Genomic DNA, 124,161 nt, shown 5'->3' on the forward strand with positions numbered 1-124,161 from the left:
CTAGGCGTAAATATAATAGTAATAATCATCATTAAATATTAAAATCTCTCACGGCATGCTGACTCAGCAGTTTCATTTACAATAACATAACTACCATCTAAACATAATTAAAAGACAAATTAATTTTGTTTAACTAAAACGACACCGTTACACTACTAAAATGAACCTCGAACATTGGCTACTAATTAATCCCTTTACAGATTGAGCTTCACTGGATACTTGTGAATGCAATCTTCCCAAGGGTTACCACATGAGGGCTTAACTTTCTTGAGGGCCAACCAAACTGCACTGTTACATTTGAAACCGCTCCCGAAAGCAACTTGCCAAATACGGTCCCCTTTACGCATCCGACCCTTCGCCTCCATATAAGCCAGCTCGTACCAGATCGAACTCGATGAGGTGTTACCGAAACGGTGGAGTGTCATACGGGAGGCCTCGACAAGTAATGGAGAAAGTTGCATATTCTTCTCGAGCTCATCGATCACGCCTCTCCCTCCGGCATGGATACAGAAATGTTCGAACGCGAGCTTGAAATTTGGAACATAAGGCTTGATTTTGGCATTGAACAACTTCTTGGCAATTAATGTGACAAAGAACAAGATTTGTTCACTTATAGGAAGAACAAGGGGACCCAATGTAGTGATGTTGGTCTTTAAGTGCATTACCAGCAATTGCCATCAAATCTTTAGACAATGAAACCCCAAATTTCCCAACATTATCTTCTTCTTGATAGACACATTTAAATGCTTTGTCATTAGCACCACAATGTGTCCTTACCACATGAATAAGCTTATACTTGCTCCGCCCTCGATCTATAGATTTATTCGACAACAAAACAGCAGAACCCCCAAGTCTAAACAAACAATTCGATATCAACATCGATTTCTCAATCCCAGAATACCAGTTCTGTGTCATGTTCTCGGTACTAAAAACGACCGCGTAATTGTTCCGATGAACTTGCAACATGTCTTTTGCAAGATCAATGGCTATAACACCAGCACTACATCCCATACCACTAAGATTAAAGCTCTTAATATTACCCCTCATCTTATACTTATTGATAATCATTGCCGTTAAAGAAGGTGTTGGATTAAACAAACTACAATTAACGACAAGAATCCCGACATCCCTTGGCTTAACATTAGTGCTAGCAAAAAGGGTATCTAAAGCACCAAACATCACCAGTTCTGCTTCTTGTCTTGCAGCCGCCATAGACGGTCGTGGGGGAAAGCAATGCATCGATGGCGGCGCGCCGGTTTCGTCTCCGAGCCCTGACCTTTCCATAATCTTACGTAAAAACTCCATAGTGGGCTCATCGAAATCGGCCGCCTCCTTGGCATATTCCATGAAATACCGGTGATCGGCTTTGAGGTGTTGTGGAGGGAGGTAACAAGCGTAATCCACCAAGTAAATGAATCTTTTTCGGGTCATAACATAAACGGTCGACCCGAAGACAAAGATAGCAGAGAAAACGACGACTCTGACGAGGTTATATTCAAGCTGAAGCCACATTTGGTGGATGTCATCAAGGCTTAACCTCGATGCTTTAATGATAACAGCCGCCATTACAGGGACCAAACAAAGTTTCAAAAGATGACTTACGAGATAATGATAACCAAGTTTAACGTACTTTAATTTGACACTACGTAAGAAATCAGGCAATCTCCTAGGTTGCAGGACCTGAACTCCATTTTTTGAACTATTTTTCATGATGTCGGGTAAAAAGGAAACTCAGTTTTTCTAAAAGATTGATAAAGTGAACTGGGTTTCGTTTGTAATGAACAAAGGGATATATATATATATATATAACGACCGGCGGCCATTTAAGAACAAGTAAGAATGTTAGATTACTGATATTCAGATCATATCTACTATTTTTTGCACTATCTATAGCTTCTTTCTATCCCATAAATTAGAGAATAATATCTTTTAGTGCACTTGAATTCAAATCTTTTTACATGAGAACCATGCCGATGCCAATTGAACTAATACTCAATTAACTATAAATTCTTAATTTTATAAAAAATTATACAATATATTTTACTTTTTTAAGTGTTTTTACAATATGTATTTGATTTAATTTTGTAAAAATTAATATATATATATATATATCATAAAACAACATTTAAAAATTCATGATGGGGCGGGGCAATCAAATAATTCATTTCAAAGTCGGGAACAAAAACATTATATAAAGCTCAGAGCGGGAGGAGTTCGAGTATATAAAAAAAACTTATGTTTTTCTTGAAAGATCTAAATGATTAATCAAGGAATAACATGTGATATACCATCAATGAATACCATTAAACTTATAAATAAAATATTAATAATTTTATTTAAACATAATTAAATATTAATCATAATTATTATATTGTTTCCCTCAAGTTTAGGTTTCGAGTTTATGATTTAGGATTTAAGTTTTATATCAGGTTTCGGATGTGAGCTTAGGATTTTGGGTTTATAAGTAGCTTTAAGTTTTGAATTTTAGAGTTTAAAATTTATGTTTAAAATAAAATTATTAATATTAATCTATAACTCATTCATTATTTTTTACTTCAACGGCAATGAGTAAGGGTCAAAATTTATTTTAGGGGTGCAACTTTATCATTATACTAATTTAAAATTTTTAAAAACTAAAGGTGTTATATAGAATTTTTTTATTTTTTTTACGGGGAAAAAGGCAATTGCTTACCCCTCCCTCTATTCCTAGTGATGAGATGTGTTATTATTCATCAAATATATTTATTAAATGCAAGTAGAGCAAGGACCAGCAGCCATTGAAGAACCCGTAGAATGTTTCAATTACAAGTACTATTGTATGTTATAATGATGGAGAGGGTGGGGAGTTGGGCGTTGAGCGTTGAGCGTTTGGTATTTCCTTTTTCTTTTTTTGTTGTCTTTTACAATTATTGCTTTTTCTTCTTCTTCTTTTAGCCTTTGTGTGAATTATTAATGAAGTTCATACGATTATTGAGAAAGGGATAGGAAATGGGAGTACTACGGGTTTTGGAAGTTAGGAACATGCATGTTTTTCTTGTGGCGTGCTTTCGAACGGTCGGAGTCGAAATTAAATTATAGTTTGTGTAAGTTTGTAACATGCATATTTTTCTTGTGGCATGATTTTGAGGGTTTGGAGTCGAAATTAAATTATATTTTTTTATGAGAATTAAATTTTTTTTATGTATGTAAGTTTGTAACTTTAAATTTTTTAAAATGGTTAAATTAAAATTTTTATTATTTTGTAAGAGGTGAAAATGTAATTTTATTATGTATTAATTTATAATTTTCGAATTTTAGAAAGACTGAAGCATAATTTTTCCATTTTAAAGCCCAATCTATAGTTGTCCTTGAGTCAAAGAGAAGGAACCTCAAGTCTCAATTGCATGGCTTGACCTAAGGTGAAATGAACGTTAAGGCTTTGTTTGGGAAACTAGGGAAGTTGTGTAAAGATACAAGTTGGATCAAGTTATGTCAAATCTAGTAAAGGTTTTGGATGCTTAATTGAAATTTTTAAAAATTTTAAGAGGTTTAATTAGAATTTTTAAAAAAATTAGGGTCTAATTAATTTTTTTTAAAAAATAAAAGATTTAATGATAATTTTAAAAAAATAAAGATTTAATTAAAATTTTTAAAAAAATTGAAAGGTTTAATGAAAAGTTGTAAAAATGTTAGGGGACAAGGCTCTCCCATTTGCCCCTTGTTAAACCAAAATGGATTTCAATTTAAAATAAAAAATAAAAAAATAGATCTCAGGTTTGAAGATTATTTTTGGTAAACCCAAATTTATTTATTTAGCAAATTTAATGTAAAAATAATTATATCCTTGTTATTATTTATTTATGTATTTTATTTATTTATCCATTTTTAATTACAAAATAATAAAAAATACATATTAAAGTAATATAAAATTAAATACATTGGACTGACTTCATAAAGATATTATATTTGACTTCAACTCAGATTAAGTATTTAAATTTTATATTTAATTTAGTTATATATTAATCTTGATATGATTTCATTAAATTAATTTGTATATAAAATTAATTAGTTATTATTATTTAAAATATTTTGATGAAAAAAGTATTAAAATATAAAAGAAAAAATAATCCATCTCAAAATTAATATATAATTAAATTTAAATATTTAACGTGTATTTACATAATAATATTTGAAATGAAAAGAAAAAGTAAGATAGAGTATAAAACAAAATGTAATTATCATTAGTCATATTTTTTAAAATATAAATTGATAACTAATGAGGCATTCACTAATGACAAGGTTAAAGCTTAAGAACTTTAACATATGAAGTCTAAGTCTTACTCTATGTAAACTATATGTGTGATTTTAATACATATTTATTCTAATTTATTTGTTTTGGTCTAAGTTTGAACTCTAGGACGTGAGTTCGAGTGCATTAAAGTACATTATCCTCCTATTTATGGGTTGGGAAATGGCTACGGGTAGTTTTAAGCATTGTGTGAAAAAAGAGCAGATATGATCCAAACCTATAATGAGATTGTTAAAAAGAATTTAATTCGAGTCCAAACCTAAGAGGGGTTAGCTGGCCTTGTTTTTCTCAACCAAACTCATCATGGTACTTTTTTCTCAACCTATCTTCATGACTGACTTGTATCAAATTTGTAGAACCCTTTGATGTTGAATATAGAAAGGGTTAGTTGGCCTTATTTTTTGGTTTGTTTGCTTGGCGCATTTGGAAAAATCGGAATCTCTTCATTTTCCAATGTGTATCTTGGAACTCCTTTGAGATTACTAAAGTCTTGTACAGTTGGGCGAAACAGTACATGTTAGTTCATAAGAATTTTCAAATTAGGCAGCATGAGGATAGTTCTAGTCAGTTTTTGTCAGGAAATTGGGTTCATTTAAATACCAATGAAGCAGTAAAACTGGATTTTAGGGGGGCCGGTAGAGTGTTGCGAAATGGAAATGGGGAATGGATCCTCAGGGTATAGCAGGCATTTGGGAAAATGTTTATGCTGAATTATGGGGTATCTTGAATGGTTTGGTCCTTCTCCAACGGCACAGTTACAACAAAGTAGTGATTCATTCTAACAGTTTGCAGGTGATTAAAAGTATCCAAGATAGTTTATTGATAGTTTTAAATTCCGCTTTGGTTAGACGAATTCATTAAATTTTGGTATATGAAGATAATTGAATTTTGAGACATATCTCTAGAGAGAAAAACCGAGTTACTAATTATCTAGCCAAAATATCTTTTAACGGAAAGGAAAGTTTACATATTTATGATAGTCCGCCAAAGGAGGTCTTAGAAGTATTCCATTTAGATATAATAAATGATATTTATATTAATGTAATTTCTTGTTTTGCAAAAAAAAAAAAATTTTGAGATATTTGTTCTAGTGCATTAATTATGTACTACCAATTTGCTCTTGTGATAAGTGAAATCAAATCAAATCAAAATTAACTTTTATTTTTATATGTATATGAACTGTGTTTTATTCTTCTAGTTCATAATTTATGCTAAGGTTTTCTTCACGTATAGTATGGAATCCAAAGTCAAAATTGACGACAAAGATGTCATTATTATTTGGCAACTTAAACATTAAATTTTCAATTTTGACAGAATTAGTTATTTGGTGTGTGAGCATATTTAATGGAATTTTAGACCTTTTCAATATACATTTTCGGGGTATGCAAAGTTCAAGCTTGGATTAAATTATGAAAAATGGTATAATTTAGAGGCTAATTTATCATTTAACCCTACTTTATATGCATTCTCAACAACTTCTATTAACCAATATTCGCACCATACAAAAGCCTAAAATCTGGATTGATGATCGAACTGATCAGAACGGTTTGATGTTGGTCAACCATTAATTTTTTATCTCAATTTTTAATTTTTTTTATAGATTCCATGCAATTTCCTCAAAGACTAGTTCAATCTTGGACATAAGCAAAAAGCTGAGGGCGTCTAATAGCCAAACCATTACTATAAATATGGGCGAAGTTAGAAATATTTTGAGGGCGGAAATAAGTTTTAAATTTTGATAAGAGCTAAAATTTAATTTCACCATTATATTAACTAAATTAAAATCATATCATTTATGAGGGGACAAAGTATAATTTTACATATATTATAATTACTATAAATACCCCTCATTATCCTCCATCAAAAGATACTCTTCTACCTAACCAAAACTCCGCCCAAATCTCTTTTCTAACTCAGATTTGTATCAACATAAATTAATAATAATATTTTAATAATTAAATATAAAAAAATAAAAAATATTTTTTATTATTAAATTTGAATTTGATCTAGATCGATCAAGAGGTAAAAAATATCTCGTCCAAGCTCAAGATCAAATTCTGATGCTCTGCTTGCATTTTCACCGAAACTCAGATTTTTATTTTCCATGAATATTAGGAAGAGTCAATGTGGAGAGGGGCGCACATGGTTCGATATACCGCATATTGTGAGAGGTGGTTCAACGGACTAAACCTAACACCACGCTTCTCGTTTCTTATTTGTGCACTTTTAGCCAAAATTTATAGCAAACCCTCCAATCACCAATAATTTCAATAACTTTGACTTCACGTTTATATACGACCAAAATTCATACTTAGTTGTAGGGATAAAATTCGGATTGTGGATTCAGAGATTATTGTAAATTTGGATACTATTTTGATTTGTATTTTAAATTTATTATTTACGATAGATTCAAAGCTGATGCATATATATATACTTCATATATTCATTATTTAAATTCGCAATGTTTATTTGCATAATGAATGTAAATTTGGGTTTGGATAGTTGAAACTGTTGATTAAAAAATACTTATAATTTTGGTTTTATATATTCAAAAGGAATTTTAGCGGATTCAATTTTGGATTTTCTTTTTTGAATTTTGATATTTAAAAAGTGTTCGGAAATTTTGAAATCGATTTTGTTTGCAGATTCGAATATTCGTTGGATAATGGTACTTAATTCGGATTTAGATAATTCGAATTTTGATATTTGAAATCGATTTTGTTTGCAGATTCGAATATTCAATGGATAATGGTACTTAATTTTGTCCATCATGTTCTAAATCCTTTGACCCATAATTGCTTTAATAAAAATAAATAATTATAAGCATTGAATTATAAAGCGTTTTCTTTACTATTAATAAATTGATAAAATTTCATTTTAATCCCAAATATTTATAATTTACCATTGATCCCTCAAATAATTTTTAGCTTTACCCTGTGAATGTCTCATTAAAAACTTAAGCTTTATTTTCGAAAATCTATTGATTAAACCAAAAATATACAGTAAAGTCCAGCATTTAAAAAAAAAGTTCCTAACTAAAATCTACAAAATTAATAAAAAATCAATAAATTAGAGTTAAAGTTTTTGTCAATTATGTGCATGATTGGTTAGAGCACAATTTTGGCTTAATGTCGTGAAGCATGGGGACTGACCCAAGTTTCTAGGGCTCATAATTGAGAGATTAGTTAAAGTCTCGATGCTTGATTTCATGTCCTAGATTTAGTAAGATGTGGAGCTTAATTTGCTGACAAATGTTGTCTTTTTTCACTTTTTTATTGCTACTTTAAGACAGTCAATGTTACCTAATTTATTTGCATTACATTTCAAAAGAAGGGTCATCATGTAGGTCATCATTTAGAATCAGTTGTGTTAGGTTCACAGATTTTCACCATGTGTTTTTGTTAAGTAATCTAATCACTTCATATAATTAATATTAAGTAATTTAATTTTGGGTAAATTACGGTAGAAGTCACCCGATTCTTTTTTTTGTCACCTAACTATGAAAAGTTACAAAATAACCACTTAACTATTCAATTTTGGTTTTTTTTTGGTTGCCAGTTGGCTAATGTAAAAACAAAAACACCCAAAACTCCAAGATAATTAGGTGACCAAAAAAGACAAAATTAAATAATTGAGTGATCATCTTATAACTTTTCATAATTAAGTGACTACTAATGTAGTGCACCCTTTAATATTTATAAAGATTAAATTGCATATTTTAATGTTTGTTCAGTCAAGTGGTAAGGCGTTCAAATCTTGTCAATGGAGGAAACAACACTGAGAGAATTTGCTGCTCGAAATGAAATTTGACCCAACTTGATTCCAACAGATTTAGTAAGGCTCTTAGGGCATTTGCATATTTAACTACAACACATGAAATGTTATTAGTGAAACTCTAGTTGCAACTTAACTTGCATCTAGATGGTTATGTAATTTGTCATATTTGATTCATATCTTTTGATCGAAAAATTCAGACTTTTTAATGTATATACTTGGAGAATTTTTAACAGCACTTTATTGAGTTAAGCGTGAAGAAAATCAGGTCAAATGATTCTTTGAAGACTTTTAATGTAATTGAGTTTCTTTTTTTGAAAAGATGTTTTTTTAAGAAGATTACTCTTACGATATCTTGGTTATTTTGTTCCATAGTGAAGAAATTAGTTTTTACAAACTTTTAAGGCCAATTTAAGAAAAATATTAGTTTATTATTAAGCATGAGATTGAGAGCACTTGTTTGGAATTTTTTTAGTGTATTATTACACTTTGCTTCCCCAAATGAAAAAAATTATGTTTAATTCCTTAAAAAATGATGAAATTATAAATTAATATATCGTAAACTTATCTTTTAATCCCTCCTAAAATTTTATAACTAAATTCTGTCCCTATTAAAAAAAATGTATTCCCCCTAGATAAAAAGCTTCTGCCCAATTTCTACATTCATATGCTCTCATAATATATATATATATACATACACATTTCCATTTTTGTTCTTCAGCATCCCATTTCGATGTAAGTTTATGCTTCTCCATTTTTATTGTACATTCATTGTCAGATTATATCTGATTCAATAATTGTTATTGTACTTCGGTTCTTCAATTATTCGGCCTTCAACTTTAGCATTATTGATCGATTGATTTTCTCAAAATAAAAACACTTCACACCCTACATAACTTTATATATATATATATATTACAATAACATTCCTTCCTCAATTAAAAACAAAAACAAAAGAGGAAACAATGATCACCCATTAAGCTCTTCTTCCTCTTCCTAAATACATTTATGGCTATTCTTAAGTACTACAATTACTGCCACACACACACACACACATATAAGGGTGAGATCCATGCAAGTCCACCATTTTTTCTTCTTCATTTGAGCTTCGGAATCTTTCATGCTGCATATTTTAAGAGAAAATCAACGTCAAAGGGATTAGTCATGTAATAAGTTTGATTAAAATATGTCATAAGTCTTTATATTCTTCGAAAATTTAGATTTTAGTTTCTATACTTTCATTTTCACTAATTTATTCTTCGGATTTCAAAATCCAGATCCAATTGTTAACAGTTAACACTGTTAATTTTTTTTGTTAAATTCAAGTTCATTATAACAACTCTTTTTTTAATTACATGTTACTAGATGAGTATTTTTTTTATTTTAAAATATTGCACCAACAAATTTAACAAAAAAAATTAATCTTGTTAATAGTTAGACCTGAATTTTTAAATTTAAAAAATAGAATAATTAAATTCTAAATTTTCAAAAAAATATATAAGAACTTATGGCATATTCTAGACCAATAAATTAAACTCTTTCAAGATGGCTCCATGCATTATAATTAATGATATTATCAAAACTTTGTAGGTTTAGGTTATATTTACAAACCCGAGACATAATTCATTTGGTTCGTACAATCATATTTAAGAAGTAACGTTTAAAAAAATTTAAATTCCAATTAAATAAGATGATATAATACAAATTAGGGTTAGTATTGATTTGTTAAAGAAATATATATAAAATTAGGGTTAGTTAGATCTCTAAGGTACTTAATAATCAACATCAGCTATCAAACACGAGAAAAAGTTCGGAATAACAAAGCTGAACATCGATATCACCTCTCGGGTTTTTTACCTTGACGATTCCCGGTAACGGTCCAATAGTCGGGGAAAGGAACCCGACCCGACTCGATGTGTCTAACATCTTCCAGAAGAAGCTCATAGTGCTTCTTCACTTCCTCAACAGTTTTCCCTCCCACAGCTTTAGCAACATTGTACCAACGATCTGGTGTGTCCTTGTCGTAAACAGCTAAAGCCCTTTCGAAATCTTTGTTTTGCTTGGCTGTCCATGAAGCAGACATTGAATTCGATGACATTTTTTTTTCTTCTCTTGAGGCTAATGAAAATGTAATAATGTTAGCAGTTTCAAATTTTAAATAAAAATAAAATAAAAAAGAAGAAAATAATCAAAATTTGGAAATGATGAAGAAGGATATATAAAGAGGATGATGGTAATGAGCAAAAGCTTTGGCAATGGCGGCTCTTTATAAGCAAGAAGAGTAAGGGGAGTTAGGGGTGGTGGTGGGGTATACGACCAGTTGGCATACGATCTTCCAAAAACCATTGTAGAATTTTTAATGATTTATTGGATTCTTTATTTTTCTAGGGGTTTGATTCTAATTAAAAGTTGTAAAAAAATGATAAATGTTGAAAATTTTAGAGGATTTTGATTAAAATTTGCAAAGCTTTTGTAGGTATTAATTAGAATTTTTAGCATGATATATAGCTCTTTTTACTTTCTGCCCCTACTCGGAAGTATATATATATATATATGTTTCATATATATTTGAATTTGATGTGGATAGACTTATCAATTGGACAAATTGAGTAGTTGTGAATCTTGCCAATTCATATTTTGAATATTTTTAGGATATTTTAATTCGGGATAATTTTGAGCTTAAGCCATAGTTTTGGGTTGTTTTGAGTTTTGGTCATTCGGATTTGAGGGTCAAGTTATTCATATTGGTTCATTATGGATTCAAATAATTTTAAGTTTCGATCATTTTGAGTTGTTTTGATTTTGAATTACTTCAAGATTCAGATTTATACCAATTTAGATTCGGGTTGAATGAGTTTAAGTTATTACCTTTTTATTATTAAATCAAATTAAATCGGGTTTGAATCTTGATTCATTAAGTCAAATTTTCAGGTTTAGATGAGAATTGATAGACCTAGATGTGAGCCTATAAAGCATGGTTTCCAAATATAGTCAGTTATGTGACCATGTGAAAATTTTAAAAAATGTTTTTAAAAAATTAAAGATATTATTCTTAGAAAGGAAGGGGTAGTGTTCCTTCAAAAGTATTTCTTTTTTAAAAAAGGTAATATATATATAAACTATTTAAAAAAACATAAATAATCTCGTAAAAATATTTTTAAAAAATAATTTTTAATTAAATTGGTATCTAATTAATTCGTGAGAGAAATTCAGTTAAAAAATTTATTATTAATATAGATAAAAAGAATCTTAAAAATTAAGATACACCATTTATTTCTATCAAAATTTTTTTTAAACAATCTCATTATAGTTTCTGATAAAATTTATTATTTTTGACACAATGTCTAACATTACCTATAATCCCTCCCTAACCCATAAATAAGAAGATAATGCGCGTCAGCACATTTAAACTCACATCTTTTTACATTGACAACAATTTAAATAAATTAAAATTTGAATTTTTTCGAACCAATTTCTACATTAAAAAAAAGTGAGTATGTTGAATTATGAGATAGGGTAAAATAGTTCATTTTGTTTTCCTTGTGCTAAAAAGTCACGTGAATTGGTGAAGTGATTCATATGTTAGTAAAATGTAATGCTTGAAAAGCGCAAGCTGACTCCGCCAAAACAGGATATTCCCTTGTTTTCGCTAGAAATTGACATTGTTCACGTGCTCTTTTAACTATGATTTCCCCCCTACTTCCCTTTCCACCAATGTAATTTCATTTTACATGAATGGAGATTGGATGTGAATATATATTTCGAGCTAAAGTAAAAAAAAATATATATATATTCAAAGTTTAATTTAGGTTAAAATATGTTTTAGGAGGGGTTGAAATTGAATTATAAATTTTTAAAAGGTTAAAGTATAATTTTATCATTTTTGAAAAGGACTAAATATTTTATCACATATTGACTATGTGAACTGATCTTTAAGATTGGCTTCGAGTTCCATTTCTATTTCCCCTCCATAGAGGCGGGGGCTTCTTCCAAAAATTGAAAATTGTTTGTTTAGTCTCAGTTATAAATTAATATGTGATAAAATTATATTTTGACTTTTAAAAATAAAATAAAAACTCATTTTAATCCCTTAAAATGATGAAATTATAAATTAATAAATAATAAATTTATGTTTTGACCCCTCAATTCGACCCCTAAAAGAATTTCTAGATTCCTCCTGCCTCCATATGTTCTTGCTCAGCTCCTTGTATACTCTCAATCCCAGGTGAGGTCCATTCTCCAAACATAGACCAATAACTCTGAAAAGATCAATTCTTCAAAGATGCTGATACCATATAAATTTTAATTGTAAAAATATATAAATATTCATATAAAATTATTTTTTAAACAGTAAAATTAATTATTTGATGAGTAGATCGGACTAAAACTTGACCCGGACTATTAGAATTTAAAAAAAAAAGTCGAGCTTTGACTCGACCAATGAACACTATGGTGGGATGTTTTTGGATTATACTTTTCTACGTAGGGGAAAATTAGGTTGATGTTAGTACAGTGTGTCGTCAACAACATTTCCAGGCATTTTCTAGCTGGCTTTCTTAATTTTTCTTGCCAAAGTTCAAACATATGTTGCCCACTTTTTCATTTTACAATTTTGGAGCTTCTTACAATTTGTTCAAATGTTTGGTTTTTCCGGTAAACGGCTTTGTCTTAGCAACATTTCTTTGACCGGACATGTGTTACAAGTTTTTCAAGTAGATCTGATGAAGGAAACATGTTTATGATTTATTATTTTCGGGATTTATATATACATATACATCTTTGAAGAGATATCTTTGAAGTATTGTATGTCCGAAAATATATAAGTGACTTATATATTGTAGAGCATGATTTATTATTTTCATGCGCCACCCTTGGTTTGACTGATGATGTGCTTCCACTTCGTTGAATCCGATGCCTCTTTAGGCAACTTCATGCACTCGAGCTCTCTACAAAATTGAGAGACAAAACCTGTGATCGGAACAATACCGACCCATTGAGGGATCCACTGACTCTAGATGAACGATACTTCAAAAAAATTTCCTGAAAGTATTAGAAAGCTCTCAATAAACCTAAAAATATTGATAATTTCAAAAATGATACACTCGAAATACATCGGTGTTGACAAACATAAATATACATCGATATATATAGAGAGAGGGGGGGTTAACCATGTTTTTTAGTTTCATGTACATGCATGGTATGTGAAATGACCCAAACTAAGGTTATTGGATCATATTAAACTTGTTTAAGGGCTAAAAGTATAAAAGTTCACTCGAAATTTGAGAGATTATATAAAAATATAAAGTTTGAAAAATAAAATTTTAGTAAAAAAATACTTATTTAAAATTTGGGTCAATCTCAAGCTCTAAATTACAGCCCAAGCCCACTCAACTTGACTCGTTTTCAAATTTATGATGTGTTATTTATTTTATTTTATATATTATGTAATATATATCATATGAAAATTAAAAATACTATATTATAATGCAAATATTTTAAAATATACGTTATGTTGTGTATGTTTAGAATAATAAAAGAAAAAAAAAATATAATGGTAGTAATATATATATAATTACTAAATATTAAATAAAATAACTATATTTAAAAAATAATAATAATATAGACGAACCTAAATGAGTTTAAGTTAGCCATTTACAAATATAAATAAATTTAGACAAAATTCGATATCCATATTTTGGGCTAGAATATGCTTGAACAACTATACATGATATTAATACCATTCACAGGCCTACCTCAAACTCGATCCAACCTAATCCATAAACATATGCTGTTCAAATAATCACACTTAGAATGATATTTAATAGGGACAGATCTCAAAATTGTATATGAACTTTGGTTTAATGTGCAATTGTATACATGAATTTTAATTTAATGCAATTATACACGTGAAACTTTGATTGTGTTTTAAATGTATACATGAAACTTTAATTTTGATTCAATCATACACATTTAAAAAAAATTAAATACATCAATTTATTTTTATATTGGATAAATATAATTATCTCTGTATGTAATATATAAACATAAAATGATGATATATCAATAATTGTGTTAATAATTCATGAGAATAGGATCAAATCAAAATTTCATGTATAAAATTACACAAGTAAAATTTTTGTATACAATTGCACGAAAAAGAAAAAAGAAAAAGTGAGAAACAAACATAGGATGGATACGGCGCATGCTAAATTATTTGATGCTATAAATTCGAAAATAGTTCCCAAAATGTGCATAACATGTTCAAAGTTGGCATCAAATAAAAATAAACTCAAATACTACTATATAGGAGAAAGGGTGTCCATGATTTGAGTACCTTATTTGAGTACCCAACGCATGGGAATTGGTGCCCCAACACAGAATCAATGCCCCTTGTGCGCGACTGCTCCACGCCTCATCGGCGCCCCTGCCTCGCCCCGGCCTTCGCTTGCCCCTGCGCCACGATTTGGCACCCCAGCGCTGGTTACATTATTTCGACTTAATTCTCCGCATTTTGTCCGAGTTTTGAGGGCGTTTTGGTCTTTTTCAAGCAAGCTTCTGTACGTTAATTTAGGTCTATTAGACAATATAAATACTAGATTTTTAGAGGGAATTAGGACTTTTTTAGTTGTTTTTCTAACTTTATAGTATTTCTCTTGTTGTTTCAACTCTATGACTTTTTAAACTCTTTTTTCTAGTCAAAGTAAATTTCAAAGTTTAATTTTTTAAAGTTTATGAAATTTAATCATTCTTAAACCTTTCTTAGTTTTTTAGTATTTGCATCTCTCTTGATTTAATCACAAATGTTTAGGCTTTTTTAAATATATACCTACATAGAATAAATTATAATATCACAAAAATTTATACATACATAAAACTGAATACAAATAACTATAATATTTTATAAGTTATATGATTTGATTTACTATAAATGCATAAATTTATACATTTAATTTGAAAGCAAATAGGTAAAAATATGAACCATAGAATGGTTAAATGTTAAAAAAAAATTCATGTTTCAAAAGGAAAAAAAAAGAACTTTGATATTTAGCTCAGTGGTGTCGACCTTGATACCCACGTCGTGGGTTCAAGTCTATTAGGTTCAAAAGTACCAATAGGAGGTGAATTTGTACTAACATAAAACATACATAAACAACTAGACATGGCAACACAAAGAATCACTAGATGAATTCTTCTTGTGACCAAAAAGCATATTGAATCAACGTACCAAGCATCTTAAAATGAAAAAATAAGGCACAAAAACTTAGCACATGGCATATTAAGCACATGTCACATATTTCAAATATGTTTGTATACACTTGCACCTATATACAACCCATATAAGCCTAGGACCACCTATTCACAATAAATTTATATTATAATGTACACTATTTACATGGACCAAACAAAGCTTAACTTTAAAACTTTAAAATTTAATTTTGCTTTGTTAATTGGCTATCGTGATAGTAAAAATCTGAAAATCACATTTTTAATCAACTTGAAATTTTCAAACAACTTTCAAACAATGAAACAAACTTGTTCAAGTGATCAAATGACCTTATTAACAATGAAATCTAAAAATCAAAACTCAAAAGCTCATTTCTTTGAACTTATAATGGATAAAAAAAAGAGTGTAGAAATATCATTTTAAAGCTCTTTGAACCATTTAGCGAAGTATTATAGCATGATTTAAGTATGTCTAAATGATTCAATATCCATAAATCATCAAAACCAAATTTTGGTCATGTAAGCTCTAAGAGCCCAACAAACCGGCATTCAAAAACATTAAAATTCAAATTATTACAAATTTTTCAAATTTCTTTATCTAAGCACGCTTAAAACTAAAATCCCAAAACCTTCAAATCATTTTCTCAAATGTCACTTGCTTAAACGATTTTTTAAAATTCCTTTTGCAAAAATGATTTTTCAACAACAAAAATTATGAAGCTTTGTATGCTCCTAAGATGTGCAAGAATGCAATGTATTATAATAGGCATTCCTCCTTTAAACATCTTCAAGCATGATTATATTAAAACATGCTTAGAAACAACAAGTCGATAGGCAACCGATTAACACATAATTAATAAAGTGTAAGACTAAAGGTCATCCATCCTTCTTAGTATGTTTAGAGCATCTAAAATTTTGTGCTTTGCTCCTCATTGCTCCAACAAACCTGCAAGAGACATTCACTTGGATTTAGGTACCCAAATTGCTTTGGATCCTTGAACATTAATCATTAAGCCTCATGTTTTTTTAGAATCCATACTTGTTTAATTTATATTGAATTATTTTCTTTATTGGGCAAGTATGTAATGTATGACCATGGAAATGACACTTTTACCATTTTTGACGAGTTTTTAAAAATAAATTCTTTTTCTTTACTTAAGCTTTCAAGTTTCATTTTCAATTTTAGATTTTCTTTTGCAAATGGAACACACTTAATTTTAAAAGCTTCTAAGTCATTTGTCAAATTTTCATTTTGGCTTTCAAAAACACCTTTAGTTTTCCAGATAAAATCATTTTCAACCTTGAGTTTAGAAATCATTTTCTTGTACTTAGAATTCATGGTCTCAAATTCCACAGCTAACTCATCAAAAACATTTTGTAACACATTAAAAGTATAAGAATTAAAATCACATAAGTTAAAAGATACATCGGGCTCTTCAAGAGCCATAAAGCAAAGGTTGTCAATGCCTTCATCATTGGAATCATCATCATTAGAAGTGTCACTATTACTCCAAGTGGCTACCATGGCTTTCTTTTTTTTCTTTTGCTTCTTCTTCAAAGGACATACTTTTTTGACCCGGCTTTTTGCAAATATAACAAGCAATTTTTTTTTCCTTTTGAAGCCTCTTACCTTTGTCCATCTTTGTGAACCTTTGAAATTCTTGGCAAGTATGATCACCTCTTCGTCATCCTCATCCTTATCATCTTCATCATTTCTTTCTTCATGGATGGATTACTTTAGTGCTACTCCTACTTCTCTTGGTTTTTTATGTTACAATTTCATCTCATAGGTGAGGAGTGAGCCTATGAGTTCATCTAGGAAAAGCTTATCCAAGACCTTTGATTCCTTAATATCTGTCACTTTAGCATCCCATTCATTTGGTAGACTATTAAGCAATTCCTTCACCATTTCTTTGTTGGAATAAGCCTTCCCAAGTGCCTCCAACCCATTGATGATGTTGGTTAATATATCAAACATTTCTTTAATGCTCTCTCCCAACTTCCTCTTGAAAAGCTCATAGCCAAGTGTGAGTAGATCGACCTTGGATTCATTGACTTGGCTTGTTCTTTCATGAGTGGTGGCAAGCTTGTCCCAAACTTCCTTGGCACTTTAATATTATGGCACTCTATTATACTCATTAGACCTTAATGCATAGAAAAGAGTATACATGGTCTTGGCATTGAGTTGAGCTTTATGCTTGTCACCTTCTTCCCACTCATCTCCGTTATCAGGCACCTTCAAGTCTCTATTTGAGATGATCCTCCATACATGATAGTTATTTGGTTGAATGGAGAGTTTTATCCTTGTCTTCCAATATGAATAGAACTCTTTATTAAAGTAAGGAGATCTTACAATAAATTGGCCCTCTCCTAAGCTAGTTGAACTGAAATAATGTGTCATTTTCAAACTTGATATTTGTGCCTTTCATCGTATTTTTGGTGGTGATACCTTCGATATATAGAGAGCTAACTTTGACGTCAATTTTAGGTCCAAAAATACCAAGTGGGGGTGAATTGATATTTTAAAAACTTCTACAAATTATTCTAAAATAAAAGAGAACACAAGAATAGTTTGGACAATTTGATTTATAATGGTTTGACCCTAAATTCCTACCTTCACTACCTTAGTACACCTCAACTAAGGATTTTCCTAATTCACTAGAAAATTGCTACCTTTCAAAGAAAATGTATAACATTTACAATCTTTATCTTTTGACAAAGGCTAAGATAGAACCTTCCCCCTAATTTTTATGGCTAAACTAAAACCCTCTAGCTTTTTTGGCTCAACTAGAAACCCTTTACAATCTACTTAAGGTTTATAAAACCTTAAGTATACTCTTTACAATAAATAGAAGATGAGCAAACTAATAAGAACCTCTAATAGGTGTGTGTTTACAAATTGAAGCTCTAAATACAAATATATGAGAGTAAGAAAACATTTGACAATAAGATCTCAAAGAAATATGTATAAGAGAAATGAAAAAAACTAAAGATTTGAAGTTAATTATCTTGTATTTGATGCTTAGATATCTCTCTCTTAAGTCTTAAAGTGTTCTTGATGAGTATTTATATCAAGGAAGTGATATGTAGTTGTTTATAGCCATTAGGGATGTTTTGGAGTTGTTTGGAGCATTAATTTTAGGCTAAAAAAAGTGATCTTGCAGCTTATGTTTTGATACATAAAAATTATGTATCGGTACATTTCATAAAAAATAATCATTAGAAAACTATCATACAAGACCATAGCCCATGCTTTGATACCTTCAAGTCAATAGCTTGTTGACTTTTTATGCCCCGATAAATTAAAATATGTATCGGAACCTAGTTCCAGACTTGTATAAAATCAATTTAAACACCTTAGAACACTTTGGTATGGCTCAAAAAATATTTTGATAAGTTAAAACACATTTGAAACATGTATTTGAGTACTTTGCAATTCTTTGAAAATGTTTGATAAAACTTTCAACCATATTTCCACTAAATGACTTATGAAATATAATATATAGAATTTATCTTAAATATTTTTATATCAAAAGTTTAGGATATCAAAGCTAATAGAGTCGTAAGAATTCTCTACTAATGATGTGTATGTAGTAGTGATTTACTTCTGTCGTGGTGTGTGAGTTGTACCAAAAAAACAAAATTCAACATGAAACGTGACAAGGACTACATTGCTCATTTTACATGTCACTTCAAAACACAACAATTCAATATATTTTCATTTTTCATGTCATTTCAGAACTAGAGCTGTCCATGGGCCGGGCCGGGTTCGGGCCGGGCCCGGAAAAAAATTTCGGCCCGACTCTTAGGCCCGGGCCCGGCCCGGCCTGAAATATGGGCCTGAAATTTTGCCCAGGCCTGGCCCGAAAAAAAGAGTAAGCCCGAGCCCGGCCCGGCCCGGCCCGATTTTTAATAAACACAAAAAATATTTTAATAATAAAAAATAAAAATATTTTAAAAGTATTTTAAAATAAAAAAAATATATATATATATTTATTATATTCAGGCCGGGCCGGGCCCGGGCCAAAAAAGTTGAGCCTGAGCCCGGCCCATTTTTTAAACAGGCCTCATTTTTTTGCCCAAGCCCATATTTCGGGCGGGCCGTCGGGCCGGGCCGGGCCACCCGGCCCATGGACAGGTCTATTCAGAACTATTTAATATTTTACCTCTTTGCTTCAAAATTAAATGTACACATACTTTTCTCAAGAAAGGAAAAAGATAAAATTTACAAAATCTAAATTTCTCGCTTTTATAACGGAGAAATTAATTCATTCTTATTCAACCTATAATACAAGCACCCATCAAACCTCAGATTTACTTAAGGTCATCTCTAGCCTTGCTCGTAGTCTCACTTGAGTCACTACTAAAGGAAGAAGGATTGAGATGGCAATGGTTCGTATCGTCATTGTTGTTGCTTCCATATTCTTTGCTTTCTAAAGTGTATGAACTCGATTCGTTGCTAGTGTTGTCGCTTTTGGAGTTGGAGGTTGAACTTTGGTCGAGTTTCGGGGTTTCACTTAGGTCATCTAATGGAACACCATCTTCTAATGCACACACAATCTATTTCAATAGATAAAAATAGATATGATTCACTAGTGTTACTCATTTAGGTGTGCTTAGCCTTGCTTTTCAAAAGCACATTTCAAGCTTGTTGAGGGATTTTTTTTACTAGAGAAGTATAGCAAATTTCATGTGCTCGGAAATGGCAGACCCTTCAAAAAGTCCAAATTGTCCCCTATGGGAGTTTTGTTTCCCAACTATATCAAAAGGCCAAGTGCTTGAAGAAACAATGAGCAAGGGCAAAGGGAGAGGGGAAGCAAGGGCCCTAGGCCCTCTAAAATAGAAAATTATGCTTTTAGCCCTTGAAAATTTATAAAATTTTAAGTTAATAAATGGTAAAATTATAGTTTGCCCCCCAAATGATAAAATTTTATTTTATGCATTCTAAAAACTATAAAGATATAAACCAATACAATGGTGAAATTACATTTTAACTCTAATATAGATATGCAACTCCTTATAAAAAATTTTGGCTTTGCCCCTGGTAGTGAGTTCACAAAGCGAGAGAGTTTTGTTAAGTGCTTAAGAAGGCGGGTTATGCGCAATCTCCCATGGTTGAACTGGAACCCATGCCTTATAACTTATGGGGCATTTTTTTTGTGAGAATGCTACCATTTATGCTAACTATAATACATATGTTCGAGTCCAACTATGCACAATCGTGCACGGTTAACCTTCTTAAACACTAGATAATGCACTCTAACTCAGTGAACCAACCACCTCTTCAGGCACCAGACATGTGTATTTTTCTACCTCTTATATAAAAATATAAAAGATAAAAACACTCTCATAATAATATGTTACTTTAGAAAAAAATAATACATTTTTAGTAATTTTCTAACCTCTTTGAAACCTAGATAATGAGTGAAACCAACTCAATTAAGCACTTAAAGAACAATATAGATAAATACCTGTCGCATTTTGGGTCGTTGTCTAGCAGAATGCCTAACACATGCACTGGCACATGAAACCATGAATGCCATCTCATGGTCGACAAAATTGTTTCCTAGGTGTGGATCCACCAATTGACCAAAATTCCCATCCTCCATAGCTCTTGCACATAAGGGCCTAGCCTATTAATCCATATACAAACATATATATGCATATTATATAGTTTAGTTATTCACTATCAACATTTGGTGTTATATCAAAGATGTTAAAGTTTATATATTTCATACCCAATCTACTAAGCTTTCATCCATATTTGATGTGGGATTATAAGGCCGACGTCCAGTTATTAGCTCCAATAACACAACACCAAAAGAGAAAACATCTGATTTGTTTGTCAGCTTACCACTTGATACATATTCAGGTGCTAAGTAACTGCATTTGTTTGATTATAATAAAAATCATATGAGGCTTTAAACAATTCAAAATCAAAGAATTTAGGGTGTGCTTGATTGTATGGAAAAGTGAAAGGTTGAAAAGAAAAGAGTGAAAGCGAAAAGAAATAAATTTTCAATGTGCTTAGTTGTAAAGAAAAGTGAGAAGAAAGAAATTATGAAAGATTGACAAAATTTTCCAATCCTAAATGCATAAAAGCAAAAGTCCAATGACAGATTTCATCCATTTGCTTTATAAAAACAGAGAAATTAGTCTCTTTACTTTTGTTTGCTGGAATTTAGTCCTAGTATTTTACAAAAATTAAAAAGTTAGTTCAATTATTGGTAAACACAAGAACCATAACTATTATTTTTTTTGCTAATAGTTTGCATATAAACTGTTGAACTGTTGATTTCGAGGTCAATAATTTGACAAAAAGGTTTAATAGTGGTATCCAATTGGACTCACTTCTTAGTTTTTGTAAAACATGAAGATATGATCCTAACGAATTAAAGTAAATGGATGAAACTTATAATTAGACCAAAAATAAATAATTCCAATTTGAAATTAGGGTCAATGCAAATTTTTAGGGCCAAAACTTGATTATTGTTCCCACATCGGAGCCTGAATATTTTGTCCAAGTTAGTCATTAAACGTATCAATTACTTTCACGCTAGGGCTTGAACTAGACAAAATTTCTCACATTGGGGCCTAAACTTTTTTTACTCAAGTTAGACCCTAAACTTGGCGATTATTTTCAAATTAGCGCTTAAACTCCTTTTTGGACCAACTTTTTTCAAGGAAATATTAGGGACTAACTTGGACAAAAAAGAGTCAAGCCCTAATGTAAGAACAATTGACAAGTTTAAGGACTAAATTGGACAAAAAAAGTTTCGGCCCTAATGTGGGAACAATTGCCAAGTTCAGGTACTATCTTCGATTAAAAAAAATTCAAGCTCCAATGTTGGAACAATTACCAAGTTGAGGCCCCAAATAGTGCATTAACCCTTAAAATTATAAGAGAAGAGAAAATAAGAAAGATATAAAGTGTGCAAATTTACATGACTATGTATTTTTTCAAAAAATTTATTTCTTTCCTCCCATTTTTTAACTTTACCAAGTAATTGATAAGAAAAATATAACTTTTTTCACTTTAAAAGAAAAAAATGTTTTTGTTCTCTTTCATTTTTTCTAAATTTCAAAATTTTTCCACCTTATCAAGCAATTTTAACATTTTTGCTTACCCAAATGTTCCCATGACACGAGTAGAGACATGAGTATTACTATCTTGAGTAAGTTTAGCCAATCCAAAATCTGCCACCTGAATTACAATTCAAATATATATTTTGAAAAAACTAAAACAAACACAATTTAATTAAATAATTTTGAAGTTCTTGACATACCATGGCTTCAAAACAAAAATCAAGTAAGATGTTGGCAGATTTGATGTCTCTATGAATGATGCGAGGGTGGCCTGTTTCCTTAAATGGCATTAGAAAAAGAAATATATAGAAATGTGGAATTAACAATGCCATACAAAAGCCCATTGAGTCTTAACTTAGTTGTAATCATTGTTTTTGCAACAACTTATAGGATGTGGATTCCAATTCACTTAAGTGTATAATATCATCCACTTTAGATTGGAGGTTGTGGGTTATGAGTAGTTTAGGTACTATATAAAAATAAACAATACTATATAGGGGGAAAATTACTTACAATCTTCATGCAAGTATGAAAGGCCTTTAGCTGCTCCAAGTGCAATTTTAAGCCTAGTAGGCCAGTCCATGGTTGGGAGACCTTTCTCTGTAGCCAAACAATCAAGGATAGTATAAATAGGGTTCTTATTATAATCATATTGGTCTAATTACACCCTCAATCCTTGTATTTTTTAGATTTTTAAAATGTAGTCCCCTTATTTTAATTCTAGGAATTTAATCCCTTTACTTGTTTGATTTAAAAATGGAACAAGTAGAGAAACTAAATTCATGGAATTTAAAGAAAAAGGACTAAATTTCAAAATTTTGAAGAGTATAAGGATTGAACGCATAATTAAACCAATCACTTATTCCATATGCAGTAAGCAATGTTGCTGAAAACCAACAAGCTATCAATATTAGTAGTAGAATCATCCTTGTAAAGGTGAGAATATAAGTTCAAATCTTGATAAGTGTATTTAACACACCTAATTCAACATGGATTGATCTCAAATCTAATGTGACGCCAGATACTCTGGTTTACACAAAAAAAAAATTGATAAAAAAAGTACCATTATCCCATTACATACCATGAAGGTGGAATTGAAGAGTTTTGTTTGGAAGAAACTCATAGACCAACATCTTTTTATCCCCAGCAATGGAAAACCCAACAAAAGAAACGAGGTGCCGATGATGAATGCGACTAATGATCTCAACTTCGGCTTGGAATTCACGTTGGCCTTGTCCGCTACCTGATTTTAGGCTCTTGACAGCCACTTCTCTTCCATTAGGTAAGACCCCTTTGTGAACAAACCAAAACCCACCTTGACCCAACAAATTCTTCTGAGAGAACCCCTGAGTTGCAATGGCAAGCTCTTCATAGGTGAAAGAGCACTTGTTGATCCCTAATGGTGATTGATATTTGGGTGAAAAATATGAAGGTGCTTCCTCTCGTGGTGACCCTCCTTTACTTACAATCCCACTTGGACTCACTAGTATATTAACAGCATGCTCATTTGCTTTGTTCCCAATTCCTTTTTCAGCATCACCTATACATATCAATCAAAATGCATGGCAATTTTCAGAAGAAAAGATTGATCAAACACTTTTTTTTAACATTAATCTCATTATAGGTTTTTGTCATATTCGCTCTTTTTTATACAATTCCTAAAATTACCCATATCCCCTCCCCAACCCTTAAATAGGAGGATAATACATTTCAGTGCACTCAAACCCACGTCCTCCTGCGCTGGCAACAATACTGATGCCAACAACTTGAAGTACATGATTAAATTGTGCTTCCAGTCCCTGTATTCTTTCAATTTTTTAGATTTAATCCCACTATTTTTAATTAGATAACTTAGTCTCATGTCGACTGAGTCCTAGCTCGGTTGGCACCATTGATGTTACAACAACTTTGAGGTTGTGTGTTCAAGCGTACTTAAGCACATAATATCCTCCAATTTTGTTAGTTTAGGGTTTGAAGGTCTATGGGTAATTTAGGAAATGTATCAAAAAAATTTAAAATATGCTTTAAGTCTTCGTACATTTGGAATTTAGTCCACGTGCTTATATATCCAAGAATTTAGTCTTTCTAGTTTTCAAATTTTAAATTTCAAGTTCTGTCGTTAACATCGTTAAAATTCTTTTTGTTAAATTCGCTAGTGTGAAATTTTGGAATAAAAAAAAACCCGCTCAGTAGTTATCTAACAAAAAATTGACATTGTAATAAACTTGAATTTAACAAGAGAATTTTAATTGTGTTAATAATTGAACATGAATTTTAAAATCCAAAAAGTAGAGAACTAAACTCGTGAAAATATAAATAGAAGGACGAAATTCTAAATGTACAAAAAGTACAAGGACTTGAAATATATTTTAACAAAAACAATTAAAATAACACATATTCAAATTTAACTGAAGTTCATCAATAGTATAATCAATTAGACTTTAATTTTTAGATCAGACGATTAAAGAGACTAAATTTCTAAACTTAAAAGTAGAAGAACCAAATTTTAAAAAATTCAAAAAGTATAGAAACTCGGGAATTAAATCAAAAATATTTACCTTTTTGCACATGCTTCTCCAAGTCTTCTTTCCTTTTAGTGCGCATCGCATTGAGGCACATTAAAATGAGACCAAGTAATAAACCAACACTAACTGGAACACCTATTATAATTGGCAATGTAGATGAAAATGGCATATTAGATGATTTTGGTGTGTTTTCAATTTGATTAGTGGATGAGTTTGATGTTGGTGGTGGGGATGAAAGTATTGGGGTGGAAGAAGGATTCGGTAAGCTATTTTCAAGTGGCGAATTTGCTGGCAGTGGCGGTGGCGATGATGATGGTGATGATAATGATGGTGGTGACAGTGGTGGTGGTGATGGTGTAGGGTTTGTTACGGTGGTATTATTTTGATTGTTTCCATTGTTATTCGATGAGGGTTTCCGTGAAGGCGATGTTGATGATCTTGTTGATGATGATGAGGGTGATTTTGACGTCGATATTGTCGGTGATGTCCATGACGATGGCGATGAAGGTGACGAGGACAAGGTCGATGGTGGTGACGGTGATGTAGAAGGAGATGTCGGTGGCAGCAAAGCGGGTGTCGACGGTGGTGAAGAGGATGAAGTACTTGAATATGAAGGTGGTGAAGGTGAATTTGACTCTGCTGGGGGAGACGGTGGCGCCGAAGGTGGGTTTGGTGGCGAGGAAGCTGGAACTGGCGGTGGCGCCGTGGACTTATCCCCCGCTGATGGAGGTGGTGATGAAACACGTGATGAAGGTGGAGAACCTTTTGGGGAAGAAGCCATTTGGGGTATTTTTCACAAAGGTTTCCTTGAAAAACCCCTTCTTCTATCCTCCTAACAATCCCTTTGGGTGACCTCTACAATGAAATATACAACAAATTAGACATAAAATACTCTTTTACCAATAATCAACTATTTATTGTAATTTGCATTAAAAAAATGACATACCATAAGACTAATTAGCCATGAAGAAGAATACAAAAAGAAAAAAAAAATGGAGCTTTAACTCAACAAATTAAAGAAGAAAATGGAAATAGCATACTTGTAAGAGAAGATAAAAGAGACAATGGAACAAATTTGGGTAATAATTTCCTTTTTTGTTTTGTTTTTGTTTGGTTAGGTAAGCTCTTCCTAAACCATGAGTTTTCCTTTTTTTCTTTATCATTTCCTAAAATGGAGGGGAAACTCTCGGGGTTTCTAATTTTAAGATCAATTTTCCTTTTTTGTATTTTGTTTTAGGATCTATATATATATATATATATATATATTCTACTTAACTTACTTGTTCAAGTTGCGTCTTGAAAACAAAATTATAATTTAAATAGATGAATGACATTATTTGCAATAGTTAAAATCTTGGACCTTTGAGTGTTTAGATTAGAGTCTCATAATGTGAAAAATTGTGTACAAATTAATTAGTTAGCCGAGTTAAATTATGTTCAAAGTTTACTAAGAGTTCATGTACAATTAAGTAACGTTCTTTTTAGCCCCTCTATTAAAAATTACTTTAGATTAGTCCTTGTATATTAAAAATTTGTTCAAATCATGATAGCGTTACAATTTGTTAATAATTTGGACAAAATATAGCATACCCAACAAATTTATCTATTATCTAACCCATAAAAAAAATCCAACCATCCCCCAAAAGCATCCATATTACGTGGTTGGAAAATACATAGATTTTTTTTTGATGGGGGGATGGTTGGGTTTTTATGGGTCGGGTGGATCATATCAGTTGGATATGATATGTTTTATCTAAATTACCAGCAAATTGTAATGGTGTCATGATTTAAATAAAATTCTAATGTACAATGACTAATTTGTTGCATTTTTCAATAGATGGACTAAAATGAACTTTACATAATAATATAGGGACTCCAAGTAGATTTTGACGATTAAATTATTTGCTTCAGTGATTGTAATGACTAATTCTTATGGAAACTATTGATAAAGTAGTATGTTTGTTATGTAATTTTATATTGTTTGCCCTTGTGTAGGATGTAAATGAGAAGGTTGTGTTTGCAAGATATTGAGTTTTGATTCCCTAAAGGAAAAAAAATTGATCAATTTCGAGTCAAACTTGAGTAACTTTAACTATCGAGTGAAATGAATTTGAATGTTCTTATGCTCAACATAAGCAGGGATGAAACCATAAATTTTATTATATGATAGAATTGAATTATCAATTATTGAGAGGTCAAAATATATTTTTATCATGTATTAATTTAAGATTTAATCAATTTTGAAACACCAAAAATAATTTTTTAAATTTGGGGGCAAAGTGTAGCTCCTTTAGTCTTGTGAAGTTCGTATTTGCACTATATATATTATTTTTCAAGTTTGTAGATCTAGCCTATGAACTCACAAGGCTTTTTGCAAAACAGCTCAAATGGTAGCATCCTCTATGTAAAATGACTTATATGTCACAATTTTTCCGCTCAAGTCTAGAGTTATTTATGAGTCAGGTCGGGTCAAACTCTAACAAAAGTTAAGGCTCGATTGGTATGTTTGGGATTGACTCGAAAAATGGGTCTAAAATTTTGCTCAAGTCCAACCCAGAATATAGATGCTAAACCCGAGCCCGACCCATGTTAATTTTTTAAAAATAATTTTATTAGATAAAACAAATTTAAAAATATAATATATTAAATACACAAAAAAAATATTAAAACAAATGTTTCCCAACAAATTGAAAATACATTAAAAACACTGAAACAAATGTTTCCCAACAAATTTTAAAGACATGTATTCGGGCCGGGTCGGGCTCGAGCAAAAAAAAGCTTATTCTGAGGCCCAACCCGTTTAAAAAACAAGCCTCATTTTTTTGTCCAAACCTATATCCTTATCTAAATCCTCTCATTTTTCGAGCGAGCCTTTAGACCTGATTAAGTGCTCGATCCATGAACAACTCTAACCAAATCTCTTCTATTGAGCGCAACCGAACACCATCTCTTTAGATTCAAATATTTTAAGAGTTTCTCCTTTTAAGAACCCATCAAAACTTTAGATAGAATTAAAAACCTAACCAACAAGTTTTTTTTTTTGAATGGTGAAGCCTAATAAATGGAAACATCTCCACTTTTATGTTAAATTAAATTCAAACCTAACTTGAATTCCAAGTAAAACTCCAACTTGTTAGGGACCTAATTTCTTTCTATTTTTTTTTATGTTGGGTATGCAATTTTACCCAATTTTTTTTTTACAAATAGGATTTAATATTTTTAAAATTTATTAGCTAAAATAATTATTAATTAAAAAAATTTTCCAACCCTTAAATAAAAAGATAATACACCTCAACACACTCGAACTCACGTTCTTCTACATTGAGAACAATATCGATAATCGATTCTTATTAATTTATTTTTAATTCATTATAATGGAGGTTACAAGATTAGTTATTATATAATATTTATTGTGAACTTAATGAATGACCCGTGTATTCTTACAAAATATAATTAAAAAAGCTTCTCATTTAGACAAAATTCTCGATGGAAACAAAACACGAATGATTAATTCAATTATAGAAGATTAATTTAATAATTAATTTCAGATTAACAATCATGTGTTATTAAAATAAAGGTAAAAATTCAACATTAGTTCTTTTATTATACTTAATTTGTCAATTTAGCCCATATACTTTACTCTCGATCATTTTCACTTTTGTGCTTTTTTATTTTTAAATTTATTAAATTAAAATTTATCATTTCTAAAGTCTTATATAGCAAATATATTATCACGTGTATCATGAAATGTCAGCTTGTTATTTCTACACGATACTTATAAAAAAACCCATGCCATTTTAGTTAATAGATTTAACTGTTGTCATTTTAGTCAAAATTGAACTTTTAAATTTCGAAATATATAGGAACTAAAAATAATCAAATTGAAGAATAAAAGATTAAATCCACAACTTACATATAATACGTGAGTAATAGTAAAATTTAACCAAACATATTTAATTGCTATTATTTGGGTCTTGACTCAAATTTCAAAACTAAATTCATAATAAAAAGAATAATAGCATAACTTGACATTAAAGAAAAAAAAGAGAAATAATACTATACATTATTAAAAGGCTTAAATACAAAATTTACCTTCAAACTATGCCCTTTTTTCATTTAGGTCCATAATTTTTAATTTAAAGTGGAATTTAAACTATTAATTTTATTTCATTTTACTTCAGAACACAATAACAACCAATAAAAACATACCAGATGGCACATTCTTATCAGGCATGATATATTTTTGGGGGTAAAATAACATGAAATGGATATTTTAGGTACAACTTTTGATAAAAAAAAATTTAAGTATCTAAATGTGAAAATTGATATAGTTTGAGGGCTAATTTTGGAATTAATCCTAAATAAAAAGAACAATGGCGGCCAAAATCAGACTTCGCGAACATTTTCAATATCAGACAGCTATTGTAAGATAAACCCACAAAATTTTCCCAGAAAGAGAAAAGAGGAAAAAAAAATGAAAGGTCGTTTAATCTGAAAGTTGTGGAATATAGTTCATTGGGAGATTAAGAAAAAAAAATTTGAAAAAAAATGGATCCAGAGCAAACATTTATGAGGGTTCAAGGGAGATTTTCTCAGATATTAACCCCAAGAGTTAGGGTAGCATTGGAGTATATCTATCTCTTCATTGCTATTACTTCCTTTTGTATTCTTGTTACCATGCATGCAAATTATGTTCAACAGGTATTTTCTTTTAATTTGTTGGGTTTTTTTTTGCTGATTTGTTTTTTTTGGGGGGGGATTGTTTAATCGGGTTTAGAAGAGTTTAATTGACGTAATTTCAGCTAAATTTTTTTGGGTATTTCTTGTTTGGAACTGTTTTAGGTTTAATTTATATTCACTGTTCATAATTCCAACTTACTAGCTTAATTTTATAATTGAAGTTTGAGAAAGTGGTTCTCTTACTGCTGACCGTTTGATCAACTGAATTTAATTGTAGAATAGATGATTGCAATGATCGAAACGCCCATTAGAATACGATTTTACAAGTACTAAAAATAGTTAGAGGATGTTCATTGTTTTACAATTGGGTGAACAGGATTGCTAAATATCATTAGGGAATTGAACTAGGATGGCAGTGGTAGGGGTGGTTACGGTTCAGTTCGAGTCAGCTTTGGATTTTTAAGGCCTGCTACTTGAATGAAGTAAATACTAAAGTCAAACATGCCAGTTACAAAGTCAGCTACAACTTTTATAGGAGACTATAATGTCTCGGTCACTGTTTATTTTACTTTGATTAGGAGTTGGGATGGTTCATCCATAGAATGGTTGAAAAATCTATTGTTTCTTTCTCTCCGTACAACATAAATGAAGGCATTCAAATGCTAACTTGATGATGATAGTGATCGAGGATTTACCCTTTAGGTTGCTAAGAGCCCAGTGTAATTCGTGGTCTCAATCAATGACTTTCGTTTTGATGTTGCATAACTCCGGTATTTGCTACCATAGCTCTTTGGAGAAACTGCAGCCTAAGAAAATGCAGTTAGAGCATAAAAACAGTGCTCATCCTCTACAAGTCCCCATCGTACTAGTCTATCTCTTGTTGGGAGTCTATCCAAAATTGCCATCTTAGAGATAATTGCGTGTTTCGGGGACTGAGAATTGGTACCAAATCAGTCTATGCCATTCAACTTTATCCTTCCCCAGCCTTAACTCTTGCTGAACTGCTGCCACTATGTATTTATCCCAGGGAAAGGCCTCTTAAAGTGCCATTCACTTGCTTCATGGCCTGCTGTGCCATTGGCCTCAACTGCAGAAAGCTTTCACCAATTCCTAAGTTTGCACTTAGGATTTGATCCATGCTATCCAAATGGAAACAGCTGAAGCAAGAATAGCCCAAAGGTTTCTAAGAATACAAGCAAGATTCCAAGACTTTATGTCTTTGATTCCAAGACCTCCTCCAGATTTGGGAAGACATATAGACTGCCAACTAACATGAGCACATAGACAAATGAACCAATCTGACCTGAATTCCACTGGTTCGGATTGGTTAAGTTTTTTACTTATTTAGAATAAAATATCTATTTTTATATTAGAAATAATTATAAATAAAAACAGAATTCTGTCTGGTTCAAATTGTTATAGTTATTTAGCTTTTGAACCAAAAACTGAACCGAACCATATATGTTTAAGTATTATATAAACTAAAATTGAAGAAAATTCAGTAAAACCAAACGAAACATTACGGTTTGAATCAGTATACTGTTTTCTCTTTTATTTTTGCTCAGCTCTATAAGTGGGAGAGGGATGGCCAACATGTGATAATTTGTCCTTTTTCTTTAATTTTTTTTCTTGACATGTAAGGAAAACTTGAATGAATTGTGATGCTTTTTTTTGCATATGAAGCCTGGATGTTCGAGTGAGCTCTCTGGAATTGATTCAAATGAAGTACAACTTATTCAGATTAAGGTAAGATATTAGCCTTTATTTGTAATATATTAATGATACATAGAGTTTGAAGAGACAAGAGACCTATTTGATATAAAACTATTGCTCCTTTAGACCTCAATTTTGTCCTTTAATGTAGATAACCAGTGCTGGCTTGTGGTCAAGAAATGAGTCTGAAACTGTTACTGTAGATAACACTGAATTAAAAACCGCAACTGAAAATGTAGAAGTTGCAAGTGTTGTTGATGAAGGGTTGATGTTCTTGGATGCCAAGTTTTGGTTGAACTGGTTTGATTCAGGCGCTAGGAAGGGGAAATCAGCATGGAAGTTCTGGAATACTGATGGTGATCTTATTAAGCAACATGCAGAAAGCTCTACCAATGGTGAAATCTCTAAGCCAAATATCGACAGTGTTGTTGCTAAAATCGATAATGAGGAGACACGTAACGGTTTCTCTTTATCAGCAAAACAGACATTTAAAGCAGCTGTTGTGCACTTTGGCAAAAAGTGGTACAGACGTTTATCTTTTATTTGGAGACATGCAGTTCAAATCTTTGCAAGTTTCCATAAGTTGTTGGTGAGTAAATAAGGAAGCAAACATATCCTTTTTTGTCATGGCTTAAACTTCTCTTTGCTCAGTTTTGAACTTCTTAAGTGCAGAACATAACAGGTTTACATCTAAATCTTGATGTTCCTAAATGGTTGCGTATACTTCACTTCGACAAGCTTAACTCATATGCAGGTAGATAACATCATTCTATCCTCTCATCTTTGTTCACTTGGTCAAATTGTGAGCTTTCAGAAATAATTATGAATACTTAGGTTTTATGGTAATGATAGATTTTGATTCTTCTTGTAAAAGATTCTGTTTCTTGCTTTGTTGAGCATGAATAGCAAATAACAAGCACATGAATGCAAACACACCATATATGTTATAAGCAATTTGGCATTTTTGGCATCCTAGGGTGTATACTTTCTATTTTATTAAAAAAAATTGTGCTGTTGGTTTCAGTGCACTGGCTTGAGAGAAGAAGTAAAGCATTTGAACCAACTTATCTCTATTCTTTGGAAAAGGTATTTTCTCTCAGTCTGAATTTTCTTCTTTTTTTTGGGTGAATCTTTGATGCATTCTAAGATTTATTAATGTGTTCCACCATTTGAAGTCAGTATCTTTAAACATAAAAAAATGCTACTGCTGCAGGGTTACTTCTTGCTGCCTGAAGCAGCTAAGTCACAGCATAACATCCGTACTGTTAATATTAGCTTATCAGCTCGACATCCCTGTTTTGGGAACAGGTTATATTTGCTGAAATTTACTATTTGCAACTTCCACTTTCATCTTTCTTAGATTGTTATGTTTTTATCTTCATGTGATGCGTAAATAAATAAGAAAGAAAGCCATACATTAATGCCAACTTGTTTGCAGGTGGCAGCAACTTCTCATCAATAGATTTGTCGGGTATGACACTATTATGATGAATAGCTTATTGCATAAGCCTGGCCTAGGTAATACTTTGTATTCAAATGCAGCATCACACTTTTCTTTGATAGCTTTTTGAGTTTTACACTATGCAACATGTTTATCAAGCAATATTTGATACAGTTCTTTCAATGCATCAGTGAATTTCATTTTAAGGTCATTTTATCTTTACATTCTTAGCTTTCATTTTATTAGTCACTTAACATCTTTAAATGATTATTTTCTTTATATATTCACAATTTAACATACATGTCCATAACATTATGCACTTAATCCCAGTGCTGATAATGGTCATTATGACATTATAAGAAGACTCTGCATATCCTTCTAGTCCTTATGGTAGCTTTTGTGTACCTAAATGTTTAAAGTCACCTTGTAGCTGTTGGTTTTTTTTTTTTGGTATGACCAAGGTATCCTTTATGTTAGTTTTATAATCTATGAAGATTGATCCTTTCGGGGTCTGTGGCTGCCTCTCCCAACAATGTTTTTTTCAGGGTTTGAACCTGAGTTCTCTTTTTGCATGGTGAATTTGGGGCTATTTTGTTCCTCTCTATAGCTTGTTTTGGAACTGTATTGCAGGTTATCTTTATAACTTTCAGACGAAGGAGTTCTATAATCTTAGTTATGCACAAGAATTGCCTGGTAGTTCTGCAAGACTTGGAGGTTTGTAGTTTTAATTTCTTTTACACATTAAGACATTTTATTTCACTGGCCATCTAATGCTACAACCACCTATGTTACTTGAACTTGGGTGTGAATGTCGGATACCTGTACGAGTCCAACATGGATATGTTCAATTTTTGCTAAGTTTTCCCATGTGTTTGAGGGACCCTTTGAGTGCCATATTCTAAGGCCCATGTCAGAAATGAGTTTCTAACATGTGTACTTCAAGAAAAATGGCACATACTTAGAGAACACATTAAGAAAGATAGAAATATGAGAATAAGAAAGAAAGTGATAGAAATGGTGAGAATAATGGCTCTTGCTCCTTATAAAATAGCAAAGATGATAGTATATTATTGTCATATTTCGTACTATAATATTGTTTTGTCATCAATGGATGAAATTTTCCTTGAAGTTATTTTTTATCTGGTTTCAATGCAGACTACCTTGTCACCAAGTGCGGTGTGCTCATGATGTCTTTCTTTGTATTTTTCACAACCACCATGTCGGTATCATTTACATTGAGGGAAACTCAGACTCGCATGCTTAAGTTCACAGGTCCGTTAACTTCTATTTCTTGGTGGGCCATGTGATGTTGTGCAAGGCAATGTAATGTTTGTGCAGATTGCATTCATTTCAATTCGTTGAAGAAGTTTATGATTAAAAACTTGGATACCAACTTATCACCCTTAGACTTTCGAAATCATTTTAGATGGGTTTTTACTTTTGTTTTAGAGTCTCTATGTTTTGACCTTTTGCCTATAGTTTACTGAAGGAGTCATTCAATTGGATTATATTGATGGATGAATTCTGTGTCTAGAAAGAGGTGGCAGCACTTTGACATCGTTGAAATGCATCATTTTTCCTTCAATTTTCAAATATGAATTGTATCTCCTTTTCTCAATTTATTTCAGTGCAGCTTCAACACCATGCTCGACATAGGCTTCCAACATTTCAGTTGATATTTGTGCATGTAATTGAATCGCTTGTATTTGTACCGGTAGGCATAAATCTCTTGGCTTTTCTTTTGAACTTTCAAGCGTTTGCCACTAGCCTTAAAGAATGTTGTTGTCGTCTTGCAGATTATGATTGGCATCCTCTTTTTTCTGTTTGAGTTCTACGATGATCAACTATTGGCTTTCATGGTTTTAATTCTTGTCTGGATATGTGAACTTTTTATACTGATCAGGTTCTCTCTCTCTCTCTCTCTCTCTCTCTCTCTCTCTCTCTCTCTCTTTATATATATATATCTGAACTAGAAAGAGTTGGGTTATACATGTTTTCTTAGGTGGTAGGACCAGTAGGTGGTGTTTATAGCAGGCATAAATTTGAGCAAAATGGCAAAATCTCTCAACCTGTGTTACTCGAACTTCGGTGCAAGTGTCGAACATGGGTATGTGTTAGACACGGGTATATACAAAATTTTCCAAGTTCTTTCATGTATTTAGAGGGTCTTTGGAGAGTCGTAATACCCATATTGAAATTGTGTCGGACATGAATACTTTAAGAAAAATAAAGAGTTGGAGCAACGTAGCTCTCAACTGTAGGTTATAATCATATCACTTCAATTAGATAATTCCGGCTCCTTTTGCTTTTTAATTGGGTGCAGGTTAATATCTACCATATATGATTGCATCGAACGAGTTTACTCCGTATCTTCTGAATCCCATATCTATTTAATATGATTGTTTCTGTTTGCAGTGTTCGGACACCAATATCAATGAAGTTTTTTCCTCGATTCTTTTCGCTCTACTTTCTGGTTTTTCACATTTACTTCTTCTCCTATGCATATGGTATGATCCTATACCGTTCATAGAGCGATTAGCCTCGGAATTTGCTTCTTTTTCTAATTTTTTTTCTTAAATTTCTCCAGGTTTTTCGTATTTGGCTCTCTCTACTGCTGCCGCATTCATGCAGCACCTTATTCTGTACTTTTGGAATCGTTTTGAGGTAATGATCATTGAAAAGGCTGGCAATCTTCTGTTCTATACTGTGGTTTTGATATGATTTTGGGTAAACTACGGTAGAAGTCACCAAACTATGGTTCTTTTTTCTTTTTGTCACTCAACTATGAAAAGCTACAAAATGGCCACCCAACTATTAGTAAATTTCTTTTTTGGTCACTCAACTGTTCAATTTTGTCTTTTTTAGTCACTAGCTGGCTGGAAACACCCAAAAATCCAAAATAGTTGGGTGACCAAAAAAGATAATTGAATAGTTGAGTGACTATTTTGTAACTTTTCATAGTTGGGTGACCAAAAAAGGACAAAAAAAAAAATCATTGTTGGGTGACTGCTAATGTGATTTACCCTATAACTTTTTATCAACTCTTATTATGGGAATTTATGATTTAAAATTCACTTAAATGTAGCTAGTAAATATAATTTATCGGCTAGGTCTATGGAGAGTGATTGGGGATCAAATTCCCATACTTGGGTCCGTGTGTTTGTCGAACTCTAATACTTCCATAAGAACGATGATTCGGAGTAACATAACAACAAATAAGTTGCGGAAAAGAAAATTTCCGAAATATTTTGTTTACATTTCTAGCACTTATCTATACGTTACACTTCTAGGTACCAGCAGTTCAAAGGTTTATGCAAAACCGGCGATCTCAGCTTCAGCAGCATCCGGACTTCCATATCACTTCTTCGACTATACTTGCATCTACTCTACACATTCGAAGATTAAACACCCGGAATCCGGGCCTAGCTAATACAGATCCTTCCTCCGGGCTGGGGTCGAGAACCGTATCTGATCAAGCAATGCCAGCAAATGTAGCCGGAGAAGCTACTGGCCCTCAAGGAAATGCGGGAAACAACAATGTGGGCGAGATTGTTGACCCCGTGCAGATTTCTGGACAAGGACAACCTGAGCTACCGCAAGCCGAAGCTGGTTCTAATCCTGGGACTATGAGTTCATTCAGTTCATTGTTATTATGGATCTTGGGAGGTGCTTCATCTGAAGGTCTCAATTCATTTCTTTCCATGTTCCGGGACGTGAGAGAACAAGGGCGGGTTTATACCAACTCTCCTAGGCATGAAGATCGTGCAACGCAGAATGTCCAATAGCCCTGAGCAGACCGAGTGGCACACTCAAAAACAAAATGAAGATTTTAGTATTAGATGTTTGTATAGCTAATATTTCTAGTCATCTATATAGCAAAGATGAAACAATGCATAAAGATACACATATGATATATGGTACAAACCAATGCTTTAAAGTGTATAGATAAAAAAAGAAAACACTTTGAATATCCATTTAGAGAAATTTAAAAATGAAATGACAATATTGACATTGATATCAAAATAGGTTATAGTCCTTTTGAATGGTTTTTTGCCCTTTTTAATGCAATTTAACTCTTTAAAGAATTTCTTTCAAAAAAAAAAATAAATACACTCAATGTGATTAAATTATTAATGAATTTACATGTTAATTAAATTATTAGTAAATTTTATGTTTTTTAACTTCAAAAAGTTACAAAATTGATATTGAATTTGAAAGTTTTTATTTAAGTTAGAAGTTGTTTTGTTTTCCTTTTTAAAGTTTGTCTAGCGAACTTTAAACGATGATTTGATGATCAGTACAGTAGATTAATATCTATTGACAAGTGGAAGAACATATGTTAGATCCAAGTCAATTAGATGGTGTCAGATATCAGAGAAAAAGCTGTTTGGATACCAGCTCGCATATTCGTTACGTTCAAAGTTGTATCATGAAAATTGAACTATAAAGGAGAAAGGAAAAGGAAAACTTTCAATTGGTGCAGGTGGTGCGAACAAAGAAAGTCATACAACAGTAATTTTAACAACCTAATGGCTTAAATGAAATCTTTCGAATAGTTCAATGATATTAGTTTAGTGAAATTAGTTGTAGTTTATCCCAAAAAAAACCTCTATAAAGTATAATAATAATTTATTAGAGTACTAACTAGTTTGATGTCCTTTTAAGGTCAAAGTTTAGATTTTTCAATTCTTGTCGGTTGGGATAAATTTTAAATATATAAACTTTGATTTAATGTGTAATTTAACACACAAATTTTGATTGTGTAATTATATGCATAAAATTTTGATTATAGTTCAAATATATACATAGAACTTTAATTCCGAATCAATTATATACTTTTAAAGAAATAAATACATTAAATTATTTTTATACTGGATATATATAATTATTTATACATGCAATATATAAACATAAAATGATGCTATATCAATAATTGTATTAAAATTTTTTGAAAATTGGATCAAATCAAAATTTCATATATAAAATTGCATAAAATCAAAGTTTATGTATAAAATTACACATCGAACCAAAATTCATATATAGTTTTGAGATTTATATTAGTTTGGTTCTGCATTGTAATTGATCCAACATATATTTATACTTGTAAATGTATTGTATTTGACGATTAGCTATTGAACTATACATGTTTTGATACGAGTCACAAAAGCCCAAATTCTTGAAGGCGAGGCCCAATAAGCAAATTCCCAGCCCAATCAAGAAATCCATCCATACTTAGTTGAAAATCAGGCCAAATGGTCAAAGTGGCCCAAGTTGTAAAGTTTTATTTTTATTTTTATTTATTTATTTACTTAGTTTAAATTTTTATGTCAATATTCAGTCCAAGAGTCCCAGATAAAATGACCTTTGACCGAATTTCCATATTAAAATAATTAGGAGTTTTTTTTATTTTAGTTTTCTAATTAGATTAGGACTAGTTATAAGGCCTATTTAAAGGCATGGCTGTCCACCTTGTAAAACACTGATCATTATTATTAAAATTTCAGATTTGTTGAGAGCAGAATTTTCTTTGAGTTTTCTCCAAGATTTCTCTCTTGAGTTTTCTTTAGAAGTTGTTTTAACAATCTTTTGATTGTGGGAGCCATCTTCAACCTTCTTCTTGCCATTGATATTCTTTGGAGGGGAGATTAGAGCCGTTTGAAGGGAGTTGTGAGATCTTTCGAGATTTCAAGGCTTCTTAGGACTTATCTTTTAATTTCTTACTGTCAATTCTTTCTTTATTTCTACTTGTGCTGAATCATTATCTAATCTATTTTCTGTTCTTATTGTGTTTTCAGCCTTTTTCTATCTTAAGGAATCAGCCCAAAAATCCCCAATTTCTAGGGTTTTTCCATGCTCTTTTTGGGTGAAATTAGATTGTCGAAATTTGGGGAAAACTATTTTGGTGTTCAATTGGGCAGAATCACAATCTCCTTGAGGGTTTCAAGAACCCTAACACTTATTTCTATTCTCAATTTGATTCTTTGCTGATTTGGGGATTTTATTTCAGATCTGGAAATTCAAAGTTCTAATCTTTTAATTTTTCTGTTTCGTTTCGGATTTGATTGTTTAGGGTTTTCGTAGGAGTTTCCCGTGACTTGACGACTTGATCTTGGTCCGCGCGCATTCCTCTATCATGTTTTCTCATTTTGGTATCTAATTTTTTTGTTTTACTTTAATACTTGAATTATAATTTTTGTCTTAATTTTCCCTCAAAACGGGGAAAAATGATAAAGATGATATAGTTCAAAGATCAAATTATGATAAACTTTTTTTTTTCCTTTTTGATCTTTCAAAAATAGGTGCTATAACAATCCAATTATTTAAATGAAAATTTTCATATAATTTAATAATATTTTTGTAATTTTTTAAAATTAAATAACCAAAACATAAATTTATTAATAGTTTAATAACTTAATATACCATTTTTTTCTTTTACAGATTTATTAAAAAGTTAAAAGTTGTTCTAACTTTTCCAAAATTTATTATCTATATGTAACCAGTGGCGGCGCCAGGCCACTCCTCTAGAAGATTTTTCATTTAAACTCTTATAGTTTATAAAATTTTAAATTAATAATAAAAAAATTGTACTTTTACCCTAAAAATGATAAAATTTTAAATTAATATTTTAAAATTATAAAAAATATAGACTATTAAAATAATAAAATTAAATTTTTACTATAGTAAAAATATCCAATTTAATTCCACCCAAAAATAATTTCTGGTTTCACCACTTTATAACCATAATAATTTTAAAAAGTAAATAATTTTAAATTCAATAAACATAATTTTCACGAAAATACCACCTTTGACCCGACATTTTTAATTAAAAAATCTACTTGAAATTTTTAAACATATGAAGTAAATCTCAAATTTTGCAAAAATATAGGGATTAACTGCATATTTTAACCTAAAATAAAATAAAGTTTACATGTTTTCGTCCTCCGCGACCTCTTCCATTGAAGAACACAAAATCATACCAAATATAACTTCAAAAAAAAAAAAAAAGAAGCTACAAATCACTTGAAAATGTGAGCCAAAAAGACACTAAAATCACTTGAAAATCATACAAAAAAAAAATTAATTGATTTTCCTCTCAACAACAACCTTCCAATATACTACACGTCTCCGATCTCTGTTCGTCGGAGAGTTCCGCCGGAAACTTAACGAGAAACGTAATCCTCAAGTCACCTCGTTTGTCTCCCTTAACGTTAGGCATCCCTTGGCCCTGAATCACTTTTTCGTATCCCGGATATATGACCTCACTGACGTGTATGCTCATCGTTTCACCTCCGAGCAACGGAACGGACAAGGAACAGCCCGTCAAGGCCTTAACCAACGGGATCTCGACGACTATCTCCAGATCGTCGCCGGTTCGCTTGAATAGCTCGTGCCTCTTCTCTTGAATCGTGAAGATGATGTCGGCCGGAAGGTAACCCGGTTTCTCATCGCCTTTGCCTTCGAAGGTAACCTTCGTCCCTTTGGTCCATCCCGGCTTGACGTTAATTGTTAGTGTCTCCTCTTGCTTGACTATCATTCTGTATACATAAAAAAGAATTGAATTTATATGCGGGTCGGGTCGTATCGGGTGGGTGGAATCGGATTTTAATATGGTTTAATTCAAATTAGTTTTAAAAAGGTATAATATAAATTTAGTTCTTAATATTTAAATTTTTTTTATCAATTTGGTATTTATTTTTTAGTTAAATTTATTCTTTAACATTTTAAAAAAAGTTAAATTATTTTTTTAACGAAAATATTAACTAAAATATTATTTTTTTTACAATTTCGGTGTGACAAGTTGTGCGGCAATCTATGTGTATTTCATAGTAAAAATAAAATAATTTTAAAAATTAAAAAAATTAACAGTACATGTGAGTTGTCATGCATGATGTTTGTTGCTTTTAAAAATTTAATGTTTCAGTCAATATTTTCATTAAAAAACACAGACTCTTTCTGAAGTTTGATGGACAAATTTGACACTTTTTAAAAAGTTAAAAGCTAAAATTGAAAAAATACAAACAGTTTGGACTAAATTTATCATTATGTCTTTAAAAATATTTACTATCATTATATAGTTTTTAAAGAGCTAAACTGAAACCGAAACCGAAACTAAATTGAACCATACTAATTTGGATTGATTTAGTTCATTGGTTTCTTTGCTCATCCTTAATTGCTGGGCTTATGTATTATATTAAGATTATACATGCTTCTTGAAATCTTGCCTAGCCCGACAAGAAATATAAGTTTTAAATTTTATTCGAACTCGTTTGTATTTGTAGGTAGTTAATTTTTTAATATTTTATTATATCGCTATAGGACACTTGTCAATCTCTTACACTGATTGTGAAATCTAAAAACTCCCCTCAAATATGCCAAATATTTTCCCTTAATTTAAAATTCTATATTTTATACGTTATAATTAATTTATATTTAATCTATTATAGAATATAAAAAAGGGCAATGTATTCTAAAATTAGAAAACAGGTCGAGATGAGCTTGGACCAAAATATAGGAGCTCAAGCTCAATTCGTATTTTAAATAAATTTTAATGTTTTCTTCAAAATCACACTTTTCGAGCTTAATTTGTTCAAACCCTTTCAAATATAGGGTAAGACTTTAGATTTAAGTTAGTAGTCTATCCCATAAATAAGTCTACCTCAAGCCCGAGATTCAGTTTAATTGTTCATCATAGCATCATGCATATTTAAGTCTTATGAACATTAGATATACTCGAGAAAAGGATGGTGTACATATAAAAAGAAATAGAGTTTCATACCTTTCTTCAGAGATGACATCTTTTACGATGTTGATCTTTTTTAGCCCTCCATGACAGAGCTCCTCCAAGGTGCATTCAAGTGTTTTTTCGACTGGCAAAGGTTTTCTCCGAGCAATGGAGTGTGAGAATATAATAGGAGTGGTGCTCCTTTGGCTTGTACTTCTCGAAAGGTTAGGTTTTTCGGTTTCTGAATTGCCTTTTCGGCTCAAACTTCTCGAAAGAGTGGAAGCTCGATTGGCACTAACACTTCTCTTCTGTTGTTGTTTTTGTGGTGTTTCATCTTCATCTCGACCCTTTTTACTAAAAGTTCTCGAAAGCGAGAATCTCAAAGGGCTATTAGATGTCCGGATCGAACTCTTTGACAAATAGGTCGGTACAGGTGTAGGTGTGTGGCTCCTTCTACTCGAACTCTTCGAAAGAAACGAAAACTGACGAGAAAACATGCTCTCGTCCGCACTTAGCCTATTTTGTTTCTCTCTTTTTAAATGTTTCTCACCTTTTTTCGATTTATCTTCTTGTTCCTTCTTATTACCTTTCTGAAATTTAAAGAAAATCAAACATCAACATACATACATACATACATACATACATACATACATACATACATACATACATTTGAATTGAAAATTTATGTACAAACCTTGGAAGAATCATCATGATCTTTGATCTTGCCTTCCTCTTTCTTTGGAGAATTTCTATCAGAACACCATTTATTAACAATAGATTTGTATGCTTTGCATGATAAGCCAATAATGCCAGACGTATTCGAACGATGACGATCGTGATTGTGGTCTTCATCTTGATCTTGATCATGATCGTCCTCATGATCAAGACGACGACGACGACGATGAGAATGAGAGTGATCTCCCATCAAAAAGACTATAAAATACAATAATTAAATGAATGTTTTCAAAAAAAAAAAACTAAATAGAGAAATTGAGGAGAAGGTTTCAGAAAAAAGAATGAGAAGATGGAATAAGAGAGAATGTTGGTGAAATGCCCAAACAGTCGTCACAAAGCAATTTGTTAGGAGCTTTTATTAGCCATAAGAATAGGTCAGTTATACATACACATATACACATATATACACAAAAGCCTTCTTAACACTATTAATTACATTTTGTAGTGTTTTTAATCTTTGTCCCTTCCATCATAAATAGTTGCACACTATTTTGATTTATCTTTATTTAAATTTTATTATACAAATATATAAACATTAATATAACTTTTTATGGTGGGTTAGGTAGAAATCAGCTTGGGCTTGAAAAAAATTTAGAAATATGCTTTCATTCAAAAATTTAGAAGTCGTAACTCAAACGGTAACCATTAAATTTATTAAAAAAACTTGACTTTTTTATGAGTATTATGTGAATATAACAATCTGATATGACAAGCATGTGATAAAATAATTTTTGTAAGATTTTGGATATTGTTTGGTCAAGAATGAAATTTCAAAATTTAAAAGCAATATAAAGATTAAAAAAGATCAAATTAAATTACAAGAACTAAATTAAAAATTTACACATAGTACAAGGACTAAAATGAAATTTAACCAACAATATCCTTTAATTTTAGCGAGAAAAAAATAGAGGGAGATGATGGTTCATATAAATAATAGGAATAAAAAACTGAAAAAACTCTCTCCCAAAAATCTACGAGAAATTCAAAGGGAGAATTTAAAAAAAAAAAACGAAGGGAGAGAACTCAGTCACGTAGCATTTCGAATCGGCGTCGGGACCATTCAGATCCGATCAACCGTCCGACGATCGCAATGTCGTCCGCCGTATTCTCCGCCGTCCGATCTTTCTCTGTTTTCGTCTTCGTTTTACTCTTCCTCTCCCTCGCTTTCGCTTCCGAGTCAGATCACAAGGTAAAAAATCAAGTACTATTCGGTAACGCTTTAGATCTCGTGTTTTTCTTTCGGTGTAATTTCTTGATTTCGAATTTAGATCTTTTGCATTTCCTTGTAATGTATTCGAATCGCATTTGTTATGAATGGACAACTTAGATAGTAATCGTTTCTTTTTTTAAACGTGTTTGATCTTTAGCTTTCATTGATGTGGTTGTATTGTTAGGTTTCTGTAAGTTCTTGTTTTGTTCTTGTAGTATCAACCCGATGATCCAATTACTCTATGGGTGAATAAAGTTGGTCCGTACAATAATCCACAAGAAACATATAACTACTACAGCCTTCCGTTTTGTCAACCGGGTACTAATCCTGCTCACAAATGGGGTGGTCTTGGTGAGGTCCTTGGTGGAAATGAACTGATTGATAGCCAAATTTATATGAAGTTTCAAAGTACGCTTTCTTTTCTTCTTGTTTGATTCGTAATTTTGATTGCTTTTTTTTTCTTTCTAATAATTAATTTTGATTTCTTTATTCTTCAACAGAGAATGTGGACAGAGGTACCATTTGTCAATTGGAACTTGATGAAGCAAAGGTCAGACAGTTCAAGGATGCAATTGAGAACAGCTACTGGTTTGAATTCTTTGTGGGTATGTTTAGCTTTTCATTATTTTGTATGAAAATAATAAACGGGCATAGGTTGGTCTCAAAAGATATTGATACTTGATATATCAGTTGCGTACTTAAAATCCCTGGATCTAAAAGCATTGGGAGCATTGGGTGGATAAGTTAGCTGCATCACATTCCTTGGCTCACATAATGGATGAAAATTGTTTTCTCGTAAAATTTTTCTACAAGATTTTGCCTCCTTGGGATCTATACTTAAAACGTAGGTTATATTATTATTATTTTGCTTAACTCAAAGAAGACATAAGTTTTTTTATCTGCATTATAAAATTCTTTAGGAGTATACCAATTTCACATCCTTTACTGGATACGTGATTACAGATAGTTGCATAATGCAAGCTAGAAATACATTTCAAATCATGTAAGTAGATGCAGAGAGCATGGATGCTTGAGTGTTACTTTCTTTGTATTGTATGTTCATTCACAGTAAGGGGTTCTTTGTCTGATATGGCTTACTTTCTGGAGCACTGACTCTTTATTGTCCTTGTCTTTATTGTTGATGCAATGTCTCGTGCTCTTCGCAATGCTGAAAGTTCAGATGATCTGCCTTTATGGGGTATGCCTTACTCTACTTTTTCTGATTTTTATTTGGTCTGGTAATCCTTATATGCTTTGTTACTGAAGACTATCTTTAAACTTTTTTAGGCTTTGTTGGCGAGCTGCATCCCGATAGGAATAGTGAAAATGGCAAGCATGTCCTCTACACACATAAGAATATTGTTATTAAATACAATAAGGATCAGGTTATTTCTTCTGACATAGTCATGATTTCTGTTCCATTTTTTGGAATCAGCTGTTGTTGACTGTTCTATCTTGCAGATTATTCATGTCAATCTCACTCAGGAGAGTCCAAAACAACTGGAAGCAGGGAGAACCCTGGACATGACATATTCTGTTAAATGGCTTCCAACTAATGTGACTTTTGCTCGTCGCTTTGATATTTACTTAGACTATCCTTTCTTTGAGCACCAAGTAAGTAGGCATTATTGGTGATAGTTTCCCCTTTATGAGATTCTTTTTTGTTACTACTGCTACAAATATTTTATTTATTGCACAACTCTTGCATTAGGTTGTTTTATTTTCTTTTAGATTATCAAGTGCTTTAAATACATGATGCAATATGCAGATCCATTGGTTCTCTGTTTTCAATTCATTCATGATGGTTATCTTTCTCACTGGTTTGGTGTCAATGATCTTGATGCGAACTTTGAGAAATGACTATGCGAAGTATGCTCGGGAAGATGATGATCTGGAAACTTTGGTGATATTACTTGCCCCCCTTTCCTTTTTGCTCTTCTTTAAGAAAATTATTTTTTTTCCCCTGAAAATTCATGTTTTTCTTGCTATTTCCTATGTTCTCAGGAAAGGGATGTGAGTGAAGAGTGTGGTTGGAAACTGGTCCATGGTGATGTTTTTAGGCCTCCTAGCAATTTGGCTTTGCTTTCTGCTGTTGTTGGCACAGGTGCTCAGCTAGCGTTGCTTGTTCTCCTTGTCATCTTATTGGCAATTGTGGGAACTTTGTATGTTGGGTATGTTGAGAAGACAATAATGAAATTCAAAATTCGTGGGAGCTGTCAAAACATATTTTTTCATGATTTCTGTTTTTGAGCTTTTCTATTCATAGCATTGTCAACTTCAACCATAATTTTTGTTGTCTTTCCCCTCGTTTTTGTTGTTGATAATGGTGAACTACGTTGTCTGCTGGTTTTGGCATTTCATTTTTCAGCATTTTGATTGCTATAATCTCATATACTAATTATCTTGTTCAGGAGAGGAGCAATTGTCACTACCTTTATACTGTGTTATGCTTTTACATCATTCATTTCTGGTTATGTGAGTGGTGGAATGTACTCACGAAATGGGGGTACGTGCTTAATCCCTTCCATTCTGGCTTGCATTTAGTCCCTCTCGTTGTTGGCCAGCTTTCATTCTAAAAAGTTGGGTTCTGTGTTTTTCAGGTAAAAATTGGATAAAGTCAATGATCCTGACAGCATCTCTGTTTCCATTTTTGTGCTTTGGGATTGGATTCCTCCTGAACACAGTTGCTATATTTTATGGATCTCTAGCAGCTATTCCTTTCGGTACAATGGTGGTTGTTTTTGTAATTTGGGCTTTCATTTCCTTCCCCTTGGCGCTTCTTGGTACAGTTGTTGGAAGAAACTGGAGTGGTGCTCCAAATAATCCATGCCGTGTAAAGACCATTCCTCGCCCAATTCCAGAGAAGAAATGGTATCTTACACCCTCTGTGGTCTCTATGATGGGAGGACTTCTTCCATTTGGGAGCATATTCATTGAAATGTATTTTGTCTTCACATCCTTCTGGAATTACAAGGTGAAATTCTTTTTCCTACGTTTTGATTGCTTGATAATGAGCCCTTTTTTTGGAAATTGAATCATATTTGCAATTCTTTATTCAAAAGCTTTTGGATGCATGTTTGATAACTTAAAGGAGTCTCTCTTACTCCTAATGTTACCTTCATAATGTCTTTGACAATACTATCTGGAAAACATAATAGTCAAATATAGGCAAACTCGAACTGGAGTAGCCTTCCACACTTATGTATGTTGTAAAATCGGAAATAAAATTTGTAGGGTTATAGTGATTACTAGAACAGTCTTAATTTATACGACATGGAAGTTGTCAGTCCATTTCATGTAATTTCATATGCAATATACTTTTGTTTTGCAGGTTTATTATGTCTATGGTTTTATGCTGCTGGTCTTCCTGATTCTCATCATTGTAACCATTTGCGTTACGATTGTGGGGACATATTTCTTGCTAAATGCTGAGAACTATCACTGGCAGTGGACATCATTCTTCTCTGCTGCCTCAACAGCTATTTACGTGTATTTGTACTCCGTATACTACTACTCCGTGAAAACCAAGATGTCAGGCTTCTTCCAGACCAGCTTCTACTTCGGATACACTTTGATGTTTTGTCTTGGTTTGGGAATCCTCTGTGGTAAGTTTCAAAAATATATATAAATTATCATAATTGTAATAAAAATAAGCATTTTCTCTCGTGACTTTTCCGGCACAGTACCAAGTCCTGCCAAAAAAATTTTGGATCGTTTTCCTTGGCTAAAATTTCAAACATTTTTGAAGAACTAGTTGGGATGTCTCGAAACATCTGTAGATTACATGAAAGTTTGCACAACACAAACCATTTTTATCATGTCGCTTATGGAAAGGGGGTTGTGCACGTGTTGTTTGCTGTTTATTATGTCATCTTTTTTCATGTTATTTAATATTACTTCCTTTTTCAATACGCAGGAGCCATTGGTTTTCTCGGTTCGAACTTGTTCGTAAGGAGGATCTACAGAAACATCAAGTGTGATTAAACCTTTTGTTGTCAGAAACTAGAACCATCGGTGCTTCCATGAGCTTTTCTTTTTCTTTTTTTTTCTAGTTGTCGAGGCAATAAACATCGAGAGGAAGCTTTAAGGTATAGAGACCCCATCAAAGCCTTCAAACGAAATCACAGGGTTTAACAGTAGGTATGGACTCTCGGTTCCATGGACCACGGTAAACCCCACGATTTTTGTTTCGCCTTTTTCCTTTTTTCACCCGGGTTTGTAATAGGAAGCCCTGATTTAGAAATTCAGATCATTGTTTTATAATTCAAAAGCTAGCTTAAAAAAAAAAATTAAAACTCCCCTCATTTTGTTATATACTATTTGCATACATAGATATGCTTTCTGTGTAAGAATTGAAACTGTGATGATCGGTTAAATTCCCTTTGGATTTGTTTTTCGTATTTGCCCTTATTTTGGGTTTAAGGTTGGATCATTATGTGTTTAGGTTATTTGTCATTTCAGGGTTTGGATCAATTCGGATTATAGTTCGAGAGAATTTACGCAAGTCAAAATGAATTTGAGATTGAATTGAAATTTTTGAATCTTTAGTCCAAAAAATTTGAATTAAACATTAAAATTAACTTGTTCATCCATTCAAGCTAAAATTCAAATAAAAGGTTCTCAAGTTTATTTAGGATATATCAATTTATTTATCACTTCCTAGACTCAAACCAAAGTAAGCATAATAGTGGCCAAAGTTTTGAGAACCAAATTTACTTTTAATTTAAGCTCATCATTAAGTTTATTTTTATCCTTAAACTGTCAAAATTTTGTAACGAGGCAACTAGCACCCCAAGATTGAGCACGTTATCATACTTCTACATTTTCCAAGTTTTTTTCCTAAACCGAATTAAACCAATATTTATCTAATGAATGTTTCATAAGTTTTTTCACAATTTTTTAAAACCAAACAATTGTTGAAAAAAATCAAAAAAAATCAAAGAAAAACTAATTTTATTGGTGCTAACAATAAATTTTTGGTAAAAAAAAGACTCCAATCTCTCTTAAATTCGAAATTGAGTAAATTGGTCCTTAAAAAAGACTTAACAATTTAGTCTCTGTCAATTTTAAAAGCGTGTAAATAAGAACATAAAATAACGCCAATAATGTTTTCTGTCCAAAAATCCTACGTGGCAAAAAGAAAACAATATTCTCACATTTTTTAGAAGCAAACAATTGTTAGCACTAATAAAGAGAGAACGATCAAAGAAAGGCTAAATATAGGACCATTTCCACCATTGTTAGGCAACGCTGGGTACTGATCTGGAAGCGGCATAACACATTCATCACCATTAAACAAAACCCTTGTCGGAAAACCCCATCCTTGTCTGAAACTCAGAAAATCTTCGCCTTTACGCATCAACATCTCGGTTTGCACGTACCCGTTTTCACCTTCCTGCAACAACATGTCGTTGTAATAACGAATCCCCCAAAACATCCCCGAATCATCTGCCAATTTCAGGACTCGTGTGAGTTAAGGCAAAGGCAGGAAATTGTTTTAAGGAGGCTACAAAATGAATACAATTTTTTTGGAGGATGTAATTTTATCATTACACTAACTTGTTAAAAAATAAAGAAATTATATAAGCAATTATTTACTTTTGAGAGACCAAGGCCACTACCTGACCCCTTTATCCGCCCTTGTGTGTGAGTGTCTAATACAAGTATGTTCATTTTTCTTTTGACAAAAATAAATTTAGCTCATAATATTTGTACATTTTATCATTTTGTCATTATCCTTTTTTTTTTAATATTTTGGCTCTTAACCTTCAAATTTTAGTCAAATTGAATTGACTCTAAATAAAAAGTTGACTGAACTGTTAAAATTTTTATAGTATTGATGTGATAGACTATATGTACTTCATTTCTAACATCGATATTTTTTAAAAAAAAATTATAAACTTTTTTAAACTTTTGTTGAATTTTTTAATATTTTTATTAATTTTTTTAAACCTTATAAAAACTAATAAAAATATTAAAATTTTCAACAAAAGTTCAAAAAAATCATGTTAGTAATGAAGCACATATAGACTATCACGTCAATGCTATTAAAATATTTATAATTCAAACATCTTTTTCATCCAAAACAAAAAGTTCTAAAAGAAAATATGGACAAAAATTACAAAATAAGTAAATATTAGCAACAAAATTTATAGTTATGCCATTTTCCCAAGATTTCCATGCATTCATAGAGATTTTAGAGATGCATCTGACATGAGTACCGGACATCAATATTTAGAAAAGAAAATTAAAACATCAGTATTTAGTAATAATGAACTTTTTTTGAACTTACTGATATGCCCATATGGATTAAGTGGCTCATAATTGAAGCTGAAAACTTGTGTCAAGTTTTTCAAATTTGGGTGTACTGCCTCCAAATTCCATTGACTGTAATTCTTCAATATATTCCTATTATTCAAAGTTACTTTCACCCTCCAATATTGTTTGTAACTTTGTTTTATATGCCAATGTATTCGTATCGGACACATATGTGACGAACATCTTATTAGTGCCGGTAACTGCTGATTCCAATCTCTCGTTTCTTGCAACACCGGTGGCGTTTCCCCGAACCTATTCATAAGACATATAAGTATATATGTTCAAATGCACATACAATGGCAGATATGGGATTAAATTTTGGGGGCCCTAGTAAAATTTTCAAAAACTTTTAAGAGGTTAAAGAGAACTTTAAAAAGAATTGGGGGTCTAATTAAAATTTTTAATTTTTTTTGTGAGATTAGTGATAATTTCCAAAAAATTTAAGAGAGTTTGATTAAAATTTTCAAAAATTTGGGGAGGGGCTAATTAAAATTTTCTAAAAACTTCAAGGGAGATATGGAATTTTCCCAAAATTTTATATTCATATCTGTATCCGAATAAAAAAGAGGAGAGATTTAAGAGGAATTTTTACTTGACACATTTGGATGCATGGCAACTGCAGCTGCATTTAGGGCAAGGGACAATGGTTGTGTTGTAGAATGCTGATAAGGAAACACAGCATTGTGGTGAACTTGATGCCACGAATTGGGAGTACATACATGTAATATTCCATGTTCCTGCAACACAATACATACCACATTTGTGAGATACATGACATTACCCGAGTCCGATCTCGAAAGCTTATTCCGAGTCAAATCTGGCATTGTTATAATAGTTGAAACCCTAGTTGAAACTTGAGTCTAATCTCAAAAATTGGCTTGAATGGTGATTGAAACCTAAATCTATTGCGAAAGAAACTAGTTGATGAACACGGGTTTAGTTTAGTTAGCACATACAATCACCTCCAATAAAATAGACTAACTACTTGGTTCACGCCTATGTTCATCACCTTTGGCAATAACTTAGGGGAATATATCAAACACTGACATCCAAACTCCAACTTACCGAGAGCCTGAGTCCACCTACGGCCACTATCCCAACTATACCGACTCGGCGGAACCCGAACCGGTTGCCCACAAGTATAACCCGAAACTCCGAAGCTAAAATTCCCTGGCATTTTGAACCCATCTGAACTATTGACAGCCCCAATTTTCATCACAAAAATTGCAGCATAGTTACTAGGGTCTTGAACCATTGAAGACAATACTCCCCCCTTGCAACAATTACTTGTTTTCATGTTGAATGAGGCTTCTGGTAATAGATCAATAATCATTGGTTGCTTTTCACAACAATGAGGGAGGTTTTCACCTCCTTTGAACCTCGAACAATTGCCTTGCTCGGTTGCCTCCGCACCGAGCATGCTCATAATCGCCTCGTCACCTTGCCATTCCCAACCAAGCTGCCACCCCGGCCGCTCTATATGGCGGTATAATTGGAAGTTAAATATTGATACCCTCACCTGCAAATACAAATAAATAGGTCGAGTATCAATTACAAAACCCTAAATACTATACAAATATATGAACATCATATATATATATAAAACTTACATCATTTGTATCAGGATTAGATTGCAAAAGATCCCATTTAATAGTTATGTTGCCATGAGGATCCAAAGGATCATATCCATCTGCATTTTTCAATTAAAAAATATTCCAATAAATATACATTTTTCAATAAAATTCAACACTTAAAATTAAAAACACTTACTTGAAGGTGAAACTGATATCAAAATAAAGGAGATCAAACTGAATACCATATCTACTGATCTTTGAACACCAAAGTAAAACTGGGCCATTTCCAAAACTCCAAATTTAATTAAAAATTAGTCCTTCTGAATATATATATATATATATATATGAACCTTGAATATATCTTCTTGTGAATAATATTTTTGTTCACTTATCACCAAAAAAAAAATTTAAGGAATAAATTGTAAATAATTTAGTGATAAGAATTTTCTTGGATTTTCCAGAGTTTGGGTGTAAGTGTTATACATTTTTTGTATAAATTTTATTTTTTATCACCTTTATATCCTCGGATTAATTTCTTTAAAAAATTATATATTTTTGCAAAAACTAATGATATTAAAATCAATATTTAACCTAATTTAAGAGATCAAATTTAATAAATCTAAATTCGAATTTCAACCTTTTTACCCTAATTTCATAATATAATTTTTATGTCAAAAAAAATAAAGAAGATGGATTTTATGCATATAAATTTGGCTGGCAAAAATTGTCATTAGAAAAATAATAAGATCAATATCATCATTGAATGATAAAGATCACTATTTCTTTTTGTCGTATTTATCAAATTAGAAATTGTGATATGAATGAAATATTAACAAAAATAATTTAAAAAGGGTGACATCGACACCCATTTTTATTTCATAAAAAAATGTTGAGTTATTTTATTTTTATAATTTTATATTTTTAATAGTTTATAATTATACTTTTTTTAATATTTAGAATAATGATTGAAGTGATAATGTATAAACGTTGAAGGTGAAATCGATAAAACCTTTTAGAAATAAACTCAACTTGATAGAATATGAAAAATATTATAGGCTAAATTTATTAACATACCAATCAAAAGAAGGCCACGTTAGCATTCTGTTCGGTGACCACATATATTTTAATAGTAGAGTAACTAAAAGTGGGTGAAAAGGGGGTGCAATTCGACCCACTTTTACTTTATAGGAGTGTAGTTTGATAGATTGATGACCTTATTTTTACTGTTTAAAACAATCCATTCTCGTAAATATTATTTTAATAAAAAACCCTCAAAATTTTCAAAATATTTTGATTAATCCCTTATCAATTTAATTATAATAGTATACGAAATGAATTTAATTCATTAAATAAAATTTAAAAGGAGAATTATATGAAACAGTGACGTCACATCGTCTATATCCCTTTTTCTATTAGTTTTTTCATTCTAAATTTCAGTTTTCTCACTGTTGAAAAAATCAAATCTAAATTAAAGTTTTTGGTTTAATAGCCCTACTTTTGGTTTTTACATGGCTGAGAACTGGAGATTCCGCCATTAAAGTTTGAGGGGGTTCACTGTGTATAAATCTGGATAAATTCAAATCTTTGATAGTTATTGTAGGTTAAATTCTACTAGTAGTCCCTTACTTTATAAAAGTTATGGATTTGGTCCTTATACTTTTCAAATTGGTCAATTTGACTCCCTGTACTTTTCGAATTTTGAAATTTTAATCTTGACCCAAATTTGGTTAAATTCAATTACTATCTCTAATTGAATCATTTTAAGTCCTTATACTTTTTGAATTTTTAAAATTTCAATCTTGATACAAACAACGGTCGTTAATTTATTAACTGGATTTTTAGTGAGTAATATGTGGAAATAGCATGCTAACATGACATTATATACATATGATGATATTTTTGTCGTACCAGATTTTGAAAATAGTAGAACTTAACTTAATAAATTTAACAGTTATCGTTTGACAATGACTGAAATTTTAAAATTTTAAAAGTATATATATGGACTAAAAATGACCAAATTAAAGTATAGGGTTTAAATCCGTAACTTTTGTAAAGTACATGGACTAATGGAAGAACTGATATTTAATTTTAATGTTTAATTTTGAGGTTTTTTTATCAGGGCACCCAAGTTTGGTTTAATGTCCAGATTGGTACTTGATTTTTTTTTCAATTTGACAGTTGAGTTTTTTTTTTGTCCCATTTAAGCAAATGAGTTTTCAATATTCAGTTTGATACCTATGTTTTTTTACTTGACCAAACATGCCACATGATGCCGTTTGATTTGGGTATCAATTTGAATATAGAAGCCAAATTCAAGTACCGTATTAACTCTTTTTAATTATTATTTTTTGGGTAAACTAGGCCCAAGGTCACTAAACTATTAGTACATTTACATTTTGGTCTCAACTTCAAAAAGTTACAAAAATGGTCACTAAAATATTCAAAAGTTTTCATTTAAGTTACTAAGTTGTTAAAATCATTGTAATATGACTTTCTTTGTTCATACCACCTACACGAAACAAAAGCTCTCATTTCCTTTCTACAGTTTAGTTTTTTTTTTCATGAAACAACTTTGAACGTCATAAATTGCGAACCGAAATCTAAACAGTTTTATTCTCCGATCTCCGACATTGATTACCAAATTGACTTAAATTTAAGGTACTTGTCGATGGGTACTGATATATTGTACCAATTGTTGAACCGTTGTTTGGAGCTCACTAGACAGACTTTTTAAAAAAAAAGAAGCAAAAATAGCCCAGTGACTTAAATAAAAACTTTCGAATAGTTTAATGACCATTTTATAAATTTTTAAAGTTTAATAATCAAAACATAAACTTATTACTAGTTTAGTAGTTTACCCTTAACTTTTTTATGGCCAAGGCAGTGGCGTGAGTGACGTGGTGGACGGACGTTTCCGCTTTGAAAACCTGGCGTCAGATTATTCTGTCGCGCGCTTAATACCATGCAAAGCATACGTCCACATTATTCAGATTGTTTGGCCAACTTTTTTTTTCTTTTTAGAGTTAATGCATTTTTTGGTATTTTAATCTTTCTAATATTTAAAAAATTAATATTTTAGTCTTCATATATTAATTTTATTACTATTGGAATTACATGATTTATTGATGGCTGACGTGGTATTAAATCAAATATAAAATAAATAAATTTACAAAGTTAACCAACAGTTTCGAAGAATGAGTAAATGTAAAAAATAAAAATTGATTTTGCTTTTATTCAAAATTGTTTTTTATTTTATTAATTTATTTTCTGTACATAGTTATTGTATTTAAATTATTATTTATAGTAGTTTTAATATATTTGTTTATTGAGTCTTATCTCGATTGACATCGGTATTATTGTCCGTGTAGAAGGACGTAAGTTCAAGTGCGCTGAAGCGTATTATTCTCATATTTATAAGGGTTGGGGAGGAGCTATGGATAGTTCTAAGTATTGTATCAAAACGAACAGATATGATACGAAACTATAACGAGATTAATGTTAAAAATACAATTAATATATCTAAATTATTTTCAACTATTTGAATAATATTACATTACATGAATTATAAAATAAAAATCGAGCAGCTTATATTAGGATCTTAAAAAATAAATAAACAAAAAATGCAAAGAGCCCAACAACTATAAATTTTAAAAGCCCTGATTTTAATTTAATTGTACATATTTAAAGAAATGGATACATAAATTTATTTTCATATTGGATTAATATAATTATTTGTGTATGCGATATATTAACATAAAGTGGTGCTAATTCGATAATGTTGTCAATTATTTGTAAAAACTGAATCAAATCAAAATTCCATGTATTAAATTGTACAAAAGCAAAGTTCACGTATGGCATTGCATATTGAATCAAAGTTCGTGTATAGTTTTAATATTCATTTGAAAATATATATTTTTTTAAAAATTAAATCGCTACATCAATTAATAATGGACCACTCACATTCTTTAAAATGTTGCAATAATAATATCAACCCAATTAAAATCTGATTATTTTAGATTTGTTTAATTATTTTTCTTATCATATTATTGTAGTTTATAAAAATTAATAAATTTAGGAATAAATTTCGTTAAAAAAAAGAAATAAATAAAAATTCATTTTTTAATATAAAATTGACTTTGGAGATGGACTTGTAACTTAATTTAGTCATATATATATTCCATGTCTACAAGAATTCTAGTAGTTGTTTACTTCTCAAAACTTGCTTTTAATATTTTTATTAAGGTTAAGTTATGGATTTAATTTTGTATTTTAATTCGTTCATTTTTAATGGTGTTTAAATTAAATTGACCGATTGGATCAAGAATTGATCCAGATAGAGGTTATATTAATTGACCCGTGAATCATTCGGAACTTTGAACTGATGATCGAACCGATCTTTTTTATGATTTTTAAATAATTTCATTAATAAAATCACACAAATCAATCAAATCGATCGAATTGAAAACTGATCATGTAATCCGTGTTTAAAAAAAATTATATGTTTTTTTACCCCTTCACCTATAATCGTTATCTAAACTGGACCAGTTGAGCCAATTTTTTATAAATATTTTAATAATTTATTTAATTCTAAAAATGTTGTCATTGTCAAATAAAATAATTTCTACCACATCGTGTGGCGTGGCGTAATTTCATTATACTTATAAAAAGGTTTCTCTTTTAGTATACATATCAAAAGGAGACCATTGTTCGAGAAGATACACGACATTGCCTTGAATTTTTAATAATAGCTTAACCTGCAATCTTCCAAGACATTAGAAAAACACCTAAGAAACTTGGAAGACTTCCCAACGGAAATTACTTGTCTTCCCCAGTCAACATTCTATTATTTTCCCACATTTTCCAGGAAAATCCCATGAAGATAAAACCCCCACATAGCATTCTATATATAGAGATATATGCGTGTGTGTATATGAGTGTGTGTTGAAGCTTTAGAATTTGGTAAGTTAATGAAACATATATTACATATGGAGCTAATATTTTCCAAGTTACTAACACAAACTGATATCGAACGAAGATTATCCGTCCCGACCCGTATTTTGTATCTCTTTCCTTACACAGCCACTGATCATCGATGTTTCGATTTGCAAGTTAAAGACACCGGCGACGTAGTATGGAGTTTCCGATGTATTCGTCGAGACGGGGTTTATGCGAAGCCGGTTTTTTCTAAAGGGTGGCTTGAATTTGTGTATGCTAAAGGGCTCAAAGCCTATGATAAAATTGTTGTGTACAAAGCGAAGGGTGTTGTTGAGGGTGATGTGCCTTACAGGATTGAAGTGAAAAGGAAAATTTTGAGGTTAATGGGTGAAGATATTTGGATCGAAATTGAACATTTACATCTTTATAGCTGAATTTTAATATTTTTTTAGGGTTATGTTTGCAATTTCATTTATGTTTGTTCGAATTCAGGAATGTTTGAACCGGATATTTAAAGAATTGTTTGAATATGTATTGCCATGTACTTCTTGTAATAGTCATTGATTATAAAAGGTTTAATTCTAAAATTGGCCCCCAATTTTTATCATTTTTCCACTTAGATATTTAAAGGCTAAAGCTTTATGGTTAAAAGCGATACTTGAACTATTAATTTCGTCTCATTTTATTTCAAAAATGTACGACATCCAATATGAATGTGACGTATGACACGTTTTGATTGGTTGGAATTTGTATTGGGGTAAAGTGAGACGAATTAATAGTTTAGATATCATTTTTAACTAAAAAAAACAGTTAGATACTCAGTGGAAAAACTAATATAGTTTGAGGGACTATTTTGGATTTAATCCATTATAAAACGGCATTGCAAATTTGCAACTCTTTATTTTTAATTTTACGAATTTAATCATTTTATTTATTTATTTTAATTTTTAAATATAAAAATGTTACATATTCGAAATTTTAACGGAAGTTCGTTAACAATGTTATAAAATGGATTTTAATTTTTAACCTAAACAAGTATAGAGAGAATAAATTCTGGGAATCAAAAGTAATGAGACTAAATTTTAAAATTTGTAAAACTCCAAAGAATACAAATATCGAGAGCAGAATTACCCCATATATTAAAGGAGCTTACAATCACAATTTCAAGTACAAATACATTACAACACCAATCGAGGCATTCTCCTTTCGTGAGACTCACAGGGTTCTCGGCAAAGACGGGAGACAAAACCTTACCATTGTTAGGGATTTAGGGCACGTTTGGTTCGCTGTATTGGATTAGAGGCGTATTGGATTAGAGGTGTATTGGGATTAGAAGTGTATTGGATTAGAGGTGTAATAGCTAATCCACTGTTTGGTTGAATGTAATGGAATAGAGGCGTAATAGTAATCTTGTGTTTGGTTGAATGGAATAGAGGTGTAATAGCATAATGGAAAAAACTAAAATGACTAGAATACCCTTAGCATAAATTTATTTTGGTAAATGATTATTGTTATTGTTATTTAAATTATAATAAGATTATTATTATCAATAATAAATAATTTAATCATATTTAAACATAATTATTATTAAATATATTTTAATTAAAATATATAATTTAATAAAATTCTTAATAATTAATATTCTTATATTAATTTACTGAAATCATAATATATGATACTGTAAAATATAAATTAACATAATTATTATTAAATATATTTTAATTAAACTATATAATTTAATAAAATTCTTAATAATTAATATTCTTATATTAATTTACTCAAATCATAATATATGATACTGTAAAATATAAATTAACATAATTATTATTAAATATATTTTAATTAAAATATATAATTTAATGAAATTCTTAATAATTAATATTCTTATATTAATTTACTGAAATCATAATATATGATACTGTGAAATATAAATTAACATAATTATTATTAAATATATTTTAATTAAACTATATAATTTAATAAAATTCTTAATAATTAATATTCTTATATTAATTTACTGAAATCATAATATATGATACTGTAAAATATAAATTAACATAATTATTATTAAATATATTTTAATTAAAATATATAATTTAATGAAATTCTTAATAATTAATATTCTTATATTAATTTACTGAAATCATAATATATGATACTGTAAAATATAAATTAACATAATTATTATTAAATATATTTTAATTAAACTATAAAATTTAATAAAATTCTTAATAATTAATATTCTTATATTAATTTACTCAAATCATAATATATGATACTGTAAAATATAAATTAACATAATTATTATTAAATATATAACTTGAAAATTATATTCTGCATAAACATAATTAACTTATACTAAGAAAAAGTTAGATGAAAATGAAATTGTACATCATAATCAATATGTTCAAAAGTTTTACAACATCAAAAAGTTTGAACATTGATATTTAATGGTGAGAAAGAAATCTTCTGACCCATTCCAATCGGGCAACAGAAGGTAAACTGAAGAAAACGATCATTTGAGTTGGATGATCGGGAATTTTACTCAAAGCATCATACCGCTGATCGTCGGTTAAACCTTCAATTGACCATAAGGCTGAATATAAATTTGAAGCTTTCTCTTCCATCTTTTCTTCAGACTTCTGCTGAACTACCACCTCGGAGGCAATACTCATACTGATTCTATCGCCAACGGCCTGGATTTTTTCCCCCAACAAGGTGGCAGCCTCCTCAAATGAAGCATACACATTATCACGAGCATCATATTTCTTTTTTCTCTTGTTTGAAGATGAGGAACCCCCTTGATCTCTATCTCCTCGCGGATCCATACCGGAAACATCCATGTCGTCTAAAGAGACGTCAGCTTCGCAGTCATAGAATGTGTTTCTCTCTTCATTCATATCTGTAGTACGATCATCTTCAGCATGTATTTCCTCAAGAACATCAGCAGCTGTTTGAGCGTCTTTCCCAGTCGCCCGATCTCTTGCGTATATGGCAGTAAGCTGGTTGTAGTAAGGGAAAGAACGATGTCTGAACTGAGAGGCTTCTTTGTGGCTCTGAAAAAAACGAGGAAATCATATTAGTTATAAGTTTTGTAAAAAAGCAAATAAATACTTGAAATACATTTTACCTTAACATAGGCTTCCCAAACTGCATCTTCAGCAACAACGAGCTGCCTATGCTCGTCCCAACCAAAACCGCTGTTGTTTTGACCATTAAGCATGTCGTAGACGACTGACCATTCCCTTTTTAAGCACCTAATCCGAGATTCAATATTTGGTCTCGCCTTCAACATTGCTCCTGGTAAAGCCTTTTCTAGCATTTTCTCTGGCTCGTTCAAATAACCGGCTTTGAATCCGGTATCAGCATTAAATGTTCCTACATTGTGCAAATCCACCATGCAAGAAACCAAGGCTGCATCCTCTTCTGGAACCCATTTTCTCTTGCTTCCTCGAGAAGCTTGAGAAGAAGCACCCGTTGGTGGAACACCTGACATATTGTTCTTAAGAAAAAAAACAAATTAACATTATTTACTATTTTGAATATCATGAATCAAAAGGTGAACAATTTATAATATTATATCGGTAGTTCAATACTAATTTTAAATTTATAACACATGCTGAATGAAAAGATAATTAAATTATAATTCAACAAAGTTTAGTACAATACAGAATATTAATCAAAGACCACCAAAGTTTCATAAACTAGATACATAAAATAACATCAACAAATCAATTCAAACTCAATTTGTCCCTAAACCTAACTAATTTCTAGATGTTTGCCATTCATCGAACATTTGGTTGGCTAGTTCCATCCTCCAAGTTGCCCAAGCATCCGATGGATGAATATTTGTGATATTCGGTTCATCGTCATCCACCACATTAGTAGGTAATCCTTCTCCCACCTTCGCTTCAATGGGATCAATACTCATATGGGTTCGAATAAAATTATGGAGCAAACAACATGCAATAATAATTCTATTGTGCACCCTTACAGGATAAAACGATGGACTCCTAAGTATTCCCCATCTAAGTTTTAATAAGCCAAAGCATCTTTCAATGACATTACGTGCTGAGGCATGTTTCATATTAAAAAACTCTTGCGGAGAACTTGGCTGATAACCCTGACGCCACTCGTTCAAATGATATCGCTGTCCTCTAAATGGTGCAAGAAATCCCTCACAATTTGTGTATCCAGCATCAACTAGATAATAACAACCTATAAAATAATTTTTTAAAAAATGATTAATTCAGCAAACAAAGTTTGATCTTAATGAGTAATTCAAATTCCTCTAAGTATACACTGTACCATGAGGAACTTTAAGTCCATGTCTTCTACTGATGGCATCTCGGAGCACCCGTCCATCGGCAACTGAACCTTCCCAACCAGGAAGAACATAAACAAATTGCATATCAGGTGTACAAACACCTAGCATATTTGTTGCTATGTCACCTTTTCGGGTTCGATATCTAGGTTTATCAGCTGTTGGCACCCTAATCTTTATGTGGGTTCCATCAAGAGCACCTAAGCAATTCTATTCACATGATATAAAACATTGTGTTAGAATACTAATTTAAATCTAAGTCAACTAAATGTTGTACAAGCTATATCTAAAACTCAGTCTACTACCTTAAACCATTTCCACCTTGTGTCAGAAGAGTCGGCTGTAATTGGCTCCGGCTTTTTAAATAAGACATCTTGTAAGCGTATGACAGCATCTAAAACACTATGAAATGCTCTGCTTACAGTTTCCCCGGACCTTCTAAAGTGATGCTTGATAACTCGATTTTTCAGGTGATGGGAGATGATATGTAAAAACATTGCTACTTGCTCATCAACAAGCATGAACCTTGACGACTTCAATCCCCCTATCGATTCTAACATCTCACATAGTTTACAAAAGGCAGTTCTATTCATCCTAACTTGTTCAATACAAGTCTCGTCACTAGCATATACAAGCCTCTTCACATAATCCCGTTTTGCATAAAAATCTAAGGTGTAGGACCTAATCCTTGGTTGATAAGTCTGTAGGCTAAGGCTGGCACCCATTCTAAACAAGAACCAAATCGCAATTCTACAGATTTCCAACCATAATGTCAAAGCAAGACCAATTCTTTTACGCCTCACACTTTGTGCAATTAAAGGCAGACGAGCCATTACTGCAACATATTAAAATTATAACACACACTATCAATGAATTGAAGTTGCAATTACACATTATAAAATAAAAATAAACAATACAAATTTAGAACACACGAAGCAAAATAGTTGATACTAAATGATATCGTTGCAACTTTAATTTCATTTCTTTATGAATCACCCAAACAATAAAGAAATTATAAAGCATGTATAATTGACCTAAAATTAATTGTTGGTGTATGTATAATTGACCTAAAATTACTTGTTGGTTTAATGTTATTGTCCCTAAAAAACATTGCTGGTGTATGTATAATTGTTGGTTTAATGTTATTTACCCTAAAAAACATTGTTGGTGTATGTATAATTGTTGGTTTAATGTTATTTACCCTAAAAAACATTGTTGGTGTATGTATAATCTTTTAATTTTACGTATATTTTAGATATATATGATAATTTTTATTAATTAATATAAAAATATAATTCTCTCCACATAAAATTATATCAACATTAATACTTAACAAACAGGTTTCATGTTTATTATTAATTTCAAATTATTAATATTAAAGATAAAAATTATAATAATTATATCAACATTAATACTTAACAAACAGGTTTCATGTTTATTATTAATTTCAAATTATTAATATTAAAGATAAAAATTATAATAATTACAATTATATTTATGTTATTAATAATGTTCTCATTATTAGTATCATAATATTTATAATTTAATTAAACATCGAATTTATAATAAATTACCTGTACTATTTTAAATAATAACAACCTTTGCCGCATGAAGAATTTTTTTTTGATAGATTAGGTCACAAGCCCCATTTTTGGTTTAATTATTCTTTCGTCTCTATATTTTTTACACATTTAAATTTTAATTTATTTATTTATAATTTTAAAAATTTAATCCTTTTACTTTGTTAAATTGGATTAAGTGACAATTTTAACTTAAAATTGCTCTCATGACAAATATTATACAAGTAATAAACTAGGTAAGCAAATCTTAAGATTGTTAAATATGAATAAAAATAATAATCGGATGAATTATTTATTTTTTAAACTCGTTAAATTATTTGACTAAAAATAGTAATCGATAAATAATTTAAATACCAATGTAAAAAAAATTAGAGACAAAAGTAAACGAAATTAATATGGTTTGAGCGATAGTGACGTAAACCATAATAAAAAGAGAGCAATTAATCACATTAAATTAGCTTACTTTGGTCGGTGAAATGTCATATAAAGAAAGATATAATTATAATTTAGCTTTGGTAAATAGATTACAAACTTTCACCCTAAAACATCATGAAGGGCATGAAAAGTGATGCTTGAAAGGTAAGGTATTTTAATGAAATTAATTACTTGCTTTTACAAGTTTTTTCAATAACATCAGCATTTTTTTGAAAGCAAATGAGGAAAGCCTATTTTGAATGCTATTTGAAACTGAAAGTAATTACTTGCTTGTTTTAATGGCTGACTTTTTCCTTTGTATTATCATGGCCTATGTTCAAAACACATGCTCTTCAAATCCTATACTCGTCCCAATCAAGAACAAATCAAAATTTTCCAGCAGACAAGGTCCAAAAGAACTAAAATAACAAATTCTATAGACTAACAAATCAAGAACAAGGTCCAGCAGACTAAAATAACATTTCATCTTCCACAACAGTTTCATCTTATACTCACTAACAAACTAAAATAACATTTTCCAGCAGACTATCAAAACAATGTCCAGAACAAACCAACAAAATCTTGTGATATTACTAGCAGAAAATACATAATTATGTTTAATAAATGATCCAAACACAATGTACTTTGATAAGTTCAAAAACCAACAATAGAACTTAATGACTGTAACAAGTTGATAAAAGGTAGTTGTAGGGAATTTTGCAAAAATATTATTGCTTTTTAAAAAGTTCCGATGAAACATTAGAAGTTTGACTATAGAATTCAGAACTTTGGACCTACAATTAAACATAAACATATAGATAGCTTGGTTAGAAGAAAAAAATCATATTACACTGATTGGAAAATCCAACTCATCATTGCTTTTCTGTTTATCAAAGGCTGAAAATATCAAATTTTATTCGTAATTTACAACAAAGTAGTTATATACATATGACTCAAATTCATATTTTGCCCAAATTCATAGATTAAAACACAAAAAGAAAATAGAAATTCTTACTCATATCAAACATCCTATTCAATCAATAACAAGCTGTCAAATTCCAAAATGTTTAATATCTTAAAAAAATCATATTTCTGTTCATCCTAATTAACTATTTAGAAAAAATGGAATACATGAAAGACCTCTAAGTACCAGTATCAGTATCTTCACCCCTAAACCCCAAAGCCAGACTACACAAATTGCATCTAACAGCTTCTAGTTTCACTGATCTGCACTCAGCATGAAATTCAATATTCTTAACATTATAAATTGTTTTGAACATTCGTTATCATCTAACATTTTCATCTTACCTATTTTTGCTACTTTCAGATGACCAAATTACAACAGAACAAACAAACAAAAGAGGATTTGAGGCACTATTATTGTCTGAATGAGTCGGGAGTAATTTTCAAATATGAATGATAATTTAATTTAATTCAATAAAGATTTGGAAACTTTTGTTCAACATCAAAAAGTTTCACAAAATAAAACCAGACTACGACAAAATTTATGGGCAAAAGTAGAGATAATATTGTTACTAAACAGACACAAGAAAAATAGCTAAAATACAATATTACACAAGCACAAAAGCATATCAAAATCAATATAACACCACTTTTTTTTAAAATGTCAAAACTTATAATAAATACATGACACCTTAAACATGATTATGACACAGAAAACAAATGAACAAGCCTTGGATACACAAATTGCAAATTCTAACACTAAATTATTTCATCGGACATCTTTGAGCCTTATGTTTTTTCCATTACACACCTTACAAGTGTTTTAGTGATTGCAATAAGTTGATGGATTGAAATAACTTGGTGATGAGCTTTTTAATTCTAGATCAATGACATAATCTCTGTTCATTGGGAAGGTCATCTATTTTGACTCAAGGAAGGAGGGGTATATGCAATTTAACTCTAAAGACAATCTCTTCCAACAAGGATGAATAATGGATATTGCTTTAAGGTTCTATTAGGGTTTTTTGTTGTACGGATATATTTAGAAGCTCAATTTATCTCATGGATTTATGGTCTATACCTATAATCACTTGCATATCAAGTTTTAAGCCTTTCCTCAGTATTGACGCTCTTTCAGTTCCCCACCTTCTTATAACCACTAATACTCTCTTAGTCTCTACCACCAGAATTTCTCAATACAATTTCCATTTACTTTGACTCCCATTTTCCGTCTCTTTCTTTTCCTTATAGAGCATCAAGAGTGAGCAAGATGCAAAAGGCAAATCAAATTGACAAAACTTGAGCAGCATTCTTACCTATTTTTGCTACTTTCAGAGGACCAAAAGAACTCAATGATCTTACCTATTTTTGCTACTCAGTTCAGGCACTTAAACAAACAAACATTGGAAGAAATCTCATTCGCGGTTTTGAAGATCAGAAAAGGACTCGAAAATTACAACAGAACAAACAGAAATCGAAGATTAGCAGAGAAGAGAGAACAACTTCGAACGGCATGCATTTCTTAAGCCTAACCAACAACAGAAAACACATTTCAATTCAACATGCAATACAAACAGAATAAAATTGGCTAAAACTAACCTATTAGCAAATCGGGGCACAATGAAGAACCTGAAAAAAGCAAAAGGGGAAACCGATTAGATAAAAACAATAGATCATATTTACCTCGAAAGTATTGGTTTTCATCTACAATAGCAAAGGATATTAATCTATCGGGAAACATAGACTAACCGATGACGCAAATCGGCCGAAATAGAAAAGAAAATAATCGGGGGAGCAAATCGGCAGAAAAGGGAAGAAAATAATACTGGGAAAAAGCAATGAAACAAGGAAGCAATTCGGATGAAGGTGGGAAACGGAAGAGAAACAGAGGGGATCGATTAGGGGTAAAAGAGGGAAGGTTTAGGGTAGGGTCATCTAATCTGAGAATAAGGGGGGGAGTAGAAATCGGTGTTTTTCACCGATTAGGGAAGTAAGGGGATACACGCGTATTAGCAATACGCTCAACCAAACGGCGTCTTAGATTGGTATTAGGTGGGCCCCACCGATTAGGGGTGTATTGGCTTAGCCAATACACCAAACCAAACAAGCTCTTAGTTTCCCAAAGGAGCCAGGCCCTCTCAACAATGTCCAATCAAATAAAACTAGAAACAACAAGATACAAAGCGATAATGGATTGAAAATCAAAATATATCCATACCAAATGTTACATACGTGAGATTTAAACCTATAATAATCTAGGAGAGAACCAGAGCAAATCTAAACGGCAAGGGCCTTCCGCAACAAAATGTAAAATTATTTTTAAGCCCCTTGAAAAATTATAAAATTATAAATTAATATAATGATGAAATTATCTTCTAGCCCTCCAAGAATTTATTGTTCAAATATAACTCCTTCCTAAATCTTTTTTCTTGCCTTTGACAAGAGAGAATCACACATAACATTTGCGCATTATGAAACTTGAAGTTACGCACTCAAAATCTCAACCTTTACCAACTATACCGAATCCTTGTGGACTAAACCCCACTTATATTAGACTTTGGAATAATATCACAATTTGCAAACCACTTTTATAAAAAAATTGATGGACAGTAGCAAATTTCTGCTGGAAAAACATGTTTGGGTGTCCAAAGGCAAATATTAAATAAATAGGTAAATTATAAAGTTATTAAATTTATATAATTATTTGCATATTTATATTGTATTTAAAAAAAATCATGTTGGACACCTAGAAAAGCACAAAAGAGAAATTCCAAGAAGAAAAAGGTAATTTGAACACTGCAATCTTTTAGAATCAGCTCTTTACAGCAAACAAATAAAGCTATAGACTTTCAAGTTGTTGCTTTTGGTCCTTCTACTCTTCAACTTTTTTAAATTTAGTCTCCCTCCATTAAATTTGAATATGTATCATTCTAATACTCAAAGGTTTAATTCAGAATTTCAAGTTCAATTTAACGGAAATCAATTAACAAATGCTAAGTTTTAAATCAGATAAATATAAGATTAAATTTCCGAAAGTAAAAGGGACCCAATTACAAAATTTTAAAAAGGTACAGAAACCAGGCAGTGTAAATAGGTGGGGTTTTTTTTTATGCGTGTGAAATAACCCCACAATTTTCTCTCTTTTAACTTCTATTCCAACTAAAGAACACAGCCTAAACAAGGTGCCAAATTAATAAATTTTAATGGAAAACACTAACAATGATGGTGCTTAAGACTCTGATTTCTCAATTAGAAAAATAAAGACTTAATTTTTATTATTTAAATACAATGATCAAATCCCAAATTTTGTCAAATTACAAAGACAATCAACACATTTTAACCTAAATTCCACTTAAAGTTTAATATTTAGTCTATATTCTCCGACCAAATTTGACTAATAATCGCTAAATTCATTAGTTGATTTTTGTGAATAATACATGAAAATAACAATCTGACATGATATTATACATATAATTATATATTGCCGCATAAAATTTTTAAAATAGCAAAACGGGACTAAATTAACAACCATAATACAGGATTAACAACAAAATTTAACCTAAAAAACCCATTGAAAAGTACAAGTAACACAATACATATGCATACATATATATATATATGCCATGAAAATTTTAAACCAATCAAACAGATGATAATCAAGCTTAAAACCCCATTTTTCAAATCCAGTTCAACGTCAACTTCAATGAACAATCTATTTACAAAGTTAATCAAGCCACAAAATTTTTTGTATTTCACTTTCCTAGGCTCAGTCAACATGTCACCTGAAAAAGAGTTGCGTATCGGCTGGTCCACTCAAGCCGCCGGTTTTAACTTAGTTGGCATTGTATTGAGATCGGTGCATTAGTCAGGCGCCGTCCATTACACGGAATACAGTCACTTTAAGCACGAACTCCCTCGATCTAAGCAGCTCGAAGACACAAACATCTCCTTCCCCTAAATTGTTCTCCACTGTGAATTCATACCATCCTTGGCTGAACTTAGCTTTGCCTCCTCTATAAAGACATCGAACGGACCATTGTTTCCCGTCGGGAAGTTGGAGTTTAATGAACCCGGAAACCCCACTTAGATGCTCGGCAAAGCAAGATGGTAGGTACTGCAAGAGAACATTTAAAAAACGTGCAATATGGCGGAACCAAAATAAGATTATATTCGGTAAAAGAATCATGAAGGTCATTGTACTAAAAGTGATTACATTTTACTCCCGCTACTAAAAAACGGGAAAATTTATCTCTATATATTAGATCAAAAAGCAAACTGATCATTCTATTAAAAACTTTGTCCATTTTTACTATTAAAAACAATCCTTGTACGTTATAATGAGATTTTAAATAAAAAAAGACTTAACTTTGCTCTTTAATCTAATGTAAAAAAAGACTAATTTCTCCATTTTCTGAATCAAAGAAACAACATGCGATCTGACTTCTAATATAAGGACTTCCATGATACTTTTATCAATTATATTCAATGCCTCACCATGATACATCCCCGGTATAGATACGATGGTCGCAAGACAACTCTGCAGAAAGGGTTACTCGGTTCAAATGCTTTGGCTGCATTCATTGCCCTTTCTCTTTCTTCGGCTGTCACGGTTCTCTTTCGAGCTGAAGCGCTTTCGTAAAACCTATACCGCATTTCCGAATCGTCTTCATGTCCAACAGACAAATCCTGATCATCTGCATTTCACCAAACAACCGGTGAGAAAAATCGCAAATCCCTTCCATACTGCAAAAACTTAAGAACACTTACTAGGGTCGAACTTCTGCTTTTTCCTCCCGGGTTTCTTTGGTGGTGGCGTCTCTGAACCTGAAGTACGCAATTTCACTTCCATTAGCAGAATCATCTTAAGTTCAAGCACATTAAACGAAGAACCATACCTCGAATAGGTTGATTATTCGCGCTTTTTGCTGCATTAAGGTTAACTTCACCGCTCCAATTAACGCAATGGTTAAGTTTGGATCCCCCGAACAAATGCTGCATAGCTGAAGACATGCATTCATCGTCTTCGAGTTCATCGAACGGATACGATTTCCCATGATTGTATTGACTACCAAGAAGAGCATTAGACTGATAGTTTATTTCAGAATTATACAAATTAAAGATACTAACACTAAAAGCCGAATTCCCTTCGTATCGAAAGATCAAAAAGTATCCTATTCGGATATAGTATCGGTCAAGGAATTCGGGCCAACCCTCTTGAAACCAGACCTTGTTGTCACCTTTCCTAATCCCTACACGCCAAACATGACCATCAGGGACAGTGAGAGCAGCTGCAACAGAAAGTTCATCCTTGAATTTCTTAACAAAGTTATCAGGGATCCTCTGCAGACAACCCCCAAAATCCAAAATTAGGGTTCTTTAAAATTGGGAATTTTTGCAGATTTTTTCATAAACATCGTGAGAAATTTCTTAACTAACAAGCTTTTTCACCAACATCCATGAAAGAATACATAGAAAAATCAACAAAAAAATCCATTAAAATGAACTAAAATTCAACATCAAGCAAACAAAAACTCTAACAAGTCCCAAACAATCAAATTTCAAAAAACACACTGAAATCTACAAAAACAAAGGAAAATAAAACAAACCCAGAGCTCAAAACAAAAGAAAAACTTGGGTTTTAACATTGAGAAATTAAAACACACAAAAAAACACACAAGAATCAAATAAATTATAAACCCAGAGAGGAAATTAGGGGTTTTAGTAATTTACCAGTTTCTTATCTTGGAGAGTAGAGGAGAGAATAAGCTTATGGAAAAAAGGGCGTGGCATATTTGAAGAGATGATCAGATTATACAGTGATGCTTGAGTTTCAAAGAGAGCTTTAAAGGTTTTTTTTTTCTTCAAAGTATGTGTGTGTGTGTGTATAGCACAGTGATTGAAATGATAAGACTTCAGAGATAAACCGAAGAAGAAAGCTCAAAGAGAGAGAAAATGGAGATTTCAGATCTGGTCTTCACTGCTGCTTCTGCTTTTAAAGCTCCAAAAAAAAAAAACTCAACTTCCCCTAAAAGTTGAACCGAGTTGAACCACAATCTGAACTCGCTTACTCACTACTGAGTTCTTCGTCGCGCCTTTCTTAAACGAAGGCGACCAACGTGTGTCCCACCTAGTAGCCCTTTTGCTCTTTTAGTTTTTTTTTGTTAAAATATGTCATAGGTCCTTGTACTTTTCTCAAATTTAGATTTTAATATCTGAACTTTAAGTTCAATTGATAATACAATTAAAATTTTTTATTAAATTTATTGGTGTGACATTTAATATATAAAAATACTCATTTGATAACAAAGTAACTGAAAAATAGTGTTATAATGAACTTACATTTAACAAAATAATCTTAACAATGTTAATAGTTGGACCTAAATTTCAAAATCTAAAAAGTAGAGGGAATAAATTACTAAAAATAAAAGGAAAAAGACTAAATTTCAAACTTGAAAATAGTACAAGGACCCACGACTTATTATCTAAATTTTAAATTGGTCATTGAACTATGAAGCATTTTATTTAAGTTCTCAAAATATCAGTATTGTATTGATTGGTTACTTCCATCAGCCTGGTCGTTTTATTTGGATCTGATGTTGAGCATATTTAAAGTATATCGAGCAAATTGTGAACACGTGTGTAGCCATCACACTAATAGCTTGGGTCTAACGTGTTTAAAAAGCAGTGCCTATAAAATTTATGAGGGCTATTTCTTATTCTTTTACTTGTAAAATCCAAGTACATATGCGATTATGATTTTGATTAATGTGTTTTAAATATGCTCATCGAATTTCAACTGGTATTTAATGCTCATTCTAATAGCTAGCTTAATGGAAAAACACAAGTCAAGGGTAAAGTTAGAAAATTACTTTAGTAGGGGATAAGGATGAATCATAAATTTTTTGAGAGATCAAAGAGTAATTTTACCATTATATTAACATGTAATTTTACCATTATCTATCATATGAGGGAGGGTACCTACCTGCCCTTTACCTTCGCCCTTAGTTCGAGTGATACAATATTGATATTTTGAAGATTCAATTAAAGCATTTTGATATATAGAACCAATTTAAGATCCTAGCCATAGTTTGAGGATGTATGACACAACGAACCTTAAATTTTAAATATAATTTAACATTTTTCCTATTTTAAAAATAATTTAAAGTGATTTAATTTAAATTTATCTTTTTTTTCATAAAATTTTTCAAGATTTTTAAAATAAATTAATTTAATCTTCAATATTTTTAAAATTATCTGGAAAAATAAAAGCCAAAACACCAAGTGATGTAATTATGTTTCCTTTAGATGTACTAGATTTGCCATGGCCCTGCCCAAATGCCTACCTGAAAAATAACAAAATATAAGTTTGAAAAATGAGATTAGACAAAAAAAAGACTTGTTTTCTAAACAAGTCGGATTTTGGGTAAGTTTTTTTTGCTCAGGCTCGACTCGACTCGACCCAAAATTGCAAAAAAAAAAGGAAACTATGGTTTTTTTTTTGTTTTGCCACTGATTTTCTATTGTTATGCTATAAGTTCATTATTATATTACTACTATTTTATTATTATTATTTTAATATTGTATAACTCTTTTAGTATTAATTTTGTTACTATTTTGAAACTAACAGTGTAATGACTTAAAAAAATTAATTGTTTAGTGACTTAAATAAAAATTTTTAAATATTTTAATAACCATTTTGAAAATTTTGAAAATTTAATAATCGAAACATAAGTTTACGTATCAACTTGTGTGTAATTTACTATTATTATTTTTAAATTGAAATCCGTTGGACTCGTTTTCATAAGTGAGTTGAGTCGGAAGAGTGTGAGAAAAAGGAAGAATCACTGAGTCAAAAGGCAAAAGAAGACAGTGTGGTCCCGAGTCGTGAACCCATCAACTCTCTCAGCAAAATATTTTTTTATTTAATTAATACTTTAAATAATATATAAAAATACTTTAAAAACGTGTCAAGCTAGGGTGGATTAGACCATGCCAGAATCACATGCGCCCAACATAATGAAAATAATTGAAAATAAAATAATTCATTTAATAAATTATTTATATATATATAAGTTGGTAAATTGCTCGAGTTGGATTTTAAATTCAAAATATTTTATTTTTAAAATTTATTTTAATTATTGTTAAGCTTTTATTTTGGTTACTTAGGGTGGGTTTGGATGCCCGATTGGGTGCGGTGCGGTGCATTTAGCTTACTTTTTGTCTCACGCTACAGTATCGTTACAGTATCTAATCTCACTGTCACCACTGTTTTTACACTAACCGTAGGTAAACGCACCACCCATCTAAACTAACTCTTAGTTTTATAAAATTACAAAATAATTATTAAATTATTCAAAAGTTTTCTTTTAAGTTATTAAATTGTTAAAATTGCTAATCTGTACCAATTGAAAACTATCATTCCCATTCTCTTCTACTATTCAGTTTTATTTCATGAAATAAGTTTGAACGTTATGAATTTGGGAACCAAAGTCTGTGAAGCTTTCTTCTCAGATCTCCAACATCGACTATCAAATCGACTTGGATTTGATGTATGTTATTCCACTCGAATCGTCACTTAAAACTCGCTAGTTAGACTATTATTTAAAAGAAACTTAACATCTTATTGACTTAGATAAAAATTTTCGTATAATATTAATGTACTAAATAAAAACTTTTAAATAATTTAATGATCATTTTATAATTGTTTTTAAATTGAGTGATCAAGACGTAAATTTGTTAATAATTTAGTCTCAGTGTACTTCACAAAAAAGTATGCTCAATCACCACATAACGCAGACGTTTCATTTACTTTAATATAGAGGGATCACCCGGACGGCGTCGTTTGAGAAAAGGCGAGATTTTGCTTTTAAACGCGCATTTGAATTGCCGTTTGGCGGGTCCATTTTCGACTGTAAACAACCGCTACCGCCATCATCACCAACCAAACTTCAAGCTCTCCCTTAATTCACACACATCTCATGCAAATTTCAATCTTTAAAACAAAACCCAGGAAAAAGAAATTCAACCCAAAATTTGATCTCTTTTTAGTAATTTTTCTACTCCATTTCAAGCTTTGATACGAAAAAAAAAACAAATGGAAGCTACCAAGATTCCACCTCCACAACAAATGGAAGATAAAGAAGAAAAGGAATCTCCAGAAGATGAAGAAGGACCAAAGAATGGAGGAGGTTGGGGTGGTTGGGTTTTCTCCACTTTCTCTGTTCTATCTGATCTTCAAAAAGCCGCCGCTGTTGCCGCCGAGGAGATCGCTCTCAATGTAATTTTATTCTCTTTTTTTTTTCCCTTTTATTAATACTTCTGGGTTTTTTTGTATTCGAATTAAAGATCTGTTTTCTTTTGAATCTCTGGGTTTTTAAGTGAAATTTAGATCTTCGATAACATATGGCTGTGACAGGCTTCTGGGGTTGCAGAGAACGCTGCTAAGACTATTGCGGTATTCAAGCTGCCAAGACTATTGGGTATTTATAGGAGAATGGAGGCTGAACGTGGGTTCCAACCACATGAGCTTCCTTTTCGGGATGGAGTGATACGGTGGCATGTGTTAGCCTAAGGCACTGTTGGAATTGACCTGAAGGGCCTAGCTGTCGGATGTGTTGAACTGATGGGTGCTGTCAAGGAGGTTTCCCAATATATCTTTTGCAGATTGTATAAGCTCACTAAATATGATATTTAGGCATGAAATCAGGTTTCTCTGGCGAGGAGCTGCCAAGGTTGTATCGCCAGGCCCCTAGGATGGTCTGGTGAGGGAGCTTAAGGTAAAGGTATAACATATATTTAGATATAATCACTGTGGCAAGTTAGTCTAGGTGCTTTTAAGAAAAAAATCTACGACTAACTAATGATATAAAAGTAAAGAATCAATTTATGCCAAATTAAGTACAAAGATTGTATCTCCAATTTGATTATAGTTGAGGGACTAAAACAATAATTTGACCTTCTGATACCTTGAAACTATACTAATCTGAGATGATAGTAAACCAGCAGAGTTTAGTTTTCTTGTTTGTGTTTGAACCTATGTTTTGTGTTTTCTTGTTCAGACTTTGAGTAGAAATTTTTCCTGGTACTTAGAACATGCAAATGCCGTAGATAGATAATTTGAGAATGGAAAGTTCCATGCTAATATAAACACGAATAACGTAGGCTGCTGCTAGATTTCGTGTTAATGGTCTATCTCCGAATGTCATAACGTTTTTCCATTGTATTTTCTAGGCTCGAGCATTCTGCTGTAAATTTTGCGGATTCCATGAACCATGGAGGTTTACCTGCTGGTTCCGTTGCACCATCATTGATCAAGGTTTGTGCAGGCCTTGTTATCCTTCTTAATAATGCCATGATGATCTCGTAAAATCCTCATCTTTTTTTTTCTAAGACCAGAAAACCTTTTACAACAAAGGGAATGCAAGTGCTCGAGTATGTAGGAAAGGAGACTATGGAGTTACTAATCAATGAAACCGGTATAGAACTTGAAATGAACACTAAAGAGAAACGAACAATCATCTGAGGAGGACCGGTTATTAGAGAAAGTTAGTTTCAATCAATGGTTCTACATATACGGAGGTTCAGAACAGTTGGAGGTTTAGCTTCTTATCCTCGAAGTTGGAATTTAACGATTCAAATTATTATAATCTTTTCGAATCGCTGAACTATAATGATGTTAGGAACTGGAAGCATTATCCAGCCATTACGCCCTTCTATTTAATCGAAGAAAAACAACATTACCAACCGAACAGAAATCCATGTATGAGGGAAAGCTTAAAGAAATCCAACTAATTTTCACTTCCGATTCCGGAATGGATGGAAATGATCTGGAGTCAGCCAAAGGAAAGACCAAGGACAGTCATGACGAGATGAAAATTTTACATGATTCAAGTATTCGAAAGTATGCGGATATGGCTGTCGGGTAATTTACTAAATACTGTTTCTTTTTCGTTTTACCTTAGCTCGGAAAATTTCCCGACTGAGTTATTAATGGCTATATAGTATGGCTCCCGTATTTTCTGCAGTACTATTTATATTCGATGCTGCTTGGTGTCGTTAATCCACAACTTTTTCAGGTTCATAAATGCATTGGCCGGATTAGCTGTTAACGACATAATCCAAAGAACTACTAGAAGGCTAGAGTCACTCCACCCGGAGGGAGTTCATGTATCGAAATGTTCTTTATTTTTTTTTTCCGAGCATTTTGATGTTTGTTTCTGGATACGAACTGAATTTAAAATAATGTGTATGCTGCAGCTGGTTTCGGAAACGTGCTGTTTAGCGGTGTCTCACCTCCTGATGCTTGGTAAATCTGTATATCTAATGGCAACAAAGTTCGAGTTGAAGATCCCGATGATGATGATGGTGATGATATAATGAATATCGAATGGCCTGAGGATCCTGTTGAAAAGGCGAAATTAATAAGAGTTAAGGCACAATCATGACATGTTATACGGAAGCTGTATCGAGCAACTTTATCACTGGTTAGTTTCTTTGCAGTTACCTTTGTTTTCGAGCTCCAATAGCTAAGGTGATCCATCTTTGATGCTGTTTTCAGGCATATCCTATGTAACCAAAGCCTACGTAGCAGCCGTGAGAGCGCTACCGTGGATTCGCATGAAGCACTTCCACAAGCATCAATCCAGGAGAAAGCCAAGTCCTTCTCCAAACACCTCCACGATGATCGGGCCACCGCGGTGAGCAAAATCTAGGATGGACTCCAATATTTGTCTTGTGTAGTCCTTTCGACCTCGATGCCGGCAACTTGAAAACCCGAATTCTCTATGCAAAATTTCTATTGATGATGCGATATAATTTTAGAGCGAATCGTCATCGCATTTCAGGTAGCAAAGTACAGTTGGTTACCAAGTTCATCTACCAGAGTGGAACACGAAATTACATTAACCCTTCAAAAATACAGAGATCAAAGTACAATTTACGCAATTCCACACAAATAGCAGACTTGGTTCTTTCAGAGAAAATGTATTTTAAAAATAATAATAATAAATAAGCCATCTCATTAGAAAAAGAACAATTACAGCAAATAGGTTAAAAGAAGTCTAAACACATACAATGAAAGTCCATGGGGGAGAGAGCAGTTGTGAAAACCAACGGTATGCATGCAGGACTCATCGATTCGATTGATTAGTCCGGTTCAATTCAAACAACACTAGCAACTTGGAAATGAAACCGTTTCTCCTGCTGTTACAATATCAATATTAGGGAAGGGGAGTAGAGTTCAAAACCCGTGTTACTTAATAGCTAAATAGAGATTTTAGTTATTACTCCAAATTAACTCTTAGTTAGAATTAGTGTTGTTTGCATTAGATTATATCAGTTAAAGTATCGGTTCGAAAAAAATTATTAGATCGATTAATTTGAGAATTAAGTGAAAAAACGAGTTAAATCGGATGATTGGACTTGATTTTTTATTAAATTAATCCGACCGAAAACTTTGATTATAACTTTGGCATATAAAGAAAGGGAGGAATCTAGAGAGAAGGCATTGGGTTTTGGTCTCTTGGTGTGACTGTATGTTTGTTTCTTTTAGCAAAACTGTCCATGTTAAATGTATGCGAAACTATGTGATTTCATATATATGTCTATGTTCAATGTATGTATGATATATATTTTTAATTAAAATTCATTATACCCTATCATGTTAAATTTGTGTTAACATACACGTCACGTCAGAATTTTGGATGATCTCTTATTTTTTCAGAATTACTATCCAAAGTGGGATTTATTTGTTCAATTTTTTATATTAGAGGGACTGCCAAGTATTTTTACCTATTCTTTTATATGTTTGTTTTTTGGATAAACTACAATAAGGTCACTAAACTATTAATAAAGTTTACATTTTAATTATTTAATTTCAAGAAGTTATAAAATAATCATTAAACTATTTAAAAATTTTTATTTAAGTCACTGGATGTTAACATCACTGATGTACGGCCTTTTCTTGCTCACACCGTTTGCATCAATTGAAAGCTCTATTTTTCTTTCTTTTCTACAATTCGTTTTTTTTTTCATGAGACAGCTTTAAATGTCATGAATTTATGAACCAAAATGTAAAAAACTTTCGTCTCCAATCTCTGATACCGATCGTCAAATCAACTTGAACACGCAGTATACTTTTCTACTCGTCAATGAGTATTGATTCACCGTATTAATCATCAAATCGTTGCTTGAAGTTCACTAACCCGACTAAAAAAAAAACAACCACTGACTTAAATGAAAACTTTTAATAGTTTAATGATCAATTTATAACATTTTTAAATTGAGTGATGAAAATATAAATTTACTAATAATTTAATATTTTTACAGTTTTCAGTTTACAATTTTTTTTAGCAAAAGCGTCCATGTTCAATGAATGTAAAACTAAGTGATATATAATAAGCCATAGCCACATAATATTACTAACCTTCTTTTAAAGCAAGCTTTCTATAGCAGAAACTTCAACAACATCATCATCATCAATCTAATCTCCATGGGAGAAGTGGATCAAGCTTTCATTCAATCCATCCAACACCGAGCCAACCTCGATACCATCGAAATCGAAGGAATCCCATTAATCAATCTTTCACTATCCCACACTACAGACATCAACCTACTCGTTTCAGAGATAGGAAACGCTTGCAAAAATTGGGGTTTTTTTCAAGTGATCAACCATGGGGTGCCTTTGGAATTGCTCGATAAGATTAAGGTAGCAGCTAAAGCATTCTTCGATCAACCCATGGAGGAAAAACGTAAGGTTAAACGAGATGAAGTGAATCCCATGGGGTACTATGAAAGTGAACATACAAAGAATGTTAGAGACTGGAAAGAAGTGTTTGATTTCTTGATAAAAGACCCTACCTTTTTGCCAGCTTCGCCTGAGCTTGAGGATGATGAAATGAGGACGTTGAGTAATCAGTGGCCCGAGAATCCTCCACAGTTTAGGTGATTAATCTTTCATTGGCGCTTTTCTTTAATGTTGTTAGGTAAAAGTAAACTCTTGGATGCACTGGTTAGATTATATTTTGTACGTATTTACTAATATATATATATATATATAAAAATTATTCTTTACCGGTCATATCAAAGAGTAAAATAATCTTTCTGTTAAAAGAATAGTCAAACAATTTCACATGATGTGTCGCATATGCGCATATACCGCATACTAATTACAAGAATAATTTTTAACATTATAAATGGATGAAATTTATAATATGGTCAATTTACTTTTTAATCTAAACTACAATGATTAATTTACCCATTTTATGAGTGAATGAAGTAAAATGTAATCCGACTCCTACTATAGGAGCCTTATGGTACTTTTATCAACCTTCCCATTGGTGTGTTTGATAGATTGGTTGGTAGAGATGATCAAATCTGTGATTAGGGTGTAAACGAGACTAGCATTAGCTATTCGAGTTCAAGTTTGAATAGAAAAATATTCTTACTCAATTCAGTTATTATCAAGCCGAGCTTGAGCTCGAGGAGCAAGCTATCAATCAAGTTAAATTCAAATTTAGTAATATCTAGTTTGAAAACGAAAACCGATAAATGAGTTTAATCGAGCTCAAGTTTGAATAGTTTGATTATATCTCGAACATAAATTAAACTTAAAAATAACTTAAAAATAGATGTTTGATCGAGCTCAAATTGAGTAATGAGCTCCGAATTTCAGATCAAGTTCAAACTTGTTAATATTTGAGCTCAGTAGGAACACCCTTATGACTGTTCAGTAGTAGAATTTGATAGTTTAGCTGCCTATAGAAATCTTGGGATTGTTGTTTAAAATTGCTTTATAAATTAACAAATCATATTAGTTTCTTTAACTATTTTGATTCAAGATAGAAATGAAATTGCTCAAGCTGGTTTGATTAAGATCATTTACTTATTTATATTTGAGTTTGAATTCGAATTAAAGATTAAAGTACGAGATGAACCTCAAGTTAACCCATTAGGGTACTCAAATTCAATTTGCTCAATATTAACTTGAGGCTAACAATGATCAAGTGGAATGCGAGCTCTTTTTCAAATGGAATCGTAACAAGTGTTTAGTTTACGCCCCATGTTAATCCAGTCTATTAATGTTTGCCAGGGAGGTATGCCAAGAGTATGCAAGAGAGGTTGAAAAGCTGGGTTACAAGCTATTGGAACTCATCGCTTTGAGCTTAGGCTTGCCATCTAATAGGTTCAATGGCTACTTTGAAGACCAACTAAGCAGGATGAGACTTAACCACTATCCTCCATGCCCTTGCCCCGAGCTAGCACTCGGTGTAGGTCGACACAAGGATGCCGGTGCTTTAACCATCGTCGCTCAAGACGATGTCGGAGGATTACAAGTGAAGAGAAAATCGGACGGTGTCTGGGTTCCTGTTAAACCGACCCCAAATGCCTTGGTCATCAATGTTGGTGATATTATTCAGGTAACTTCAGTTTAGTTTGGGCTAATTTATCCAAGCTCTTGCATGTAGATTTGTTGAGGCAGACTAAGACAAAATGCAAATCTGAAAATTAACTAAATGGTCAAAATATGCCTATCAGTCCCTATATTTTAAAAAGTTATTATTAAATCCTCTTGCTTTTTTAATTTAAAAGTTTTAGTTCAATCATCGACAACATTAGTATTTTCTGTCAAAAAATTGCTTAGTATCATATATATTTATTGAGTTCATAACAATTTGCTTCTAAAGTTGGTATGATCGCATTGATGAAAAATACTATGGTTTTACACGAAACTATCAAAGATGGTCAAATGATATTGGATTTTCAGGTTTGGAGCAACGAAGCTTACGAGAGCGTGGAGCATAGGGTGGTGGTGAACTCGGAACGGGAAAGGTTTTCGATTCCGATCTTCTTTTTCCCTTCTCACTATGTGATGGTGAAGCCATTGGAGGAGCTTGTGAACGAGGGAAACCCACCCAAATATAAACCATACAACTTTGGGAAGTTCAATGTGGCTAGAAACCGCAGTAATTACAAGAAACTTGAGGTCCAAAACATCCAAATTAGTGACTTTAAGATCATCTAATTTTTGCCGTTTTCGGACGGTCGGAAAAGGTTGGGGCTGCTCGGGATACTAGTTCAGTCCCGATTTATTCTAGTTTAAGTTTAGATATATTCTAATTTTCAAATGGTTATACTTAGTAGTTCTACTTCTAGTTAATCAAACCTATATATATATATTGCAATATGAGGTTGGTTTTACAATTTGGGTAAATTATTCTTTTACTCTTTTACCTTTTAAATTTTTTTAAAGTTATTACATTACTTTTGTTTATAATTTTTTATATGTCAAATATAAATTTGATTTTAAATAAATTATTTTTTATTTTAATATTTTACTTAATTAAATTAATTTTTAATGTTATAATATTAAAATTAGTGAATATTAAATTATTAAGCTTAAAATACAGTTTTTTTTAAATACAAATATGAATAACATTTATCAATTTAAATTTATGTTTTTCAAATATAATAAGAGTTAATTACATTGACTGATTAAAGTAGAGCAAAGATAAATATAAAATAACAAAAAAAATTCACATTAAAAAATTAATTTAATAATATATATAATAAATAACTTGTAAGAAATTATTAATAATATTATATTAATATTAATATTTAAACCATAATGACTTTTTGTATTATTTTAATATTAAATATTTTTAAAATTAAATTACTTTTTCAATTTTATTAAAAAGTTTAAACAAAAACTAATATTAGAAATTTAATATAAACAACCGATCTGTGCATCGTACGAGATTACAAATTAGATAAACACTAAAAAGTTAGCATTGTATCAAAATATATGACTCTTGTCAAATACAAGTATCATATTAGACTTAAACAATAAATGTACTACATTAGAAAAAAAGTGTTAAACTTGGGTACCAAATAATGTATTAAGCCAAAACAAAATTATTGCATATATTTGTAAACTTGTCAATTTAGCGTGATGTGTCAGATTTCGATCGAATCAAATAAATTCGGATATTAAAATTTTCGAATCATTTTGATTTGTTAATTTTTTTTTATTTAAGTTAATTCAGGTTTTTTAGAATAAATCATTACATGTTTAAACTAATTTTCGATTTCGGTTACTTCAAGCTTATATTATTTTGAATTGCTTATTCAAATTATTTTCGATTAAATCGATTTTAAAATTTTAAATTATGTTCCTAGATTCGAAATATTAATTTTTTATAATAAAATCGAATTGGTTTGATTGAGAATGCTTAAATTTTTTTTTCTTTCCCTATTAACTTAATCATGGAAATGGGAAATTAATTCATCCAATTCCATTTTAAGAAACACGTCATAGCAAAGGATTAATGTAACATGTCTTAATCAAAACAGTGAATTTATTTATCTTTTAATTAAAAAAGTTTAATTTTGTTTAAATTTGAGATTTAACCCTTCTATTTTAGTTTGATATAATTTAGTTCTTAATTATGAATTAGTTCATATTAGAGGTGCTCCGCCGGCCCGACAGTCCGCCCGAAATATGGGAGGTTCGGGTAAAAATATAGGCCCGAAATATGGGCTTGAGCAAAAAATGAGGCCCGTTCGAGCACCATTTTTTTGGCCCGGGCCCAGCCCAAATATAATAAATATATTTTTTATTTTTTATTTTAAAATACTTTTTTTAATTTTTTTTATTTTTAAAATAAATTTTTGGTGTTTATGCAAAAATGGGCCGGGCAGAGCCGGGCTCGGGCTTTTGAATTTTTTCTCGGGCCTGGCCTGGACAAAATTTTAGGCCCATATTTCCAGTTTTTTCTGGGCCCGGCCCATGAGCACCTCTAGTTCATATCGATAAAATCATTAGTTGCTACTATTAAAGTGAAGTGAATTTCTTTTGCCATTCAGTCATTATCACGTGAAAATCCAAAAAAGATAAAAATAAAAATTAATCAATAATAAATTTATATGTCAATTAAATACTTAAAGTTTAATAATAGCAACTAATGATATTATCAATTTGGGCATATTTATAACATTATAAAAATTGAAAGACCAAATACCATCAAACTCAAAATAGGTAGACTAAATCTAGAATTTTAATATAGTGAAGGGACTAAAAGTAAAGTTAAACTATTGAAAACCGAAATTATTACAATATCTTGTACCATAGAGCAAGATACAAGATGAAGCCAACCTGGTTCCACACGGCAAACCCACTAATTACCTACCGCCAATTAATTATTCAATAAAAGTTAAAGGGTAAATTATGCTATTAGTCCATATATTATGCATAAATTATGGACTTAGTTTATGTATTTTAATTTGTTCATTTTTATCTTCTTTAATTTTTTGAATTTTGAAAAAATAGATTTTGATATTTCATTCCAAACTCAACGGTAGCAATTAAATAGAGTTAATTGCACCAAAAATCCCTAAACTACGACTCTCGTTTAAAATTGGTCTTTAAACTTCAAATCATTCTAATTACATCCCTAAACTATCGATGTTATATCAATTAAGTCCTTTCATTACTAAAATTATTTATTTAATTGTTAAATGACATGTAATATCTTACGTAACATAATTTAAAATAAAAATTTTAAGAAAAATGAATATTGTAAAAATAAATGTTTTAAAAATATTAGTTTTGAAGTTTTCAAAGCTTTTACAAAAGCTTTATCATTCACTTTTTTTATTTGTAGTTTTTAATTTTAAAAGATATACGATAACTTACTATTTATTTAAAATTTTCATTTCAAATTTAGCCACATAAGATTTGACGTGTCATTTAACGATTAAATTAACATTTTTAATAATGAAAGAACCTGATTGATATAACATCGATAGTTTAGGGATGTAATTAAAACATTTTAGAGTTTGGGAATCAATTTAGAATGATGGTCAAAATCTAAGGATGTCTAATGTAATTAACTCGATTAAATATGTTAATTAAATATTATTGATTTTCCAAAATCTTATACGACAAATAGATTATCATATATAATATCATGTCACATTGCTATTTCCACGTATTAGTAACAAAAAAGTTACATAATTTAATTAGTGAATTTAATGATTATTATTTAAATAAATTTTAAAAAGGTATAACAACTAAAAATGATCAATTAGAGAATAAAGACTAAATCCACCTCTTACACATAATACAATATTATTAGCAGAATTTAATTAACTGATTTAACAGTTACAGATTGTGTTAAGACTGAAATTTAAAAAAAAACAGTATTTAAAATGACAAAATTCGCAACTTGCACCCAATATAAGGGTTAGTAGCAAAAAATACTAAAACTAAACCGAGTTGAAATAAGCATTATTTATTTATTTTTCATGTACCAAAATGAATATTTTTTGGTAAACTACACCCATGTTTTATTCACTCAACTTTAAAAAGTTACAAAATGATCATTGAATTATTCAAATAATTTCATTTAAGTTACTATTAAGTTTTTTTTTTTTAAGTTTGACTAGTGAGCTCCAAGTGACAATTTGATGATTGGTAGGATGGATTAGTACTCTTCAATGAGAAGAAGAACATACCTTATATCCAAGTCAATCCGACTGTCAATTATGGAGATTGGAGAAAAAAACTGTTTAAATTTTGATTCGTGGATTCGTGATGTTCAAAGTTATTTCATGAAAAAAATTAAACTGTAAAAAAAATGAGAATTTTAAATTGGTGTAGAATGTGCGGACAGAGAATCTCATATAACAATAATTTTAAAGCGCACTTAACTTTCAAATAATTTGATGGTGATTTTATAATATTTTAAAATTAAATGACTAATAATTTAATAAACCAATTCACGCTAATTATTTGTGTACATTTCCTTCTCTTATTACCCACCACCAACCAACGAAAATATTTTTTTCTAAAGAAAATTTCTTTGGAATCCAATGGTTATAAAGCTTGCTAAGCTACATTGTCAACTATCTACCTACTGCACTGATAAAGGATCGCCATGGGAGGAATCGATCAAGCTTTTGTTCAAGAACCAGAACAAAGGCCAAAATCAAGTACAATCGAAGTCGATGGAATCCCAGTGATCGACATGTCGGTTTCCGGCACCGGAGGAATCGAAAAACTGGCTTCGGAGATCGGTAATGCGTGCCGGAAATGGGGTTTCTTTCAAGTGATCAACCATGGGGTGCCTTTGGAATTACGCCAAAGAGTCGAGAAGGTGGCTAAAGCGTTCTTCGATCTTCCCATAGAGGAAAAAAGGAAAGCTAAGCGAGATGACTTGAATTTTACGGGTTACCATGATGAAGAACATACTAAGAATGTTAGAGACTGGAAAGAGGTTTTTGATATGTTAATTGAAGACCCAACATTTCTCCCAGCTTCGCCGGATCCCGATGATGAGGAAATAAGGACGTACAGTAACAAATGGCCTGAGAATCCCCCTGAGTTTAGGTGAAGAAAGGGTTTACATTTTTTCTCACAACATGCTTGCTTGAATGTCTGAATGAATTCTCACTTGAATATTTTACTTAAATTAAGCTCAGTTAAGATTTTGGTGGTATATATGTTTGTATGTATGTAGGTTTGTGCTTGTTTGATGCAATATGTTTGTGTCTATATAGGGAGACATGCCAGGAGTACTGTAGAGAGGTGGAGAAACTGGCTTTCAAATTGCTGGAACTCATATCTTTAAGCTTAGGTTTGCCTGCTAACCGGTTGAGTGATTTCTTTAAACACCAAACTGGTATGTTGAGGCTGAATTACTATCCTCCTTGCCCTTCACCCGAGCTAGCACTTGGCGTCGGTAGGCATAGGGATGGTGGTGCCTTAACTGTTCTTGCTCAGGACGATGTCGGTGGATTACAAATTAGGAGGCAATCAGATGGGGAGTGGATTCCTATCAAACCAATCCCAAATGCCTACATCATTAATATTGCTGATGCTCTTCAGGTAACCTTACTTTTATTAGTACAAAGGAGACAAGAGAAGAGATTGTTGGTTGTTGGGGTTTAAATTGGGTAAACTTCACTAAATTATTAGTAATTTTATATTTTTATCACTTAACTTTAAACGGTTACAAAATGAGCACTAAACTATTTTAAAATTTTCATTTAAGTCATTGAATTGTTTGGATTTGTTTCGTAAATTCGTGCTATTCAAAGTTGTTTCATAAAAAAAACTGAACTATAAAAAATGAGAGTTTTCAATTAGTGCAGACAGTATAAATTAAAAAGTCCATACAATAATAATTTTAACAACTCAGTGACTTAAATAAAAACTTTCAAATAATTTAGTGATCATTTTGTAACTTTTTGAAGTTACATAACCAAAACGTAAACTTATTAATAGTTTAGTGATTTTAGGTGCAGTTTACTCTTAAACCTTAAATCTACGGGATGTCATCTCTTAAAAGTGATGGTATGAATGTAACTTAGGGATAAGAGAAGGGGTCGTAGATGTTAGGATTCGAATCTCGAATCTACTGTATGCAACCTCTCAAAAAAAGGGTTCCATGATGCTTCTTTAGGAGAAGAAAAGGGGTTTGCAGGGTTCAAACCCCGAATCTATTGGATTCCACCTCTAAAAGTGGTAGCTTGAGGAGAAAGGAAAGGGTTATAGATGTTGATATTTGAATGTTGTATACAAAAAAGTTGGGTTCCAAAACCCAAATTTGCTATATGCTATTTCCTTAAAATAGTTGCATTTAACTACTAAGCTGAACTTTAGGCTCACCCAAACACGGTTTCGGGCCTAGTTAGACGAGTTACTTGCGTTTTCGATTGAATCTAAGGCAAATTTGAAGATCATATTGTTAAAACGAGATGGCATTTTGCAGGTCTGGAGCAATGATCTTTATGTGAGTGCGGAGCACAGAGTTGTGGTGAATTCCGAACAGGAAAGATTTTCGATTCCGTTATTCTTCTTCCCTTCCCACTATGTCAAAGTGGCGCCTCTAGATGAGCTAGTGAATGAGCAAAACCCAGCGAAGTATAAAGAATATAGCTGGGGAAAGTATTACATTAATCGAACCGGCAGCAACTACAAGAAACTCGAGGCTGAAAACCTTCAAATCGACCATTTCAAGACGCCAGAATCCGAATAATTGCTGCACTCTATCATCTCTGATTCTAAACCATTACCTGTTTTTTAGTTTCAGCTTCAAGTTGTCATCATATGATATAATGAACATAGTTTGTATCATATAGAAAAATATGCTTTTAGTATGTTTCAGCTACGTGATTATATGCTTTTAGTATGTTTTGGCTACGTGATTATATGTAAGATTTTAAGTTGAATAAAAAGATTGTTTTCATATGATTTTCATAAATTAATGTTGTTGACAGAGTCAACTCTTTCAAGAAAAATCTTCGAAGTATCGTCCGTCGGTCAACCAACCGAATTCTCAACAACCGAAGGTATTGTCTCCATATCGAGTTTTGTTTCCAGCCTCCGCGGAGAGCTATGTACAATTCATGGAGGGGAGCGCCTCAGTTGATGGTATTGCAAGATTCAGGAAATGTGTAACCCAAATGGTACCATGGTTGCAAGTAAAGGGACTATAAGCCTCAAGTTGGTGGTTCGAGTTGCCTCACGCTCAGATATTTCCATTATTATTCACATGCCTCATACTGAAACTTTTCCCGAGTCTTACAGGTACCACCAACTGAGACGCCCCCTCTGTGAACCGTACACCGCTCTTCGCGGAGGCTGGGGACAAAACTCTAACACAAGAACAATACCTTAAATTGTTAGAGATCCTATCAGCTGTCTGATAAACGACACTTCAAAGACTTCTCTCGTGAAGGAGCCGACCCCCTCAACAAATATATCAATACTTGCCTTTACAGTAAAAATTGAACTTAATCCAATTAGTTCACGCAGTTATCTATTACAAACTTTATGAAAATGGAGAGACGAGGAGTCACCATTGCAGTAAAAGACAAAGGTTTTCATTAAAAGAACATAAACACTTCATTTTGAAAGCTAATTGCAACAAATGCTGGATTCTTCCAAGAAGCTCTCCCGAATTTCCGAGAATAAACTTAGATTAACATCAGTTAACCACCCTAGGTTAGTACACGAGCATGATGAGAGTCACATCGCATATATTAACTCACCACTGCTATCAATATCTAGTTCGGAATCATTATCGAGGTCTTCCATATCATCATCAGGGTCCAAGCTACCAGTCAAATAAGAATCGAGATTATTCATATTCGTTGCAGGGATAGTAGCTTCAGAAATGATCTGCATTATCTCGTCAACACTTTGCATAGGTTGATCGGGTTCTTCGAACTGGTCGTTCATCGAGTTCTCATCCATGAGATCTGCTGGTAAGTTCTTTAGAAACCACTCATGATTCTTAATTTCAGGAATGGATATCCTCTGTTGCAATAAAAATCGAATCAATATTATATATGCTTAGAATATATAAATCTATGTTGCTCGGACTTTTCTATTTTCTTAAGGTACCGGTTTCTAACACATCTGGATTCCCAATGAGTTCGGGTAGCATAGTTATGAATTAAACTCTGACATTTCAGGTACAATCATAGACTAAGCCATGATAGCACAAAGAGAAAACTAACCTTTGCCGGGTCAGCAACAAAAATCCTCGAGATCAGATGACGGCACTCAAGGGATATATGGACGTAATCAGGGATTGAGTACTGGACATGTATAATCCGCTGCGAACCAACCGATTCCATTAGTCGAGATATAAGTTGCTATGTTAGCATTAACCAAGGAATGAGCTTACATGTATTGTTTTGTGGAAGTTTCTTGGATCCTCCGGGTCTTCGAACGGATATGCTCCGACCAACATAACATATATGGTTACCCCACAAGACCAGACATCTGCAACCTGAAATTTAGTTCGACATTAAAATTTTAGCATATATTTTACTTGCAAGAAAATACAAAGAGAGGTGATACTAAGCAATCTGAAGCAAATACGAAGCATCATTACCTTTCCGTCGTATTCTTTCTTGAGTAACACTTCGGGGGCAATATAAGCAGGAGTTCCGACTGTCGATTTCGGTTGAGAATGTAATAACGAGGACTGGGGAAAAAAGTATACTACATCAACATATCGTATACGGAAATCAAAGACAATGAAAGCAAAGTATACTATGTTACTTGAACAGAGCTACAAGCATCAAATATGGATACTTCGAGAAATTGAAGAGCACTTGTTATACCTTGGAATACCCGAAGTCACAAATCTTCAAACGAGGAGCTGGACTCCCGTCCAGTAATGTGTTCTCCAATTTCAAGTCCCGGTGGCATACTTGCTTCAGAGAGGAATTCCGGAAAAGGGATCAAACCGAGTTAACTAGTAAAAGCAACGAAACAATAGTTTACTCACCATTGAATGACAGTAACTCACTCCTGATATAAGCTGTTGAAAGAAAAACCGAGCCTACAAACCGGGGAAACAAGTTTAGACAAGAAGAAGAAAGGGAATCCAAACAAACAAATAAAGACTAATATGTAATCGATCAAACACCTCATCTTCACTAAACCGGCCTGCATTACATATCCGTTCAAACAACTCTCCTCCAGCAGCATATTCCATCACAATAGCTAGATGTGTTGGTGTTAATATGACCTAATGTAACACCATGGATTCACAAAGTTAAAAATCTTTATCAAGGATGACGAAAAATATGATAAAAATTGATGGAACACTCGATTGAGGACCGACCTCTTTGAACCGAATGATATTCGGATGCCTTAGAGACCTATGATTGATAATTTCCCTTTGTACATTTTCATCTATCTGTTTGCATACAACATATTATGAAAAAAAGGAACATGAAAATAGAAAATCGAAAACAAACTCAAATATCAAATACCAAATACCAACCGGATCAATCATTAACAAAAGAGCAAGAAAAACAAAATCAAGGTTGATCAGTAAAATACTATGGAAACCCTTGTATTAGAAGTCGAATTGCATTTTGTTCCATCAAAAAATAAGCAAATTAATCTTTATACATAAAATCAAAGAACAAACTTGTCCTTTTATTAAAAATTTCATCCATTTCTACGGTTAAAAATTGATCTTTCTACGTCAGAATGAGATACAGGTGGAACGCCACGTGTAATTTTCTGGTTATTCTAGCAACCACGGTAGTTTTTAATAGTAGAAATAGATAAAATTTTTAACAAAAATTACCAGTTTGGACTTCCGTGGTACTTTTACCAAGTTGATCATAAAGGGTAAAAATACCGTGGAGACCTCTATAGTAAGAGTCAAATTGCATTTTACACTTTTATTTAAAAAATAGCAAACTAATCTTTATATATTAAATCAAAAAGTAATTGATCATTCTGTCAAAATTTTCCTCCATTTCCACTTTTAAAAATTGGTATCTGTATGTCATGACACTACATGTCATTGTTTGGTAATTTTGTAAAGCGCACCAATTTTTAATAGTACAAATAAATAATTTTTTAATAGAAAGAACCAATTTACTCTTTGATCTAATAAAACTCTATGGTAATTTTAACATTGTCAAAGTTAGCAATGAACTAAAAACAGAACCAAATTCCAAAAGCTCAAATCAGCCAAATCAATTGCAGAATTAAAATTCCAACCTCAAATTTATTGAAAACAAACTCAAATATCAACCAGCTATTACTTCTCAATCATTTACAAAGAACAAGCAAATAACACAAAATAAAAGTTGATCATCAAAACAAAGCAATGAACTAAGAAAAGAAAATCAAATTCCCAAAGCTCAAATCAAATTCAATTACAAGCTCAACACCATTAAAAACTATAGAGAAAAAATGGGGTTTTAAAATTAAGAACAACAACAACAAGAAAAATACACACTAACCTTCTCACCTCTCTCGATATACTTAACAGCAACGAGCTCATCAGTATGTTTATCTCTCATCAACCTAGCAACCCCAAAATTCCCTGAACCAATATCTTTAACCAATTCATAACGATCACTATCATGCATAATTGGCAAATCCATCCCAGCTCCCATTGCTGGTCGATCCATTTCACTCAAAGCTTAAAACCCTTTAAAATCCCCCCCCCAAATAAAAAAAAACTAAACCCAAAGAGGAAAAATATGAAAGAAGCAAAACCCAAAACCTCTCACATCACATTATCATCTGATATACTAAAAAAAACCCAGATCAAAGCTTAGTCGGTGATTGGGTTTTTTGTGATTGTAAAACGTGGCAAAACAACGATCGTTTGATTGGGTTGTTGAATAAATGGGTTTTGGCTCGTGAAATTGTTTAACTCAAAAAGAAACTATACTTTTTTCTTTCTGGGGATTTGAATTGAGATTTGAGAAAGAAATTTTACAGATGAGAGAGCTCGTGAACTGTTTGGGGCTTTTTCTTTTTTTCTCTTTATATCTATATATGTATATGAGTGTGTGTGTGTGTGTGTGTGTGTATAGGAACATTGAACCATGACGATGGCTTTTTTCTGAAAATGAGGGGTGCAAGGCAAGCAAACAATGGGCGATCTTGTTTCAGCAATATTGTCTTCTTCTTTTTTACCGTCCATTGCTTGAAGACACCATTTTTGAGTTACTTAAAAACATGCATTAACATTTATTACGTCTTTTATAAGTTTCTGCTACTGATAAAATATAGGGTAAACTACACCCAAGAATCTAGGATCACTATACTATTAGTAATTTTATGTTTTGGTCACTCAACTTTAAAAAGTTACAAAATGGTCATTGAACTATTCAAAAGTTTTCATTTAAGACATTGAACTATTCAAAAGTTTTTATTTAGGTTATTGAGTTGTTAAGTTTTTATTTTTATTTTTATTTTTAATATAAAGTCTAGTTAGCAAATTTCAAGCGATGATTTAACGATCGATATAATGGATTAATACACATCAATGAGTAGAAGAACAAACCTTAGAGTCATATTCAATATGAAAGTCAATGTCGAAGATCAGAAAAAAAAGTTGTTTAAATTTTGGTTCACAGACTCATGACATTTAAAGATGTTTCATTAAAAAATACTGAATTGTAAAAGAGAAGCGGAAGGAGAGCTTTCGATTGGTGCAGGCTATGCAAACAAATAAAGTTGTACAAGAATGACTTTAACAACCCAATGACTTAAATAAAAACTTTCGAATGGTTCAGTAATCATTTCGTAACTTTTTAAAGTTAAATAACCAAAACAAAAACTTACTAATAGTTTAGTGGCCTTAGGTGTAGTTTGCCCTGAAATTTAAAAATAGTAGAAGAAATGGTTAATGTACTATTTAGTACTTGAGTTTGATTCTAATGTTTGATTTGGTATTTGAGTTTTATTTTTGTTTCAAATTGGCATCTTAGCTTAGTTTTAATGCTCAATTTGGCACCTAGGCCAAACAACATTACGCCGCTTTATGAATATTTGACACATGTGCTCTAATTAAAATAACGTATGTAGTTATTAGGACAAAAAAGTTTAGAATCTAAATTGAATATTGAAGCTAAACTCAAGTATTTAAATAAAACAAAGAAAAAATCAAGTACCAGATTGAAAAAAACTTAGGTACCAAACTGAACATTGAAGCCAAACTCAAGTACAAAATTAGGACAAAAAAATCAAGTACCAAATAATATTTAATCCTAGAAGAAACTATATAGGCTTAACTACCAAATTGGCCACTAAATTATCCGATTTTCCCTCTTAGATACCTAAAGGTTTTTTTTATTATTATTTAAAGTGGTACCTAAGACATGCTCTTATTGACTAGTATCATGTTTTAGATAAAATGAGATGATATGTACCACTTTTAACAAAAAAAAAAAGCTTTAGGTACCTAAGTGTAAAAAAAGATAAAGTTTGATGGCTAATTTTTTAATTGGGTATCTAAGCTTAGGACCAAAAGTGGGAAAAAAATTTACAAAGTTAAAGAGGCTAACATGGATCAAAATAATTTAGGGACCAAATTGAAAAAGATTACCAATTTTATGGAGTAAATGTTTTAGTTTATCCTCTTCTTTACGACAAATTACACCTAAGGCCACTAAACTATTAGTAAGTTTAAATTTTAGTTACTCAATATCAGAAAGTTACAAAATAGTTATTGAACTATTTACAAGTTTTCATTTAAATAATTGGGATATTAAAATTGATATTGTATAGTCTTTTCTATTTGCACTGCTTCCATCAACCAAAAGCTCGCATTCCCCATCTTTTCTACAAGTTAGTTTTTCTCTTTACAAAACAACTTTGAAATTACGAATTTATGAACCAAAATCCAAACAGTTTTTTTCCAATCTCCGGCACTAACTGTCAGATTGACTTGGATCTAAGGTATGTTATTCTACTTGTTGATGGGTACCGATTCACCATATCGATCGTTAAATTGACGCTTGAAGCTTGCTGGCCGGACTTTAACAAAAAAAGTAAACAACCTAGAAAATTAAATAAATACTTTTGAATAATTCAATAACTTCAATGAAGACTTTTGAATAACTCAATCACTATTTTGCATTTTATTTTATCCCCATTTTTAATGAACCTATAAAATAATTGTATCATGTAATGGAACAGGGGCCTAAGATTAATGGGCACTGGCCCAAAGATTTACCATTTTCATGGTCGCCTTTGAAAAAAAAATTGAAACAATCTTTTAGATTGAAAAAGGATTATGGATGTGCAGCAAATGATGGTAGCAGCAAACAAAGCTCAATGCTTCGTTTCCCCGCCTCTTTCAACCCTCATAATCACCATCAATACCCCTTCTTTAAACCCTAATACACCCTCCAAAACCCCCATGCGCACTTCCCTCTCTTTCCTCCGCCTCTTCCGCCCTCTTTCCCGCCCTCAAACCGTCCTTTTCCGCCCCCTCATCCCTCGCTACGCCGCTCCTCGGTTTTCCCCTTTTTTTTCCCGCCACTTCAGTGTATCTTCCGCCCCATTCTCAGCCTCCGCCGTTGGTTTCGTTGACGAAAAGGAAAGGGAAGAAGAAGAGAGGTGGGATTTCTCCAACAACGAAACAGAAGCGAAATTCGTTTTCGAAGACAATGATGGGGTTTTCGCGGATAACGATATGAAGCACTTGGTGGCACCGGAGATCGAGGTTAAGGAACTAGACGAGTTGCCGGAGCAGTGGCGAAGGTCAAAGCTCGCTTGGCTTTGCAAAGAGTTGCCGGCTCATAAGGCGGGAACCTTGGTTAGGATCTTGAATGCGCAAAGGAAGTGGCTCAAGCAAGAGGATGCTACTTACTTGGCTGTTCATTGTATGAGAATTCGAGAAAATGAAACTGGTTTCAGGGTATATTAATTGATTTCTTTCTTCGATTTCATTATTGTTTTTGTTTGCCCAATTTGATGCTAAAAGTTCATGATTGAGGGTTTTAGGATTTAGGGTTTATGTGAATGACAAAGAACAATTGGTTGCCATTGCAAATTAGTTTATGTTAATCTTTCACATTTAGTTACTTTAGGGTTTTGGGTTTAAGGATTGTTCTTAGTTTGTGCTGAAGTTAAGATTCCTGTGTTACAAGTAGTAACTCGCAAGTAACTTCTCGAAAAGAACCCAATTTTACGAAATTTCTGAAGCTATGAAACTTTGATTCCTTACTGATTCTGCTATGTTGTGTTTATGATTGTTGATATATGCTGTTTGTTGCTATATATTGCTTTTGAGTTTTTCAAGAGTCGAAGAAAAATGACTTTTAAGAACGGGAATCTGTGTGTCGTTTAATCATCCGAATTGCTGCTCTGGTTGTATGATCGATGTTGAGAAAATCTTTTTCTGCATTGCAGGTCTATAAGTGGATGATGCAGCAGCATTGGTATCGATTCGATTTTGCTCTTGCTACCAAGCTAGCAGATTACATGGGGAAGGAGAGGAAGTTTACGAAATGTCGGGAGATATTTGATGATATCATCAACCAGGGACGTGTGCCTAGTGAGTCTACGTTTCATATTCTGATTGTTGCATATCTTAGTACACCGGTTCAAGGTTGTTTAGACGAGGCTTGCGGTATTTACAATCGTATGATTCAGTTAGGAGGATACCAACCACGTCTTAGCTTACATAACTCGCTTTTCCGAGCTCTTTTAAACAGACCGGGAGGTTCTTCGAAATACTACTTAAAGCAAGCCGAGTTTATCTTTCACAATTTAGAAACATGTGGTTTAGAGATACAAAAAGAAATCTATACCGGCCTAATTTGGTTGCATAGCTATCAAGATACGGTGGATAAAGAAAGGATAAAATTGTTGAGGAAAATGATGCGAGAATCGGGTATGGAAGAAGGAAAAGAAGTGCTCATTTCGATATTGAGAGCTTGTTCGAAGGATGGGGATGTTGAAGAAGCCGAAAGAACTTGGATCAAACTACTCGGTTCCAATGATAGTATCCCTTCTCAAGCTTTTGTTTATAAAATGGAAGTTTATTCAAAGGTTGGGGAAATTACGAAATCTTTGGAGGTATTCCGGGAGATGAAAAAGTGTTTGGGGTATACTAGCATCGCATCATACCACAAAATTATAGAGGTATTATGTGAATCCGAGCAAATGGACCTTGCTGAATCGTTCATGAAGGAACTCATTGAGAGTGGTATGAAGCCACTTATGCCATCGTACATCAAGCTAACAGATACATACCTCCGGTTGAACTATCACGATAAGCTCGAGTCGACCTTTTTAGAGTGCCTTGAGAAATGCCGACCGAATCGTACTATTTATAGTATATATTTGAGCTCGTTGGTGAAAGTTGGAAATCTCGGCAAAGCAGAGGAAATTTTCAATCACATGGGCAAGAATGTCACAATTGGTGTTAATGCGAAATCATGCAATACCATTTTATATGGATACCTTTCTTCCGGAGATAATTTGAAAGCAGAAAAGATATATGATTTGATGTGCCAGAAGAAATTCGAAATCGAATCTCCGTTGATGGAAAAGTTGGAAAGTGTCCTTAGATCGAGCCGGAAAGAGGTTAAGAAACCCGTGAGCTTAAAGCTAAGCAAAGAACAACGAGAGATTTTAATGGGGTTGCTTTTAGGCGGTTTACGGATAGACTCGGATGAAGAGAGAAAGAACCACATGATACGGTTCGAGTTTAATCCAAGTTCCATCCCACATTCTATTTTAAAGAGACATATTCACGATCAATACCACGAGTGGTTACATCCTTCGAGTAAGCTAACTGCTGGTAATGGTGATATCCCGCACAAGTTCAATACCATTTCACACTCGTATTTCGGTTTCTATGCGGACCAGTTTTGGCCAAAGGGTCAACCCGTGATCCCAAAGCTAATACACCGGTGGCTGTCTCCGATTGTACTTGCATACTGGTATATGTACGGGGGCTACAGAACATCAGCCGGGGATATCCTTTTGAAACTGAAAGGGAGCAGCGAAGGCGTCAAGAAAGTGGTGAAAGCATTGAAATCAAAATCCTTGAATTGCCGAGTGAAGCGAAAAGGGAGAGTGTTTTGGATCGGATTTCTCAGGACAGATTCAATGTGGTTCTGGAAACTGGTGGAACCATACGTCTTAGATGACTTGAAAGATTTTCTCAAAGCAGGCAGCGAAACCGCTGATGATTGTGCGGTCGAATCTCGAGACATAAACTTTGACAGTGCATCCGATTCCGATGAAAAGGGTTCTTCCGATTATAGCGAAGATGATAATCCATAAGGCTTACACAAGTAAAAGTGCCATTCTTTGGTATAACGCATTCATCAAAGAAATTTGAGCTGCCTTTGCAAAAAAATTGTATGTACAGTAGTGATCTTTTGCCATATTATGTGTATATATATGTTTTTGTTTCCTTACAGGCTTTCGTGTCCAATACTTACGCATTCCACTTTGTGTCGGGTAGGGTTATACATATATTTGATCTTAATACTTCTTTTGTTCCCAAGTTTTACTAACATTAGGGCTTGAACTTACAAGTTAGTCCCTAAACTTAATAATTATTTTCATATTGGGGCCTAAACTTTTTTTGGTCTTGAAAATCTTAAAGTTTAGGTCCTAATATGGGATCAATTGTAAATTCAAACTTAAGTATGAGAATAATTATTAATTTCAGAGACTACCTTAGAACAAAAAAAAGTTGAAACCCCAATGTAAGAGATTTTATCAAATCAAGACCTCAAATAGTGATTTAACTCAATTAAAATCGACAAAGGTTAGATTTTAATATTATATTAATACGGGATAAAAAACATTTAATCTGAATTTAGTAACATTTTTGAAACATTTTTTATCCACTTCAATTTCTTAAACTCGACTCTCATCTGATTTAAAGCACGAGGTTTAAAAGAAGTGGGTTGGCAAAGAAAAAGGGAAAATTAAGGTTGTCATCAATGATGTTGAAATTCCGAACACAACGGTCGTGTAAGAAAAATCCTTTTTGTCTCCGCATTGACATGGATTCTACTCTCAAGAAAACAGTTATTAATCTTCAGGAGAGACAATCAAATCTATGTTTTTTTTATTTTCAAACACATTAAGCTTTTGTAATAAAAAAATAGAAAAGCTTCAAATGGATAAAAATGGCGTGAGGTTCAAATTCAATGCGTATGCACCTGAATTCGTGTCGAGATCGCGTACCCAAATGCTACCCGTTTCGACTTATTATTACCCTTTCTTTCACTACCTTAACGGTGGCGACGGTAGTGGTGGTGGTGGAGGATTTGATTGGTTTTTTGTTGGTAAACAAGAGCCGATTGTGGTACTTATTTTATCCCGAATCATAATCTTTCTAACCCTAATTTTTATCCCAAGAATGTGCTCCCTGATGAGCTTCGCTTAAAGATCATCAAACAAGTTATGTTTATTTATTTGTTTATTTATTTTCACCTTAAATTTTCAAAGGATAAAACATTTAGTCCTTGAATTTGGTAACTTTTTTCACCTTTGTCCTTCAAATTCTTTTTGTCCACATTTATCTCATAATTTGGTAGATTTTTTTCTTCTCAATTGGGTACATAAATTTGGATTCCGTTAATGAATAATGACGCGACACTTTAAGATTGTGTCACGGCATTACTTAAATTTTTTAAAATTTTTTAACTATTTTGTAGATTCTATATAATTTTTAGGTGACAATGCGACATAATCTCAAAGTATTAGATTATCAAATTTTAATGGAATTCAAGTTCAAGGACTAAATTAAAATAAATTGCCAAGTTTCGAGATTAATGTGAACCAAAAAATACAATGACCAAGGTGAAAAAAAAGTTGTGAAGTCTAGGGACTATATGTTACTTTATCCCTAAAATTATTATTTACATAGCTATGCTATGTTACCTGAACTCGGGTCAAGTATGTATTGAACCGGATATGGTTCATTTTTTTTCTCTAATTCTTCATGCAATTTGAAAGATTCTTAAAATATTGTATCATTATATTCGTGTCCCGATATATGTCCAACACGAGTATTAAATATAAGTATAACCTTTTCAAGATACAGTTATACCATGTTACTCGAAGTTGAACCAAAATCATATATATTCGATTTTATTCGATTTAGATGATTTTTAAAGAATTATATCTCAGAATCGCATAGAAATATGCACAAAACACATGTCAAATATATATATAATTATTTTAAAATGAAAAGTCGGAATAAGCATAGAAATTGCTTTGGTCAAAAACAGGTGGAATGCCAATTCAGTGACATGAGCCTTTTAGCAAACGAATCATTGTCAAGGCAAATAAGCAAAGATCCTGAAGGTTGTGGTAAGAAGGGGAAACTCACTTAGGGTTCTAAAAAGTACTTATTTTATTTTGGTATAATTACAAACTTAGTTCTTAATGTTTACACCATTTGTCAATTTGACCCTCGTTCTCTTTTTGAGCTAAATTTAACCCTCAACCTTTTAAAAAGAGTCAAATTTGACCATCAACATCAAAAACTATCAAATTGCTTTTTTTAATGGAAATACTAATTAAAATATTAAATTTTTAGACATGAGAACCCGCATATCAATCTACATGTACTTCATACTTCTTCTTTTTAATTTTTTTTGAATTTTTATGAACTTTTTATATTTTTTAAAATTTTTATGAATATTTTTATAACTTTTAAATTATTTATTAATTTGGTATACTGGTATATAAGACAAATAGTTTCATGTCAGCATAACGTACGTAGGGACTACCATGCCAACATCATTAGAAAATAATAATGTTTTAGTCAGCATTTCTGTTAAGAAAACAGTTTGACTCTTCCTGAATGGTTAGTGGCCAAATTGAGCTCAAAAAATAATAATAAGGGCAAATTTGATACAAAAATGCAAATGTTGAAGGCTAAATTATAATTATTCCTTTATTCAATTAAAGAAAAGTTTTGTTTTCTCGATAAATTTTGCTCTAAATCTGCTATTACAAAATTTAAGATTTAGTCTTTATACTTAAATTTTAAAATTCTATTATTTTTCTATTTAAAAATCTTAATCCAATCATTAACATTGTTAGTACATCAATTACGACAAGCCACATCATAGGAGAATAACCTAATTAACATGCCGAATTGATAAATTTTGCTAGAAAATATTACCGATGTTAAAGACTGGATTTTGATTTTTAAATTGAAAAAGTAAAAGAAGTTTATATTTTAACATCTTTAAGTGTAGGGACTAAATCTTAAATTTTATTAAAATACAAGGACTAACAGCATATTTTAACCAAAAAAATTGTCTATGCTTTTAGTTCCCATATCTTTCATTTCTTCAACAAAGAAAATCAAGTCTCTCATCTCTAACAACCAGTTGCTGGCCAAAGTACTTCGATCCTCTTCAAAGCTTGCAAGTTTTTTTTTTTAATCTCTGAACTTGCTAGCTTTTTCCAATTTGGTGCCATCATGCCATCAAATTTTAATGGAATCTAAATTTAGTGACCAAATTGAGAAAATTTGCCAAATTCCGAAACTACTATGGATCAAAAAGAAGTTGAAGGATCAAGATGAGAAAAGTTGCAAAGTTGAAGGACTAAATGTTGCTATATCCCTTTGAATATCTTATTTTGGAATTTAAAGTAATAAATTTTTTTTTTGGTTGAAATGAAGGTTGTTAGTGATGATGGTAAGAAGGTTAAACGTAAACATCCTTTCACTTGAGTTTTAGTCTTTTTCAGGTTGGGATCACTTTTAAGTTCAAGTCATTTCGAGTTCATGTTATTTCAAATTCTGATCATTCAGATTTGAAGTTTAAGTTTTTTTAGTCAGGTTGCTATGGGTTCTGACCATTTCAAGTTTTAGTGGTTTTGGGTTTACTTGTTTCGATAATTCAAGTTCAAAATCGAAGGCTTTCGGTCCAAGATCAATTTCAAGTTCGAACGACTATGGATTTGGGTTGTTAACTTTTTAAGTCAATTTGAATTGGAAAAATTCAAGTTATAAAATTTTCGGGTCATTTTAGTTCAAATCAATCTCGGAGTTTGGTTCACTTTCAAGTTCAAGTCATTTCGATTTTTGGTTATTTTGAGCTCGGGTCACTCATATTTGTAGTTAGATTTTTCATGTCAATACGAGTTTACCCACTTCCAAATTATTTCAAGATTTTTGGGGGGGGGGTATTTTATGTATGATTCATTACAAATAACAACCTTATTTCTTTTTTTCTTGCAGTCTCGTACCGTTGTTGTAGAGAATTTGCCTGAAGATTACTCTCATCAGAACCTAAACAAAATTTTTAATGTTGTCGGAAGGTCCTTCTTTAATCACTTCTATTACATTTTTTTATTCGTTAAACTATGTTTCAAGTCCCTGAATTTTTCATAAATTGAATTTAATCTTCTACTTTTATTTCAAAAAATTTAGCCCCTCCACTTTTCGGGTTAAAAAATACAAGTCCAATCATTATCATCATTAAATTTATTCTATTAAATTTAGGGGCAGAATATCGTTAAATCCATAGGGGCTATTCCCAAGTTTTTGGAAAATTTCATTATGCCCTTTAAATATTTTTAATTAGATCCCCTCATAATTGTTAGAAATTCTAATTAAGTTTCCCAAAAGTTTTAAAAATTTTAATTAGACTCTCCATTTTATTTTTTTTGGAAAGTCTCATTAATCCTCTCAAAATTTTTAAAAAGTTTAATTAACCCCCCCCCCAAAAGAAAGATTTGGAAATTCCTATTAAGCCCCTAAATCTTTTGAAAATTTTAATTATCCCCCTAAAATCTTTGAAAATTTTAAGTACCCCGAAAACTTAACCGCACCTTCCACCACTGATGGACTATCAAGTGAGTTTTGTTTTTCTTTCAAAGTGCCACACCAATGAACCTAACAAAATTTTAACAGTATTAACAATTTGATCTAAATTTTAAAATCTGAAAAATAAAGAAGCCAAATTCTTGAAAAATACGAGTCGAAGAACAAAATTTCCAATTTACAAAAGCTACAACAACTTAGAAACATACGCAATTGTATGTCCTAAAAGGTTGTTTTACAACACCGTAATTGCTAATGATATTCAAATACAGTGTGAAGAACATTCAAATATGTCGTCCTCAAGAGTCCAATTCTCCTCGCTCTAAAACTGATTTTTCCACTTCTAACAAGGTACGATAATATTTAAGTAAAATCAAACATGTTTTTTTTTTAATGTAATTCTTCAAAGTTCAAATTATTTAGTGTCTAATATATGTTCAGATGTGGATATGATGATATAACCTACCGAATATATGATTTTTTAAAAATGAATATAAAAGTGAACATATTTTTGTAGCAAGTCCGAACAGGTTCACAGAGCGACTCTGTCAAGAGCCAAGCACTTTGAGGAGGCGGCGGATTCACAGAGCGAGAATGCCTTGGTAGGTAGTCGTGCGCCAAGCACAATTTGTCCCAACAAGGCACTCTCATTCTGTCAACACACTGTCTTCTCAAGGCACTCAGACTCTCAGAAAGTTTATTTTGTGAATCCACTCAGGCTCTTAACAAAGTCAAGAGATAAAACCCTCACTTGGGACAATATTAACCCACTGAAGGGTCCATTGGGAGTTTAAAAATTTCTTCGAAAGGAGTCAACATCCCTTCAACAATATACATATAGAATATATACATTTATTTGACACTCGCATTCAAATCCAAATAATCTTTGCTCAGGTTGAGAAGTTAAATGATGAAAGGAATTGGAGAAAAGGGCTCCGAGTAAGATTGCTGCTTAGACTCTCGGTATCTATATTATTCATAATATTATATTTTTCACATACTAGTCTTCCTTAATTAAAACATTTTTTAAATTTTGAAATAAAAATGCAGCCAAAACCTATTCTAAAAACCCGAAAATCCGAATTTGAGGCCATATTGAACGAAGAAGACTTTAAAAATTCCTTTCAATCAAACAATGTTGAATCAACTGAAAATAAGGTAGGCATCAATATTATGTTTTTATCCACAACCAGTACTCTTTATTTTTCCTAAAGTAATCATATCCGATTCTCGTCTTTAACACATTCGTGGATATGAGTCTGAAGAAATAACCTTACAAATACATTGTATTGGTATCAGAGACATTCAAATCCAAGTAACATGGTTTCAACTTTTTTCTTCCATAGACTGAGGACATTGGAGTGGGATCAAAAAAGGGAGGCGGGAAAGGCCGCGGGAAGGGCCGAGGGCGTGTTCAAAACCACAACAGACGAGGCCAGCTCCGGACATCACCTCAACCTATCAACCCAACGACGCAATGTGAAGCATCTATGAAACAGACTTTTAAGGGTCCGAGAATACCAGATGGAACCAAGGGTTTCACCATGGGACGAGGCAAGCCTTTAACTTCATATTTAGAGTGAAGAATGACATTTAATGTTACTCCGACTCTTTATTTTATTTTATTTTATTTTTTTTTGAGAAATTCGTGTCTAATGTACATCCAAATAGGGGTATGATATTATAATAATCTGTATTTTCTTTTTTGGAAATGGCTTTATTAGCCATGGATAGCGTAGTCCACAATATGTTAATCAATAATTCAAGATGTATAATTTAGTATTTTTCTTAAAAACTATCTGATAACAATTTTATTGCCCTTGTTTTCCTCTTTCTACCACATATTTTAGTTCACAAGTTAAAAATCTTTAATTACCCGAACCAAGATGAATCTTATTTTTTATTTAATTTATAATTAATTTTATTTTTTATGATGTAAAAATAAATATTTTTATATTCATAGTGAAAATCATTTAAAATTACTATGAAATTATTTTTCAAGCCTCCAAAATTAAAGGAAATTAACTTCATCAAGGAACACTAAAAACAGTTTTGATTCTCCAAAATGCAAAATTGAAAATGAAGAATGAAAACCCCAAAAATAACCACACACAAAAAAGAGAACAGGTCCCCTAATAGTTCTTAACTATGAGTTATAGTTATCAAGCCCCAAATCTCTTAGCGCATCGGTGGCAGCATCTTTGCAGCTTTCATGATTTTCCTTCGCCTTACGGATAAACTTGTCAATACCGTTATTCAGCAGAAGCGTTCTGCAAACGAAAGCATCAGTTTTTGATAAATCGAGACTAGTATTACTAGTATTACTAGTAACTTCTTTAATAGCATTATTCAGCGATTGAAAAAATTATGAACGTTGATACTCGAATTGTCTATATCCAACTTAAATGAAGTGCTGAAATAAAACTTGCCTGTTTTCCGGGTTCCTAACAACAAGATTCCGAATCATGAGACAAGAACTTCTTTGCATCGGCTGAGCAGCAGGGAACTTCTGCATGGCTTGAATAGCAAGATCACCTGCTCCAGCTTCAACGGCACGAGTTGCATTGTCGGGTGATCTCAAGCAGAGTACAGAAATGATGGCCATGACCTAAAGTCGAGTTCATTATGATGTCAATCCTATATTGTTATGCATGCATATGTTTTATCACGAAACTGCACATGACTTTCACATCCATTATTACATCGAGTGTTTCTCAGAGCATCCGAACTGTTGTTTGAAAACAAGTAAGACTATCATGTTGTACAAATACTAATTCAGCAGAACATTAAAATGGTTGTGAAAACTGGATCATCAAGCATTTCACGGGTATAAGATTTATCAATCCCTTACCTCTTGCATCACAGATGGATCATCAGAAAATCTAGCCGATAATTTGATCAGCTTGTCCATACCTCCTTTTTCGACTATAGCACTCTTATTTGAGTCACTTCCTGCCAACTAGCCAAATAGGGGAAAAAAGAAGGCATTGATGATTCCGGTAAGACATGAAACTAAAATTCAGATAATGCAGCTTCATGAAAGTACAAGCTTCTGATTCATAATCCGTATAGTTAAGATTTACAGATTTAAAATATACAAGTGCACGCAGTTCAAGTATCACGTCACCTACAATAGAAAACCCTTTTTGAATGGTACCATTGTACAGCTCTAAAAACAAAATATTTCATGCCATGAAAGCAGAGAAGATTAGTGAAAGATTACAATAAAGGAAACAACCTTCAACGGAGCATTTTATGTCTATACCTTGGATAACAATGAACAACAAGTTCTAGCTACAGTTTTGTTGCGTTGTTCACCACTATCATCAACACACTTAAGAAGCACATCGATACCACCAGCATCGGCAATGGACTTACATATTTCATCCTGCACAAAATGAAACACATTATAGTAAATTCAAAGGCTAATGTTCATCACACATACATAATTAGTATTTTAAGCCTATTATATTAACCTAAATCAAGTAGTCTCTTATATCTCAACTAATTCTAATAACTTACATTGACAGCAACGGCTTTTAGTGCTATGCTAGCGGAAACAAGACTAGGTGAACTAATCCCCCCATGAAGAGTTTCCACAAGAGCTTTTGCAATTCCAATTTTCGCAAATCTTCGTGCATAACCATAAACCTGAAGCAACAAAATATCGCTCAACCGTTTTGAGGAACAATAACAGTACTAACTAAAAGATTTAGTACACGTATTTTACTTACTTCGGAAGCAACAACCCGATTATCATCGGAGGTTAACAAAACACGTATAGCATCATACAAACTTTGAATGCTTCCCTGAGTTTGTCCACTCAAAACTTGTAGAATCAGCTCATCGACTCGTAAGTCCATTAATGATTGTTTAACAACTTCATTACCGCTTGCAGCCACAGCAACAACAGTGAAACCTGATTTCAAAATATCCAAATCTCGAATCCCATCACTAAGAATACCAACCACAATCTTCGGTCCTCCACTTGCCCTAAAACTCTCTGTACTTTGAACATCTAAAAGACAAACAAAACAGAGCATAAACTAATTTAACTCCAACACATAAACTATTACCAAATCTTAAAACATATTGAATTGTTCTAAACCTGTAAGCAATGATGCCATTGCCTTAAAACAAGAAACTAGACACTGCCTTGATTCAGTTGGAATTTTACTACAGATCAAACAAACCAATTCGATACCGCCGTTTTTAGCAACAATCACTGCATTCCCCGAATCTTCTTTATTAGAAATACATAATTCACTTAGGTCATTAAGCAAGGCAGTGATTTGGACTAAATCTTGGCCGCCGAATTGATCCTTCGAATCAGCATTCAGTTGCTTCAGCTTATCCAAGCATTGCATCGCCGGATGGTCCTTGATGCCGCCTTCTCCAGGAACACACTTCACGATCCCTATTTCAAATCGGTCGTTCAAAAAACACTCAGTTAAAAATGGGAATCCACGACAAAATGGATTAAAAATGAAAGGGAGATTGTAGAGATACCAGAAAGATCGACGCCTTGAAGGGAGAGTGTTTGGATGGCGTCTTCTAGAGCTTCGGCGGGATCCATCCCGAGGTCATCTATGTTCTCTTTCACTAACTCGTCGAAGGCCTCTTGTGAGATTGTACGGACGTTCTTGGTCGGAGCCATCTTTGGTTTCTCTTAGCTACAGATTTTAGGGATCCGCCGCTGATCGGAGGAATGACGGACCGGCGGCGAAGAAGATCTGTTAAGACTCAGGAGTGTTAATTTTTTAATTTCCGAGAGGTCAGAGATTTTAAATTTTAACTCTTATCTGACGATTTGGCTCCTAAATTATTATGTTTTATTTTTATAATTTTTTTTTGGGTAAATCAATTTTTGCTTGAATTTGATAATTAAGGTTGTAATTTTCTTTTCAAGTTAAATCTTGAATTTAGCACACTTCTTCTATTGGAGTCTAATTTTTTTTATTTAAATTAATCTTAAAGAAGCTTAAAATTTAATCTTTAAACTTAATTATTCTCGGTTTAAAGTACCTTAAAGTTCTTAAGGAGTTCCTTGAACAAAAAAAAGTTAATCCCATATTTAAATTCAAAAATAATTTAAATATAAAAAAAACAAATAAATTATTAGTTTAGATGTTAAAAATCTATTAAGATCTACATGAACACGTGGACAACATAGGTCTAACGTATCAAAATTTAAAAGAGTTAATTCTTTTTTAAACATGTTAAGTTTTTTACCGGAAAAATGTATATATTTGTAATTTGACTCGTATTTAAATATATTTCATACCATTTTTATGCTGCTGCATCCTAGGTAACGAGGAGGATTAAGAAACATTTATTTAAATATTTTAAAATCTGAAAACCAACTTAAAATCTAATAATGTAAATGATATTTTAATGCTCACAAACTGGAAAATGAACCGAATTAAAACACTATAATACCCAATTCAAACAGGTTGCCAACCTAATCTAGATTTTCATTTCAATTTATTCTAATGTTACTAAATTGCATATCCCCATCATTATTTAAAGAAAATTTAAGTGCATAAAAATTTGATAAGCAAGGTTAAGCGAACTCAAGCTCGTGTAGTTAGGTTAGCTTAAGCTATGTCTTAAACCCGAGCCGTGAATATATAAAAAGGTAAAACAAAACATTGAACAAATACAATGAAAGGCCTATTCGCTATTGGCTCCCCAATACAATACTGCTGAATCACACACTCCAAATTCAACTGATAAAATATATACAGCCTAATGTAAGCTCCCTTCACACACACACACAATTGATCCATTTTTACGGCTATTCTCCTTTGATAGACATAATAAAGTGTTAATAATAGAGAGGGAGGGGGGGGGGGGCAACAAAATCTACCATATCGAAGTTTCATTCTTGTAAAAGTTCCATGGCAGCTAAGCGCCTCACACGCTGCATAAGTCGTCGTCTGCGATAGATACCAACCAGACGTAGGATGAGTATGAGAATAATCGCCGAACAATCAAACACCCTTCCGATTCCTATCCCCCCTGCAAAACGGGAAAAAAAGAACACCAATTTGTACAATTGGCTAGCATATACGTACCGCAATGCATTAGCTCCAAGGTTTTCAGAACCAGATTAACAATGGTTGAGCTGGTCAGATCACTGATTCTCAGTCCAACCAGTTCGTCCAGTTCGATTAAATAAATTATTTTAAAATTTTAAAAAGTAAAAAAAAAAAACTGGTTCAACCGAATCGACCAGCCGGTTTGACCCCTTATTCTGGACCGGTACCCCAGCCTATTCCCAATCCGATCAACCAGTTCAATGCAGTTTTGAAAATAATAATTAGCTTTCCAACACCAAAATGATCTGAAAATATCGATCACATGGTTACTTATTACTACCATCATCAAATTGACCCTATGAACAACATATATATACCTGTTGGAATAAAATCTAATGGTGTGGCTCTGTAGATGATACTTAGCAACATCTGCAAAATAGTGGTTAAGAGTTTTAGCAGAGAACAGCCGGGAACCGGAGTTTTTAAATGAAATGAGCAACTCGTTCAACATACATATGTCTTGCAAGTTAGTCACCTAACTTTGATTTATTATCGTCTAAACCGTCATGACAACCTATCAGTTTGTTATACTTAAAGCTTATAAAATAGTCACCTTTTTGTCAGCCCTTCCTAAAATTTACTGATAGAAGCTTTGACTAACCTCTGGTTTATAAGATCCTCAAAAGTTCTACCGGTTTCCTTTTGAATTGAAGATATAAAGTTAATGTATGACATGCACCGTAAGAAAATCGAAGATAGTGCACACTCTCGACATTGAAGAAGTGCTAACTTTTCTAATTGAAAACAGTAAAACATAACATTAATTCAAAATAAAGACAAGGACAAGCACATGACCGCCACCAGACGTAAAATGCTTGTGCAGGCTAGTCTGCACATGTGCAAATCACATAAACGCATGTCTGTGTCTAGATGCCACTGCTGTATATATGCATATATATATATATCTTCACAGCATATATATGCACTGAACTTAACTGCAAAAAGGCGTATCTCGGCAATATATGTATCATTTGTATCAGGATCCATCAATCCCTGGAAGATTCTCTTGATGAAGAATGGTAACTCACGCACTTTCTGCTAAGAAAAGAAGGAAGAAAATGTTCACGGCCTGCTCACAACAGAGCAGAACATCAAGCATTACAGTTGTAAGACAAACAGAACAATAAACAAGAAGCGAGTATAAGGATTGTTAGCGTGAACAAAACAAAACAACATTATTCTGCAGTTCACCTCGAAAGCAATGTCAGAACCATTAAATTATATGGTAAAACCATTAATTTTAAAGTTGTATGTGTCTGACAGAAATCAACTTAGCATACATGTTTACTAGAGTATACAGATGGCTATAATTAGCATGCATACCTGAATGAATCCACATGCACCTCCAAGAAAGAGGAGGTTATACCTCCGTACACTTTTAAGCACCTCAGCAACTTCTTGGTTCTGTGGCTGTTGTTCCAATGATGCCTCTGGCATCAAATTAACAATCATGCAGGTACACATGGGACACCCACATGGCTTTGACGCCGAGGAATAGTTCCAGAATTGCAAAATACAACTGCCTGCCAAAAACCGAAACAAGACCAGAAAAAAAGAAACCAACTTAAGGAAAGTTGATTAGAGGACAAACACATAAGTCAGTTCCCCAATCCAGGGAGTATTCAATGACTATAATTTATCGAGACAATCATTTTACTGCAAAAAGCAAGTTAAGAGTTCCAACTTAACACAAGTTCTGGCAATCAAAGGCACTAGCTGCACAACTATAACAACAGTAAATAAATGAAGAGTTAATATATACCAAGGTACCTAAATACTTTGGCAACTTATACCTACTTGGTACCTAAACTTTTTTTAGACCTAACTGATGCCTAAACTTGAAAACCGTAAGCCAACTTGGTACTTTTTTAGGTACCTGACTAACTCCATTAAAATGTGTTGACATGGCACTGATGACCAATAGCATGGTAACACATGGCAACCTCACATTTTGACACATGGCAAAAGATAAAAATTAATTAAAAATATTATAATTTTTAGTTTTGCCACATATCAAAATGTGAAGCTGTCATGTGTCACCATGTTATTGATTGTCAATGTCACGTCAACGCCACGGCGTATTTTAACAATGTTAACCAAGTACCTAAAAAGTACCAAATTGGCTTATGATTTCCACGTTTAGTTGCCAAGATCAAATACCTCTGTATATATTAACCCATAAATGAATTTCAGCTTCAGAAACAAAGGCAATGACAAACAGATAATGCAACCCCCTGCCCTCTCCCCCCCCCCCCAAAAAAAAATTACCATCCATTACTCCTATTGCGAAGGGAAAAAAGAAGTTTATTAGCACTCAACAACCACCTTTGTACTAATACTGAAATTTTTGCCATTTGGGGGATCCACAATTTCATGTGAGTTCCTAATATCTCTTCCTGTTTACACGACTCGATAACAATCTCATTAAGTCATCAGCATCTAAAGGGCAAAACTATAGTGAGAAGAAACGAATCCTCCTTTAAAAGTGTTCATAGTTTATAGTTTAAACCTCAAGATTCTTTACCAATTCCACTATAAAATAAAAGAGAGAATAAATTAATGAGTAAAAAGAGACTTGTTTCCTAGTAACAACGAAATTCTTTTCTTCAAGCAATATACCACCTTTACACAAGCTTCAGAAAAGAACAAAATAAAGCATATCATGTAAATGTATATAAACCATAAAAAATTGTATACACAAAGTACAATAAAAATCAGAACAAACTATTTGAAAAGGTTAAATTCTGCTATTAGCCCCTGTACTTTACAAAAGCTATGGATTTAATCCCTATACTTTAATTTGATCATTTTTAGTCTTGTACTTTTTCAAATTTTAAAATTTCAATCTTCACCAAAAAGTAACTGTTAAATTCATTAAGTTAAATTTTGCTATTTCCAAAATTTGATGTAGCAAACCGTATATGTAATGCCATGTCAACTTGTTATTTACAAGTAATACCTACTGAAATTTCAATTAATGAATTAACTAATGTCATTTGCGTCAAGAATAAAAGTTCAAATTTTGAAAAGTGTAGAGACTTAAAATGATTCAATTAGAGAATATGGACTAAATCTACAATTGTAAGCATACTGAATGGATATAAGTGCTACTGTTTGGGTTAGACTAAAATTTCAAAAGTACAAGGACTAAAATTAACAAATTTGAAAAGTACTGGGACTAAAATTGATCAAATGAAAGTACAGCAACTAAATCCATAACTTTCACAAAGCATAGTGGCTAATAGCAGAATTTAACCATTTGAAAAAAATGGTTTCCTAACAATTTCTTGAAAGAACCAACAAATTCATGTTAACCAGTGAGAAATTTTAACTAATTTGTGCTAATTCAAAATACTAATTCGCGCAGGAAACTAAAATACCAAGTACAGTTTCAGAGAAAAAGCCTTATTTCTTTTTCCTTTTCGTTTCTTTCTTGAATTTTTTTTTCTAACCAACCAAACAAAACGAAGCTCAAGACAGAAGTGGCTAAATAAATTTGTTTAAAAAAAAAACAAAGGAATTTGAAAAAGGGAAGTACCGCAATACCAATGGCCGCAATTAGATCGACAAGGAACAGTGAAGGGGCCAAAGCAAATTGGGCAACAATCATCATCGGGAGGGGTTTCACTCAATCTCTTATTGCCTCCTAATTCTTCCATTTTTCTATCTGTATCATCAGTTTCCATTTTCCCTCCCTTACACTTTCACTTTTTTTTTCCTTAAGAATTTATTATTGAAGAATGTTTTTTTCCATCACTTTCTCGGGAAAAATGCGCGGTGTTATTGTTGTTAGAAAATGTGAAATATCAAATGCCCCGCCGTTCATATATATATTCACCGTTCATATATATATTCACGAGTTTTCGCGTAGTTTTCTAGGCAAGGACATAAAAGTAAATCTACTTTTTAAGCAAAAAATTAAACAATTTTTTTAAATAAAGTAAATAATGGATTCGGAAATTAAAATTCGTAAGAGAAACATGGATTTAGATTTTTATTATCCAATTTTAAATCCGTTATTTGTAAAAGTAAAACAGATTCGGATAATAAATATTTGAATATTAATATCTGTATTTACTTCAAATTAGAGGTGTCCATGGGCCGGGCAGCTCGGCCCGCCCAAAATATGAGAGGGTTCGGGTAAAAATATATGTCCGAAATTTGGGTTTGGGCAAAAAAACGAGGCCCGTTTAGAAAACAAGCCGGGCCTCGGGCACCACTTTTTTTGCTCCGGCCCAGCCCGGCCCGAATTTAATAAAAATATTTTTTATTTTAAAATATTTTTATTTTATTTTTATTTTATTTTTTTATTTTTAAAATTATTTTTTGGTGTTTATTAAAAAATAGACCGGGCCGAGCCGAACTCGGGCTTAGGATTTTATTCTCGGGCCGGGCCTAGACAAAATTCCATGCCCATATTTTGGGCTGAGCCCGGGCCTAGGAGGCGGGCCGAAATTTTTTCTGGGCCCGGCCCGGCCCATGGACACCTCTACTTCAAATATGAAGTATGTTATAAATAGTAATTAAAATATTCGAAAAATATTATTTAAATCTGTAATATTCAAATCAGGGTGAATCTAGGAATTATAAATTTTTGTGATCTTAAAATATAATTTTATCATTTATTAATTTATAATTTTATTTTTTAAAAAAGTATTATATATTAATTTATAAATTTATTATTATGGGGACTAAAAGGTTAATGTTTTATTTTTGGGACCAAGCCCTTGTCTGCCTTTAAATATCGAATATGATACTTGAAAATTCCTCCAAATGCATTAAAAACTTAAAAATAAGCATTTAAAAAATTATAACTATTCGTTTTAAATAAATAAATAAAAATCTTGCAACCGTTAAATATACATTAATATAGATTATATTTTAGAATTCAATAATCGACTAACATAGTCAAATTTTGACATCTTTTTTTTAACAATAATCTCATTATAAGTTCTTATCATATATGCTCTTTTTGATACGATGCCTAAAACTGCTCATAGTCCCTTCCCAATTCATAAATAGGAGGATAATACGCTTCAGCACACTCGAACTCACGTTCTCTTATACTAACAACAATACCAATACCAATCGAATTATGATTAATCCGCATTTATACTTTTTTTTTTCATATACATATGTCCCATATTTATATATTAATTTGAAAAACATAAGGAATGCAATAAATATGCTGCTCTTTCTGGTTGCCCTCTTAATTAAAGCCTTGAGATTGAACATTTGAATAATGGTTTTAAGATTTACTGCTGCTCATCAACCTCTATAAAAATAGGATATTATTTTTCAAATTATAGTTCAATATAATGGTAAAATTATACTTTAATCCTTTAAAATTTTATAATTCAAATTTGTCCCCCTAAAATGATTTCATGGCTCCGCCTTTGGTTGTAATGATTAATCTTGGTTGAATTTGTTCATATAGTTGTAACTTTAAAGAAAAAAAAAGCTTTACTTGTATTCTACATGTTATACTCGAACGATTCTGCTTCAATTCGCATGTGCATACAATAACGGATTTTGATATTAAGTTTTGGAGATTAATTAAAAAAAATTAAAAGTAAAGGTTTAATTCAAATTCTTAGAACTTTCAGGAGGCTTAGTTAGGATTACTAAAAATTTTGAAAAGTTTAACTAAAATTGTCAAAAACATGGAGGGTCTTAATAAGAATTTCCAAAATTTAAAGATAATTTTCCAAATTTTTTGATGGCCAAGGTCCCTAGCTCCTATAAGGATCCACCAGTACTGGTTCATACATATTATAAAAAGGTAGTAACCATTGATTTAACTTTTTCTTATATTATATCATAAAAAATCTTTAAATTATTTAAGTATTGAAATGCATGCTGTAATTAAAATTTCGATAAATTTGATTTCTTTTCATACCAGACAATCGATGTAAGTGAGACCATAATGTTTAAACCGGATCGGTTGAGTCAGGAATTGGTTAGGATATCAATTCAGATAATGGTATCGAATTGATTTATTCACAAATCGATACGAATCTATTGAACCGACAAAAATATAGATTGAAATAATGATGGGATCGAAAAAAATTTTACTTCTTATTTTTTTTTAATCAAACTGACGAATGAGCAACATTTGACAAAAATAAAACTTCAAAATGATTTTAGAAATTAAAATAAGTAATTTACGAATAAAACCTTTTTAAACCAGTGGCGGATTAAAATTAAAATAATAATTTAATTTAATTCTTTACAAATTATAAATATACAAACTATTAAAAAAATAAAATTATATTTTTACTATATTTTTAATATACTCATTTCCGCCGATGTTTTAAACGTTGATTTATATGGTCCATTATCAACTCGTTAAAGTCTAATAAATCGGCCGTATTATCAGTAATAAAGAGACAAATTTTCATTTACACTATCACGTTGCTTGGACAACAAATGTCTGTTTATATGTTAGGTGGTCAAACATTGGGTCTTTACTCTTTAGTCAAAAAATATAATGACATTAGTTCACCTCAAAAATGATAAAATTATATTTTGATCCTCAAGAAAATTTGTGTTAAATTATTTTTCTAATTATGCCTCTATTTATATGTTAAGTATATACATATTTACAATTTAATCCCTGTGTTTTAAATATACATCCTTAATTAACACTTTAACACTTGCTTGATTGGTTAATGGAATAATTTGATTGGTATAATATTGATAATTAAATTTTTTTAGGTTTAAGGACTAATTTGAAAATCTAACAATAGTTTGAGAACGTATGATGCAATTAACCTTAATAAATAAAGGAAATGATACTATGGTGGTTTACTATAATGTCTTCAACATAAATTTAGCTCTTAATGTTTACATTTTTTTATCAAATTGATAGCTTAAATTGACCGTTGACTTTTTAGATATAGTCAACTTTGATCATCAACTTTTAAAAAAATTGGATCAAATTGTTGGGTTTTTTTAACGAAATATTGACTAAAACATTAAGTTTTTAAACACGGTAGTTTGCAATTTGCATGACAACCAAGGGCGTAGACAGTGGCCTTGGTCCCCAGCCAAATGGTATACTTGCTATTTTAAGCCCTCTAAAATGTAAAACATTAAATTTAAGCATTTTAAGCATTTAATTTTATAATTTTATATAATTTTATCATACGGGATGCCGCATAAAAATTATTAAAAAAATATAATGTTTTAGTTAGCATTTTCATTTAAAAAACTATCGGGACTCTTTTAGAAATTTTAATGATTAAATTTAGATTTTTAAAAAAAGAATAATGACAAAAAAATATAATATAAACATCAAAGGCAAAAATTATCATTATTCCTCTTTATAATAAAATATGTTATAAAATAAGGATCGTAAAAGCTAGAATTTGAACTTAAACTCATAAATCCCTAACCCTTAAATTAAATGATAATACATGTTTAAACACATGTCTTCGTAGGTATTACAATAACAATCAGGGGCAAAGTCAGAAATTAAGAGGGACTGAATAGGTATTTTTACCAAAACCTTCTACAAATTTGGACCACTTTTTTTTATGATTTCTTTTATTGTAATTGATTACATCAGGTTGTAATACAAAGCACTATTTGATCAAAATTATAATCACTAGGCCTGCATGCTACATTGATTAATTAAACACCCTTTTTCATACTTTCAACTATATTGTATATCAAACATATCTGTCCAAATTTAAATGATGCTAAATGATCACAAATTATTCCACAAAATATCTAATTTCACCACTTCCCAAGATTACATTCTAAAATCTACATTATTTGAATTTTTTTTATTGTTTTTAAAATGTATATTTCGATATATACGTATTTAAACACGAGTATAAAAGTTGCAAGTATTATGAAAATCTCTGATCTAAGATGCTCAGTCCATCAAAAATTGGGTAAATCAGTCTACGTGCATTAAATCAAAAAGCAATTTTGGTCCTTTCTGTTAAATCTTTCATTCGTTTGTAGTGTTAAAAACTGGTCTGGTTAATTGAACGACCAGACAGTGACACGTGGCATGCCACTTATACCTTATGCTAATGTATAATGACTTGTTTTTAACAGTAGAAAAATGAATGAAATTTTTAACAGAAGCAGTAATTTACTATTTGATGTAGTGTGTAGAGACTAATTTACTCATAATTTGAATAAAAAAGAAAAAAAAAACTCAACTCCTAATATAAGAATCTCCACGAATACTTTATACCGAATATAAGGGCGTATAATTTTTAAATATATTAAAAACTTTTAATAATTAAATAAATTAATACTAAAAATATATTTTATACGTCCTTCCAAATGTAAACACACATTTGACCATCATTAGGGCACATGTAAAAAATAAAATTAATGTCCTACTTTAGCATTATTTATTTTATTATAATTATATATTTTATTGGTTAAACTTTCATTTTCTTTGAAACCTTAAAAAGTACTATACGACAGCGATAAGTTAGATTGGTTCAATTTTTTAAGGCAGTTTTTTTATAAAAAAAAACATCAACTTAAGGTGAATTTTAAAATCTGAAGAGTATAGAGACTAAATTTAATAAAATATAAGTATAGGGGTAAAATTCCTAATTTTCAAAAAGTATAAAAATTTGTAACATATTTAACCTTATGTTTGATATGATATGTATTTAAACATAAATATGAGATCATATACATTTTATAAATATGTTCTGATCATATCTACTCTTTTTGACACAAAAATGTCTAGAACTACCCATAGCTCTTCCCAAGTCTTAAATAAGAGAACAATGCGCTTCAGCGCATTCGAATCTACGTCCTCTTACATTGATAATAATACACATACCACTCAGACTAAAATTAGATCCACGTAAAATTTTTAAACATATTAAAAACTTTTGAAAAATTAAATAAATTCATACCAAAACACATATTTTATATGTCCTTCCAAATGTAAGATACATTTGAACATCATTAAAGCACAATATACAATTTTTTTAATGGCCTACTTTTAGCAATCTTTATTTTTATTATAATTATATATATATTAGTTAAACTTTCATTCTCTTTGAAAATTCAAAAGTTAAAAGTAGAAGACTACAGCAACAAGTTAGATTGGTTCAATTTTTTAAGGCAAAAATCATGGAAATTGGATATATATATATATATACATACTTTTTAGTGTTGTTTTTTGGTTGAGGTATACGGTAAGTCCCTGTATTATAATAATTATATCAAATTAGTTCCTCTATTATTAAGTTTTTTGGTTGAGGTATACGGGAAGTCCCTGTATTATAAGGATTATATCACTTAGTCCTTATATTATTAAAAAAATCAAATAAGTCCGAATCATAACATAGTTAACATTTACTGTATAAAAAATGTCTTAAAAATTATTATTTTTTCATTTACAATTATTAAATACAAAAGATTTAATTTACAAAATCATAAAAACTTTAAAATATTTTAACTTTGTTAAACGATAAATGATATTTTTTATACAGTAAATGTTAACTCTATTCCAATTTGACCTTATTTGATTCTTTTTAATAGTACTGGGATTAAATTTATCCATTTAATAATATATGAACCAATTTGATCAAGTCTCTATAATAAAGGGACCTCTCAAATACATTCATCATTGTTTTTGAGGTATTGTACATTTTTATAAATTTTAAATAATTGTTTTTTTATTTTTGTCACATGTTAAAATGTGAGGCTACTATGTGCCACCATGCTACTGGTCGTGAGTGTCACGTCATCGTATTTGAACAGTATTAGTAGAGTTGTCCACGGGCCAGGCTGGTCCGAATTCGGGTTGAGCCCTAACAAAATTCTACTCCCGATTGATAGGCTTCAAGCCCACTTTCAGAAGGGCCACCCGACTCGACCTATAGACAAGTCTAAGTATTAGTCATATACCTAAAAGAAATACTAAGTTGGTTTACGATTTTTAAGTTTGGTTACCAGTTAGAATAAAAAAATTTTAAATACAAATTAGTAAATATAAGTTACTAAGTTCAGATACCTTATTATATATTAACCGAAATACGTAGAATTAGACCTAAACCTAAATACTCGAAATCCCATTTTGCGAACACCAGAAAAGACCCAATAGCTTTTGAGGCTATTAGATCCTTAATTAATGTGTATAACAATTAGTTTACACTAATTAAGCGCCATTATTAACATCATTACTCTAAAAAAAACACATGATTATGGTACATAGATTAAGCTTTATCCACTCCAATGTATGGTCCTAACGTTTACTTTATTTCTCTCTTTTTCTTTTTGCTAAGCCATGCCATGCTGTAATATTATTCTCCAACATTTCAACTTTCTTAACTTCTTAGCTTTAAATTCATTAAATTAATGTTTTTTATAATAAAAAAAATTAAGATAAAAAGTTATCAAACAACCATTTTTCCGGTGGATTGATTAAAATATGAAATAAAAAGCTTTAAAACTCAACTTATTTTGGTTAAAATACTATAAAGGCCCTTGTACTGAGTATTGGATTGCATTTTGTTCATTCTATTAAAACAAAGGTTAAAAATCCATCCATTTCAACTGTTAAAAACTGATATTTGTACGTCAACATGAGGCACGACATCCTATGTATCATTGTCTGGTTATTACGTCATCAACACCACTTTTCAATAGAAATGACCAATTTGCTCATTAATCTAACATATAGTGAATTTTTGAGTAAATGGGATAAAATACAATCTAACTCCTAATACAGAAGTCTCCATCATATTTTTATGACTTTTTTTTTATATGCATAGAAAAAGTTTAGTCGATACGAGAGCCTGATAATGGGCTTGGTCCTTAAAATGGGAAAAAATTATAAAATTATAAAATGTTATAATAATAAATTTATTTTTTTGACTCCTCAATAATTTATAATTCTATTTCTCCCCCTTAAATTTTTTTCTAGCATCCCTCGTGGTTGGTATCATATCAATAGATGTCGTATCAATCGGTACGTATCGATTTCATTATAAAACAAAATATTACCTTAGTTTCATTATCCATCTCTATCAACATATACCAATACATATTTTTATATATTATTAAAAATTTTGAAACTAAAATTATAAATCAAAACAAATTATTACTATTTTAAATATAAAAATTTTAAAAATTCAAATACAATGGAAGAATGGATTGGGCTCTTATCCCCTAAATACATCTAGAATTTATATATAAAAAAATATTTAAAAATATCGATAAAATTAAAATATTACCCCGATGTATGCCAATTCTATAGATATAAATTTATACAAGAATTGAAAGGAATAATAAAAGGCAATCAAAATGATTGAAATTTATATTCTCACAAATCTCGAAATAATTAACTTTTATGTATTATAAAAATGGGTAAATTACACTAGTAGTCAATTAACTATAAGTAAATTTTCTTTTTAATCACTGAAATGTTATAAAATCTCTTCTTCTTCTTTTTATCACTCAACTATTTAATTTTTTTTGTCACTAATTATTAATTATCAACGAAAAATTAACTTAAAAACTTTTAAAATTAAATAGTCTGAATCACAAAAAATTAAGATTAGTTTCCCAAACAAGCCCAACCAAAGGGTAAATTGAAGTTATTTTCTCTGGACTTTTTATTTTTTTTCCATATATGTATTTTTCAAATATATAAATAATTTTAAAAATTAAATAATTTATGTCTTTGAAAAATATTACCACATCAACATTCCTCTCGAACATGAATAATTTCATAAATAAACAAAAAAAAATTGAAAAAAATATCTCGACAACTCGAATAAAAAAATTAAAAAAAAAAAAGAAATTTTTTATTTATCCACGTGTCAAAGACCCAACACCTCTAGAAATCTCATGCATACTACCAGGGTTGAAACCCAAGCATCCAAGGAGACCTTGTTTGTAAGGCAAAAATGTTTTCCGCCTCATCTCCTCCGCGACGGCCCGATTCACCGTATAATGCAGCTCGTGTGCCGATACCGGAGGAGTTCTCCGCTTCGAACTCGCCGTCGTCGACGATGGCGCGTGTTTAACATCTTCCACTTCTTTCTTACCCAAAACAGAGTATTTCCTCAAAGGTTCTTTGATGTTCGTTGCTCTGCCTTCAGATGCACTCCTAAACAGCAATAAGTCCCTCAGTTTCCATTTTTTATTGCCTCTTTGAAACGAAATGGCTGAAAAGATCGATGAAACGTAGGATTTGGGGGTTTTTGTTGATGAAAAATTGATGGGGTTTTCGAAATTTGAGGGACATTCATCTTGTTCATCCAAAATGATGTTGGTGACTCTAAATGGGGATAAAGATCGGCTTTTTTTGTGAATTAGATTGTAATTATAGCTTGAAGATGATGTTGTTGACGATGAAAATGAAAATCCAGATTTCCTTTCTCTTCCTCGTTGTTCTTGTTTCGCTTGCGGTGGTTCGTGGTGGTTCTCCGCCGTTGGTTCGAACAAATGCGGTGGTTTAAGCGGCTTTATCTTACCACCGGCGAATAACTCGTCGGCTGATAATGAAGTTCTTTCCAACTGGCCGCTGAAATTAAACTCGAAATCTCCACACCCATTGTTGCATTCATCGTCGTCGTTTCTTTGCTTCGGCTCCCACCCGAAAGGGACCGCCGGTGAAGAACCGACGACGTGAGAAAGGCCGTTGAGTTCACCGTACAACGACGAATCATGAGAAGGACTGGTTGGAGCGGTGGAGAATAAGAGGTTCCCGCCGAAGCGTTGCGGGCTTGAGGGAGCGGTGATGTACGGCGATGAACATGAGCTGTCGAAGTTGAACTCCGTCGTAGGGAGCGGCGCCACCACTTCGACCTCCATTTGTGGCAGTGGGAATCAAAGGTAGAAAGATATAGAAATGGGAAGGTGGGCGGAGAGGGGAAAAAAATTGGTGAAGTCTCACGAGGGCGACCCATTTATAAATAATGACTTAGAGTAGTATAGGAGTGAAAATTGAACCTTCGAAAAGTAGGTAAAAATTGAAAATTTGAAAATGGATTGTAGTTAGAGTGTTTGGACTATTTTTAAAAGGGATAATTTTAAAATTATACCCTAATTTTGATTTAATATTTAATTTGATACATGAATTTCGATTTGGTGCAATTACACATTTAGAGTTTTAATTGTGGTTTAAATGTATAAATAAAAAATTAATTTTAATTTAACCGTACATATTTAAAAGAATAAATACATTAGTTTATTTTTATATTAGATATATATAATTATTTGTATTGCAATATGAATACTTAAATATGTATTATATCGATAATTGTGTCAGTAATTTACGAAAATTAAATTAAATTAATATTTTATTACGAGATATTATCTTTTAGGAATATCTAAATATATTGTATATCTTTTAGGGATATATTATATATCATTCCCATCCCTGCGTGACTATTGCCGTATAAATTAGGAGTGTTTAAACTTTAGTTAAAATAGAATTAACCAATTGAACCGATCTAAGGGTTGGGAAGGATTATGACTAGCTCTAGGCATTGTATAAAAAAAAACCTAAATAATTTTATATAAATATATTTGAAAATAACTATGTAAGAGTTGTTGTTTATTTTATATTTATTTGAAAACTAATTTTTAGAATTTTTTATAAAGAAATTAAAAATTTATTAAATTATGTCCAAAAGATATTAAATAAAGTTCATTTTGTTAAAATAAGTCCATAAATTCATAACACAAAAGTAGTATAGACGAATAGAGAATCGAACTAAACTGAATGATCACGAATGATTTAGAAACTTCGTAAAAACCAAATCAGACCAAATCAAACTCATCTCTAGTTCGAGTTCGGTTAAGAATTTATACAAAAATTTCATTATAATAAAAAAAAATAGTTAATAATCTGAACCCATCCATTCAAACCATAATTGATTTGAACCTAAATAGAACCAAATCGAAAATACGAGCCTCAAATCTAAAAGACTCAAATACAAAATAACTTGAACTCGAATCAATTTAAACTCGAAAAGAATTGAATTTAAATTATTTTAGTTATTAAGTTTCATAAGTAATAATCATTGAATTCCAACACTTGTTGAAATTTGGTTGGTTTTCCTTTTCACTTCTACCATTCATGTTTTCACCTGATTGGGATATATATATATATACCCTTAACTTTTTTTTAATTTGTTGATTGAATGAAAAGAAAGGTAAGTTATTGAGTAGTCCTCACTTTGACTACTAAGGTTTTCATCAACCATTTATTTATTTTATTTTATTCGATAAATATATTGGGATCCAAATAAATTTTAAATCGAGTCAAATAAGATACATAAATTTTCAAACTTAATACTACTTCACTCTTAAAAAAGAGAGCAATTTTTTATTAAAATCGAGAAAATTAACCCAATTAATTTAATCAATTTTGGTTTTTTTTTTTATCAAGGACTACAATAGATCTAGAACGAATTCTTAGATGGATTTTTATTTTTATTTTTTATGTCTAATATAACATATTATTGGTTAGATCGAGAACCTACTAAGATGTTGGTCCGAAATAAAAGGTTGAGCTTGTTGATTCGCGAATTGGTGCGAACCAATTGAATTGGGTTAAATTTTTTTTATTTTTATAATTTTTAATCAAATTAATTGGATCAATGGACCAATAATTTGACTATCTCGACCACTAAACCGATTTTAAAAATCTTATATAACAGATTATCTAGTATAGTCATACTTTTTTTTTAAATCTAAATAAGTGAAAAGAGATTATAAAATATTGAAAAGGAAAAACATGGAAAAGGCGATGTGCAAGCCTGGGCATAAGCATCAAAAGCATGATTTGGTTGGAATAGGGTGTTCATTAGGTTGGACAAAATGAGTACCCCAAAAAATTAATTTATTTATCCTCCCATCCCCCAAATCTTTAATTCATCCAAAGATTAGGTTTCATGTAGAGTTGTTTATGAATTGAGTTGGATCACGACTCGATTTAAAAAAGTACGATTGGACTCGAATCAAGAACGATTCTAATAACTCATTTCAGGAAATGATATAGTTTCATGTTAAGTACCCTCAAACCGACAAAGCAAGTATGTACCAAGGGCGACCAAAGATTTTGGCCTCTCTTAATATTTCTATATATTTTTTTTGTTAATTTGGTCCGTTCTTTTAAACTCAATTTGGTTCTAACATTTTAAAAATAATCAAATTCGACCCCTTTAAAAAGAGTCGATTTGCTACTTTTTAATGGAAATACAAACTAAAACGCTAAAATTTTAAATATAACATGCATTGCAATCCGCATGTACTTCATGCTATTTTTTATTGTTATTTTTAATATTTTATAATTCTCAAATTATTTATTGACGTGATATATAATATAAATAGTGTCATGTTAACATTAAGTACACACATAAACTATATTGTGGATTACCACACAAACATTGTTAAAAAATAATGTTTTAGTAAGCATTTTTCTAAAAAAAAAACGAGTTTATCTCTTTTTTGAAAGGTTAAAAGCCAAATTTAGTTAAAACAAAGAAGAATAAGGACCAAATTCACAAAAATAAAACTTAAAAAGCTAAATTTATTATTATGCAAAAATAATAATTCAATTTAAATCCTTTTAACCTCAGGAAAATTCATTTTTTATACTTTCTAAAAAATTAATAATTTAATTTAAGAAGTTTTAACACGAGACTTTTACCTTTCCACCCCAAAATTTTTAAATTTCATCATTTCTATATACAAAATTCCCAACTTCATCTTTGTGATAAAGGGGTTTTCAATTCCTTCGAGAGAAGTTTACGAATATAGTTCATCCAAAATCGATAAACTTTTCAATATTTTTATCCCGAATACCTAACAAATAAACAAGTTCACAGAACGGAAGATTATTCACCCAAAACATTATTTCTAATCAATTGCCATTTTAGACCAACATGAACTTCATTTTCAACAAAATTTAGTACTGACAAATCCCAAATTCTACTAAATTTCCAGCATCTTTGTAATCCAAGGACACAAGTAACATATCAAAGATGTCTGAAAATCTCTGCAGACTGTTCTTCTTCTTCTTTCTTACAGACATTAATATCATTGTCCCAATGTCCACCATTGCAAAACATTAAAGACCTGGTTTGTCCTTCTACCGACAAATAAGGTTTTCTTTCTTGGCCCCAATGTGAGATTTTGCATTAAATTTGACATAGACAAGAAATTGGGATGTGTGTTTTTTTGGTATACAATTTTCAACCCAAATCTTAAATGATTTTTGCTTATTAATTTAATTTTTTTCGGTTAATATATTCTATAGGTCCTTGTATTCTTCATAAATTTTAAATTTTGTTTTTGTATTTTTATTTATAGGAATTTAGTCTCTCTACTTTTCAAATTTTAAAATTCAAGTCCAATAGTTAACACTATTAAATTTTCTTTGTTAAATTTCTTAGTGTGACATTTTGAAATAAAGCAAAATGCTAGCTTAGAAGTAATGTAACTAAAAAAATAACGTTGTAATGAACTTGAATTTAACAAAATAATTTTAATAGTGTTAACAATTAGACTTGAATTTTGGAATCCAAAAAATAGAGAGACTAAATTCCTAAAAGCAAAAGTATAGGGGCTAAATTTCAAATTTATAAAGAGTATAGGAACTTGTGACATATTTTAACCTTTTTGGTACTACCCTTTCGATTCAAATGAGTAAATATGTTTCAAGTTCCCGTACTTTTTTTATTGGTTGGTATTTTTTTTATAAGTTCGGACAAATTTGATAGTTTAACTATAGCTTTTGACAAAAGAAAATTTTAAGTACCAAATTGAGAAATACGATATATTTTAAGGGCCAGTTTTCTAATAAGCCCTAATTGTAATGTAAGGTGATGCTGAGGATATCTAATGTTGGTAGATTTGTTGAAGCTTTTAATTAGAAAGCTGCTCCGCCTTCTACGGTGACAAAACCGCCACTTTGCCGGCTACTGCCACCGGTCATAAAGCTGTTATTTACGACGACTAGACATAGAGTTGGTTGGGTAGCTACCCATTTTGAAACTTAAGGTAGAATACATGTAATAATACAAAGTTTTCATATTATATCATACTTGTACAGTGTATTCGTATCCATGTTTATAAAGTTGTAAATGAACTGAGCTTAACGAATGAACCATTGTTTATGTTTGTTTATTTATTTTTAAACTTATTCATATTCAGTTCATTTTCGTTAAAAATTTTAAAATTGTGTTCGTGTTTGTTTATTTAAATTTATGTATACTTGTTTATTGTTTATTTACGTTGAACGAACGTGTTCTTAAACATTAAACGAACATGCTCATAAACAATATTTACGAATAATAATAAATAAACAATAAATAAATATATTTTTTTAGATGTAAAAATAAAAGTAAAAAACTTAATAATTATATTATAAATAAAAACAAGCACGCAAACAATAATTATGTTATTAATTATATAATAATTGAACAATAAATGAGTCGTAAACAAGTTTTAAATGATTTATTAAATGAAATTTAAACAAATATAAATGAATCGAATAAGTTTTACTTTTATTTTTTTTTGTTTTATAAATGAGCCTCGATTTTTTGTTCATGTTCGTTTATTTAGTTTTATAAACGAATAAAAACTGAACACTCTGATCATTTACAACCCTACATGTACATGCGTTTAGTAATATCATTACACATACCTGTTTATTCCGACTCTAGCCCAGCATAACCTAATTTGAACATAAAAAGTTAAGAAAAAAAAAACCTTCAACTTGTCAAATTTAAACTTGAATTGACTCGAATATAAGCTAACTCAAACTCGGAATTGAAGAAAACAAGTCAAAGTCGAAATGATTTGAACCTAAAATAATACGAACAAATAACTCAAAACAAATCGGACTCATAATGACTTATCTCTAACTACTTGAACCTTAAATTCAAAATAATGCGTTCGAAATTATCTAAACCTGAAATATAACCAAAACCAATATGAGACATTTCAATTTTTATTTTTAACCTTTTTATATTATAATTTTATTTATATAAATTATTCATGATTCACAATGGATTTTTGGTAGAAATAATTTTAGCTGGTGGAACCGCCAATAATAAATTGGGGGAGTTACGCTAAATACATAGTTTGCTCAAGCGAGACTGAAAAGTAAGATTTCATCACATTCAGAGATATCAAAATAAGATTACTGATCATATGGCCAAAATAGCTTCTAGTGGATTGAATAATGTACAATTGTTTTGAAAGCTGTCAGATTCGGTAAAGGCTATACTGATAGCTGAACGTAATACTATTTCTTTACGCGGATACTACTTTAAGAATTTAATTACAAAAAAATACAAAAATATTAAAAATTCGAATTATTGAATTTAGTATCATTGATTAGACGCACACCAACCATGAATTCTTTGATTGTTCAAAGGCTACACCAATTTAAAAAGGACTTTAAATTTCTCAAGGTTAATGCTTTATCAAGTCACTTTTAAATGA

At 31.5% G+C, this 124,161-nt stretch overlaps 14 protein-coding genes, 1 long non-coding RNA gene and 3 pseudogenes across 28 annotated transcripts; 7 read left to right on the plus strand and 11 right to left on the minus strand.

Annotated features, from left to right (window-relative positions):
• Positions 1–1,781, minus strand: part of LOC121213685 (3-ketoacyl-CoA synthase 4-like) — a 1,815-nt pseudogene extending 34 nt beyond the window's left edge.
• A 7,106-nt stretch (positions 1,782–8,887) lies between these two features.
• Positions 8,888–10,301, minus strand: LOC107928859 (protein RADIALIS-like 2). Its single transcript, XM_016860133.2, has 2 exons — positions 9,920–10,301; positions 8,888–9,185 (listed from the first exon to the last, which is right to left on the minus strand). The coding sequence occupies exons 1-2, from the start codon at positions 10,158–10,160 to the stop codon at positions 9,181–9,183; spliced, it is 246 nt and encodes an 81-aa protein (XP_016715622.1). The 5' UTR covers positions 10,161–10,301; the 3' UTR covers positions 8,888–9,180.
• A 5,829-nt stretch (positions 10,302–16,130) lies between these two features.
• LOC107928805 (proline-rich receptor-like protein kinase PERK5) lies at positions 16,131–26,002 on the minus strand. Of its 2 annotated transcripts, none has more exons than XM_041086607.1 (9): positions 25,844–26,002; positions 24,931–25,752; positions 23,454–23,912; positions 22,886–22,972; positions 22,573–22,643; positions 22,414–22,490; positions 21,025–21,169; positions 20,758–20,919; positions 16,131–16,232 (listed from the first exon to the last, which is right to left on the minus strand). In XM_041086607.1, the coding sequence occupies exons 2-9, from the start codon at positions 25,676–25,678 to the stop codon at positions 16,194–16,196; spliced, it is 1,788 nt and encodes a 595-aa protein (XP_040942541.1). In that variant the 5' UTR covers positions 25,679–25,752; positions 25,844–26,002; the 3' UTR covers positions 16,131–16,193. The 2 variants fall into 2 exon arrangements, with proteins under 2 accessions (XP_040942541.1, XP_016715568.1); XM_016860079.2 differs by lacking the exon at positions 16,131–16,232 and adding an exon at positions 19,364–19,846 and having other exon boundaries at positions 24,931–25,750; positions 25,844–25,965.
• A 3,284-nt stretch (positions 26,003–29,286) lies between these two features.
• On the plus strand, positions 29,287–36,754 carry LOC107928917 (membralin-like protein At1g60995). Of its 2 annotated transcripts, XM_016860208.2 has the most exons (15): positions 29,301–29,598; positions 31,261–31,323; positions 31,442–31,685; positions 31,767–31,879; positions 31,963–32,044; positions 32,315–32,376; positions 32,504–32,598; positions 32,729–32,808; positions 33,362–33,445; positions 33,887–34,003; positions 34,360–34,445; positions 34,528–34,634; positions 35,147–35,238; positions 35,319–35,395; positions 36,022–36,754. In XM_016860208.2, the coding sequence occupies exons 1-15, from the start codon at positions 29,446–29,448 to the stop codon at positions 36,514–36,516; spliced, it is 1,950 nt and encodes a 649-aa protein (XP_016715697.1). In that variant the 5' UTR covers positions 29,301–29,445; the 3' UTR covers positions 36,517–36,754. The 2 variants fall into 2 exon arrangements, with proteins under 2 accessions (XP_016715696.1, XP_016715697.1); XM_016860207.2 differs by having other exon boundaries at positions 29,287–29,598; positions 31,442–31,879.
• Positions 36,755–39,614: 2,860 nt separating this feature from the next.
• Positions 39,615–42,883, minus strand: LOC107928856 (uncharacterized). The gene is made up of 3 exons (XM_016860129.2): positions 42,148–42,883; positions 41,508–42,043; positions 39,615–40,266 (listed from the first exon to the last, which is right to left on the minus strand). Exons 1-3 carry the CDS (start codon positions 42,376–42,378, stop codon positions 39,825–39,827), a joined length of 1,209 nt encoding a protein of 402 aa, XP_016715618.1. The 5' UTR covers positions 42,379–42,883; the 3' UTR covers positions 39,615–39,824.
• Positions 42,884–43,109: 226 nt separating this feature from the next.
• Positions 43,110–47,798, plus strand: LOC107928906 (transmembrane 9 superfamily member 1). Its single transcript, XM_016860194.2, has 12 exons — positions 43,110–43,377; positions 43,614–43,806; positions 43,899–44,003; positions 44,579–44,596; positions 44,686–44,783; positions 44,860–45,012; positions 45,167–45,301; positions 45,403–45,569; positions 45,810–45,904; positions 45,999–46,372; positions 46,730–47,003; positions 47,315–47,798. Exons 1-12 carry the CDS (start codon positions 43,279–43,281, stop codon positions 47,380–47,382), a joined length of 1,779 nt encoding a protein of 592 aa, XP_016715683.2. The 5' UTR covers positions 43,110–43,278; the 3' UTR covers positions 47,383–47,798.
• Positions 47,799–48,382: 584 nt separating this feature from the next.
• On the minus strand, positions 48,383–51,683 carry LOC121213686 (COBRA-like protein 6). Its single transcript, XM_041086608.1, has 6 exons — positions 51,487–51,683; positions 51,327–51,406; positions 50,782–51,235; positions 50,309–50,453; positions 49,691–49,968; positions 48,383–48,846 (listed from the first exon to the last, which is right to left on the minus strand). Exons 1-6 carry the CDS (start codon positions 51,572–51,574, stop codon positions 48,560–48,562), a joined length of 1,332 nt encoding a protein of 443 aa, XP_040942542.1. The 5' UTR covers positions 51,575–51,683; the 3' UTR covers positions 48,383–48,559.
• Positions 51,684–60,348: 8,665 nt separating this feature from the next.
• Positions 60,349–60,924, minus strand: LOC121213687 (uncharacterized). The gene is made up of 3 exons (XR_005909141.1): positions 60,855–60,924; positions 60,534–60,759; positions 60,349–60,443 (listed from the first exon to the last, which is right to left on the minus strand). It is a non-coding gene; the product is annotated as an uncharacterized lncRNA (long non-coding RNA).
• Positions 60,925–67,156: 6,232 nt separating this feature from the next.
• On the minus strand, positions 67,157–69,574 carry LOC121213688 (B3 domain-containing transcription factor VRN1). Of its 4 annotated transcripts, none has more exons than XM_041086612.1 (6): positions 69,237–69,550; positions 68,733–68,755; positions 68,402–68,571; positions 68,274–68,330; positions 68,001–68,200; positions 67,157–67,620 (listed from the first exon to the last, which is right to left on the minus strand). In XM_041086612.1, exons 1-6 carry the CDS (start codon positions 69,294–69,296, stop codon positions 67,372–67,374), a joined length of 759 nt encoding a protein of 252 aa, XP_040942546.1. In that variant the 5' UTR covers positions 69,297–69,550; the 3' UTR covers positions 67,157–67,371. The 4 variants fall into 4 exon arrangements, with proteins under 4 accessions (XP_040942546.1, XP_040942545.1, XP_040942544.1 ...); XM_041086611.1 differs by having other exon boundaries at positions 68,274–68,348; positions 69,237–69,549; XM_041086610.1 differs by having other exon boundaries at positions 68,402–68,846; positions 69,237–69,574.
• Positions 69,575–72,600: 3,026 nt separating this feature from the next.
• LOC107928834 (uncharacterized) lies at positions 72,601–75,739 on the plus strand (annotated as a pseudogene).
• A 1,174-nt stretch (positions 75,740–76,913) lies between these two features.
• LOC107928908 (protein DMR6-LIKE OXYGENASE 1) lies at positions 76,914–79,716 on the plus strand. Its single transcript, XM_016860199.2, has 3 exons — positions 76,914–77,447; positions 78,595–78,922; positions 79,270–79,716. The coding sequence occupies exons 1-3, from the start codon at positions 76,996–76,998 to the stop codon at positions 79,525–79,527; spliced, it is 1,038 nt and encodes a 345-aa protein (XP_016715688.1). The 5' UTR covers positions 76,914–76,995; the 3' UTR covers positions 79,528–79,716.
• Positions 79,717–83,289: 3,573 nt separating this feature from the next.
• On the plus strand, positions 83,290–85,753 carry LOC107928890 (flavanone 3-dioxygenase 2). The gene is made up of 3 exons (XM_016860169.2): positions 83,290–83,892; positions 84,063–84,390; positions 85,277–85,753. The coding sequence occupies exons 1-3, from the start codon at positions 83,441–83,443 to the stop codon at positions 85,541–85,543; spliced, it is 1,047 nt and encodes a 348-aa protein (XP_016715658.2). The 5' UTR covers positions 83,290–83,440; the 3' UTR covers positions 85,544–85,753.
• Positions 85,754–86,300: 547 nt separating this feature from the next.
• On the minus strand, positions 86,301–89,998 carry LOC107928889 (serine/threonine-protein kinase SRK2E). Of its 2 annotated transcripts, none has more exons than XM_016860168.2 (9): positions 89,297–89,998; positions 88,148–88,222; positions 87,950–88,051; positions 87,809–87,862; positions 87,642–87,734; positions 87,410–87,502; positions 87,200–87,304; positions 87,030–87,128; positions 86,301–86,826 (listed from the first exon to the last, which is right to left on the minus strand). In XM_016860168.2, exons 1-9 carry the CDS (start codon positions 89,327–89,329, stop codon positions 86,536–86,538), a joined length of 945 nt encoding a protein of 314 aa, XP_016715657.1. In that variant the 5' UTR covers positions 89,330–89,998; the 3' UTR covers positions 86,301–86,535. The 2 variants fall into 2 exon arrangements, with proteins under 2 accessions (XP_016715657.1, XP_016715656.1); XM_016860167.2 differs by having other exon boundaries at positions 89,289–89,998.
• A 1,983-nt stretch (positions 89,999–91,981) lies between these two features.
• On the plus strand, positions 91,982–95,219 carry LOC107928892 (pentatricopeptide repeat-containing protein At2g15820, chloroplastic). The gene is made up of 2 exons (XM_016860170.2): positions 91,982–92,704; positions 93,199–95,219. The coding sequence occupies exons 1-2, from the start codon at positions 92,078–92,080 to the stop codon at positions 95,080–95,082; spliced, it is 2,511 nt and encodes an 836-aa protein (XP_016715659.1). The 5' UTR covers positions 91,982–92,077; the 3' UTR covers positions 95,083–95,219.
• Positions 95,220–95,932: 713 nt separating this feature from the next.
• Positions 95,933–101,187, plus strand: LOC107928835 (la-related protein 6C-like; annotated as a pseudogene).
• Positions 101,188–101,576: 389 nt separating this feature from the next.
• On the minus strand, positions 101,577–104,438 carry LOC107928968 (armadillo repeat-containing protein 6). Its single transcript, XM_016860284.2, has 8 exons — positions 104,114–104,438; positions 103,713–104,021; positions 103,339–103,622; positions 103,127–103,255; positions 102,870–102,992; positions 102,456–102,563; positions 102,034–102,212; positions 101,577–101,874 (listed from the first exon to the last, which is right to left on the minus strand). Exons 1-8 carry the CDS (start codon positions 104,259–104,261, stop codon positions 101,751–101,753), a joined length of 1,404 nt encoding a protein of 467 aa, XP_016715773.1. The 5' UTR covers positions 104,262–104,438; the 3' UTR covers positions 101,577–101,750.
• Positions 104,439–105,167: 729 nt separating this feature from the next.
• Positions 105,168–109,529, minus strand: LOC107928799 (E3 ubiquitin-protein ligase RNF170). 8 transcript variants are annotated; one of them, XM_016860071.2, is made up of 5 exons: positions 109,244–109,529; positions 107,029–107,228; positions 106,642–106,740; positions 106,023–106,074; positions 105,168–105,625 (listed from the first exon to the last, which is right to left on the minus strand). In XM_016860071.2, the coding sequence occupies exons 1-5, from the start codon at positions 109,389–109,391 to the stop codon at positions 105,486–105,488; spliced, it is 639 nt and encodes a 212-aa protein (XP_016715560.1). In that variant the 5' UTR covers positions 109,392–109,529; the 3' UTR covers positions 105,168–105,485. The 8 variants fall into 8 exon arrangements, with proteins under 8 accessions (XP_016715560.1, XP_016715561.1, XP_040942549.1 ...); XM_016860072.2 differs by having other exon boundaries at positions 106,642–106,743; positions 107,029–107,268; positions 109,244–109,525; XM_041086615.1 differs by having other exon boundaries at positions 105,168–105,543; positions 109,244–109,523.
• A 7,958-nt stretch (positions 109,530–117,487) lies between these two features.
• On the minus strand, positions 117,488–118,577 carry LOC121213689 (uncharacterized). Its single transcript, XM_041086616.1, has one exon. The coding sequence runs from the start codon at positions 118,513–118,515 to the stop codon at positions 117,508–117,510; it is 1,008 nt and encodes a 335-aa protein (XP_040942550.1). The 5' UTR covers positions 118,516–118,577; the 3' UTR covers positions 117,488–117,507.
• Positions 118,578–124,161: the final 5,584 nt, after the last annotated feature.

This window comes from Gossypium hirsutum, chromosome D01 (genome assembly GCF_007990345.1).
Source record: "Gossypium hirsutum isolate 1008001.06 chromosome D01, Gossypium_hirsutum_v2.1, whole genome shotgun sequence".
Lineage (NCBI taxonomy): Eukaryota > Viridiplantae > Streptophyta > Magnoliopsida > Malvales > Malvaceae > Gossypium > Gossypium hirsutum.

Bases quoted from the DNA above. Each gene is read 5' to 3' on its own strand.
- LOC121213688 (XM_041086609.1), bottom strand. From the start codon at position 69,296: ATGCCACGCCCTTTTTTCCATAAGCTTATTCTCTCCTCTACTCTCCAA. The intron at 68,349-68,401 runs GTATGGTTCTTC...TGCTAATGGAAG, and splicing joins GAATAATCAACCTATTCGAG to TGAAATTGCGTACTTCAGGT. The intron at 67,621-68,000 runs GTGAGGCATTGA...GTTCTCTTGCAG, and splicing joins TATACCGGGGATGTATCATG to TACCTACCATCTTGCTTTGC.
- LOC107928799 (XM_016860070.2), bottom strand. From the start codon at position 109,391: ATGGAAACTGATGATACAGATAGAAAAATGGAAGAATTAGGAGGCAAT. The intron at 107,229-109,243 runs GTACTTCCCTTT...GGTTTTTGGCAG, and splicing joins TTGCGGCCATTGGTATTGCG to GCAGTTGTATTTTGCAATTC. The intron at 105,626-106,022 runs GTATATATATGT...CCCGTTTTGCAG, and splicing joins ATTAGATTTTATTCCAACAG to GGGGGATAGGAATCGGAAGG.
- LOC107928859 (XM_016860133.2), bottom strand. From the start codon at position 10,160: ATGTCATCGAATTCAATGTCTGCTTCATGGACAGCCAAGCAAAACAAA.
- LOC121213686 (XM_041086608.1), bottom strand. From the start codon at position 51,574: ATGGCCCAGTTTTACTTTGGTGTTCAAAGATCAGTAGATATGGTATTC. The intron at 50,454-50,781 runs GTAAGTTGGAGT...ATTGTGTTGCAG, and splicing joins TAGGTGGACTCAGGCTCTCG to GAACATGGAATATTACATGT. The intron at 49,969-50,308 runs GTAAAAATTCCT...TCTTATGAATAG, and splicing joins CATGCATCCAAATGTGTCAA to GTTCGGGGAAACGCCACCGG.
- LOC107928805 (XM_016860079.2), bottom strand. From the start codon at position 25,678: ATGGCTTCTTCCCCAAAAGGTTCTCCACCTTCATCACGTGTTTCATCA. The intron at 22,973-23,453 runs GTATGTAATGGG...GTTTGGCTACAG, and splicing joins TCTTCAATTCCACCTTCATG to AGAAAGGTCTCCCAACCATG. The intron at 20,920-21,024 runs GTATGAAATATA...ATGGATTAATAG, and splicing joins ATGAAAGCTTAGTAGATTGG to GCTAGGCCCTTATGTGCAAG.
- LOC107928856 (XM_016860129.2), bottom strand. From the start codon at position 42,378: ATGGGAGATCACTCTCATTCTCATCGTCGTCGTCGTCGTCTTGATCAT. The intron at 42,044-42,147 runs GTTTGTACATAA...TTTAAATTTCAG, and splicing joins ATCATGATGATTCTTCCAAG to AAAGGTAATAAGAAGGAACA. The intron at 40,267-41,507 runs GTATGAAACTCT...TTATGTATACAG, and splicing joins GATGTCATCTCTGAAGAAAG to AATGATAGTCAAGCAAGAGG.
- LOC121213689 (XM_041086616.1), bottom strand. From the start codon at position 118,515: ATGGAGGTCGAAGTGGTGGCGCCGCTCCCTACGACGGAGTTCAACTTC.
- LOC107928906 (XM_016860194.2), top strand. From the start codon at position 43,279: ATGTCGTCCGCCGTATTCTCCGCCGTCCGATCTTTCTCTGTTTTCGTC. The intron at 45,570-45,809 runs GTATGTTGAGAA...TATCTTGTTCAG, and splicing joins GTGGGAACTTTGTATGTTGG to GAGAGGAGCAATTGTCACTA. The intron at 47,004-47,314 runs GTAAGTTTCAAA...TTCAATACGCAG, and splicing joins TGGTTTGGGAATCCTCTGTG to GAGCCATTGGTTTTCTCGGT.
- LOC107928908 (XM_016860199.2), top strand. From the start codon at position 76,996: ATGGGAGAAGTGGATCAAGCTTTCATTCAATCCATCCAACACCGAGCC. The intron at 77,448-78,594 runs GTGATTAATCTT...AATGTTTGCCAG, and splicing joins GAGAATCCTCCACAGTTTAG to GGAGGTATGCCAAGAGTATG. The intron at 78,923-79,269 runs GTAACTTCAGTT...TTGGATTTTCAG, and splicing joins ATGTTGGTGATATTATTCAG to GTTTGGAGCAACGAAGCTTA.
- LOC107928890 (XM_016860169.2), top strand. From the start codon at position 83,441: ATGGGAGGAATCGATCAAGCTTTTGTTCAAGAACCAGAACAAAGGCCA. The intron at 83,893-84,062 runs GTGAAGAAAGGG...GTGTCTATATAG, and splicing joins GAGAATCCCCCTGAGTTTAG to GGAGACATGCCAGGAGTACT. The intron at 84,391-85,276 runs GTAACCTTACTT...GGCATTTTGCAG, and splicing joins ATATTGCTGATGCTCTTCAG to GTCTGGAGCAATGATCTTTA.
- LOC107928889 (XM_016860167.2), bottom strand. From the start codon at position 89,459: ATGGATCGACCAGCAATGGGAGCTGGGATGGATTTGCCAATTATGCAT. The intron at 87,735-87,808 runs GTGAGTAAACTA...TCCTCTCTGAAG, and splicing joins TGAGTTACTGTCATTCAATG to CAAGTATGCCACCGGGACTT. The intron at 87,129-87,199 runs GTAAGCTCATTC...GTTGGTTCGCAG, and splicing joins ACTTCCACAAAACAATACAT to CGGATTATACATGTCCAGTA.
- LOC107928968 (XM_016860284.2), bottom strand. From the start codon at position 104,261: ATGGCTCCGACCAAGAACGTCCGTACAATCTCACAAGAGGCCTTCGAC. The intron at 103,623-103,712 runs GTTTAGAACAAT...TTTGTCTTTTAG, and splicing joins AATGGCATCATTGCTTACAG to ATGTTCAAAGTACAGAGAGT. The intron at 102,564-102,869 runs GTATAGACATAA...CTATTTGGCTAG, and splicing joins GTTGTTCATTGTTATCCAAG to TTGGCAGGAAGTGACTCAAA.
- LOC107928892 (XM_016860170.2), top strand. From the start codon at position 92,078: ATGGATGTGCAGCAAATGATGGTAGCAGCAAACAAAGCTCAATGCTTC. The intron at 92,705-93,198 runs GTATATTAATTG...TCTGCATTGCAG, and splicing joins AAAATGAAACTGGTTTCAGG to GTCTATAAGTGGATGATGCA.
- LOC107928917 (XM_016860207.2), top strand. From the start codon at position 29,446: ATGGATCCAGAGCAAACATTTATGAGGGTTCAAGGGAGATTTTCTCAG. The intron at 29,599-31,260 runs GTATTTTCTTTT...TTGCATATGAAG, and splicing joins ATGCAAATTATGTTCAACAG to CCTGGATGTTCGAGTGAGCT. The intron at 32,599-32,728 runs GTTATATTTGCT...ACTTGTTTGCAG, and splicing joins CATCCCTGTTTTGGGAACAG to GTGGCAGCAACTTCTCATCA.